General features: G+C 43.8%; 1 protein-coding gene and 1 non-coding gene across 2 annotated transcripts; both read left to right on the plus strand.

Moving 5' to 3' along the window:
* The first annotated feature begins 27,992 nt into the window (after window positions 1–27,992).
* On the plus strand, window positions 27,993–118,606 carry LOC144684072 (C4b-binding protein alpha chain-like). Its single transcript, XM_078547787.1, has 14 exons — window positions 27,993–28,124; window positions 38,972–39,164; window positions 46,771–46,962; window positions 50,244–50,340; window positions 51,405–51,478; window positions 62,939–63,124; window positions 65,976–66,161; window positions 81,813–81,998; window positions 86,104–86,289; window positions 95,722–95,818; window positions 97,302–97,375; window positions 100,665–100,850; window positions 109,842–110,027; window positions 118,560–118,606. The coding sequence occupies exons 1-14, from the start codon at window positions 27,993–27,995 to the stop codon at window positions 118,604–118,606; spliced, it is 2,022 nt and encodes a 673-aa protein (XP_078403913.1).
* On the plus strand, window positions 56,249–56,322 carry trnai-aau (transfer RNA isoleucine (anticodon AAU)). The gene has a single exon. It is a non-coding gene; the product is annotated as a tRNA-Ile (tRNA).
* Window positions 118,607–120,927: the final 2,321 nt, after the last annotated feature.

A 120,927-nucleotide genomic window follows, 5' to 3' on the forward strand; every position in this document is an offset into this window, starting at 1 on the left:
TTCTACGCATGGCTTTGTCCAACACTGGACTGAGCTCTAGGTGCAGGTCACGTGTTCTCTTACATCGTTTGTGTTGGCAGTACTATACTCAGTCCCACATTAACCCTATATGTACCAGAGTCTTATACTACAGGTTTAATGCATCATTTAACATTTATTAATTTAATTAACTAGTTAGATATTGTTTGACATGTCAAACTGTTTCAACTACCAGTGCTGAGGGAAAATTAGAAACCAAACAGTACTCCTTCAGCTTCCTCGCCTATCATGTGGTAAATGGCCCATCTTCATTTTGCTTTTTTTGTCTCCTAGCCTGCTGGTACTATGTATAATTCAAAGCTCTGTTTCTATTTTCTTTGTGCTTCCACAGCATTTAGCTCTGCTTGCAAATGGTTTGGAAGCTTTAACCTTTTATTTATTTCAATCTTATTCCTGACACCTAATTGTACTCCATTTTAACGGCTGTTAGGAGATTGACTATACCATGTTCCAAATGTGAATTGCCCTATCAGAACATATTGAGGATACCTATAAAGATCAGAAAGTGGCAGAGAACTGGCAGTATTTAGACTTTCTGCTTGATTTTTCTGGTCTTATCCACAAATAGCTTCAGTCTCCATTTCTGTTCCCTCACTATAGATACATGTATAATAGGTGGCGTAATTCTCCACACTTTGACCACTAGATGGCTGTAGGTAACTACAGTGAAACCTGTAAATCACAGAAACCTTAGGGACATCAAATTATTATTGATAATAGGTGGAGCACTGGCAGCATTCATTCCGCTGTTTCCGATCAGGGCAGAGGGGGCGGAGTTTCCTGGGGCGAGGGGCTGGGTTTTGAGGGGGGCGGGTTAAAAGGAGGGGGCAAAGAATGTGGGGTAATAAAAGTATCACCAAGAATTGGCTGGCGATTCATTGTATTGAGCTGAGCGCACGAGGTGTGACCTTCAATAAAAGATCAACACATGACTGGCATCCTGGCATCTTTTCGAGACGAAAAACTCTGATACTGACAAAGTTGGAAATGGAAGAGAAACTGTTGCTTGCTTTGGCCATCATTACAGTTTGGGTGGCCAAAGTAACAGGTGAGCAGCGTTTGATTTGTTCATTATTAATGACATTTTATGTCTTTTTTTAAGGTAAAGCAACAACCTGAGATTTACAGTAAACGCGAACAATTCAACCGTGAAAACAGCTAAGTTAGAAAGAACTTGAAAGACATTACAAGGAATAAAAAGTTTATCCTTCGGGTACTGCTAAGTTAAACAAATGAACTTGGGGGTTATGGTATAAATTAGCGAGTTGCAAGTTCCGTACTGGTGTTCAGTACTTGGCGTGGTCTTTGAACTTGGATAGTGGTGGAAAACTTTCTAAAGACTGTAAAATGTTGCAATGATGATTGTAGTTATATAAATGCAATAGAACAGGTTTATTCAAAGTACTATTTCAAGCTTAAAAGCAAAATACTGCGGATGCTAGAAATCTAGAACAAAAGCAAAAATACCTGGAAAAACTCAACAGTTCTGATGAAGGGTCATAAGGACTCGAAACGTTCACTGTTTCAAGCTTGATCAACGCTGGAAGGACAGTGGTTCGCGGGTCCCAAGTTGTAAAGAGCAACTTTAGGAAACACTTCATGCAAAGAGCAACTAAGGCGACATGAAATGCTGTCCCGGCAGTGAAGGTGAAAACTTTGGTTAGCCCAAGGCAAATCTTTTTCTTCTTTGTTTATGGGATGCAGGTGTCACAAGAAAGGCCAGCATTTATTGTCCATTGCCAATGTGCATTGAGAAAATCGTGGTGAGCCACCTTGTTGAACTGCTACATTCTACGTGGTGTATGTATGTACACGCACAGTGCTCTTAGTAAGGGAATTCCAGGTTTTTGACCCAGTGACAAAGAAGGTATGATATATTTCCAAGTTAGGGTGGTAGAAGCTTTGGGTTTGGAAGGTGCTTGGTGAAATGCCGCAGTGGAGATGGTACACGCTGTAGCTATGGAATATCAGTGTTAGAGAGAGTGAATATATAAGTGGTGGATGGGATGCTAATCAAGTGGGCTGCTTTATCCTGGGTGGTGTCAAGCTTCTTGTGTTGTTGTGGAGCTGTACTCATCCAGGCAATTGGAGAGTATTCCATCACACTCCTGACTTGTGCCTTGTAGATAGTGAACAGGCTTTGGGGAGTAAGGTGGTGAGTTACTTGCTGCCAAATGCCCAGCCTCTAACCTGCACTTGGAGTCAGTTATGATCCTTGGCCAGACCCCCAAGTTGTTGGTGAGATCCAGTTAGGGACCAATAATCTTATATTTAAAGTAGACAAAGTTTGAGATTCAAGACGCTTACTTAGTGAAGAAAGCCACAAGAATCTACTGATTTTGAACAAACAAAAATGAATTTTACTATACGAGGTCAAAAAGATAAAACAGTTTACAATCTTATATTCTAACATTCAGGGTAAGTGTGAGGTACATGTGAATTAAGTAGCCCCTGAGGTCGACTGAACTTTGTGATACTCCACTGGTAACTGGCTGCAAACTGATGCCAGTCTATATGGATAATGACTCATTTTGTGTATCAGCTAACCATTTGTCAATCCATTTTAACATATTCCTCTTTTTTCCATGGTCTTTCGTATGTTTGTATATGTAGTAGCTTCTTATGTGGGCCAGTGTCAAATGCCTTCCTGAAATCCAGGTAGATAGCAACTATTTACGGTCCTTATCTACAAGATCCTCAAAGCATTCCAATGTATTAGGCAAGCATGATTTCCCATTCCAAAACCCTGCTTGCAGTCATGGATTAGTTCATACTGCTCAAGAAGCTTTCTTGTATTGTCCCACATAATATTTTCTAACATATTCCAGCTAACCTTTTTGAAGATTGGAGTCACATGTGCTATTTTATAGCCTTCTGGCATTTGGCCCGAGCCCAGTGAACTTTGAAAAATATCTGCGAGAGGAATCGCAGTCAGGTGATCCAACATGTTCAGGATCCTGGATGAAAGTTGTCAGAGCCAGGAACCTAATATGTCGTGAGCTTCAGTCATCTCACTAATATATCCCCTCCTACAATTTAATAACTTTTCGGTCTATGTTTACTGTTGAATTATACCTCCAATTCTACCACTTTTTTTCCATTTCATTGGTGAACACTTAAAGTACTTAAATGTTATTAATTTAATCTCTTTGAAATTATTCCACTTCCCTTCTACATCTTTTTCTTCCAGTGTCTCTTCCCGTTTTAGCTCTTCCATGCATTCACTCATACTCCTGGAATCAGCTTGTTTAAAACTTAGCTCTTCAGTTGGTTTCCTTTTGAAACAAGTCCTTCACAATTTTGTAAATTCCTGCTCATATAGATTATGTACTACAGTTAATAAAAGGAAGATTAAGTTCTCTTGGATTACAACTGAAGACTTCTAGTCATCTGCCTTACCATCTTCCAAAAAACTGCATGAGTCTCCCTTGACTGTGTGGTCATCTGTAGCATTTTCCTATTACTAATTTACATAGAAACATAAAAACTAGGAGCAGGAGTAGGCCATTCGGCCCTTCGAGCCTGATCCGCCATTCATAATGATCATGGCTGATCATTCAACTCAATAGCCTGCTCCCGCTTTCTCCTCATACCCTTTGATCCCTTTCGCCCCAAGAGCTATATCTAACTCCTTCTTGAAAGCGTACAATGTTTTGGTCTCAACTACTTTCTGTGGTAAAGAATTCCACAGGCTCACCACTCTCTGGGTGAAGAAATTTCTCCTCATCTCGGTCCTAAATGGTCTACCCCATATCCTCAGACTGTGACCCCTGGTTCTGGACTCCCCCACCATCGGAAACATCCTTCTTGCATCTACCCTGTCTAGTCCTGTTAGAATTTTATAGGTTTCTATGAGATCCCCCCTCATCCTTCTGAACTCCTGCGAATATAATCCTAATCGGCTCAATCTCTCCTCATAAGTCAGTCCCGCCATCCCAGGAATCAGTCGGGTAAACCTTCGTTGCGCTCCCTCTATAGCAAGAACATCCTTCCTCAGATAAGGAGACCAAAACTGCACACAATATTCCAGGTGTGGTTTCACCAAGGCTCTGTACAATTGCAGCAAGTCATCCCTGTTCCTGTACTCGAATCCTCTGGCTATGAAGGCCAACATACCATTTTGCCTTCTGCACCTGCATGCTTACCTTCAGCGACTGTTGCACAAGGACATGCAGGTCTCATTGCACATTCCCCTCTCTCAATTTATAGCCATTCAGATTCTAATCTGGGCAGCATTTGCAATTCATTGCCACTAATTACCCCCACCAGTGACAATCAGCAAATGCCCTAGTGAAGTACCAGTCCCTATTTTTCCAAAGTGATCAGTCCCCAGGGAGGGAAAAAAAAATCACCTTGTCTCACTTGGAATCTTACCCCAGAATCTGGAGCCTTAGGGTTCAACCCTCTGCTTTAAAGACCTGAGTACCTCAGTGCTTACTGGGGGACTGCAGCACTGTCAGAAATGCTGCCCGACGGGTGAGGCATTAGACCGAGGCCCCAGTAGGACAGTAACGATCCCCTGCCTCTAATCAAAGATTAGGGAGGTTTTGTATAACTCTTGTTTAAGTGGCCCAGTCAACGTTCAGCCTCTCAATCAGCACTACCAAACCAGTTATTAAGCTGTGGCATCTCCCTGTGTACAACATGGCTGTCACATCTGTCTACATAAAAGTTCCTACACTTTTAAAAGCGAGTTCTTTATTCACTCTGGGGATGTGGGCATCACTGACAAGGTCTGCATTTACTGTTCATGCCTTGTGATGGAGTCGGTGGGCCACCTTCTTAAGCCACTGCAGTCCATGTGGTGAAGGTGCTCCCCACAACATTTCCTATAATATAACAGTGAATTCACTTCACTGACTGTAAAACACTTTGAGATCTCCCGAGGCGATGAAAGGTATTACAGAAATGCAAATCCTTTTCTTTTATACTGATGTTAGGTAGGGAGTTCATGGATCTTGACGCAACCACGATAAAGTGATTAAATTGGATGTCCTGAGTGACATGACGTGATACAAATTCCTTTAATCTGGTGCTCACATCTTAAAATACTCTCAATCCATCATTGCATTTAGCAATTAAAGAGGACAAAGTTATATAGACTTGTAATCCTATAGCATCTTTCACAATTTCAGGACGTCCCAATGATAATGACCATATAATGTTTTTATTGGTGCTGTTTGAGGGATAAGCATTGACCCAAGACACTGAGGAGAATGCCCCTGCTCTTCAAAATAACGCCATGGGATTGTTCACATCCACCTGGCAAGGCAGACAGGTCCTCGATTTAATGTCTCACTCACAAGATAGCACCCCTGACAGTGCAGCATTGCCTCGACACTGCATTGGGTGGCAACCTATATTTTTGTGCTCAAGTCTTTGGAGTGGGACTTGAACTCACGACCCCCTGCTCAGAGTTGAGTGCGCTACCAGTATTCAAGACCGACATGGAAATCTCACATCCATATCTCCTGTACTTTAATCCCAAGTTAAAAAACCTTCAAATAAAACTTGAAACCAAGGACAATGTACAATGTACAATGAATATCAGGTCCAGGCACGACCAATCAGGAAAAATAAACACACCAGCCTGGCTGCGTGCAATGTAAATGTTTGTTGCAAACCAGTGCCATTTTCAAATTATTTTTTATTCATTCATGGGATGTGGGCATCGCTGGCTGGGCCAGTAATTATTTCCCATCCCTAGTTACCCTTGAGAAGGTGGTGGTGAACCACCTTCTTGAACCACTGCAGTCCCTGTGGTGTAGGTGCACCCACAGTGCTGTTAGGGAGGGAGTTCCAGGGTTTTGACCCCAGCCCCCTGGAAAGAGTTGAGAATTTTTTTTGCCTAACTTGCATTTCGCCTCAGTTTGTCTCTGGCATCTTTCCTCTGTAGTCCCACTCCGAGTACATCATCTCGGCTGGCATTCCACTGCAGTACAAAAGGGGTACTGCACCATCAGAGGCAAAACTGTTCTGCAGATGCCACAACATTATTTGAACAGGGGGAGAGTTCTGCAAGAATCCTGGCCAATATTCTGCCCTCAAGCCACACCACAAACAGGCGAAGCAGTCATTTGTCTAGTTTCTGCTTGCGGGATCTTACTGTAATGAACATGGCTGCCATCTCTGCTTACATAGCAACAGTGATTATACCACTGTTAAGATCCTGGATCAGACCCCTTAACTTCTGGCATTATCTGGTTAGGGATCAGTAACTTTTTTGTTTAGACAAGTTTGAGATCCCAGGGTCTTACTAAGAGAGTAAAGCCACAAGATTCCACGGTTTTTGAACAAACAAAATAAACTTGTACGATAAAAAGTCAGAAAAGTAAAACAATTTACAATATCTATCTTATACAACATTCGGAATTAACATGAAGTTCATGAATTGACAGGCAAACTGTGGTCAAACACACTACACTGTACAACGAATGGCAGACGTGACCAAGACAGATCCCACGGAATTCTCAGCAGCCCACGCAGACGTCAGTATCCACTGTTACACAATCTCCCTTATGAGGGGTTTCCAGTCTCCACCTTCAAAGATCTAGCCTCTGAATTCCCTCCAAAAGTTGCTCTGACTCAGGCTACCTCAGCTACTGCTCACCTACCAGGGATCCTAGTGTAGTCTCCCAAGACTACCTTCCCCTGGGTTCCTGAGCCCGCACTCCAGCACTGACTCATGGACACAACTCAGTTCTTCAGCAGTACAGAGTATCCTGGGCTTTATTAATAGGGGCATAGAGTACAAGAGCAAGGAGGTTATGTTGAACTTGTATGAGTCATTAGTCTGGCGCCAGCTAGAGAAAAATGTCCAGTTCTGGGTGCCGCACTTTAGGAAGAATATAAAGGCATTGGAGTGATTGCAGAAGATTTACAAGAATGATTCCTGGGGTGAGGAACTTCGATTATGAAGATGGATTGGAGAAGTCTTAGAGAAAAGAATGTTGAGAGGAGGTCATGAGAGATCTGGACAGAGTAGATGAAGAGAAACTGTTTCCACTCATGAAAGGATCGATTTGTTTCCTTTACTGTCCTTTAATTCCAACTGGAGTTCCCAGTACCCCTTTCAGCATCTAACTCTGCTGTGACTAATCCCCCTCTAACAAATTACACTGCCCAATATCAACTTGTATGATAGCATAACCTAGACCCACGCATTAATGGATTTACGGACATACAAAATAGGAGCAGAAGTAGGCCAATCGGCCCCTCGAGCCTGCTCCGCCATTCAATAAGATCATGGCTGATTTGTTTGTTTTCAATTCCACATTCCCATCTACCCCTAATAACCTTTGAATCCCTTGCCTGTTCAGTTCTGCCGAAGGGCCATGAAGGCTCGAAACGTTAACTGATTTCTTCTCCGCCAATGCTGCCAGACCTGCTGAGTTTTTCCAGGTAATTCTGTTTTTGTTAAGAATCTATCTATCTCTGCCTTAGAAATATTAAATGACCCTGCCTCCACTGTCTTTGGAGGCAGAGAGTTCCAAAGTTGCACAACCCTCTGAGAGAAAAAAATTCTCATCTTTGTCCTAAAAGGGCAACCCCTGATTTTAAAAGTGCCCCCTAGTTCTGGACTGGCCCATCAGAGGAAACATCCTTTCCATGTTCACCTTGTCAAAACCATTCAGAATCCTATATACTTCAATCAAATCACCCCTCACTCTTCTAAGCTCCAGTGGGAACAAACCCAGTCTGTCTAACCTATCCTCATAAGACAACCCACTCATTCCAGGTATCAATCTGGTAAACCTCTTCTGAACCACCTCCAATGCATTTACATCCTTCCTTAAATAAGGAGACCAAAACTGCATACAACATTCGAGTTGTGATCTCACCAATGCCCTGTATAACTGAAGGGTAGCATCCTTCCTTTTATGTTCAATTCCTCTCATAATAAAGGATAGCATTCTATTAGCCTTCTTAGTTACTTGCTGTACCTGCATGCTAAAATTTTGTGACCCATGCACTAGAACACCTAGATCCCTCTGCACCATGGAATTCTGCAATTGTTCTCTGTTTAACTAATACTCTGCTTTATTATTCTTCCTGCCAAAGTGAACAGCTTCACTTTTTGCTACATTATACTCCATCTGCCAGATTTTTTCCCACTAACTCCACCTATGTATATTCACCTGCAACCTCAAATTCAATCATGTGGTGGTTGCTGCCACCTAGTAGTGCCTTTACTCTGAGATCATTAATTAATCCTGTCACATTACACAATGCCAAGTCTAATATAACCTGCTCTCTGTTTGGTTCCAGAACGTGCTGCTCTAAGAAACTATCTCAAAAGGGTTCTACGAATTCCTCATCCAGGCCACTATTGCCAATCTGATTTTTCCAGTTTAAATGTAGATTAAAATCACCCTTTATCACAAGCACCCAATATTTCTTCTTGTATACTTTGTTCTACATTGTGGTTACTGTTAAGGGGCCTGTAGACCACTCCCTACCAGTTACTTATTTCCTCTACTATTCCTCATCACCCAAACAGATTCTAGATCCTGATGATCTGAACCAAGGTAATCTCTAACTATTGTGCCAGTGTTATCCTTGATCAACCACTCCACCTTTACTTAGCTTCCTATTCTTCTTAAATATCATATACCCCTCCATATTCAGGACCCAATCCTTGTCATCCTGCAGCCATGTCTCCCTAATGACTATCAGATCATATTTACTTCAATGTGCACTATCAATTCATTTACTTTGTTATGAATGTCAGATACATTCAGATACAAAGCCTTTTGTTTTGTCTTTTTGTTACCTTTGTAACACCTAGTCTTGATTGTTGGTGAATTCTTAGGTTTTATCTCTGTCCTTGCCTTGCTATTTTATGACTCTCATTTTCCGTATTACTATTATGGTCTCCTGCTTTGAATCTACCCTTTGATTTGCCACATCTACCTAAACTTGATTCTTAAGTCCCTTGTTTAATTTAAAGCCCTCTCTACTTCCCTAGTTATGCAATTTGTAAGGATGCACATCCCAGCATGGTTCAGGTGTAAACTGTCCCAATGGTACAGCCCCCACTTTTCCCAGTGCTCGTGCCAGCGCCCCACAAACTGGAACCCACTTCTCCCATGCCAGCCTTTGAGCCACACATTAATCCCTCTAATCCTATTTGCCCTATGCCAATTTGCATGTGGCTCAGGTAATGATCCAGAGATTATTACCGGTGAGGTTCTGCTTCTTAATTTGGTATTTAGCTACTCAAAACGACTAGGCATAACCTCCTGCCGATGTTGTTGGTACCTCCCACTGCAGGTTCCTCTCCAACCCTGAGCAGATGTGCAGACCCTGGCACCGGGAAGGCAACACAGCCTTCTGGGCTCTTGCTCTTTGCTGCAGAGAACAGTGTCAATTCACCACACTGTACGGCTTCCTGTACCATGGTGCCATGGTCAGCCCGCTCATCCACCTTGTAGACCTCACTTTTGTCCATACAGGTTGTGAGCACCTCAAACCTGTGACAAATGCAAAGACTGAGGCTCCTTCACTACTGTCTGCTCGATCCCATTACCTGCCTCACTTATGGTCACATCCTCCTGTCCCCCACTGCTGACCAAAACAGACAACCCTGTTGTATGAGGTGTGACCATTTTCTGGAACAAAGTACCCTGGTATTTCTCCCCCTCCCTTATGTTGTTGAGCCTCTGAAGTTCAACTTCTAGATCAATAATGCAGACCAGGATCTGGAATTCCTCTAGCTGCTTACACTTCCTGCAGACATGTTTGTCATGGACCGCCTTGGCATCTAAAGGCACCCACATTCCACTGCTGCAACATAACACCTGTCCTGCCATTGTTGCATAAATTAATTTAACTAAATAACATAATTACTCAATTAACTTAGAATAATTCCTATGTATGCCACACCTCTTTCCCTTGTGCACCGAATTCACACGTGAACCTAATTCGCTACTCACTCAATCTCTGTCTCACTCTGGCCTGTCACCCACAAACCGTTTATTGACCTTTTAAGTTGACCTTGCTTAATCTGCCCAACACAGGTAACTGAAAGTAATCCTGACATTGCCAACTTTAGCCTTATGTCAGACTTCTACAAGAAACTTGGTTTAGATCACACGCGAGTACTGTGAACGGTTCTAGTTTTCATATTAAAGAAAGGATATAGACTGTACTGGAGAAGATCCAAAAAAGATTTACTTCAGTTATAGCATAACTGAGAAGTAATGCTTATCAAAAAAGTTTGAAGAGGCTAAGGCTCTTTTCTCTAGAAGAGAGAAGTCTGCGGGGTGATCTGATGGAGCTCTTTAAGTATATGAAAGCGTTTGATAAGGCAGACGAGAAAAAGGTGTTTCCACTTGCAGGGAAGAACGTAAGAACTAGGAGCATGAGTAGGCAATTCAGCCCCTCGAGCCTGCCCCACCATTCAATATGATCATGTCTGATCTCATTTCGGCCTCAACTCCAATTTCCTGCCCTCTCCCATAACCTTTCAACCCCATACTAATTAAAAATCTGTCTATCTCCTCCTTAAATTTATTCAGCAAGCCGGAATCCACTGCACTCTGAGATAGTGAATTCCACAGATTCACGACCCTTTGAGAAAAGTAATTCCTCCTCATCTCTGATTTAAATCTACCACCCCTAAAACTATGGCCTCTCATTCTAGAATGCCCCACAAGGGGAAACATCCGCTCCATGTCTACTTTGTCTATCCCCTTTAGCATCTTATATACCTCAATTAGATCTCCTCTCATCCTTCTAAACTCTAGCGAGTATAGGCCTAAACTGATCAATCTCTCCTCATAAGACAAGTCCCACGTCTCTGGAATCAATCTAGTGAACCTCCTCTGAACCGCCTCAATTGCAATTACATCCTTCCTCAAGTAAGGGGACCAAAACTGTGGTCTCACCAATGCCTTGTACAGTTGCAACAACACTTCCCTATTTTTATACTCTATTCTTTCAGCAATAAATGCCAAAATTCCATTTGTGTTCCATATTACCTGTTGTACTTGCATACTAGTTTTCAACGATTCATGCACGAGGACACCCAGAGCCCTCTGCATTGAAGTTTCTCTCCATTTAAATAATAAGTCACCTTTTTATTCTTCTGACCAAAATGGATAACCTCACACTTATCCACGTTAAACTCCATCTGCCAAATTTTGGCCAATTTACTGAACCTGTCCATATCCATTTGTAAATTTCTTATTTCTTCATTGCAACTTACTTTCCCACCTATTTTGATGTAATCTACAAATTTAGCTATAGTACCTTCTATCCCTGAATCTAAATCATTAATATAGATTGTAAATAGTTGGAACCCAAGGACCAAACCCTGTGGCACCCCACTAGTTACAGCTTGCCATCCAGAAAAAGACCCATTTATCCCAACTCTCTGCTTTCTGTTGGTTAGCCAATACTCTATCCAAGCTAATATATTACCCCTAACTCCGTGTGATCTTATCTTGTCTATTAATCTTTTGTGCGGCACCTTATCAAAGGCCTTCTGGAAGTCCAGATATACTACATCTACATGATCCCCATTATCCACTTTGCTTGTCACATCTTCAAAGAACTCTAGTAAATTAGTCAAACACGATTTACTCTTCATAAAACCATGCTGGCTCTGATGGATTGCATTTTGACTTTCCAAATGTCCCATTACTACTTCCTTAATAATGGATTCCAACAATTTCCCAACAACAGACGTTAAAATAACTGGTCTATAGTTTCCTGCTTTCTGCCTCCCCACCCAACCCCCCTTCCCCTTTTTGAATAAGAACGTTGTATTAGCATTTTTCCAATCCACTGGAACCTTTCCAGAATCCAGGGAATTTTGGAATATTATAGCCAATGCATCCACTATCTCCACTGCCACTTCCTTTAAGACCCTGGTATGTAGGCCATCAAGTCCTGGAGACTTCTTGGCCTGACCTGGGGGCCATAAATAATAAATCCAATTGGGAATCCAGGAGAAATTACTCAGAGTGGTTAGAATGTGGAACTCACTTGGACTTGATGGCCTACATCCCAGAGTCTTAAAGGAAGAATGCCCACGCAGAAGATGCAACACTTCACTTCACCCTTCACTTCCTCTCTCCTCACCGTCCAAGGGCCCAAACACTCCTTTCAAGTGAAGCAGCATTTCACTTGCATTTCCCCTAACTTAGTCTACTGCATTCGTTGCTCCCAATGCGGTCTCCTCTACATTGGAGAGACCAAACGTAAACTGGGCGACTGCTTTGCAGAACACCTGCGGTCTGTCCGCAAGAAAGACCCAAACCTCCCTGTCGCTTGCCATTTTAACACTCCACCCTGCTCTCTTGCCCACATGTCTGTCCTTGGCCTGCTGCATTGTTCCAGTGAAGCCCAACGCAAACTGGAGGAACAGCACCTCATCTTCCGACTAGGCACTTTACAGCCTTCCGGGCTGAATATTGAATTCAACAACTTTAGATCTTAAACTCCCCCTCCCCCCATCCCCACCCCGTTTCCTCCCTCTCCCTTTTGTTTTTTTTTTCAATAATTTATATAGATTTTTCTTTTCCCACCTATTTCCATTATTTTTAAATCTACGACTAATACCTTGTCAGTCTTTCCACCCCACCCCCACTAGAGCTGTACCTTGAGTGTCCTGCCATCCATTCTTAATTAGCACTTTTCTTAGATAATATCACCACTTTCAACACCTCTTTGATCCTTTTCTCTGTGACATCTTTTGATTATCTGCTCCTATCACTGCTTGCTTGTCCCTACAACCACCCCACCCTCAACTTCTCTCCCCCCCGCCTCCCACCTTAAACCAGCTTATATTTCACCCCTCTCCTAACTATACTTCAGTTCTGTTGAAGGGTCATGTGGACCCGAAACGTCGACTCTTTTCTTCTCCACCGATGCTGCCAGACCTGCTGAGTTTTTCCAGGTAATTCTGTTTTTGTTTTGGATTTCCAGCATCCGCAGTAGTTTTTTGTTTTTATCTCTGTGTTTAATTGACTGACACTCCTCTTCAAGAAATGCCTTCCTTGAAGAAGTATTGCTCTGTTCTCCGACAGGATTTCCGCCTGTCTCTTCTGCCTTGTGCACCTTCATTGCTTTCCATTTCTCTCCTGGTGTTTGACAAGGTGTTTACTAAAACCCGCTTTCACAGCCATATTTCCTTTCTCAGTGACTGTCTCTGTCTCCGACTCACCCCACATGGATTTCAACTGAAATTCCATCCCTCTTGTTTCGAACCCACTCAGGATTACAGGTATCTCCGGGACATAAAACGTTTCTCGGACTGCTGTTCCTGTCGCATTCTGAGATCCACACTCAGTGCCATGCGCCGCCATATGAACACACTCGACCTCTCCCTCCAGCAGCACCGCCGCACCCTTTTTCAAAGCTGTGCGTGCCCCCAGTTTCATTTTATTCTTTTCCTCATCCGACGCCTCAACAAGCAACTTTTTCTCTTTCTCTCAAGTGCTAAGGAACGCAAGCTCCAACAACTCATCGACACCAACACCCATCTGGGACCCTCCACCCCTGCTTGTCCTTCCGTCCCCACCCCATCTTCCAATCCCAGCCCCAGCCGCGTATTCACTAAACGCCCTGACCTTCCCCTCTCCGATGCTGAACGTTCAGTGCTCAGCAAAGGACTTAGTTTCATACCCTTACGCCCTCATCTCAATGAATTTCGGGCTCGGCACGATGCTGAACTCTTCTTCCGCCGTCTTCGTCTCCGTGATCACTTCTTTGGGCAGGAGTCCTCTCCCCGTTCAACGGATCCTTTTACCCACCTCCAATATTCTCCCTCCACCTGGACCTCTCCCTCTGGATTCTTACCTTCTCTTGATCTTTCCATTGAGAACTGTCGGCGTGACATTAGCCATCTCAATTTCTCTGCTCCTCTCACCCATTCTAATCTGTCTCTCTCTGAACTTACTGCACTCCATTCTCTCAGGTCCAACCCCAACATTGTCATCAAACCCGCTGACAAGGGTGGTGCTGTTGTTGTCTGGCGCACTGGCCTCCACCTCGCGGAGGCTGAGCGTCAACTCGCAGACACTTCCTCCTACCGCTCCCTGGACCATGACCCCACCACGGAACATCAAGCCATTGTTTCCAGGACTGTCACTGACCTCATCTCCTCTGGAGATCTTCCTCCCACAGCTTCCAACCTGATAGTCGCCCAACCTCGGACGGCCCGCTTCTACCTCCTACCCAAAATCCACAAACAGAACTGTCCTGGCAGACCGATCGTGTCAGCCTGTTCCTGCCCCACGGAACTCATTTCTCGTTATCTTGACTCCCTTCTCTCTCCCCTTGTCCAGTCCCTTCCCACCTACATCCGTGATTCCTCTGACACCTTACGTCACATCAACAATTTCCAGTTCCCTGGCCCCAACCGCTTCCTCTTCACCATGGATGTCCAATCCCTCTACACCTTCATCCCCCACCAGGATGGTCTGAGGGCCCTTAGCTTCTTCCTTGAACAGAGGCCTGAACAATCCCCATCCACCACTACTCTCCTCCGTCTGGCTGAACTTGTTCTCACACTGAATAATTTCTCCTTTAACTCCTCTCACTTCCTCCAAATAAAAGGTGTGGCTATGGGTACCCGCACGGGCCCCAGCTATGCCTGTCTCTTTATGGGGTATGTGGAATATTCCTTGTTCCAGTCCTACTCCGGCCCCCTCCCACAACTCTTTCTCCGGTACATCGATGATTACTTCGGTGCTTCATACTCTCGTCGGGACCTGGAAAAACTTATTAATTTTGCTTCCAATCTCCACCCCTCCATCATTTTCACATGGTCCGTCTCTGACACTTCTCTTCCCTTCCTTGACCTCTCTGTCTCAATTTCTGATGATAGACTGTCCACCAATATCCATTACAAGCCTAGCGACTCCCATAGCTACCTCGACTACAGCTCCTCACACCCCGCTTCCTGTAAGGGCTCCATCCCATTCTCTCAGTTCCTTCGCCTCCGTCGCATCTGTTCTGATGACGCTACCTTCAAAAACAGTTCCTCTGACATGTCCTCCTTCTTCCTTAACCGAGGTTTTCCACCCACGGTCGTTGACAGGGCCCTCAACTGTGTCCGGCCCATCTCCCACGCATCCACCCTCACGCCTTCTCCTCCCTCCTAGAAACATGATAGGGTGCCCCTTGTCCTCACTTATCACCCCACCAGCCTCCGCATTCAAAGGATCATCATCCGCCATTTCCGCCTACTCCAGCATGACGCCACCATCAAACACATCTTCCCTTCACCCCCCCTGGCAGCATTCCGTAGGGATCATTCCCTCTGGGATACCCTGGTCCACTCCTCCATCACCCCCTACTCCTCAACCCCCACCTATGGCACCTCCCCATGCCCACGCAGAAGATGCAACACCCGCCCCTTCACTTCCTCTCTCCTCACCGTCCAAGGGCCCAAACACTCCTTTCAAGTGAAGCAGCATTTCACTTGCATTTCCCCTAACTTAGTCTACTGCATTCGTTGCTCCCAATGCGTTCTCCTCTACATTGGAGAGACCAAACGCAAACTGGGCGACCGCTTTGCAGAACACCTGCGGTCTGTCCGCAAGAAAGACTCAAACCTCCCTGTCGCTTGCCATTTTAACACTCCACCCTGTTCTCTTGCCCACATGTCTGTCCTTGGCTTGCTGCATTGTTCCAGTGAAGCCCAACGCAAACTGGAGGAACAGCACCTCATCTTCCGACTAGGCACTTTACAGCCTTCCGGGCTGAATATTGAATTCAACAACTTTAGATCTTAAACTCCACCCCCCCCCCACCCCATCCCCACCCCGTTTCCTCCCCCTTCCTTTTGTTTTTTTTTCAATAATTTATATAGATTTTTCTTTTCCCACCTATTTCCATTATTTTTAAATCTACAACTAATACCTTGTCAGTCTTTCCACCTCACCCCCACTAGAGCTGTACCTTGAGTATCCTGCCATCCATTCTTAATTAGTACTTTTCTTAGATAATATCACCACCTTCAACACCTCTTTGATCCTTTTCTCTGTGACATCTTTTGATTATCTGCTCCTATCACTGCTTGCTTGTCCCTACAACCACCCCACCCTCAACTTCTCTCCCCCCGCCCCCGACCTTAAACCATCTTATATTTCACCCCTCTCCTAACTATACTTCAGTTCTGTTGAAGGGTGATGTGGACCCGAAACGCGACTCTTTTCTTCTCCACCGATGCTGCCAGACCTGCTGAGTTTTTCCAGGTAATTCTGTTTTTGTCTTAAAGGAAGTGGCAGCGGAGATAGTGGATGCATTAGTAATAATATTCGAAAATTCCCTGGATTCTGGAAAGGTTCCAGTGGATTGGAAAAATGCTAATATAACACCCTTATTCAAAAACAGGGCGGGAGGGAGGCAGAAAGTAGGAAACTATAGACCAGTTAGTTTAACGTCTGTTGTAGGAGTAGTTGAGGTGAATAGCATTGATGCATTTAAAAGGGAGCTAAACAAATACATCTATTGTATACTCCTTTGCTCAGAACCAGAGGAAAGGATCTATGATAGATGATCTTCCATGCACCAGGGACCCGAGTCTTCCTAACACATCAGGCATTTATTGATTAGCAAGCTAGACTAATGAATTGCTTTTTTTTTGGCCTTTGAGGAATCAACTTTGAGCATGACTTATTAACATTGTTTATCGCTGAGATTTTTAAAAAAACTTGTATGAATGTGCATTACTATAAAAACCCAACATTTGAATTTAACTTCAATAAAAACAAAATTGCTGGAAAAACTCAGCAGGTCTGGTAGCATCTGTGGAGAGACAAACAGAGTTAATGTTTCGAGTCCGTATGACTCTAGTTTTATTTCAGATTTGCAGTATTTTGCTTTCATTTAAATGTAGCTTATTTCTGAACTCCTTATGTGGAAAATGCTCAGAGAAAGATTGCAAATGGTGATGGTGCATCATATGCATTTTTTTTTATCACTAATCAAGATTTTAGTTTTCACCTTCAAACCTGTGCAAAGATCTAGAATTAATTCATCTTATAAGCTCCTGCTGACATTTAACCACGATTCAGCATTTTGTACAAGCAGCAACAGCAGTCTGGAGAAACACATGAGTAATTTCATCAAGACCTAAAATTTTATTATAGGATAGAGGATGTAAATGAGAATCAGCTTTCAGATTCTTGTGTTTCCTGTGTTAACTGAGTTTTTAAAGATCTGCTCTTTCTGTAGTAACCTTCACCTGATGCACATGGAAACCTTTAATATGGTGATTTTACAATGTCCATTGTAGGTATTTAAAAAAACACATCCATTTACTCTGGTAACCCAACTGAGTCAAGAGTTTAAATTCTTGGCATGCCTATCATTAATACTCACCTACAACGAGTATAATACACTCCATTTTGAGGTAGTGATTAGGAGGAAAAAGAGGAGAGAGGAAACTGGTGCAGAATGTTGGCCATTTATCAAGCAAGACTTAATTAAGAAATAGGGCAGGAGTGACATTAGGCCCTTTGAGCCAGCTCTGCCATTCAATAAGATCATGGCTTATCTTCTACCTCAGTTACACCTTCCTGCAGTATCCCTACATCCCTTGACCCTTGATTCCCTTAGTATGCAAAAATCTATTGCTATTTCACTTGAATATTCTCAATTCATACTCAACACCTCCGCAGCTCCCTGGGGTAGAGAATTCCAAAGTTTCACAACCCTTTGTGTGAAGAAATTTCTCTAATGCTAAATGGCTGACCCCTTTTATTCCAAGGCTGTGATACTAGTAAGTAACTTACTAAGCATGAACTGTGAACAAGCAGTGAATGCATAGTAGCTGTCTGGAGTAGTGATGGATTGATTACATATCACTGAGAACAATAATGAAGGAATAACATTTGATTTATGTTTTTGCAGCAAAAAACAAATGATTGAGGGGCAGTGAGGGGAAAGAGAAGAGGATCAACTAAAAGCTCAGCTCAAAATCTCATGAAATTAAATCAAAGACAATTATAAGAATTGTGAGCTCTGAAAGTCAGGACCCTTCAAATATACTGCCAAAAGCAACATCATATGGCTAAGCAAGGACAAACCCCACATTATGGGATTTGCCTATTGAGTCCAAGATCAATTGCAACACCATTGAGACTAACTTATAAAGTGGAGGGCTAACCCATAGGAAGAATGGGCTAAGTTAGAACCCTGTAATGCCAAATCCAACACGATAGAACTACTCTATAAATGTGGGATCAGGTTTAAAGCACCAAAAGCTGTGGCAGCTGCAAGTTTATTCAGTACACATCATTAGTCATGCACTTTAAAACGGATTTCATCCACCATGGGTTTACTGCAGTCAAAATTTGAGAAGTATCATTCATATTGGGTTGCAACAGGAATGGTTGTAAATAGAACTTATTGGAAAAATTTAAGGAGTACCATACTTCATTAAAAACATTCTGGATGCATAAACAAAAAGGAAAAGGCCTACATTTATATGGTATCTTTCACAGACTGAATATGTAACAAAGCACTTTATAACCAATGAAATACTTAAGTGTAGTGAATGATGACAGCCAATTTATGTACAGCCAAGTCCCACAAAAAACAATGAAATACATAAACAGAAAATCTGTTTTTAGTTATGTTAGTTGAGGGATAAATATTGGCCAAGTGCTCCCTGCTCTTCGAATAATATCATGGGATCTCTTAAGCCACCTGAGAGGCTAGGTGGGGCCTATCTCATCCAAAGTATTGCACCTTTTACAGTGTCGTGCTCCATCAGTACTGCAATGAAGTATCAACATGGATTACATGCTTAAGTCTTGGAGTCGGACTTAAAGCCATGACCTTCTGATGCGAGAAGCAGTAGGACTGCCACTAAACTAGGGTTGGTACCTGAACCTGAGAGGTTATCCATAGGAAACAGATATCTGTGATGTATGTCTATGCTACAAGATACTTATTATCTAATATTTTTCTCTTTTCCATTTGTTTGGATTTTTTGTCAAACATTTATTGTTCAATTGCCGATTCTCGACCTCAAGACAATAAATGACCAGTCCAGGAGGCTGTTGTCAACTGCTTAAAACTGTTGTCAGACTGTAAACCTGTAGGTCAAGTGATTATGTTGTTAAAACATTGGCTACATCAGAAGCTGAGTGTGACCCGTCGGACGATCCCCCTGAAATCCTGTTCTTGTTGTTCCTCATGGTGGTATCTATTGTGAGATTATATATTATATATAGGTTAACTGCTGACTCTGAATTCCCCAATTTGACTTCTCATTTTTGACTGTGAATTCCCCTGTTCCTGAGAAATTGGAAGCCATGGCTTGTTTTATTCTGTAATTTCCATGTCTTTCCACTGAGGGCTATTGCATTGGCTCTGGCTACTGGCAGTTGAATTTCATGTTACCCTTTTATTTAATCTGTTAAACTCTGGATTCAAAGACACTTTTAATAATTCCTCCTGTTCCTCGAAAATAGAGGAAAGAATGCACATAATATCGTCCAACATGTGACAGTTCTGTAAAGAATATCTGTAAAGATTGGGTAATTAAAGGCCAGATTCCATGATTAGGGAACAGGTGAATTTGTGTTAGATTCATTAACCTACATTTTCACCAAGTTGGGATGACATTTAAAAATGGTGAGTGGATCCCGATTCCGGGATTCCCAACTTCGTTCCCGGGCTGTCTGAATTTTGGGAGTGCCTTTAAAGGGTGCAGGCTGGTTGGGGTCAAAAGCCTGGACCTGCAGTCCCGACCTGGCCGGCTCCATTGTGTGGGTAGACATGTCCTAGCCCTCTGCGATTTTCATGGAGTAAGAACAGGTTTTCAAAGAGTCATGGTCCATGGCACCTCAGAGAGTTGTGAACCATTGAATGCATGAGAGGGCCTTTTAACAGCCTTTTTTATATTTGTTCACTGGACGTGGGCATTGCTGGCCAGGCCAGCATTTACTACCCATCCCTAATTGCCCCTGACAAGGTGGTGGTGTGCTGCCTTCTTGAACTGCTGCAGTCCATGTGCTGTAGGTACACCCACAGTGCTGTTAGGAAGGGAGTTCCGGGATTTTGACCCAGCAACAGTGAAGGAACGGCGATATATTTCCAGTTAAGAATGTGAGTGGCTTGGAGGGGAACTTTCAGGTGGTGATGTTCCCTTACATCTGTTGATCTTGTCCTTCTAGATGACAGTGGTCATGGGTTTGGAAGGTGCTGTCAGAGAAGTCTTGGTGTGTCGCTGCAGTGAATCTTGTAGATGGTACACACTGCTGCCATTGTGCGTCAGTGTTGGAGGGAGTGAATGTTGAAGGTGGTGGATGAGGTGTCAATCAAGAAGACTGCATTGTGCTGGATGGTACTGAGCTTTTTGTGTTGTGGGAGCTGTACTCATCCTGGCAAGTGGAGAGCATTCCATCACACTCCTGACATGTGCCTCATAGATGGTGGACAGGCTTTGGGGAGTCAGGAAGTGAGTTACTGTCTGCAGAATTCCCAACCTCCGACCTGCTCTTGTAGTGACAGTATTTATATGGCTGGTCTAGTTCAGTTTCTGGTCTATGGAAACCCCCAGGATGTTGTTAATGGGGGATTCGGTGATGGTAATGCCATTGAATGTCAAGGGGTGACAGTTAGATTCTATCTTCTTGGAGATGGTCATTGCCTGGCACGAATGTTAAGTCCCAGTAATCAGCCAAGCCTGAACATTGCCCACGTATTGCTGCATATGAACACAGACTGCTTCAGTATCTGAGGGGTCACAAATGGTGCTGAACATTGTGCAATTGTCCTCAGACATCCCCACTTCTGACCTTGTGATGGAGGGAAGGTCATCGATGAAGCTGCTGAAGATGGTTGGTCCTAGGAATTCCTGCACAATCCCGTGACTGAAATGATTAACTTCCAACAACCACAACCATCTTTCTTTGTGCTCGGTATGACTCCAACCAGTGGACCATTTTCCCCCTGATATGCATTGACTCCAGTTTTGCCAGAGCTCCTTGATACTACACTTGGTCAAATGTGGCCTTGATGGCAAGGGCAGTCACTTTCACTTCACTTTTTGAGTTCAGTTCTTTTGCCCATATTTGCACTAAGGCTGTATGGAGTCTGGAGTTGAGTGGCCCTGGCGGAACCCAGACTGAGCAACGGTGAGCAGGTTATTGCTGAGTAAGTGCCACTTGATAGCACTGTCGACAACACTTTTTATCACTTTGCTGATAATGGAGAGTAGACTGATGGGGCAATAATTGGCCGTGTTGGATTTGTCCTGTTTCTGTGGACAGGACATACCTTGGCAATTTCCCACATAGCTGGGTAGATGCCAGTGTTGTAGCTGTATAGCTTGGCTAGGGGCATGGCTCGTTCTGGAGCACAAGTCTTCAGCACTATTTCCGGAATATTGTCAGGGCCCATAGCCTTTGCAGTATCCAGTGCCTTCAGCTGTTTCCTGATATCAAGTGGAGTGAATCGAATTGACTGAAGACTGGCATTTGTGATGCTGGAGACCTCGGGAGGAGGCTGAGATGAATCATCCACTTGGCACTTCTGGCTGAAGATGGCTGTGAGTGCTTCAGCCTTATCTTAAGCACTGATGTGCTGGGCTCCCCCATCATTGAGAATGGGGATATTTGTGGAGCCTACTCCTCCAGTTAGTTGTTTAATTGTCCACCACCATTCACGACTGCAGAGCTTGGATCTCATCTGTTGGTTGTGGGATTGCTTAGCTCTGTCTATTGCGTGCTGCTTCCACTGTTTGGCACGCAAGTAGTCCTGTGTTGTAGCTTTGTGCGGTTGACACCTTATTTTTAGGTATGTCTGGTGCTGCTCCTGACAGGCCCTCATGCGCTATTCATTGAACCATGATTGATCTCCCAGCTTGATGGTAATGGTAGAGTGGAGGATATGCCCAGGCCATGAGGTTACAGATTGTGGTTGTATACAATTTTACTGTTGCTGATGGCCCACAGAGCTTCATAGATGCCCAGTTTTGAGTTGCTAGATATGTTTGAAATCTATCTAATTTAGCACAGTGGTAGTGCCACATAACATGATGGCGGGTATCCCCAAAGTGAAGCCAGGACTTTGTCTCCACAATGACTGTGCGGTGCTGACTCCTACCAATACTGTCATGGACAGATACATCTACAACAGTTAGACTGGTGATGACAAGGTCAATTTGTTTTTTTCCTCTTTTTGGTTCCCTCACCACCTGCTAAAGACCCAGTCTTAGCAGCTATGTGCTTTAGGACTCAGCCAGCTCTGTCAGTAGTCGTGCTACTGAGCCACTCTTGGTGATGGACATTGAAGCCTCCACCAAGAGTACATTTCGGTGCCCTTGCCACCTCAATGCTCCCTCCAAGTGGTTTTAAACATGGAGGAGTACTGATTCATCAGCTGAGGGGGGATGGTAGTTGGTAATCAGTATGAGATTTCCTTGCCCATATTTGACCTGATGCCATGAGACTTCATGGGTTCAGAGTTGATGTTGGGGGCTCCCATGGCTTCTCCCTCATGACTGTATACCACTGTTCCACTCTAGTGGGCCTGCCCTGTCAGTGGGGAAGGACATACCCAGGGATGGTGATGGTGGTGTCTGGGACATTGTCTATAAGATATGATTCCATTTCATTCTATGTCAGGCTGCTGCTTGACTAGCCTGTGGGATGGCTCTGCCAATTTTTGCACAAGCCCCCAGATGTTAGTAAGGAGGACTTTGCATGGTCGACAGGGCTAGGTGTGCCGTTGTTGTTTCCGGTGCCTAGATTCATGCAATATGGTCCATCTGGTTTCATTCCTTTTTTTAAGGCTTCATAGTGGTTAGATGCAACTGAGTGGCTTGCTAGGGCATTTAAGAGTTAACCACATTACTGTGGGTCTGGAGTCACATATAGGCCATTCCAGGTAACGACAACAGATTTCCTTCCCTGAAGGAGGTTAGTGAACAAGATGGCTTTTTATGTCAATTGAGGTCACCATTAGACCAGGTTTTAATTCCTTATTTATCAATTGAATCTAAATTCCACCAGCTGCCATGGTGGGATGTGAACCTGTGCCCCCGGAGTGTTAGCCTTGGCCTCTGAATTACTAGACCCACTATACTACCGCCTCCCCGTAAAGGTAAGTTCAAAAGGTACTCCTCATGCCCTCACCCACCCTCTATGGCCCCTCATGCCAAGGTAAGGCCCCACACAGACCCCCTCTGGCCCCCCCCATTCCCCCCCATGCCAAGTCATAGCACTTCCGTGAGTATTCACCTACTATACACTGTTTAGAAGCAATGAACCCTACAGTGACAGTAGGATGTATAAAAAAAGCTTAAAAATCATTCATTGATAGTTTTCCACTTCTTAAAACTCTTTTTTACTGCAGGAAAATAAAAGTGTCAATCATCTAACCACTTCAAAGTTTCAAGAGCTGAAACTGCTGGCACTTGAAACTTCTTAATCTTGTGTAAATAATCATTGTGAAATTGACAGCAGAGATAAGAGAGCCAGAGCTGTCAATCAAACAATGTTTTGTCTGGGGTTCTAATGGATTTCTGGGTTCTCAGCCAAGCCTCATTATCTATGCTTGGCTGAGGGCACAAACATGCCAAGGCAGGAATATATAGCATATAGACGTGTCACACTTTCATCTATGTTGTTCCAAAATTATAAGTAAAACTGCTCTTGTATGTCAAATACTGAAGAATAAAATTGATTTTACATTGTCACCATGAAAAGTGGTTGCACGAGACAAATTCATCTCTAAGTCACTAGTGTTAAAATGACTAGACTTTAATGAGGAAGTACTTCTAAACCACAACATGCCTAAAAAAGAACAGACTGTGTCTCAAGCAAAAGGGAAATTGTGACTTATGCATGCAGGAAACAGATAAATGTGCTCAACTAGTGTTTATGAAGAAATTAAAGTACATCATTGTCAAGAGAGCACAAAGCACTTGAATCATTTTAAGATGTAAAATCACAAAGATCTAGAAAATGATATAAAATCTTCCAGGATATGAGTTTAATATTTGCAAAAAAGTAATGAGATGCTTCTTGCTGAAATGCTTATCAGAGGACATATATTTACCTCATATGACCAAGAACACCGACAAAAGGGAAATTTTTTCAAAGCTGGATAATTACAGTAAATGAAAAAATGCAAAACATCAACTTGTTGAAATACTTAGCTCTTGCGAAGATGAAGGATCCATGATTAAACATACTAGTAGATTAGATCAGATATGAAATTGTTGAGGATAATGAAAGATCACCTAACATGAGAATTGCCACATTAGGCTGCTCTATCTCATTGACATTAATACCAAACCCTACACTGTGTAGAGTGCAGAGCTGCTCTATCTCATTGACATTAATACCAAACCCTACACTGTGTAGAGTGCAGAGCTGCTCTATCTCATTGACATTAATACCAAACCCTACACTGTGTAGAGTGTAGAACTGCTCTATCCCATTGACATTAATACCAAACCCTACACTGTGTAGAGTGTAGAGCTGCTCTATCCCATTGACATTAATACCAAACCCTACACTGTGTAGAGCTGCTCTATCCCATCTGGACTCTTTCAGTAAAACCCCGAGCACCTGCTGTAAATCGGGCCCATCACTGATCTAAAACCCCCTCCTGAAACAGCAGTAAGGAGCCGGAGCGGGAGCGCTGCTTACCCGTCACCCGGGCCACCCCGATGGCCATTAGAGCGAGGATCAGTCTCTCCGCCATTCCCCAGTTCTCTCGATCTTTAATATTCAGGGAAATTTTCCCCCTCCAGCTTGATGGCTGCCACCTATACGCGGGTCCATAGCAGATAGTTAGAAGAATTTTTCATCCAAAGTATTCATTAGAAAGTAGAATACATTACCATGTTAAATGCTATCTTCTAATAGTATTCAAATATGAAATTATTTAAAAAAAAAATAGATTGGCTCTCATTTTTGTCATCATTGGCAAAGCTGATACTTATTGATCATTCCTCCTTGCAAGTTATTTATCGGCTGAAGCCTGGGTGTTGTCCAGGTTGTGTGCATGTGGCTATGGACTGCCTTATTGTCAGAGGCTTCACAAATATATTTATAAGCAGTGGAATGTTTCATGGCGTGTGAACCCAAAATGAGCAGCAATCATGAAGCATCCCCGTGCCTGACCTTATGATGGTCATTGAGGAAGCAGCTGAAGAAAATTAGGACTAGGATGTTTCTCTAAGGATCTCCTGCAGCACATAGGACTGAGACAAATGGCCTGCAACCACCACAATATTTGTGCTAGGGTATGATTCCAGTCTCTAGCGAGTTTGCCCTTATATCCATTGACTTCACTGAGTATTGCATAGTAAAATTCAAATGCTGTCTTGATGTTGAGGACAATCACTCTCATCTTGTCACTGAACCAAGGCTGTAAAGAGATCTGGAACCAGATTATTCTGACTCACTAAGGGGTCAATACTGCAAGAGGAATAACAGCCACAGGGTCTGTACTGAAAGAGAACCTGCATTAAGATAAGGGAAGCGTACAGGATCTGCCCTGAGGTGGAGGTGGCTGTGGAATGGTTAGTGGTAATGAATGGGAAAGAAGTTGTGATGGTGCAATGGATGGTGATGGTTGAATGAAGGGAACTGTTGAAAATTTTGAGAACCTACTTAGTGGTGAGTGGTGAGCAGAGAAGAGATTTGTGGTTAGTGGGACATATTTTGAACAGGAGAGAGCGTATGGACAATTTAATAGAAATGGTGAAAGTAGGGAGGAAGGCTTAAAAATATATTTATAAGAAATTGAATGTTTCAGGCTGTTTAAACCTATAAACAAGAGTCAAAACTGATAGTGGGACTAGAAAAAAGCAAGTAGTCATTTAAAAATACATCGGCAGTAAGAATAAAGCAAATACCAGAGTGGGACTAAGACTGTCTGGAGAAATGCCTTTGTGCACTGCTGCTGTTTGTGCACTGTGGCTAGCCATGTGATCTGAGGTCATCTGGATTAAAACAAAGACTTTGGGAAGAAGCTGCTTTAGCCACCACAAGGAACACGGCGTCAGGAGTGTGCAGCTAAAATTGAATGGATTTTGATAGCTATAAGAGAGCCATCCCCTCTAGGAAGCAGCAGAGAATAATTAAAACGTCAGTATGCGACTTTGTACAGGACATTGACCGTTGGGTGCGTCAGTATGGCTTGAATATTCCAGTGCCTGCTCCTCTCGAGGTGAAGGGAGATTTGCATTCTCAATGGCAGAATTATGAAATTGCCATAGAGCTAAACAAGAAACTTGAACAAATAAGAGTTGCAACTCTGTTATCAGTACTGAGGAAAGAGTGCTGCAAGCTGTATTGTACCCAAGACCTCACTGAGGAGCATGACAGAGTGTCTTGTGAAATCTTGGAGATCTTGACGACCCACTTTGACCCCTCTACAAATGTTATTTATGAACGCTATCTGTTCAACACCAGAGCTTAGGAAGAGGGGAGAAAATGGGTCAATATGTGACTGCACTGAGACGTCTAACTGAATCTTGTGAGCTTAGGCAACTGAAGGATGATCTGATCAGAAATAGGATTGTCTTAGGAACAAGCGATCCTGTCATGAAAGCATGTCAGCTGAGAGAAGAGAAACTTGCTCCCAAGAAAGCTTTTGTCAAGCTCTGAGGTTCTTAATCATCAGCTGAAGAGTATTGATGGGAGAACTGATGAGGCTTTGCATTATGCTGAGGCAATCCAGGCCTTCCAAGCACAAGACAATGGAGAAAAGTGTTACAGACAAAATTATGTGTTCCTTTTTATTGCTTGCGGTCATTATATTTACATGTAAAGGGTGTGTGTTTTCTGATCCTCAAAGTGATTGTCCTAATTTAAATAATCCCAGCAGCAAACTTTCTGTGAATTTTAAATTTTAAATTAATTTTAAAATAAAGGTTATTTATTATCACACACTTGTCCCGGATGTTTAAAACATGACGTCTCTCTCACTCAGCTCTCACACACACTATCTCTCACACAAAGTATTAGATATAGATTAAAGAAAGCAACACAATTACAATTTATGATTGTCTCAGTCTCTTTCATGGCAGGTCTGTAGTTCCTTAGACAAGTTTATGCATTAGTTGAAGTGAAGGTCTTTTAAAGCAGAGGTGCAAAGCTTCTTGTAGCTGAATTTCCAGGAAGCTGGTACTCCGGTGAACTTGAAGTTGGAACAAGTTGGGCGGATTTCTTCTCCCATTTTCATGGTACTGCTGTTTATTCCCTTGGCTGCTTAATTGACTTGCAGCTGGTTTGACAGCTCTCTGTGGAACTCTGTCTGCAAGCTTGAATTTTAAAAGCATAAATTTTTGCTGCATTTTAAAAATGAACAGAGTATGGCTGTTTCATCATGTGACCTCCACCAATTCAAAGCCCCTTTTTTTCAAATAAGGTGGGTGAGTAGTTCATTGTACATCCTTTGTTGTAGCTTTCAAACCTTGAGAATTTGAGACAGCTAGTGTCTTTGTACCTGAATGACCCATTCAATTTGAAATTACCCTTTTGAATTAGCTTCAGGAAAAGGCATTGTGTCAACATCAGTTTGGACGGTTGCTTTTGTTCCCGCTGGAGACAGGGGAGTGTTTCAATTCACAAAAGAAGTCAGGTGATCCGTGGCAGCCATCTTTTTGCTGCCTTTTGGGTTCGTTTTAAAATATGAAAGTTAGTTTGAAGTTCAGAATATTCTGGGACATGACAAAAAGAACTAATAACAGAAGGGCAAGCAGAAAGGCCAGGGCGAGCGTACTGGATGTAAATATTGCCGAAGGCACCACACAAAAGAGAAAGAAGCATGTCCAGTGTGGCAAAAGCAATGCTCTAACTGCAAGAGGCTGAATCACTTTGCACACAAATATTTTGCTGGAAAAAAGGAAAGCAAGCCTTCAAAGGTTCAGAATCAGACGACAATTCTGATGAATCACTCTACACCCTAGAATAGGTTGCACCATCAAGTGTCAAGGTAAAAAATGGTCTGTGACCATTGGAATGATGACTGCAGAAGGAGAACATCAAGTTAACACGAAGTGTCAGATGGACGCTGGTGCTAAGCGCAACATCATGAGCTTCGCAGACTTGTGTGAAGTTGTTCAAGATAATGACCTGAAAATGAAGCTTTCAAAGGTAAAGTTGATGCTATATGACGGAATGATGCTCACTCCCATGAGGACAAACAAAGCTGAGAGCCCAATGCAATGGGAAGAGAGAAGACCTGTAGTTCCAGAAAGTAGACATTAAGCAAAGCCCCTCATCTCAGTTGAAACAAGTCAAACCCTTGGACTGGTAACCCTCCATGTACCAGAAGAGATTTGCAGTGTTTTGCCTGACACCAAGCCATTGACTGCTGAACAAACCAAATTACAAATATATTTTCACTAGTCTTGGATGTATTCGATTAGGAACCTGAAAGGGAATTTACACATGGATGAAGGAGCCATGGCTGAGGTATTAATTGAACACTTTGCATCCGTCTTTACCAAGGGGTAGATGCTACCCAGGTCACTGTGACAGACAAGGAAACTCTGTCACTAGAAGGGTTCAAAATTGATAAGGAGGAAATGTTGAATAGACTGTGAGTACTTAAAGTTGACAAGGCACTGGGATGCATCCAAGGATATTGAAGGAAGTGAGAGTAGAAATTGCAGGGGCACTAGCCATAATCTTTCAGTCTTCCTTAGACTCAAGGAGGTGCCAGAGGACTGGAGCATTGCAAACATTGCCCTTGTTCAAAAAAGGTTGTAAGGATAAGCCCAGCAATTACAGACCAGTCAGTTTATCTTCAGCGGTGGGCAAGATTCTAGAAACAATTATTCAGGATAAAATTAATAGTCACATGGAAAAATATGAGTTGATAAGAAAGAGCCAGCATGGATTTCTAAAGGGGATATTGTGTTTAACTAACTTGCTGGAGTTTTTTGAAGGGGTAACAGAAAAGGTCGATCAGGGTAATGCTGTTGATGTGGTGTACATGGACTTTCAAAAGGCGTTTGATACAGCGCCACACAACAAACCTGTGAGAAAAGTTATTGCTGATGGAATAAAAGGGACAGTAGCAACGTGGATACAAAAATAGGAAGCAGAGAGTAATAATCAACAGATATTTTTCATGGGCTGGAGGAAGGTTTGTAGCGGAGTTCCCCAAGGGTTGATATTGGGACCCTTACTTTTCCTGATATATGTTAATGATCTAGATCTTGGTGCGCAGGAGACAATTTCAAAGTTTGCGGATGATACGAAGCTTGGGAGTGTTGTAAACTGTGAAGAGGACAGTGTAGAACTTCAAAAGGACATAGACAAGTTGGTAGAGTGGGCAGATAGGTGGCAGATGAAGTTCAATGCGGAGAAGTGTGAGGTGATACATTTTGGTAGGAAGAACATGGACAGACAATATAAAATAAGGGGCGAAATTTTGAAGGGGGTGCAGAAGCAGAAAGACCTGGGTGTATATGTGCATAGATCATTGTAGGTGGCAGGACAGGTGGAGAGAGCAGTTAATAATCATATAGTATCCTGGGCTTTATTAATAGGGGCATAGAGCACAAGAGCAAGGAGGTTATGTTGAATTTATATAAGGCACTCGTTAGACCTCAGCTGGAGTATTGTGTACAGTTCTGGGCGCCACACTGTAGGAAGGATGTGAACACGTTGGAGAGAGTGCAGAAGAGGTTTGCAAGAATGATTCCAGGGATAAGAAACTTCAGTTATGAAGATAGAATGGAGAAGCTGGGACTGTTCTCCTTGGAGATAAGAAGGCCAAGAGGAGATTTGATAGAGATGTTCAAAATCATGGACAGGATTTTCCTGTTGGCGAGTGGGGGGGTGCCCGCTCATCGATGCATAAAATGACCGGCGGTGACGTGAGGCGGAACTCCTGATGTCACCACGCCCCATTTACATTTTCAGGAAGGCGGGGGCTCAGCAAAATCTGCTGTGCGCCCGCCGACCTGTCAATGGCCAATTGAGGCCATTGACAGAGTCATTAAAGTAATTAATGAACCTGCCCGTCCAACCTTAAGGTTGGTGGGCAGGCCGGGAGCCCTGGCAGGCATTAGAAAAAGCATGAAACCTCATCCACGGGCGGGATGGGGTTTCATGCAGGTTGTTAAAAATTTAACTAAAGTGTTTTTAAAAGTTATGGACATGTCCGAACTCATGTGACAGTGTCACATGAGGGGACATTCAGGGGAATTTTTTTTTTCTATTTTTAATATTTTTTAATGTTCAGCCGATCTCCCTGAGGCAGCACTTAGCCTCAGGGAGATGAGTGCGCTCTTTCGCACACATGCACTCTCAGCCCAGGGACTCCGCCCCCCCTCCCCCCTGCCCACACAGGGAGCGCATAGCGCTTCCATGCGGGTGTCACGCTGGGTGGGCCTTAATTGGCCTGCCCATGTAAAATGCAGCATGCCACCAATCGGGGGCGCTGATCGGAGGCACGCCTCCACGCGCCTGCTCTTAATCATCCCCCCCGGCGGGGGGAAAATTCTACCCATGAGGGGGCTGGACAGAGTAGATAAGAAGAAGCTGTTCCCACTTGTAAGAGGATCAAGAACGAGAGGGCACAGATTTAAAGTGATTTGCAAAAGAAGCAAATGTGATGTGAGAAAAAACTTTTTCACACAAGTGTTTCGGGCCAGGAATGCACTGCCTGGAAGTGTGGTGGAGGCAGGTTCAAACGAGGCATTGAAGAGGGAATTAGATGATTATTGGAATAGAAACAATGTGCAGGGGTACAGGGAAAAGGCAGGGCAATGACACTAAGTTATAATGCTCATTTGGAGAGCCGGTGCAGACACAATGGGCTGAACGGCCTCCTTTTGTGCTGTTAGAATTCTGTGATTTTGTGATTCTATTCCTGGTGAATATCATCTGGAAGTAGATGAGAGTGTGAGACCAACTCAGCACCTTCCAAGGAGTGTTCCAGCTGCCCTCAAGTCCAGAGACTTGAAAGACAAAATAGAGGAACTTCAAAAAATATGAGTAATCAAGAAAGTGACAAATCCTGCCGACTGGATTAGCAGCATGGTAGCAGTGAAACAACCTGGGAAAGCTGAGAGTGTGCTTAGATGCAAAGAACCTCAATAAATCTTTGAAGAGATCTCACTACCCATGGCAAGCATTGAAGAAATTTTGCTGCAACTTGCCAAGGCAAAGGTCTTTACAACCCTAGATGTGAAGGATGGACACTGACATGTGAAGTTGTATGAAAGCAGCAGTTTCCTGACTCCGTCCCGGCTGCCATTTGGAAAATACAGGTGGTTGCGCAGGTCATTTGGCGTTTCTATTACTCTGGAAGAGTATCGACGCAGACAGCATGAGATAGCCAATGACCTTACAGGAATGGGAACGATCATGGAGCAACCAACAAATGGAATGGACCAGCAGGAACACTAGCCACGGCAACAACATTCCCCGGAGAGACAACATCAGCCCAGGAATCAGCAGCCACCAGACGAACAACCAACAGCAACCCACACATATACCATTAGAAGACTTGAATGCTTTAAAGATTGTGTGTGTGCGATGCATGTGACTAGACAGCTGAAAGTAAGACAGACTAGAATGAATAGTTTTCTGTTCACGCATGATGACTTTCTTTATGTGCCATGTGTGTGGGTAACTTGCAACTGCAAATAATAATACATGCACTCTTTTTTTTATGAAAAACATGATGTTTGGAGAAATGCCTTTGTGCACTGCTGCCTTTTGTGAATTAAGGCTTGCCAGAGTCATGTGACTTCTGAGGTTACCTGGGGTAGAACAAAGGCTTTGGGAAGGAGCCAGTTTAGCTACCATTTGGAACAGAGACTAAAAGAAACAGAATCACAGGGAGACGGATTCAAGTATTTCAGTGGTGCTGTACTTAAAAAAACCCCTCAAATTTAAAGAGCCCAAATACTCTATAAACATGAGGAGAAAGACTGAAAATGAACGGCAAAGATGCCCTTTATAATTAACTAAAAACACACTGGAAGCAGGAATTAAAAGAAAACAGGCAAACTCTGCTTAAAAACACTGGGAGTAACACTAGCAAAGATATGCAATACCAGGAGTGGGGCTGAAAAAAATAAATGAAGCAAGACTTAAAGAATAAACTTGCATTTACGTGGTGTCTTTCTCATCCTCAGAGTACCTCACAGCCAAAGAAATTCATTAAATTGTGATGTAGGAAAACAAGGCAGCCAATTTGTGCAATAAAGCACAATGCTGTAAGTTCCTTCTCTGATTTTGCAAATCCTGCACCTTCAACTTGGGGCTCAGCTTTGTAAATTTTGAAGAGTAGATGAAACCCTGATAGGATGGCGGCCAGGAGGGAACAAGGCCTAAATAAGCCAATTTTAAAAGAAAATTCAAACGTGTCTGGGAGAATGGACAACAGAGCCTAGAGGGAGTTGATCAGTGCTGGGAGTGGAATCGAAGCAACTGGGTGTGAGGTAGAGCTTTGGGTCGGGTCTAAAGGACCAAGTATTTTAAATGAAAACAGAAAGTGCTGGAAAAACTCAGCAGATCTGGCAGCATCTGTGGACAGAGAAACAGAGTTAATGGGCGGAAATTTACCCTCCCCCCCCCCCCGCCCCCCCACACTACCATTGGAGGGGAAGTTCAGGAGCGGGCGCGTGCTGGCGCGTGCTGGCGCGCCTCCGATGGGCGCCTCTAATCAGGGGCCGCTGCCATTTTATGTGGGCGAGCCAATTAAGGCCCGCCCAGCGTGATGTCTGCCAGGAAGCGCTATGCGCTCCCTGTGCGGGCGGGGGGGAATTCCCTGAGCCGAGAGTGTGCTCTTCCGCGCATGCGCACAAAAAAGCACACTCATCTCCCTGAGGCTAAGTGCTGCCTCAGGGAGATCGGCGCCAAATGTAAAAATGCTAAAAATAGAAAAATAAAATTTCCCTGGCAATTCCCCTTATGTAACACCGTCATATGAGTTGGGAAATGTCCATCACTTTTAGTTAAACTTTTAAAAATCTTTAAAAGCCTACATGAAACCTCCTCCCGCCCGTGGATGAGGTTTCATGCTTTCTCTGAAGCCCACCAGGGCTCTTGGCCTGCCCGCCAACCTTAAGGTTGGATGGGCAGGTCCATTAATGATGTTAATGTGTTTTTAAATGGCCATTGACAGGTTGGCGGGCACACAGCTGATTCGCCTGCGCTCCCGCTGACCTGAAAATTGAAATGATGCGGGGTGACGTCGGGAGTTCCGCCCGACATCATCCCGTGTCATTTTACACATCAGCAAGTGGGCCCTGCCCTCGCTCGCCGACTGGGAAATCCTGCCCAATGTTTCAAGTCTGAAAAATCTCTCCTTTGGAACTGTGTTTTAAAGTTTTTTAAATGTTGGAGCAGGATCAGAAGGTTACACTAAAGATGGGTGGCATGTCAGAAAATTGGACAGAAAATAAGAAACAGCAAACAGTAACTAAAAGATTAATAAGGAGGAAAAAATTAGAGTACAAGAGCTAGCTAGAAAAATCGGAGTTTCTATAGATAATTAAAAAATAAAAGAGTTAACAAAGTGAGTGTTGGTCCTACAGAAAGTGAGCCTGGGGCGTTAATAACGGAAAATAAGGAGATGGCAGATTAATTGAACAGGTATTTTTGCATCAGTCTTCACTATAGAGGATACAAGTAACATCCCAGAAATAGCTGTGAATCAGGAAATGGAAGCAAGGGAGGAACTCAGGAAAATTATAATCACTAGGGAAGTCGCACTGAGCAAATTGTTGGAGCTGTGGGCTGACCAGTCCCTGGGATGGTGGACTTTATCCGAGGGTCTTAAAAGAAGTGGCTAATGAGATAGTTGATGCGTTGGTTTTAATTTTCCAAAATTCCCTAGATTCATGCAAGATCCTATTAGATTGGAAAATAGCGAATATAACTCCTTTATTCAAAAAGGGAGGGAGACAGAAAGCAGGAAGTAAGGGCCAGTTAGCTTAACATCTGTCATAAGGAAAGTGTTAGAAGCTATTATTAAATACATTATAGTAGGGCACTTAGAAAAATTCAAGGTAATGAGGCAGATGGTTTTGTGAAAAGGAAATCATGTTTAACCAACTTATTGCAGTTCTTTGAAGAAGTAACATGTGCTGTGGATAAGGGGGAACTAGTGGATGTACTGTATTTAGATTTCCAGAAGGCATTTGATAAGGTGTCACATCAAAGGTTATTGTGGAAAATAAAAGCTCATGGTGTAGGGATTAACGTATTGGCATGGATAGAAGATTGGCTGGCTAACAGGAAACAGAGTAAACATAAATGGGTAATTTTTTGGTTGGCAAAATGTAACGAGTGGTGTATCACAGGGATCAGTGCTGGGACCTCAAATTTTTACAATGTATATAAATGACTTGGGTAAAGGGACTGAAGGTATGATTGCTAAATTTGCTGATGACACAAAGATAAGTAGGAAAATAAGTTGCGAAAAGGACATAAGGTTAAGTAAGCGGGCAAAGATCTGGCAAATGAAGTATGATGTGGGAAAATTTGAAGTTGTCTATTTTGGCAGGAAGAATAAAAATGAAACATATTATCGATATGGTGTAAGATTGCAGAGCTCTGAGTTTCAGAGGGATCTGGGTGTCCTCATGCATGAATCGCAAAAAGCTAATATGCAGGTAGAGCAAGTAATTTGGAAAGTTAATCGAATGTTATCATTTGTTACGAGGGGAATTGAATACAAAAGTAAGGAGGTTATGTTTCAGTTGTACAAGGCATTGTTGAGACCACATCTGGAGTACTGTGTACATCATTGGTCTCCTTATTAAAGGAAGGATGTAAATGCATTGGAGACAGTTTAGAGAAGATTGACAAGTCTAATACCTGGAATGAGTGTGTTGTCTTACGAGGAAGGGTTGGACAGGCTAGGCTTATACCCACTGGAGCTTAGAAGAGTAAGAGGCGACTTGATCGAAACATATAAGATCCTAAGGGGTTTTGACAGGGTGGATATGGATAGGATGATTGATCTTGTGGGAGAATCTAGAACTATTTAAAATTAAGGGGTTGCCCATTTCAGACAGAGATGAGGAGAAATTTTTCCCACAGAGTCGTGAGTCTTTGGAACTCTCTTCCTCAAATGCAGTAGAAATAGTCTTTGAATACCTTTAAGGTAAAGGTAAATAGATTCTTGATAAGCAAGGGGATGAAAGGTTACTGGAAGCGGGAATGTGAAGCTGAGGTTACTATCAGATCCGCCATGATCTTATTGAATGGCGGAGCAGGCTTGAGGGGCCAAGTGGCCTACTCCTGCTCCTAATTCGTATGTTTGTATGTACTCATGCTGAGACCCATTTCAAATTTTTAAGTTGGCAGTTTCAATTCTAAATATTAACATAAAATATTATGCAAAATATGGCAGAGAAATTAAAATTTTTGATCAGAATTGTGCCCCATATCTAGACTTTAATAATACACCCACCATTATATTTCCAGTAACTTCACCACCTACTTCTTATGCTCAGTGACTGCAGCTGAGCTCCTCCCACTCTTCCCCACGAGCAAGGTCAAGAAGAAAGAGCTGTCGTGAGGGATGTCATTCTCTACTGGGAACCGGCCTTTGTTTGCAGGATATAAGTGCAGTGAATTAATGTATAAGGCTCCAGGGAATGTTGAACACGCCGAGGAATCTAATTGCACACAGTCCTATTACAGAACTGAGTGTGTTTTGGCAATTAGTCTGATAAACAAGAAAGGAACAAGACTGTACACCTGTTCCTAAGCTCTTGATGGGATTTCAGTTTTAAAACGCAGTCTGGGAGCAACATTTGTTCAACATTTCCACAGTGTTGAAGATATCCCTAAATTGAAGATAACCCTCCACATTTATTTGGAGTAATATTATAGCTTTCAGTTTGGGAATTTCTTTTCATTATCGTTAAAACACGGAAAATCCTACTTGAAGCTCTTAGCGGTTGAAGTGGTTGAAAGTCTGTCAAGCTTAATCCTATTGCAACTCCTGTGTTCTTGTCCTTGGAGTGTTTTGACTAAGCGACAAGCAGCAGCAGCAGCACCTGAGGATGTCGTATGTGGGTGGAAATGAAGTGCAATAGATCAGAAGTCATTGCAGAGTTGAAACGTGGGAGGTAGAGAGATGGGCATGGGTGACCAGAGCCTCAGCAGTTACTGCAGTGGAACACCACAGGGAAGGAGGGGTGGATCTTGGGGGAGGGAGCAGGGGAGGAGGGGGGTTGGGCAGTGGAAATAGGAAAGCAGCCAGCAGGTGTGTGGGTGGGTGGGTGGGATGGGGTGAGAAGAAGAGTAGCAGGATAGCTGCAACGGAGAATGAAAATCCTCAAGGGGTGAAGGAAATGACAAATAGGCTAATGAAGTAAAAATAAATGATTAAACACATATATTTGTTAAGAAAGAATGACATTTATATAGGGCCTTTCACATCCTCAGGATGTCCCAAAGTGCATTACAGCCCTTCCTAGACTAGACTTCCTAGACATACTAGCGCTTCCATGCGGATGTCACGCTGGGTGGGCCTTAATTGGGCCACCCGTGTAAAATGGCGGCGCGCCTCCGATTGGGGGCGCCGATCGGACGCACGCCTGTACGCGCCCACCCTTCAACTTCCCCCCCAACGGGGAGAAATTCAGCCCCAGGAGAAATCCCCTGCTCTTCTTTGAAAAGTGGCATGAGATAGATGTGTGAAAATTATACAATTTATACAAATAGGAAAGGTTTTAAGAAATGAGCCACAGGAAAAGTATCACCTAGGACTCCTGTTTTAAATGATAATCTTGCTAGGTTTGCATTTTTAGTGTCACCTCTTCCTTACCAGCTCCCCCTTTCAGGACCTTCCACACCAATCCCGTGCCTGTGGTTCCTTCCTGGCCATTGTTGGGAATTCACATGAAATTCTTAAGCACTGTTAAAATTAGATATGTCTCTTTTGTTTAGTTAAGTCATTTTTCCTCTGTTATTTTACACTGACAACACCTAGCTCCCCGCCACCCCTCTCACCCCTCCACTGTCTCTAATTTGTCAGGCTGCTTACCCAACACCAAGTGCTAGACGAGCAGAAATTTCCTCCAACTAAATATTGGCCCCCATCATGATCTCCACCTCCTAGCTACCAACTCTATCCCTCCTCCTAGCAGCTGTCTAAGTCTGAACAAGGCTTTGCAACTTTGGTATTATATTTGATGCCAAGGTCAACTTCCAACCACATATCCACAGCACCACTAAGTTGCTGGTAGATGTCTGATAGGCAAATCCTGGGGATTATTAGCATAAAAGGGGCAGGTGCCATTTATGGTCCATTATGGGTTGACGCCAGAGAAGTCAGAATGGTAAGATTGTATTGGGTAGAGTTCGATTGTTATGTAATTGTAGTGATTTCTTTGTAGCCACTTTCCAAGTATCAGTTGATTGCTCTGTGATTAATTATCCTTAGAGAATCAGCATTGGGCCTCCAATTTCACCATTGCTGCAGTCAGTCTGCCGACTGCATGTAGGTGTAATGAAAGACAAAACCTACACATACAGCACCTTTCACAATGTCTTAAATCACTTTAGAGCCAATTAAATGTTTTTGAGTTGTAGTCACTGGTATAATGTAGGTAATGTTAACAAATGGCAGAGCCATTCCTCACTCCACCCCAAACCTCCCCACACGCCATGCCTGCTCCCACTCCTCCAACACCCCAAACCCCTACCTCTCAAACACCCCCCCCTGACCTCCCACCACCCCTCACACCCCCAGCATCCAAATGGCTCTAAACTAGAAATTTCACTAACCAGTTTTCAAGAACGAACATTCTGCGTTACTGCGCTGCTGCTGACCTTTGGACAGCTTTGTGTCTTTCAGGCGGGCCCTCCAAAAAAAAGAGAAAATCGGAATTACAAAGCTGCCTGAGGGCCAGAGGCAGCAGCACAGCAACTAGTGAAACTGAGATAATGCTGTTGGGCCGGCTTTAAAAAAATTGGAACTCTCAGGATGATAGTTCCAATTTTTTTTAAAGTCAGTCCTTCGGGTCTGCAGCTTGGCCTCTGGCTGCTCAAGGTGGAGTGGGGTGGGAAACAATGAGAAACTCCATTTAGAACAGTGAGCCCACCCCCACCCCCCACCCCCCAGGCACTAGTGCCCAGACCCCGGTGTTTGGCACCATCTGCACCCCCCCCTCCCCTAGGCCCTGATTACGTTTGCCCTGTGGTTATAGTCACTAGCTGACTCTGGGTCTGATTGTGGTGGGGGAGTTCAGTTGATGTGTGCTGGGATGGGGTTTTTTTGTTGGGAGGGTTTGTCCATCCCAAGAGGAGAAACTCTTTATTATGTTTTGAAGTAAATATTCTGTAATATTTATTTAAAGTGTTTAACAGAAATGTCCCAGTTACGGCTGGGGAAAACCTAATCCAGATACCATCACTGGCTTGTGATCTCATCAAATACGTATTATTTCAACTAAGTGCTCAGCTGCATTTTAAATAGTAGCAGTTTTTCTAAATAATTGTCAAAAAAAACCTTTTATGAAATCTCTGATCAGAACTTCCTCTACCACTTGCCCTTCCCCCATTGCGACTGCGACCCACAACCTACAGCTTTTTTCTCTTTCCCTGCTTGTTAGGTTTTTCACAATCCTCTTGGTCGCCTCTAAACTCATGGGTTCCCAACACTGCCCCCCACCACTCCATGTCAACCTGCCCACCAAAGTGTGCTTAGGAGCTTTCATCATGTAGCACTTGGTGTAGGCAATTCCACAACCCACATATGTGAAGTTCTGACACACAACATAGCAGCCCTTATGAGCATATGATATTACCAAAACATCTATTAGTGCACCTCCGCATGGCAGAAGTCAGAAAGTGCATCTCTCAGGAGTGCTCAGACCGCTGCCATAACAGCCTTGGAATGGAGTAATATCTCTACACTCTGCAAGTTGGCTGAACGAATGAAGAGAACCATTGGTAGAAACTAGTAAATAATAAGCAACAAGCAACTGAGGGTAATGGAGTTTTTTCACCCACAGGTCATAGGATATGATGACAAAGGAATCATTGTCTCTCCTGATGACAGCACATCTGCATCATTCTGCTACACTCTTCCACTGATTTCACATCTGACAGAAAGCAGGCAGGGCCAAACCGACCCCAGTGATGTGGAAATGCTCCAGCCAACAGCTCCACTATCCTCAGCCGTGCTTTCAAAGCTTGAGAACCACTGTAATCCCAGCAACCTTTCTCTGAGACACTTGGCTGCCAGTTACTACACAGGCTTCAGCCACAGGGATTGCACCAAGACGAAACAGAATATTAAATAATATAGCACAAGAGATACAGAAATGCCGAGGTGGCAGGCATTAGATCTAGACACATTTTGTGAATTAAAATTATTGGGATCGGGAGTTGCAGAGTGTACAGCTGCAAGGAGCTAAACAAATATTGAAGTGAATTTGTCTGGTTGGCAGATGCTGATGCAAATGTTAAGGAAGGTGCTTTATTCCAGGATGAGGGATAGGTACAGGAAGGATTGATGATGAAAAGCAAATGTGAGCTGATTTGGAGAAAGTATCCTGTTTCAGACTCTGCCAAATGGCTCTTGCAGCTGCTGAAAGCATTTTCGTTCTGAAATTTCTAGTTCCTCATTCACATCATCTGGCTGCTCACCTGAGGGCTCTTGCTCGGGTTACAATCTGTGATACTATTTTGAATTACAAGATTACAGATACATTTATAAATATGTAGCCGTACAGTGTATGTTTTACATCTTAGTAAAAAGTTATATTTGCAAGTTCTTCCTTTCTTCAAAACTTGTTCTATTGTTTGCATATTGTCAAATTGGCAGAAAAAGCAATGCCAACATTAGGAAAATATTTTCATACAGCAAGCAATGGGAGATGGCAGCGCAGTGGCACTGTTGCTGGACTAGTATTCAAGAGACCCAGGGTAATGCTCTGGGGACCTGGGTTCAAATCCCACTGTGGCAGATGGTGGGATTTGAATTCAATTAAGATCTGAAATTCAAAGTCTAATGATGACCATGAAGCCATTGTCATAAAAATCTATTTTTGATATGTCAATAATGAAGGAAGTCTGCTGTCCTCGCCTGGCTGACATGTGACTTCAGACTCTTAAATCTTAGAAATAGCAAGTCACTCAGTTGTATCAAACTCCTGAAAGGAATGAAACTAGATGGACCACCTGGCATTGACCTAGGCACTGGAAATGACAATTGCATGTTGAACACCACTTGGAGGAAGCACTGAGGGTGGCAAGTGTGCAGAATGTACTCTGGGTGGTAAATGGGATAGATTTTGAATAGCAACTCAAGACCGATGTGGGCCATCAACCACAAACCTCGTGGCCCGGCCCGGCACATCCCCCACTCTACCATTGTCACCAAGCTGGGGATCAACCTAGGTTCAATGAAGAGTGCGGGAGGGCATGCCAGGAGCAGCACCAGGCATACCTAAGAGTGAGGTGTCAACCTGGTGAAGCCAAAACACAGGACTATTTCCGTGTCAAACAGCAAGTGATAGACTGAGCTAAGCGATCCCACAACCAACGGATCAGATCTAAGCTCTGCAGTCCTGCCACATCCAGTCGTGAATGATGGTGGACAATTAAACAACTCACTGGAGGAGGAGGCTCCACAAATATCCCCATCCTCAATGATGGAGGAGCCCAGCATGTTGGTGCAAAAGAGAAGGCTGAAGCACTTGCTACAATTTTCAGTCAGAAATGCCGAGTGGATGATCCATCTCGGCCTCCTCTGGAGGTCCCCAGCATCACAGATGCCAGCCTTCGGCAAATCTTATTCACTCCACGTGATATCAAGAAACGGCTGAAGGCACTGGATACTTCAAAGGCTATGGGCCTGAACAATGTTCCGGCAATAGTACTGAATACTTGTGCTCCAGAACTTGCCGTGCCCCTAGCCAGGCTGTCCCAGTACAGCTACAACACTGGCATCTACCCAGCAATGTGGAAAATTGTCCTGTACACAAAAAGCAGGACAAATCCAACCTGGCCAATCACCGCCCCAGCTACTCTCGATCATCAGTAAAGTGATGGAAGGGGTCATCAACAGTGCTATCAAGCGGCACTTGCTTAGCAATAACCTGCTGACTGACGCTCAGTTTGGGTTCCATCAGTGCCAGCCAGCTCCTGACCTCATTGCAGCTTTGGTTCAAACATATGGACAAAAGAGCTTAACTCCAGAGCTGAGATGAGAGTGACAGCCTTTGGCATCAAGGCCACATTTGGCCGAGTGTGGCACCAAGGAGCCTTAGCAAAACTGGAGCCAATGAGAATCAGGGAAAAAACTCTCCGCTAGTTGGAGTCATACCTAGCTCAAGGGAAGTTGGTTGTGGTTGTTGGAGGTTAGTCATCCCAGCTCCAGAACATCACTGCAGGGGTTCCTCAGGGTAGTGTCCTCGGCCCAACCATCTTCAGCTGCTTCATCGATGACCTTCCCTCCAGCATAAGGTCAGAAGTGGGGATGTTCAGTGATGATTGCACAATCTTCAGCACCATTTGTGACTCCTCAGATACTGAAGCAGCCCATATCCAAATGCAGCAAGACCTGGACAATTTCCAATTGGCAAGTAACATTCGTGCCCCACAAGCGTCAGGCAATGACCATCTCCAACAAGAGAGAATCTAACAATCACACCTTGACATTCAATGGCATTACCATCACTGAATGCCCCACTATCAGCATCCTGGGGGTTACCATTGACCAGAAATTGAACGGGACTAACCATATGAATATTATGGCTACAAGAGTAGGTCAGAGGCTAGGAATCCTGCAGTGAGAAACTCACCTCCTTACTCCTCAAAGCCTGTCCACAAGGCACAAGTCAGAAGTTTGATGGAATACTCTCCACTTGCCCGGATGAGTGTGGCTCCAACAACACTCAAGAAGCTTGATACCATCCAGGACAAAGCAGCCCTCTTGATTGGCACCCCATACAGAAACATGCACTCCCTCCACCACCATGCACAGTAGCAGCCGTGTGTACCATCTACAAGATGCACTGCAGAACCTCACCAAGGACAAGGGCAGCAGATAGATGGGAACATCACCACCTGGAAGTTCCCCTCCAAACCACTCACTATCCTGAGTTGGAAATATATTGCCATTCCTTCATTGCTGCTGGGTCAAAATCCTGGAACTCCCTCCCTAACAGCACTGTGGATGTACCTGCAACACATGGGCTGCAGCAGCTCAAGAAGGCAACTCACCACCACCTTCTCAAGGGTAGTTAGGGTTGGTCAATAAATCTGGCCCAGCCAGTGAAGCCCACATCTCTTGAATGAATAAAAAAAATGGTTAGGATCTGGAATGCAGTGCCTGAGAGTGTGGTGAAGGCAGCGTCAATCGAAGCATTCAAGAGGAAATTGGATTATTTGAAAGGAGAGAATATGCAGGGGTACAGGGAGAACATGGGGGAGTGACACTAGATGAATTGCTCTTATTAAGTCCATACCAAATGCTCTTCTTCTTGCTGTGATGATTCTGATTATGTGATATTATAAATTATAATTCTAATCCCCATTATAAATTACTATGTTCGCATTTATAAAAGAAAAGAAAGATACATTTTATAATACCTTTGACAACCACCAGCCATCTCAAAGCATTTTATAGCCAATTAAGTTTTTTTGAAGATAGCTGCTGTTGTAATGTGGGAAACACATCAGCCAATCTGCACACAGCAAGCTCTCACAAACACCAATGTGATGTTGAGCAGATAATCTTTATTGGGATATTAATTTCAAGATAAATATTGCCTAGGACACCATGGATAACTTCCCTACTGTATTTCAAAATAGTGGCATGGAATAAGATCATAAGACCACATGACATAGGAGCAGAAGTAGGCCATTCAGCCCATCAAGTGTGGTCCGCCATTCAGTGAGATCATGGCTGATCTGCTAATCAACTTCACTTTCCTGTCTTTTTCCTATAACCCTTGATTCCCTTATTGATTATAAATCTGTCTATTTCAGCCTTGAATATACTTAATGACCCAGCCTCTACAGCCCTCTGCAGTAAAGAATTCCACAGATTCACCACCCTCTGAGAGAAGCTGTTCCTCCTCATATCTGTCTTTAATGGGCGGCCCCTCATTCTGAGATTATGCCTTCTGACCTAGACTCTCCCACTAGGGAAAACAACCTCTCATCATCTAACATGTCAAGCCCCATAAGAATCTAATATGTTTCAATAAGGTCACCTCTGATTCTTCTCAACTCCAATGAGTACAGGCCCAACCTCCTCAACCTCTCCTCATAAGAAAATCCCTCCATACCCGGGATCAACCTAGTGAATCTTCTCTGGGCTGCCTCTAATGCCAGTATATCTTTCCTTAGATGAGGGGACAAAAACTGTTCACAGTATTCTAGGAGTGGTCTAACTCGTGCCTTGTATAATTTTAGCAAGACTTCCCTATTTTAAACTCCATTCCCTTTGAAATAAATAAAGGCCAACATTCCATTTTCCTTTCCTATCACCTGCTGAACTTATATGCTAGCCTTTGGGGATTCATGCACGAGGACCCTCAAATCCCTCTGTGATGCAGCTTTCTTCAGTCTTTCTCCATTTAAGAAATATTCAGCTCCTCTATTCTTCCTGCCAAAGTGCATAACCTCATATTTTCCCACGTTATATTCCATCTGCCAAGCTTTTGCCCATTCACTTATCCTGTCTATATCCCTCTGTCGACTCTTTGTGTCATCCTCGCCACTTGCCTTCCCACATATTTTTGTGTCATCTGCAGACTTGGCAATAGCACATTCGCTCCTTTCATCTAAGTCGTTAATACATATTGTAAATAATTGTGGCCCCAGCACTGATCCCTGTAGCACTCCACTAGTTACAGGTTGCCATCCTGAAAATGCCCCCATATCCCAACTCTCTGCCTTATATTAGTTAGTTAATCCTCTATCCATGCTAATATACTACTCCTAACACCATGGTCTCTTATCTTATTAAGTAGCCTTATGTGCGGTACCTTATCGAACACCTTTTGGAAATCCAAATATATCACATCTACTGGTTCCCCTTTACCTATCCTGCTTGTTACCTCCTGAAAAAATTCTAATAAATTTGTCAGGCATGATTTCCCCTTCATGAAGCCATGCTGACTCTTTTATATCCACTAGACATGGCCTCATCCAAAAGGTGGTACCTCCCACAGTGCAGCACTTCCTCAATACTGCACTGGTAACCTTGATTTTTTTTTATGCTCATGTCCTGCAATGGGGCTTAAATCCAGAACCTTATGCCTCAGAGGCAAGAATGCTACCAACTGAGCCAAAGGGGATGCATATTTTGTGCTTTGCATGGTGTTAGCTTACCATGATGTACCATCTGACTACCGGGTAATTACAAATTGCTAAAAAATCTATCCTAAAAATGTTTTGTTTTGCCCTTCACCTTTTTTTCTCAGTTTTCTCAGAAATTTCAAATGTCCAAAATAGGGATTAAAACCAAATTTTAAAAAATCTAAAAATTACATATTTCACAATAACTTAATTAGTTTGTGAAATCAGAGTCGCTATCATCTTTCTTCATTGTAATTGAGTTCATTTTACTAAAAAGATAGTTCAATTTGGAAACATACATCTAATTATCTCACCCGATCATCACCCAATTAATTTTTTAAGATCTAATTACCATTTGTTCTTGTTTTTTGTTGAAATGTTTCTATTTTTATCGCAGTGTGTGCTTCGAGACAGGGGGAGATAGGAATACGAGATACATATCCAGGAACCAATCACATAACAACAAATTCAGAGCTTACAGAGACCCTTTAAAAAGTCATAAACCAGGTGCTTCTACACATGAGATTCCTCCCGACCAATGCTGTCAAGTCCATGCCCTGGCCCTCTATTCACAGCCAATAGACACCAATGATTCACTGGTGAGACAAACCTCACGTTCAACTTCCAGCTAAGGCGAACATCAGCTCTGTCTTTCATAGTTCTGACAAACCATGCATTCTCCTTCCACTGTGATGTCAGATGAAAGGACACACCATACTGCAGGATTCCAATAACCCCATTTCAGTGCAGGGCAATTAAAGGGATCACCACCCTAGCACCTGCCAAATCACAATTCCTTGCTGCTACAAAGGGACAGGATTACCTCTTTTGCTCCCCAAGTGCACAGAACTACCAAATATCAGATAACAATGCATACTATATTTCTTTCTATCTCAGCTTCTAAAAATTCTAAGACATACCATTAAATAGATAGGTAATAGAAACATAGAAACTAGGAGCAGGAGTAGGCCATTTGGCCCTTCGAGCCTGCTCCGCCATTCATTATGATCATGGTTGATCATCCAACTCAATAGCCTGCTCCCGCTTTCTCCCCATACCCTTTGATCCCTTTCGCCCCAAGAGCTATATCTAACTCCCATGATAAATAAATATATATGATAGCAAAAACATATATTTGCCGTTTTCACTGAATAATGGACAGAGTTGTGGAATTCGATCTTCTAAACACCGACACAAATACCAGATTACCATTTACTAAAGTTCAAAGTTGGCTTCTTCAAATATTGTTAACAATAATATAGACTGGGAAAACATAGTGGTAAGAATAAGGAAGGAGAAGAACTTCTGCCATGTATAGGAGAACTTTCTCAGTCAATATTTCTCCAATCTAACAAGGAAGGAAGCAGTATTGGGTCTGGTTCTGGGAAGTGAGGTAGGGCAAATGGAGTGTGTTACAGTAAGAGCTCATCGAGCTGACAGTAATCATGTCATTCACTTTAAAATAACTATGGAAAGAGACAAATATCAATTGCTTTACTGGGGAACAGCTAATTTCAGAGATTTAATAAGGGATCTAGCAAGGCAGGTTGTAAAATACGATTGCAGGATAAAGCAGTAATAAAGCAATGGAAGGAATTAAGGGGAAAATGGTGGTATGGATACAAAATTGGTTCAGTGACAAGACCAGAGAGACTTTGGGGCCCATACATACAAATCCTTAAAAGATGGCAGAGAAAATTGAAAAAGTAATTCAAAAAACACTTGGGGGTTTATAAATACAGGAATAGAATATATAAATAAAGCAACCGCGCTATAACTTTATAAATCACTAGTTAGGGCTCAGAAGAAGTATTGTGGACAATTCTGCCCCAACCCCACCCCCATTTCATTCAGGAAAGATGTAAAGGGATAGAAAAGGTAAAGAGGTTTATCAGAATGTCACCAGGGCTGAGGGACTTCAGTTATGGGGAGAAGTTGGAAAAATTACGTCTGTCCTTGAAACAGGGAAGATTCTGTAGTGGCCTAATAGAAATTTCCAAGAGGTTTGGATAGAGTAAATAGAAAAAAAAAATCCCTCTGTTCAATAACTAGAGGTCATAGATTCAAAACCATTGGGAAAATACCTAGGAGGAGATGAGCAGAATATTTTTTCATTCTCAGTTGTCAGTGTCTGGAACCCTCTACTTGAAAAGTGGTGGAAGCTAATTTTATAAATAATTTTGAAAGGGAATTGGATAAGGATTTGATGGTGAGGAATGTACATGGTTACTGACAAAAAGCAGGGGCATGGGATTAACCACTGTGCTCTTTTAAAGGACAGGCTGAATGGTCTCCTTTTGTGCTATAAGTTTCTATGAGTCTATGTAATCAGTGGCCAGAAGCCATTCCCTACATAACACAAATAATCTTAAAATGATAAAGGAAAAAATTCTCTGAATCACCATGATCAATTCTACATGAGATCTGCTAGTTATATGTTAATGATCTTGCAATGAACAATATAACCATGAATTTCAAAGAATCCTTTTTTTTTAAGGTGACTGTGGCAAACTTCCCGTTTTGGATAATGGCTCACCAGATGATAAGTTTATTTCTCAAAACTCAATTGATGTGGGTCAGAGGGTTACTTACAGATGTTATCCAGGTTATGTGTTTAAGGAAGGAAGTTCAAGATATATTACCTGCAAAGCAGACTCAACTTGGTCACCATTAAATACTGCTTGTGAACGTAAGTAATGATTTATTTTCTCACCACAGCCACACTCTTTCTCATTGTTCATGCTTGACCACGGTCTGTGGACCCTAGCAGCAATCCAGTGTTCCATCCATGTAGTTATTCTTGTCAAGAGAAACTGGACAAATGAGTGACTGTTCATAGGTTGCATTACAACTGAGCCATGGGCCAGAATCTTCCACTCTGGAGTCTAGGTTCTTCGGCAGGCACAGAAGTGGGAGTGATTTCCATTGAGGGGCTGATCCTGCATTGTTCAGCGTATTACATATGCATCCACGAGGAGCTTGGCGAACCTTGCAGTGGGGGCAGGCAGGATGGTGCTGTCCCCGCCGCTACCTCATGTGTTTGAAGGTCCGCGCGCCATATTTAAAGGGCACCCAGGGAGCCTGCAGTGCCCCTTCCACCTTTGCACGGCCACTGCTCCACCCTTTCCCACTAACCCGTCCTGCCTTCCTTGGCCATCATCCACACTACTTACACTGCCACCACACAGTCTCAAGCATAGGCTAGCATTCACAGACTCTCCCCAAAGAGGACAATGCAACAACAACTCACCATTAATCGTGGAAGAAGTCAACCTTGTCAGGTGCATGCCACTTATGTTCAGTCATGAAAGTGAACATTATAATTTCTCACTTAATTTGGAGGGGGAACTTAATTCCAGTGAGGTGGCCTTTTAATGAACGTGCTAATGCATGCAAAAGGGCTTCCCCTGACATTACTCGTTGGGAAGCTTGACCCACCTTTAAAGTCCCAAGAACATTCCACTGCTGTGCAACTGATTTTTGGCCTCACATCAAATTATGTTTTCTTGCCCGCCATGCTTCCAGCTGCTGGTGGGACCAGGAGACTCTGCCCTTGATTATTTCCTCACCCAGCATATAGAACAGAAGAAAGATTTCCCAAGTATGATGAAGAGGAACAATTATCTTCCTACAAATTTGTCTCCTCCCATTCTCCTTTCCCTTCAAGCCGACCCCACAGACCCACTCCTCACCCACCATTTGTGCTGGCTTCCAACACTTCCGATTCTGGAGTTTTAGTGAAGTGGTCTGTACTTCCAGCACTAAAGGACCTTTTCTTCTGTTAAATTAGCTGATATTAAATTTGTTTGCTTTTTAGTGGTTTTACTGAATTTTTGTCACCATCAGGGTGCAGAACATCAGCAAAGGAGAAGGAAACACTTCTTCAAATTGGGTCAGCTACAAACCATGTATCCTCTATTCTGCCCCAGCCTCTGAAGAATTCCCAGCTCAATAGTGAAATGTTGCACTTCTCACACCCAGCCATCCTAAATGTAATTGTGAATACCAATTTTTAATTCTTGTATCTATTGAACCACTGGCCTCTTGGATTTCAATTTAAAACAGGCATCGTCATGCCCATGCAAATGCTAACCTGGAAGTTCAGCCTACATGGCTGGGTTGTGTTTTTTGTAGAAAATCTTTTTATGTCAGAAAGCAGTTTCACTTTTCTTCTGCTTTTGGCTTTTTTTTTGTAAATCCTGCATGCCCTTCACCGCAGTCTTCACTGATCTCCATTTGACCCCTGCTACCCTAATATACTGATTTCAAAATTTCTTCCCTTTTTTACAAATCCATCCATAGCCATTCCTTGCTTCTGACAACTCCTCCAGCTTTATATCCCAGAGTAGATCCCTTGATCCTCTGACCTCTTTCTTCTCTTCTTTCAGTTGCCAAGTAGTCAGCTGCCCAGAGTATACTCTTAGGGAATCACTTTCAAAACCTTCTTCTTAGTACATATCTCTGCATCCTTCAAATCCTACGCCAAACCTATCTTTTTGAGCACATACTTAGTCATATCTGCTAATGCCTACACCTCATTAGGGTTGGTGTCTTGTGAAGCAACTTGGATGGTTCATTAATGTAAAGGCACTATATATAGAGTAGATACAACAGTCTCTATGTACAATGAATTTTATTTCCTATTACAAAGCTTTGTTTTTAAGTTTAAAATAATTAAGCTATTTTATTTGTGGTTTTTTTGTTTTACTGTATCATGTTTTTTTTCTGCTGACACTCTTGATGTGGGAATCTTTTTGTGGGTAAGTGCATGCACATATATGGAGCTGTAAAGGAAAATTATAATACTGCTCCACCACAGACCAAAGTATTCCAGTATTGCAAACCACTTCCTCTACTTCAACAACTTGACAAAGATCTCGTACTAGTTGAACATTAACTCAATTTTTTTTGTGTTCTATGTCTTGAGACCTGAAATCCAAAATTAATTTTTTTAATGGCCGAGTCTACTTTTACTGCTGCAATTAGTGACCTGTGTATCTGTATACTTTCACTTCAACGTAAAGCTACTCTTTATGTTGTATTTTGTTTCCTTATTCTTACTGCCAAACATGTTAACTTACGTCTTCCCATATTGAGTTGCCTCTGCCTCATTTCTGCCCATTCTACTAGCCTATCTATTTCCTCCTGCAGTGTTTCACAATCCCCTCCACATTTCACCACACCCCCAATTTGGTTTAATTGGCAAATTTAAGTATTGTTACCTCAATTTCTAACTACAGATCATTTATTTATAAGATAAGTGCAGCCCCAACAGAAACCCCGTGGAACAGTATTTACATAATCTTTCCAAACCAGGAAATATCCTTTTATCCTACCTTTAGCTCTCTGTTTTCTAGTTGTCCCCATCTATAATCCCCTCAATTCTATAATTGGTGCCTTAAGTGAGCTATTAGGACCCATATTCTTTTGAAAATCCAAACAAGCTCCATCCACTCTATTTCCTACACTTCCTTTCTCATTTCTTTCAAAGAATTCTGAAAGGTTGATAAAGTACTGCCTGGTTTGTAGAAGTCAATACTGAGTCTGAAAATCTACATGCCTTCTGGTGTGCTCCTGCTATAAGTACCATTCGGATTGCGATTGCGGCTGGGACTTGGATATGACAAAACCTGAAATTTCACGACAGTTTTTATGTTTATTTTTGTTTGGCTGCCATAAACAAGATTGCTGGTGTAAGAAGAAGCATGGCTAAGGTTGGCATTTCACTAAATGGAAGCTTCCTCATCCCCAGCTTGACATGATGTTGCTGGTCTAGTACCTCAAGTACAAGCTGGAGTTCTGATCTAAAACACGGAGGTTTTCTGAAATTTTTGGTTTTTTCTCAGCTCTTTTATAAAGGACACTAATGACACAATACAGTTGGGGAAAAAAAAAGTATGTTGAAAAAAGTATTGGAAATCTTTGCATTCTGTAACATCTCTACCTCTTCCCATTTTGTTTTATGTATAGCAAGGAACTGTGGTAATCCAGGTGAAATTCTGAATGGATATTTTAATGCAACAAGTACCACTTTTGGGGAGCAAGTTACTTTTTATTGTGACGCAGGGTGAGTGCTAATTGACAAATTACTGAATGAAGTGAAGTTTATTTCATTTAATTTTATGATTATTTTTAATGCTGTGATTAACATTACAGTATGTAGGTGCAACAATACGTCTCACTCCAACTTAAACAGATAGAAACTTATTCTTCAATTTCCAGCGACAGCTATTCATGAAATCTCTCAATAGAAGCTGCCATTAAGTTTACCAACTATAGGAACTTTTAAGGGTCCTGCAATTTGCTTGAGAGTGTTCAAACTCTCCTGTTACATGTGTCCCTTAAAAATATTGCAAAAAGGTGAAATTTGAATTTGTAATTGATCCCCATAACCAAATTTTCGGCTCAACACTGAAGGTTGTGATGGTTGCTCAAAATGTTCTGTTTATATCGTGAGTGAACTCCTTCAATCGAAATATACCAATATCATTCCATCAAATGTTTGACCAGAAGCGTACAATAAAAATATAGCCACTTCTGATTTTACAGCTCACCTCAATTAATGCGATGCTCTACTTCATTTGCCAGGAGGTACATATTAAAACCTAGGCTGACACTCCAGTACAGCACTGCACTGTCAGAGCTGTTGAATTTTGAATGAGATGTTTAACTGAGGCCTCGTCTGCCCTCATGGGTGGATGTAAAAGATGCCATGGCATTATTTTGAAGAAGATCGGGGTGGGGTCTGAGAGTTATTCTTGATGTCCGGCCACTATTTATCCCTCATATAACATAAAAAAATAGATTATGTGGTCATTATCACATTGGTGTTTGGGGGTGCTTGCTGTGTGCCAATTGGCTGCCATGTTTCCTACATTACGACAGTGCCTATACTTTAAAAGTACTTAATTTTCTGAGGAGCGCTTTGGTGATGACCTGAGGTCATGAAAGGTGCTAGATACATTTTTTTGATGTACAAGAGTGGTCTGTTGATGTTTCCATGGATTTATCAATTATAACCTTTAGGTTTTGTTTCTTGATGAGCAACTTTCCATTTGGCCTTCAGCTCATTGCTTGTTGATAGATTATTTTTATTTTATTTTCTATAGTGACTTGTTTTTCTTTTAATAGGTATAGGATTGTTGGTAGAGCCTACCGGATATGTGACAGGACAGGTTGGGATGGTCAGATCCCAACATGTGAACGTAAGTAAGAGCTCCATATTGTGTAGAGTACCTTGCTATCTTTTTGTGCCAAGTGCTGGAGCCACTTCAGAAAAATTAACATTTCTTGAGTGTTGGCTTCATATGTCTGCTTTTTCCTTCTAGTATTTTGATCTTTCCTAGATGACAATATTGACTCTTTGGTAGTTATTTCTAGATTAGAAACATAAAGTACAGAATGGGAAATGGCTATTTAGATAATCAATCCTGATTCCTTTACAGATCACAGAAAATCAATTCCTAAGTTATGTTTTACCAGGTTATGCAGCTATCATCATTTTTGATTCCACGCTTCTGTAAACTCCTCCTGGAACTGTTGGTGGGAAATTGCAGTAACATTTTATGTTGTGCATTTAGGCATACCTGTAAATTAGTTGTTCAGTAGTTTGATGTCTTGGAGGTGGTAAGGACTGTAAAATGAGAGGGGTCTGCACATTAAAAGACTGTGAATTAGTTTCTTGTTGTAAAATTGTTAAATAGTGCGCCATCTTCAGTATATAAGAAGAAAGCAGAAGATTGCAGTTGTGTGAAATCTGAAATAATGGGGTGAATTTTCCTCCAAATGTAACCTGGGTGAATAATTGGTCAAGTGTACTGGCCAGCTTCTTGGGTAGTTCTATAGGAGACAGTTCATCCTGAGAACTGGCCCTCGTTTGTTTTGGGCTAATGGGTTAACAGCCACAGCCAGAATATACTGGGGAAGCATGCCAACTCGTCCCCAAAGGCTTCTTGGTGGGGTAGGGGGATGTGGCCCCAATTGTCAAAGGAGGTTAGGGGGACGGAGCAGCTGTAGCCAAGCTATGTATACAGTGCTGGGGGCATCACCACTGTTGTTGCTGTCCTGTTTCCGCCTGGTTTGAGGTCTGAAAATTAAACCCCAAAACAGGAAATGCTGCAAACACTCAGCAAGTCAGGCAGTGTCAGTGAGAAAAGGAAGGTTGAGTTAATGTTTCAGGTCCAAGAACCTTCATCAGAATCCACAAATTTTTGTAGTGATTCTTGCTAAAGTAAGAGAGTGGCAGGTGTGGTAGTGGACTGCAGTTTTGATCATAGCATTCTACAGCTTCCTGATAGAAACACAATCTGCTATATACAACCCCTTACTGAGGGTTGTTGTATGATGTTGTATGTGCCTACATGCCATTGTAATGTAAAGATGCTCAGCACAGCAAGGGTTAATGTGGGACTGGGGAATAGTACAGCCCACGGTATGATGTTTGGAGTCACAGGGTAATAGACTTGTAGAACATTCTAGAAAGAAAGAACCTGCATGGAGACAGCAGCACCATGCGTGGCATTAACTGGGATCAGTACATAGTTAAAGATTAACAATAAACGGTTCATGTTTAAACGTACAAGTCTCAAGATCTTATCATTGAGACATCAAACAAACCCATAATACAACAAGGGTCAGATAACTTAATCTGGGCCATTCGACCTTATTAGCAGGGTAAGGCACCTGTAAGTGCACTCCTTGTGGACTCTGTTCAAGACAATGTGCTATTAACTACTCCCCTCATCCTCCCTCACCCCACTGCACAACCATCTGTTTCCACAGTCATTTAGGGGTGACCAATTTCACTCCCATCCTTCAGTGGAGCAAGCACCTCTCTGGGCTAACAGGATGGCGAAAATACCAAAAAAGCATTATTTCAAAATATTCTTGTAAAAGATCCTTCAGCTGTCCAGATAGGCATCAATTATCTGACTATTTTCAAGTGAGCACCCTTTAAATATAACTGGAAATGTCCCTCTCTGACATGTACTGTCCAGTAGTGTTTCAGTGGCAAGGGGTAGGTTTGGGGGGTGGAGGAGCAATTACAGCACTGTGTGTTCATCACACCACAACGAACAGAAATATTAATGTTAAAGGACTCCAATGTTGACGCTTTAGTGAGGCTCCACCCTGTTTCTACAGGGACTCAAGTTGTCTATGTCTAGGCCCTGGTCAAGCTGACAATGGGTGAATCAGAAATGGGAGCTCAATGGTAAAATGTGCACACCATTTTCATTGCACGACCCCTTCTTTTTCACCAAAGAATAGGTATGAAAATTGGCCCCAATGAGGAGAGGAAATCATTCCTATTATATTCCCCCCCACCCCCCACCCCTTTCCTTCCGTAAACTTAAGGTCACACCAAAACTTTCCTGTCTGTGTACCAACTTGGAACAAGTCCTGTTCACCCAACACCCCTGTGCCTGAGACATTGGTTCCCATTTAAGCAACATCTTGATACCCTGATTTTCAAATTCTCATTCTTGTTTTCAAAATCCTCCATGGCCTTGACCTTCCCTATCTCTGCAATCTCCTTCAGCCCCACAAACTTGTGAGATACCTGCCTTACTCCAATTCTGGCTTCTTGAACATCCTCAATTTTTAATCACTCCACCATTGCTGGTGTGCCTTCAGCTACCAATGCCTTAAGTCTTGGAATTCCCTACCTAACCCTCTTTGACTATCTCTCTTTCCTTTTTTTAGGACACTCCTTAAAACCTACCTCTGGCCAAGCTTTTGGCCATCTGCCCTGATATCTTTTTAAGTTGCTCGTGTCAAATTTTATTTGATAACACTCTTTGTGAAGCACCTTGGGTTGTCTTTATTATATTAAAAAATTACATAAATACACATTTTTCTCCTTTAGTCCTGCTATATGTTTGCTGTTATTTCACTTCATTTGTATTCATATTGCCTTGTTTCTCCATTCCTTTTTTCTTTCTCTCACTCTATATTTTCATCTCTCTTGCACCCCCCACCCCTAAAGAAATAAGATCAGCAGACTGGGTCTTTGCTTTGTGTTTTGGGGTGAGGGAATGAAATAAAGCAGAGAATACCTGTATCTAACTCTGTGCTGCCATCTATTGGTTCACCTGTGTGTTGTCACTGAATTGACTGAGTTGAAATACCTGAAGCCTCTGTTTTTACAGTCTGTTGAGGACAATAACTGAATTGTATTTTTCCCTAGCCATCAGCTGTGATGATCTTCCACCTATTCCTAACGGGAAAGAACCAACACCACCCAATAGCGAGAACTGGGAATATGGAACGATAGCAAAATATTCGTGTAATGGTGTCTATTCATTGATTGGTGCAGATGAACTTCTTTGTACAGAGTCTGGAAAGTGGGACAAGGACCCACCAAGTTGCAGAGGTATAGTTAATTCATACTTTGGGGGGGAAAAGTCGATTGTTCTATTGTTCAGACTTGGGATTTCTGATTCGTAACCTGCCAGAGGCAGTTCTGGTGGTGATGAGCACCATCCATATTTGGTGCTGTCACCTCATATGCCTGATTTTAGCACTGGGCTGAGTGGATCTCTCTCTGCTGGTTTCCTCTTCTTTCTGTTGGCTGCCTGTACACTCAGCAGGGAGCCTAAAAGTGTTGCGCTGGTAGCACATAGTGCTACCAGCTTCTGTTCTTGAAGGCATTCTGACCCTCTTAAAGGTCAGCTGCACTGAATGACAGGAGGCTAATGCAGAATATAATTACTGCAAAGGAAAATAGAATACCAGGGCAGCTGAGGGCTCCAGGATCATGGATGCAGTGCTGGAGGTCTTAGTGGTGGAGGTGGACATGAGGAGAGACACCATGGTTCTGGAAGAGTGCCAAGAAGCCTCAATAACCATCTTTATAAGGGTTTAGGTCACCATGGCAATCAATCCCCAGTGTATGGACCAAAATAAATTGCTGCAGTGCTACAAGAAGTCTAATGATCTCATGTCAGTGGTCAAGGTCAGTGAATGCATTTCACACAACTACGCACCACACCATCAACCTCTCACACTGCTCAATGCACCAGGCCTCTGTCACTCATGTGCCAGCAGCTCCTGGCACTCAGGACTCGTGCAGAACATCCAGGTACATCCTCACCTTCATACTTCTATGAATGCTGCTATCCTCACACCCACCTGCATTTCCCAAGCCCTAAAGAGTGGATGGTTCTCTGAATCATGTTGGGGGCTGCAACAGAGCCCACGGCATTCGGCATTGCTGAGAACATTCAGATATCTGCGTTTTGCCTCTTCTCAACAGAAGATCCATGATGTGGCATACAGGAGCACCCTGATGGGCATGCACAGCAAGATGCTGGGTGTATTGGTTGACTTGCCAAACAGCATTCTGTCACTGTAAAGGACCATGGGGGAGTCCAACTCCAGGTTGGTAGAGGTTATTGTGCGGAGTTTGCCCTCTCTGCAGCCTCTGCTCCATCTCCCTATCATGCTTCAAACACAGAGGCACTGCAACTACAGCCCTCATAACATGAGGCCTTTGTATGCACGGGTCACCTGCTCATCTGCCATCCTAGTAAAGATGGAGCAATATTCCTTAACACTCACCACAATACCCCCAAAAACACTCTAGTGGAATTTCAGACACTTTTCAATAGCAGAAGTTCTTCAAAATTACCTTATCTGCAAGTTCCATGCCTAGACCTTTGAGCTACTTTAGTGCAAGGGCCACCTTGCAACTGAACGCTTGATCTTTTGTGAGTGATATGCAAATTTATTGAATAGACCTGCATGGTCCAAATCTAGTAAATATTTGTCACATCAGCTGGTGGAGCTCTGTGACATCAGTATAGCATTAATTCTGTTGCTTCTAGTGCTCACAAGGGACACCCGAGTGCCCCTCTCAACATGTTGTGCCGCAGCCCATGCCAGAAGTGTGTGCCTGCAATGCACCCCAAAGTGGCATTTTCAGTAGATCACCCTTTGTGTTTGTGCATCAGAATACTGTTCTCAGACATCGCTCAGGCAGGTTAGCTCAGATGGTTAGAGCGTGGTGCTAATAACGCCAAGGTCGCGGGTTCGATCCCCGTACTGGCCACGACGATTACTTAACGCAAGCTGCTCGTCCCCAAAGCCATCTCTACTTACCAGATGCATTCATTTAATCATAATGAAAGCAGTTTGTTGGAAATGTTATACTTCTTGTTCCTCAAATGTAGTGCTGTAAATAGGTTTGAAACTAAGGTGCTAAAATTTTGCAGTTTCCACTTAATCTTAAATTAATTGTAGGACGGGTAAATTTTCTTAAAGATAGTAATAATTCTAATTCTATGGTTCTCCCACTGACAATCTGCTTGTTATTAAGTAATTTAAGCATTACTTAAAGGGCTAGGTATTCAACTTGCAGTTATAGTAATATTGAAGAATTTCTGCTATTGCAATGTGTATGAAAGTACACACTGGGGTGTTTTTCCAAACATGACCCTGCTCATGATTTTGAAGAATTTCTGCTATTGCAAAGTGTGGGAAAGTAGACTGGTGTGTTTTCCAAACATGCTCTTGATCCAGAACTGTCATATTCCAACTTGTCTGATTGTAATATTCAGATATTCGGGCAAGAGCTGGTACAGTTTTACATTACAGCAGTTAAATTACAGGTGCTGCAGAGCAATTCTTTCAAAGATACAATGGTGCAATAAACTCTTTGATCATGCTGAGAGAACAAAAAGAGATTGCTTGGGACACATGGGACCATCAAACCACCTGAATAGAAAGACAACTTAATGTCTCATGCAAACAAATGATGCTTTTGTAATACAACATTCCCTCAGTACTGCATTAGATGTCAACCTAAATTATGTGCCCCAGTGCTGAAGTGAAGTTTGAATTGATAACCTTTGAATTCAGTGTCGGGACTGCTAGAAGATGAACCAAATAATTACCTGCTATGAAATACAACCCAACACAATCATAAAGGTACAATATACTCATTCTTTCTTCAATTTATTTTCTTCTCAGTAAAGTTGTGAAATTCACTGCTGGGAAATTGAATGTTAGTTGCTCTGAGAAGGTGGTGGTGAACTTTCTAATTGAGCAGCAGCAGTGCTTTGGTACAACTGAGTGACTAGTTAGGCAAGTTTCAAAGGCATTGAAGAATCGATCACATTGGAGTGAGATTGGAGTCACATCTAGGCCAGAGCCAGTATCAACGGCTGGTTACCTTCCTGACAGCTCCTCAGTGAGCCAGTTAGGTTTTTACGACAATCTGACAGCTTTGTGGTCTGGCAACACAGAAGTGGTTGTGGAATTTGAAGGATGTGTTGGAGAAGTTGAGCGGGAATTACCAGCATAAATTTTTAAGGCGACCCAATGACTGTGGTTGAGGTCACCATGGACAGCAGTTAGATGAGGAAGAGGTGAGGGCCAACGATAGATCAAGACATTAACAACACAAAGCTTTTTGCTGCAGGTTTTCACAAATACAAACTATGGGCGGAATTTTCCCATCCCGTCCGCGATGGGTTTCGTGACAGGCGGGAGCGCAGGATCCAGTGGCAGGCAAAAAGTCGCAAATCCGCCGTGGTAAAAACGAGTTTCAATTTTCCCGACAGTGTGTTCATGGTGGGCTGGTTATCCCACCGACTAGTGGCGCGAACACCATTCGCATTCATTAGTATGTCATGAATGCTCATTAAAACAGCTGCCCGCCGGAATCTTGCCACGCCTTCCAATCTTGCGTCACACCAGCGGGAAATGATGTCAGCCTCAAATCCGTTTAAAAAAAGGGGTGGCGTGCACAAGTCGGACCTCAGTTCGCTGGTAACTTCGAGGTGAGTGCAACATACCTGCCATAGCGCTGCGCCGGTCTTGTGGTGATGAACGCCACACTGCTGGGCTGTAGGGTTGGTCCAGCTCTTTGCCTTCATTGTCCTGAGGAACACCACTGTGCTGTGGCTCATGCAGGCGTCCACTTTTAGAGACTAGCACTTCAACCAAGGGTGGGCTGTGAGGCGAAGGTCGGGTTGATGAACACAAGGGGGGCAACGGGTAGAGAAGGTGGTGGAATGGTTGTCAGAGGGAAGGGCGAACACAAGGGGGACCTTTCCGAGGTCTCCCTCTCCCTCTAGCCACAGGAGTCCTGCTTAGAAAGAAAGGAGGAAGACCTCCTTGTGATGAAAGCCACTGAAAGCCAATGGCTTCATTAGCACTGTTAAAGGGCTACTCAGAACTCAGTGGTTTCACATCACAGTCACTGCATCTCAAGAGTAACACATTGGAATGTAGAATTTGGGAACGCAGGCAATAGTGAGGGAGGCACAGCTGCATTATATATGGCATTCCATCAATGAAGGCCTGTTACATGTTCATCAGATTTGACACTCCTAACTGGCCAAAGGGCATCCACTCATTGACCATGAGCAACTGTTTGGTCATTAATATGCCACATCAGAGATTGGAGCACAGAGCTAGGTTGGGTCACTCATCTCAAATAAACTTTAGCTCAAGATGTTACATATTTGTGATGCCACCTTGGTCACTTCGATGTGTGTGCTTGTGTCTCAGGGACAAGGTGGCATCTGCCACCATGCAAGTAGGACAGGAAAAACAATGCACCCTTACAGTTTCCAAACGTGTCATCTTCTGAGCTTCACTTTCTTGTCCCTTGAAACATTAATGTCTTCAATGTTTCTTTTCAGAGATAAGGCAAAAACACATATGGATCCAGAGCTTAATGCTGCCTTTGTCAGGGTCCTAATGCAATGCAGGAGGCAAAGGAGGGAGAGGCGAATCCACATGCAGCTATAGCAGGAGGGACATAGTCAAGCGGAGCCAGAGCATGAATAGGAGGAAAGACCCAGGCAATGGGGGCGACTCATCAGACCTAGGGTTTATCTTCCAAGAGCCTCCTATTTACAAATGAGTGGGAGGCAATGCTATGCACGCCTGTGCTTGTCCTGAGCTTTGGTACATCACATATGTCACATTCTTTTGTGAAGACCTGACGCCATGTGGAGTTGGAGGGTATCCCCTGCCAGTGGCTTTGAAGGTGACTGCTGCACTCAATTTCTTGGCCTCTGGTTCTTTCCAAGGATCAACAGGCGACCTATGCGGCCTCTCTCAGTCCGCAACACATCAATCTGTAAAAGAGGTCACAGATGCCCTTTACAGGAAGGCCCGTTGTTATGTCACGTTTGCTCTGGATGAAGATAGCCAGACTGCGAGATTCACCAGCTTCGCTGTCAACTCGGGTGCCCCAAGAGCGCAGGGTGCAATAGACTGCACCCATATGGCTATACAGGCAGCAGCATCTAATGTTTATAAACCGCAAGGGCTATCATTCCATCAATGTACAACTGGTGCGTGATAACCAAAAGCACATATTACAGGATTGTGCATGGTACCCTGGGAGTTGCCATGACTCCTACATCCTGAGTCACTTCCAAGTTCTTGAGATTTTTGAGGGGCCATTATGTCTGCAGGCTGCTTGGGGATAAGGGGAACCCACTGAAATGCTGACTGATGACACCAGTGCACCGCCCTCGGGGTCGTTCCCAGGAGAGATACAACACTGCTCACGGCTCCATACACTCCCTCATAGAGCAGACCATGTGGTTTCTGAAGATGCACTTCAGATACTTGGACCACTCAGGTGGCTCAGTACAATACACTCCCGACAGGGTTTCCCGCATCATTGCAGTGTGTTGTACCCTTCACAATCTGGCAATGCAAAGAGGTGAATCCTTGCCAGAGGATGACCTGGAGGAGGGTGAGAGCTCATTGGAGGAAGAAGATCCGGAGGCCCAGGAACCTCAGGAGGCTGCTGAGGGTCAGTAAGAGCATGATCACGCCATGGAGGAAGGAAGACGTGGGAGATGTGCCCGTGATATGTTAATTGCTGACAGGCTCCAGGAAGAGTAAAGTTAAATGAGGGAATATGGTCACATCTTTCCTAGCCCTCAATGCCATTTTCTTTCAACTCAGGGGATGTCCACCCGCTTGCAGTGAGAACAAGTCCTGCATTCACACTTGCCTCATGAGTTGCCAGGCCATGATCTTTGCTTTGGTCCATGGGGCTCTGTGAGAGAGCTCACTCTGGGAACTGACAGTCCACTTAAGAACAAGAGCAATGCGAGAGAAGACTTGAAGCCTTCGCGGACATCTAATGATGTAAACACTGCTGCGAATGAAAAGTGAACATGCCTAGGGATCTCCTCCTCCCATACATTTCTTTTCTTCTGCCACTACCACTGAAGAGACACAAATGCTGCTAGAATATCAATGCTGATGAGCTGCCCTCACTCAGTGGTGTTCTTTGAGGAAGAAGGGTTAGAAATGCTTACATCACACACTTCTGATAAAGATTTAAACACATCTCCCTGACATCACACAAGGGGTGTGGATACTGGTTCAACTGAGGTTGACATCACAGGAATGTGAACCTCATAGTGCGACACTACCTCTGAGTGGGAGGGAGGCTGAACCTCGAAATAAGAAGATTCCAAAGTATAAAATTACAATGCCTTCAGTTGACAGGGACATTTACATAACCATCAAATGTATTAACAAAAGTGCAATTTATTTACAGTTATAGCACAACCATGACCCAAAAATGACATCAATTTTTCTAAACTTTCCTAACTCTACTGCTACACGTGGGTGCAGCCCTGACATCTGCAGTAGAGGTGGAAGCAGCCTGCTGACTGCTACATCCTGATGTCTGTGATGACCTTGGCGGACATGCTCTGGTGGCCCGTGACCTGCAGGGCCTCGGCCTGAGAAGGGTCACCCTCTCTGGGGAAGAAGTGCCCTCGGCGGCCTGAGAAGCTGGAGTGGATGGGGTCACAGGCAGAGGGGACAGTGAGCAGCTGCACACCCTTGGAGTGTCCTGAGAGGAGGACCCCGGGGTGTCCGGCTGATGCTCATCCTCCCTGTGGGTGCCCAAGGGCCCCACCCTGACTCCTGCAGGAGATTATACACATGGAGGGAGGTCAGGGTGCCTCGTCCCATGTCACCTACATCTTGATGGTGCCCACCAGGGAGTGCAGGGCCAAGCGCAAATCCAACAAGACCTGCTGGACCAACTTTCCCACGGTGACCTCGAGGTGCTCGCATGTCAGAGCCACAACATCAGACAGAAGGCGGACGGATTCCTCCATCGTTTGCTCTAGTCTGCTGAGTGATTGCTGAATCTCTGCCTGATGTTCTGCTGCCTGTCAATGGATCTCCAGCATAGATTTGGCGGCCGCTTCCAGAGGCTCATCATCTGACTTGGACCGAGCGGGTGGCTGGTCTCCAGCAGCCCTCCAGATGCCAGAGACCTGGGCTGTCCCTGCCTCAGACTGCTGTAGGTCGTGTCAGTGAGGTGTTCCCCAGAAAGTGAACCCGAGCCTAATCTACATCTGTGCCCCACTGACGTGTGTGTCTCTGAGATGATGAAGGGTGTGTGTGAGCGCCATGATGGTTCTTCCGGAGCTTCCTCTTCGGATGTAGTCTGGGGCTCGCACTGGTGTCAGACTGGCTTGCGAACCTCAACCTTTTGGTCCCTAGAAAATAAAAAATAAAGTTTCTGCTAATGAGCATGAGCTAGATAAGACTGCATGTGACTCATTGTGATTGTCAGGATCTGACAAAGTGATGGAGCTGTAATCTATACTAGGTTGCTGGGAGAGGCCGATCTCCCCGTCCCCACAAGAATGATTCCTGCCCTCCCTCGCCAGCTCGACTGCAGCCTCCTCAAACTCAGTGAGGGCAATGATGTCGGCCGTCCCTCCCCAGGTCTGCGCTCTCCTGTGCCTGTTTTGTACCAGCTAGGCCTGTATGAAGAAGAAAGAAAGGCATGTGGTGAGAAGGGAGGGAGCAGAGATTGGGTGAGATGCATGTCCCCTGTGTGTGGTGGGCCCTCCCAAGAAGAGTCAGAGGATGGAGTGTGAGCAACATGACAGGTGGGAGGTAGTGATGTGAACGTCTCGGTGAGAGAACGAGTGTTGATATTTTACCCCCACTAATGGTTGCATGAGATCCCTGAAGAGAGTAGCCGTTTGAGTGCATGATGCCATAATGAGGTTTTGATATTGGAGGGTGTTGAAAGATGACTTACCCTGGCGGAACGGATGAGATCATTCATCGTCTTCCAGCACTGGGTGGTACTTTGGGCTCAGGGGCCAGCCACACTGACCTGCTCCTCGATGGTCTCCCAGGCCTGAGAGTTGAGGCTGCTATGCTTCCTACAGCCATCCCTGGGATAGAGCACTTGCCTGTGCAGCTATACCCCTCTGATCAAGGCCTGGAGGGTCTGGTGCGTGAAGCAGGGTGCTGCCTTCTCCAGGCACTAGGCCTTCCTCTTCTGGCTGCCAGACATCTCTGGTGGGCTGGAGAGAGTGAGATTGTGTGTTGGACTGGCGTTTAAATATTGCTCCCAGACATTCGAACCCACCAGAGATGGCCGGCAGATGAATCAGCTCCCAACCCACCAGGTCATTCAGACCGATACACACCTCTGCATAATTAATGAGCCACCAAGTGCAGAATTGGGCGTGAGTTGCTGCCATTACGGACAGTTAGCTGGGCGCTTCCAAAAACACCCACCACCACACTTAGTTTCATTATGGGAAAATTCTGCCCTGCGTATGAATATGATTCAGGATAGTGCTTCTGATAATACCCTAACAGCAATGAATTACCTAGTAGTAACTCTTGCATTGTTCTCTTATCAGCCGTTGAATGTCATCGCCCTGGATTGATTGCAAATGCTCAAATTATATCAGGATTTGGACCAATCTATAAATATCAGGAGACAATTGCCTACCGCTGTCTTGAAGGTTTTGAAATGATTGGCAATAGTGTCATTAAATGTGGTGAGAATAACGTATTTGTGCCCCCACCACCTAAGTGCATACCACGTAAGTAAACATCGCTTACATTTAATAGATCTGAAGAATGTGAGTTGACTTTTGCTCATCTCTGTCAAAAGTATATAAATATCTGAATGTTAATGTGGATATTTGTCAGATGACCGTCATATCTTGATTTCTTTCTTTCTGCTCTTCAGTCCTGCATAGTTTTTAGAAATGACATTACAGTGCTTTTCAGTTACTGAATGAGCACAGAGAACAAAGTGGTTTAATCTTAATCTTTTCTCCAGGAATCTATGCTAAAGCAGTTAACCTCATTTTTGCCTCAAATGAGGAGAAATTCCCTTGCAATATTTTGTTTCACAGGTGAACCCGAATCATCCAGAAACCAGGAATTCACTATACATATTGCAACCACCTTCAGTTACTTCATCAATGATTTTCCCTCCATCATAGGGTCAGAAATAGGGATGTTCACAATTGCACAATGTTTAGTACCATTCGGAACTCCTCAGGTACTGAAGGGGTCTATTCCCACATGCAGTGAGACGTGGGCAATATTCAGGCTTGAGCTGATAAGTGGCAATTAACATTCACACTGATAAGTGTCAGCAATGACCATCTCTCAACAAGAGAGAATCTAACCATTTCCCCTTGACATTCAATTACATTACCATTGTTGAAGCCTCAGCATCAACATCCTAGGAGTAACCAACCATGCAAATACTGTCACTAGAAGAACAGGTCAGAGGCTGGAAATTCTGTGGCAAATGATTTACCTCCTGACTCCCCAAAGCCTGTCCACCATCTACAAGGCACAACTCAGGAGTGTGATGGAATACTCTCCACTTGCCTGGATGAGTGCAGCTCCAACAACACTCAAGAAACTCAACACCATCCAGGAAAAAACAACCCACTTGATCGGCACCCCATCCACTATCTTTAATATTCACTTCCTCCGCTGCCAGCACACAGTGGCAGCAGTGTGTACCATCTACAAGATCCACAGCAGCAACTTTGACACCACCTTCCAAATCTGCGACCCTTACCATCTAAAAGGACAAAGTTGGCAGATGCATGGGAACACCACCAGTTGGAAGTTCCCATGCTTGCCACACGTTATCCTGATTTGGAAATATATCAGTGTTCTTTCACTGTCATTGGATCAAAACCCCAGGACCCTCTTCCTAACAGTACTGTGGGTGTATCTACACCAGACGGACTGCAGGGGTACAAGAAGGCAGCTCACTGTCATCTCCTTAAGGGCAATTAGTGATGGTCAACAAACGCTGGTCCTTTTAGTGACATTCACATCCCATGAAAGAATTACAAAAACAAACATCACACATCCAAAAGCAGCATTGTATTAGGCACCTGTTTCTATACATCACTCTGCCACTTAGTGAGTACCTAGTACAGGTTGAGGCTAGTTGGTGAGGCACCAGCAGGAGAAAAGATGGGTATGGGTGTCCTCCAAGTAAGACGGCTGGAACAACTTCTTATCAGACAAGTACTCAGTACATGGATTCAGCCTTGGGGAGCGTACACAGCTCCAACATTGTGAGCTACTACCAAAATACTGACTGGTAGAAACACAATTTAGCATGGACTTTATGTTTGAGCATCAGAATATTGTTCTCGGAGAAATCTAGTACCAGACATTAATTTAATCCATTTTGCAAGCTTTTGCAATGGCACACAAAAAGAAGGGAGAGATTTGCTAGAAAAGTTAAACTTTTTGTTACTTTAGTGTAGCGTTGTAAATAGGTTTGAAACTAAAATTATTATTTTTTCCAAATTCCACTTAGTCATAACTAAGCTTGTAGAACTGAGAAGCTTTCTTAACTTAAAGTTGGTAACATTCCTGTTGCTACAATGATTCCGCTGACAGTCTGCTTATATTAAAAAATAATTATAATTTCAAGCATGACACTGCTGTTGGCCCAGAAATATCATGTCCCCAGTTGTCTGTAATATTAGGGTTACAGGTGCTGCAGAGCAATTCCCTCAAAAAGCCAATGGCACAATAAATCTTTTTTGCTGAGGGAACAATAGGAAACTGCTTGGGTCATATGGAACCTTTTAACCAGATGAATAGGAAGACAATCTAATAGCCCATCCAAAGGAATGACAGCACTTGTAGAACAACATTCCCTCAGTACATGGATGTCAACCTAAATTCTGTGCCCCAGTTCCAGAGTGGGGTTTGAACTAATGAACCTTTGACTGAGTGGTGGGACCACTAGAATCGGAACCAAATCAACACATGTTAAGAAGTACAACCCTGCACAGTTAGAAAGGTACAATATGCTCATTCTTTCTTCATTTATTTTCTTCCCAGTAAAGTTATGAAATTCACTGGCTGGGAAATAGGACATTTATTGGCCTGAGAATGTGAACATTCTAATTGAGCAGCAGTGGAGAATTGACACAACTGACTGACTTGCTAGGCCACTTTCGAGGGCATTTAAGAATCAATCACATTGGAGTGAGAGTGGAGTTACAGCTAGGCCTGAGCCGCTATCAATGGCTGGTTTCCTTCCTTTTAGTATCTCAGTGAGCCAGTTAGGCTTCTATGACAATCTGACAGCTTTGTGGCCTGACAATACAGAAGTGGCTGTGAAATTTGAAGGATGTGTTGGAGAAATCGAGCAGGAATTATCGGCATAACATTTTTAAGGTGACCCAATGCCTGTAGATGATGTCACAATTGGCAGTAGTTAGATGAGGAAGAGGCGAGGGCCAACACTAGATCAAGGCATTAACAACACAAAGCTTTTTTGCTGCAAGTTTTACAAATACATTCCACATGAGAGCAAAAAATCAGAATAGTGCCCCTGATAATACCTTAACTGCAATGAATTACCTAGTGGTGACTCATGCATTGTTCTCTTATCAGCTGTTAGATGTCCTCAACCTGAATTGATTGCAAATGGTCAAACTATATCAGGATTTAAAGCAACCTATGGATATCGGGAGACGATCACCTACGCCTGTACTGACGGTTATGAAATGGTTGGCAGCAATGTCATTGAATGTAGTGAGAATAACGTATTTGTGCCCCCACCACCAATGTGCCAACCACGTGAGTAACCATCTCTTAAACTAATAGAATTAAAGAATGTGAGTGAATCTTCACTCAAATCTGCTGCAATTATATAAATGTGTGAGTGTTGATTTGGATTTTTCCCAGATGACCGTAGTATCTTGATTTTTTTTTCCTTTGCTCTTCAACCCTACAAGTTGTTTTTAGCAATTACATTAGAGTACTTTTCAGTTACTGAATGAGTAAAGTGTTTTAATGTTAATCTTTTATCAAGTATTTATGCTGAAAAGATTCCCCTCATTTCTTACCAATGAGGAGAAAATCCCTTGCAATATTTTATTTCATAATTGAATCTGAACCACCTAGAACCCAAGAACTCACTACAGTGGTGCAACCATCTTCAGCTGTTTCATCAATGGTCTTCCTTCCACCATTAGGTCAGAAGCGAGGATGTTCTACTGATGATTGCGCAGTGTTCAGTACCAATCATGACTCCTCAGATACTGAAGCAGTCAGTATCCACATGTAGCAAGATGTGGTGAACATTCAGGCTTGGTCTGATAAGTGCACGTAACATTTGCACAACACAAGTGCAAGGCAATGACCATCTCCAACAAGAGAGAATAACCATCTCCCCTCAACATTCAATAACATTACCATTGCTGAAGCCCTCAGTATCAAAATTCTGGGAGTTACTATTGACCAGAAGGTTAACTACCAGCTATATAAATACTATGGCTACAAGAAGAGGTCAGAGGCTGGAAATTCTGCAGCGAATGACACACCTCATGACTCCCCAAAGCCTGTCCAAAGGCACAAATCAGTAACGTAATGGAATATTCTGCACTTGCCTGGATAACACTACTCAAGAAACTCAATCCCATCCGGAACAAAGCAGCCTCTTTGATCAGCATCCCATTCACTGCTGTAAACATTCACTCCCTCCAACTTCGGCACATAATGGCGGCAGTGTGTATCTAGTATAAGACGCACTGCAGCATCTCGCCAAGCCTCATTCAATGGCACCTTCTAAACTCGTTGCCTATAAAACCTAGAGGGACAAGGGAAGCAGACTTCTGGGAGCGCAACCACTTGCAAGTTCTCTTCCAAGCCACACACCATCATGACTTGGAACTATATGGCCATTCCAAAAAACTGCAACTTCCTCCATACCAGCACTGTGGGAGTACCTACACCAGATGGACTGCAGCAGTTCAAGAAAGCCACTCATCATCAGCTCCTCAAGAGCAGTTAGGGATAGTAACAGATGCTGGCCTTGCCGTACCATGCTCATACCGTGAAAAGAATAAAAAACAGAAACAGCAAATATCTAAAAGCAGCATTGAAGTAGACACCTGTGCCAAATATAGTATTTTTCCCCTTATTGAGTACAAATCTGGCACCTACACATATTGAAGCTAGTTGGAGAGGCACCAGCAAGAGAACAGATGGACTGTAGCAACTTCAAATTACAACTCTGAAATGTTATCAACCACACACTCAGTACATGGATTAAGTATTAGGAAGTGTGCACAGCTCTGTCTTTGAGAACCACGACAGAACTTCTGACTGGTAGAAACATCACTTTGACATAGAGAATGCCAAACAATCAGTTGTGCTTCTGATATAAGACGCAGGGACACCAGTTCAAAGGGCTCTGACTGTGACAGTCATGTGTGAATTTTCTGTGCAACTGTGCAGTTATGACAGGCAGATCTTGACAAATGATTGGAACCAGTCATGGGGACATTTTGATAGTGTTCATTTGTTTGTCCTTAGAGAAGTTTCAAATTGGATCTGTTTATCTTTTGAGACAATAATTCAGCATAAAATTAATTAGCATTTGTAAAGATATGGGCTAATAAATGAAAACCAGCTTGAATTTGTTCAAGGCACATTATGTTTGCCTATCTTGAACAAGTTCTCTGAAGAAACTACGGAAAGGATTGATTAGGCTAATGAAGTTGATGCTGTCTATATTGTAGGATGAGGTCTGGCACATAAAGGGTTAATGTGGGACTGAGTATACTACCACCCACACAATGATGTAAGAAACACATGACCCACACCCAGGAGTCAGTCTAGTGTTGGACAGAGCCATGTGTATCAGCAAGCATGGAGAAAGCTCCTATCTTGTACCCTTTACTGTATAGGTGTAAATAGTTCTAAGAGTCAATTAAGACTCACTGTTAACCTATCTATGACTATGAAGACTTCTTCAGACCCACATAACTGTAACTAACATCCTACAACATATATGGGCATCAAAAGACATTTCATAAAGTGCTGCATAATAGATTTATTAACAAAATTTTAAATGGAATTACAGGTAAAATGGTAATGTGGATATGAAATTGGCTAAAGGACAGAAAGCAGAGAATGACCCTTAGATGGGCCCAGAGGGCCTGTTTAGGAAGCACCCCATCCTTTGCCCACCTCTAGCCTGCGCAGTGAAAACTGCTGAGCTGGACTTTTGGTGTGGGCCTCTCATACTGCTGGTCAATTCCCAACAGCAGTGGGATAAGGCCCTTCAGTGGGCCTCAATTGGCAGATGGGCAGGCAGGCCACCCAAAGCCTGCCCCCATGCTTGTAAAATTGCAGAGGGGCAGGGGTGGGTGGGTAGGTAGCAGGCACACCACCCATGACATTTTACAGGCCCCCACCACTTGCAGGAGGGCTGTAAAATCCAGTCTTTAGAATCTGATAGCACAGAATGGAGGCCATTAAGCCTATTATGCCTGTGGCAGTTCTTTGTAAGAATGATCCAATTAATCTAACTCCCCCGTTCATTCCCTTTGGCCCAGCAATTTTTTTCCTTGTCAAGTACATACCCTACTCTCTTTTTTGGAAGTTGCATTTGAACCTGCTTCCATCAACCTGCATAAAAAAAGATTCTTCTCATCTCCTCCTGTTTTGTTTCTAATCATCTTCTCCTCTCACCTTAAAATATTTGTGTATGTTAACCCCCAGAAGTTTCTTTTGTTGCACCCCCTTTAAAATGAAATCAGTTAGTTTATATTGCCTCTCTTCATTCTTCCTCACAAAGTACATCATTTCAAACTGTTCTGCATTAAATGCTATCCACCTCATTGAGTTAAAGCAGGGGAAGCAATGGAAAAAAATAGGCCTAAAGATCCAGGGCTGGGTGAAAGCTAAGGTTGATGTCTTTTTGAATGAAGGGTAAGCAACTAGGTGTGGATCTAGCATACCAGTTGATTTTTATGTAACTTAAAGGTAGATTTTGGTGTTATAAATTGTAGCTGTGAACTTGATCTCTTTTTTCAAGGTACCTGTGGCAAGCCTCCACAATTGGAACATGGCTCACTACTGGAAAGATTTTCTTCTCAGAAGACATTTAATGTGGGTTTTAAGGTGCTTTACAAATGTGACATGGGTTACACATTGAAGGGGGGAAGATCAAGATATATTACCTGTAAACATGATACAACTTGGACACAATTGCTGGCCATCTGTGAACGTAAGTGTTCAGTAATTTTGTTTTTTTTTACATTTCTCTCCCCTTGCTTATCCTCTCCAGTAGGAAGTTGTGCAGTGAAACGGTTCCATTAGGGCAGGCATCCCTCCACAACCTCGCCTAAATTGCTGTTTTTATGTACAAGCTTGGATGGTAATTGATGTTATGCAACACAACCATAGGGTGCGTTACAGATGACCCTTGACTTGTTCCCTCCACCAACACCATGTTGAGGCTTCAGTACTTGATGCATGAAGACTACAGGCAATAATTTCATTTGAGTTTGCAAACTGTAGTCAACTGTAATCTGGCATCTTTCTCAGACCAGAGAACGACTTCTTCCCCTGTGGTCTATGACCTAAGGACATGGAAGTCTGCACTGACTCTGCAAGCAACTTCCTGCCATGTGTGCTGCATGCTGGATCACCTAAAAAGGAGACCTTCCTCTGTTACAACTCGTCTTGAATATGAATGAGTGTCTTCCAATTCTGGAACTAGCCTATGCCATATCTTCTTCCCAACATATGCAGAACAGACATCTACAATCGCAAGGAGCAGCATCCCATTATGATCTGCTGTTCTCCTTATTCCCCATTGACTTGTAGCCATAATGCAACCATGGATGAGCGAAACACAGAGGCATATTGTAATTGGTTAAATTTACTGCATTTGTAAGACCCAACTTTTAACTCCAACATTATGAAAGCTCTGTCAGGTGCCATGATCCTCCAAATTACAGAAATGAATTTGTGGGACCTACTTTATACCTACCTGCTTTCATCTCACCAGAGTTTACTATTAGACTTTAAGTTGCTGTTATTTGGAACCAGTTTGGAGTCATTCCCCCCACACCACTCCCACAAAAAGGAAAGTTTATAAATAAACCCTGTCACTGGGAGAGATGGTGAAATCTTATTGTCCAAATGCCTAAATAGATGACAGCTTGTTTTCACTTGCTCAGAATTCAAAATTATGGTTTCAAGCCTCAACTGATGATTTGAACTTATAATCAAGGCTGGCTGGCACTTCGATGCACAATGGAAGGAGTTCTGACCTGCTATTCTTTGAATAAGATGTGAAATGTTTTTGCTGTTAATGGTTTGGGATGGCATTAAACAACCTGTGGCACAGTTCAAAGAAAGGTATCCCATAAATGGAGTGAATCTTGTGTTTCCCTAGCCAAAACTTTCCTAAAAAAAAACAAACTCCATAATTGCGAAAATTGAATGCTAGTTTTTCATCTAAATATTACATTTCTGCAAATTGTGTTAAATACGTTATTGGAAATTTGTAACATTTCTGTTTACCCTTTTTAAAACTTGTGTAGCAAGACACTGTGGGAATCCAGGAGAGATTTTGGATGGATATTTTCACGCTCCAGATGATTCTTTGGGAAGTAAGGTTATATTTTATTGTAACAGAGGGTGAGTATTCACTATATGAGTTGTGGAATGAGGGCAAAGGGTTATTATGTTTAATTTGCGATTAAAGTGAGCAGCAGCATCTCCTTGCTGGTGCAAAAATGCACTTTTGCCCAACCTAAGAAGGAGGCCATTTGCTCTTTGCACTTCTGATGTTAGCCATCCTTGTGGCTTTAGGGTGAGGTTTCCACATCAGCATTGAATTACAGATGGTTTTGTGGATTTTGCTCTCACTAGTAGCTTATGTCCCTAGTCAGTGCTAAATTATGGGCAATTTATGCTGAAACTTTTCCATGAATGACAAATGGATTGAGAATGCTCAAACCTTTGTACCCCGTAAAATGTATTTTAAAGAGGAGACATCTAATTTTCAAGCAACCCATGTATCCAAAGTCAGAGCTGAGCATTGCATGTTGGTGCATGCACGAACAAGAAATGAGGTTGTTTCATGAACTAAGGTGCATCAATATACATCCTGTAACCAGCTAACCAGAATTACCCACACTGCTCCTTCTAGGGCCTGATTAGTAATTTTTATAGCAGTCATACAACTGTTTTTAATTTATGGTCTACCCCTGTGTTAATCTAGGCTTGCTTTCCTTTTAATTTTACAGAATTACTGTGTTGATTTCCAACATTAGTCTACATTTGTCTCTTGATCAGCAAGCTGTTCACCAATCTATTTAACTTTCAGCTTGCTGGTTGATAATCGGAGATTTTTACTTTGGTTTTCTATGGTGTCTTTTCCTTGTCTTTTAGATACAGAATTGTTGGTAGGGACCATCGTATATGCAAGGCTGACGGTTGGGATGGCCAGGTGCCAACATGTAAAAGTAAGTTAGGCTTCCATATTTTGTATTATCTCTGAATTGCTTTTCTATGTTAAATAATTAGCCGCTTTAGGAACATAGGAACAGGAGTAGGCCATTCAGCCTGTTGAGCCTGCTCCACCATTCAATTAGATCATAGCTGATCGTCTACCTCAACTCCATTTCCCTGCGCTATCTCCATATACCCTGAAAGATATTGGCCCTATCTCCTCTGTATCCCCTTTCAAGGCATTGGCATACCTGGAGTGTTGGCTTGCTATGTCAACTCCTTCCCTTATAATATTTTGATGTCTCAGGTTAGAGTACTTAATTTTAAATGTGGCAGAAAAATTGTCCATATTTTGATCGAACAATTCATAAATAGGAACATAATACATAGAATGAGAAACAAACTATTCACAAACTGTTCCATTATGGATTCATGCTGCTTATTTAATCTTATGAGATGAAGTTACTTTTGTCCCTAACTCCTAAAAGTGATTAGATAAAATTCCCGAACAAAATAGCTTACATTGATATCACACATGTACTGTACTAAAATGTCCCAAGGTGGATAAAAATGGATGCTGAAAAAGGAGATTTTGGAATCTATCCTTCTGGTACAGATAGGTTGAGGATGAGAATGGGTGATGCACCATGACCACAGTCTCATAGAATGTCATTTGTGACTTAGATAAGAACCATTTCAATTCTGTGGCAGGCGGAAACTTGTTTGGAAGAGTTCAAACATAGAGTTGTGGGAAAGATGGAAATGATTTGGGAGGCGAGAACATGTTGAATGAGTTGGGAGAGGAAAGGATAGCTGGAGATGGTGTTGGAGACCCAGCTCACTCCCTCAGTGCTGCAAGTTTGTTAGTTGAAATACAATCCATCTTATACAATGTGTGATTACTTCAATTTGTATTTGACAGCTAATTTCTGATCTCAAAATATAGGAAGTCTCGGAAGATATTTCTGGCAGAGTAAAAAGGGATGTCTGTTTAACTTGTGGGCAATTGGTAGAGCATATGAAAGGGGAAAATTTGATACCTCAAAGCAACAATTAGTACCAGTAGGTTTGATATCCCTGAAGGAAAGAGAAATCATTATTTTTGCAAACAATTCCTGAAGATGAACTTACTTCATAGAAATGTGGGCCTGAGTTTTCTCAGCAGATACAAGGTCCTGCTGCCGGAGCCAAAAGTGGGATTCAACCCCATGTGGGAGGTAGGACTCTGGTAGGTAGTTCACAGGTGGTGGCCAATTAAGAAGCCGTCGTTAGGACAGCAGTCTAATTGGGGATGGCAACCCACCTCCCAGAGCTGCTGACCCAATCAGAGGGTTCCATAATTACCGCACTGGAACAGACATAAAAAGGGCTCCCCTCCACCCACCAAGGAACCTGTCTACTAGGTGGCCTCCACGGTTTGCCTGGCAGTCTTCCCATGCAATGGCACACCTCCTGACACTGGTAAAATACTGGAAGGGCTGGGAAATGACCCTTAATTGGTCACTTACTAGGCTTTATTGGCCACAATATGAATGTCCATAGCACTGAAGTTGCTGCCTGCTAATATCCTGTGGCAGCAGAAAGAGTTCAGGCCCTCTTCTGACACCTTCTATGCCATTTCACGAGGCCTCCTGTCTCCCAGCCTGTCTGTAGAGTCCTGGTGAAATCCAGCCCGCATTTTTTCTTTATGTTGCCTATTTGAAAAATTAGGTGTAAGGTTGTCTACTGTAAGCATTTGCAGTATTATCCTGGTCAATAAGCTTGCTATCGGGCCTTACTGACCTCTAATTATTTGTTTACATTCCGTAATATACTTCCTCTGTATTGCAGTAATGGGCTGCATTTTCGACAGGGTGAGGGGGCCATGCCGGGCAGACTGTTTCCCCTCCGGAAGGAAAGTCAGCCGGCAGTTGACATGCCACAAAGAAGCCCGCCCCACTGCCATAACATGCTGGGGGTGGGATAAACTAGCTGAGAATGAGACCTCCACCCCTAGCAACCCCTGCAGTGCCAGAGCACAGTAGTGGATGCTGCTGAGATTCTAAGGAAGACCAAGCTCCACACCCCAAATTGTGTGCCCACCCCGCTTCCCGCCTTTTTTCATCTAGGCCACAAAAAAGGTTGTGCCTCCTCCTGCCCGCCTGCCCACGTCAACCGTTTTAAGGCGTGGGCAGCATATTATCCCGGTCAATGAGCTTGCTAACAGGCCTAACTGACCTCTAATCATTCATTTAAATATGGCAAGCAGGCTGATATTTTTGGCACCTGCCCACCTAGTGTATTATGGGGGTCAGCTCAGGAGAAGGTGGTGGGCTAGCCATCCAATATGTTTCACTTGCCCTGCCCTCCGCCAAAAACATGCCCAGCGGAGGTACTGTACATTCAGAGCAGTCTCCAATGTAATGCTCTATCGCTTTCAAAGGCCAGAGTGAGGGCTCCAAAGGCTTAAGACAAAGACAAAGGAAGCTAGCAATAAATCAAGGGGGAGAACTTAATGGATTTAATATAAGTAAAAAAAAAATGTAATGGAGAAAATAATTGGATGTAAGATAGCAAATCTCCAGGACCTGACATGTTCCATGCGAGGGTTTTAAGAGAAGTAGATGAGGAAATAGATGCAGTGGTCCCAGTCTTCCAAAGCTCTCTTGGATTGGGTTTTGTGCCGTTTAATTGGAAAATGGAAAAAGTCACCTTGTTATTTAGAAAGGTAGGGTGGAGAAATCAGGTAACTACAGGCCTGTTAGTCTAATGTCACTTGTGATGAAGTCACTGGAACCTGCCATTAAGGACAGAGTAGACAAATATGAGCTGGTCAGAGAGTCATCATGGATTTATGAAGGGATATCATGTCTGAAAAGTCTCACTGAAATTTTTGAGGAGATCACTAACATGGTGGATAAAGGAGTGTCTGTTGATTGTATCTACATGGACAGAGGCATTTGATGAAGGTCCACACAAATGATTATTAACATAAACGGAAGTGCATGGAGCTGGACCTTGCAACGTAGGTTGGAAATTGTTTGGGAGGGAGGAGAAAGAGAGTTGGGATAATAGTTATGTATCCTGATTGGCAAGATATGACAAGTGGTGTTTCCAGGGATATGTTCTGGGACCACAGCTCTTCATTCCATCTAAGTAGTGCAGATTGGAGCAGGAAGTTACAAAGGACATGGACAGATTCAATGAGTGACAAATGGAGTTCAGTGTGGAAAAGTGTTAGGTCATCCACTTGGATCCAAGAAACCTAAATTGTAGCATTTTCCAAATGATGAGAAATTAGGAACTAGGAGAAGCAAAGGGCAGAATTGTCCCAGATTTGCACTAAGTGCAGTAGCAAGCATAAAAAAAGTCAATTTACCCGGCTCCAATGGCAGATTTCGTGCCGTATCATCCCTTGCCTGGTATGTCTTGTGTCATTTGCGGGAAACACTCTAGATTGCTGGTGGAAGGATTCTTGGAGTTGCCCGCCATACCTTCCTCACTCTGGGCGCCATATTTAAATTGCACAAGAGCGCAGTCTACTTCATGTCTTCAGGCCAGGATTGCTCCAGACGACAGATGGCCCCAAAGGCAAAGAAGATGGCAGCCTCAAATTTAGTGAAACCTCTCTGGGACACCTGTTGGACACAGTGGAAGGGCGCCGTGATGTCCTCCACCCCTACTCTGGCTGCAGGATATCTACCAAAGTCACCAGTCTGGCCTGGGAGGTGGTGGCACCCAGGTGAGGATCCTACATCACATCATCCCTCTCTGAACACAACTGTGAGTACTCTATCTCCTGCTTTTGACTCTGCTACCATGCACTAATTATCTCTACTTTGGTTCACAGAGAGCTCTGCCAAGCGACCGACACCCTCAGCCAGCCAATCCCTCAGCTCCATCCAGGTCCTCAACTCCAGCCAAGAGGACACCTCCTCCATTGAAGAGCTGGAAATAAGCAGGCTGGAAGACCTGTCACAGCACTAACCCACACCCTGCACCAGCGCAGAGATACACACCTCAGTGGGACCTAGGTCTAGTGCAGGCTTGGGTCACAATCTGATGGTCACCACACGGACACGTGTCCGCAGCAGGACGAGGCAGGTTCAGGCGAGCTCCCCAGCACTCAGAGGACTGCTGTGGAAGAGGCATCTGTGACATCCCAGTCAGGTGATGAGCCTCTGGATTTGGCCTTCCAACTCACCGTGGAGAATCAGCCGAAGGAGAGGGAACATCATGCAGAACTGTTGGAAGCCCTCAACACGTGAGTCAGAGGAGTGCACCTGCCTGCTCTCTGATGAAGTGGTGCCCACATGTGCGTGTACAGAGGCCCCCATAAGGAGGATGGCAGATGCCAAGGAGACCCTGGTCCGGCAGACCGCGGAGATGCATGCAGACCTGTAGCCATGGGAGAGTTCCTGCAGTAGCCATGTGAGAGGGAAAGGGGCCACCTTGACGTCCCTCCAGGGGCTCCTTCCCCTCAAGGAGTCAGGCCAGGGCCCTCAGGCACCCGAAGGAGGAGGAGCGGCAGCTGGATACCCCTGGGTATCCAGAGGCTGTCCACTCCCTCCAAGTCCCTTTTGCCTGTGACCCCCCTCAACTTTGTCCTATGTCACTGCAGAGGGAGCAGCTGGCCCACAGGAGGACAGCCAAAGCAACCCAAGACCCTCTAGGCCTCGGCTCTCCAGAGGACACACGCTGAAGTTATCAAACACAACAGGGCCAAACATTACACAGGCTGTCTCCACCCCTGTTGCGGATGTCAGGGCAGCATCTAGAAGAAGTGGTAGGCCTAGAAAAGTTAAGAAATTCTGATCACAAGTGGTTCGACGGGTGAATACATTTTGTCACTTTATCTTCTTAAAATGTATCCACTTTCACTGAATAATGTATAATGTTGTCTTTCAGCTTCATTGACAGGCTTCACGAGTCCTCCCACTGCATCTGTGTGTGTGTGTGTTTGTGTGTGTGTGTGTGTGTGTTTGTGTGTGTGTGTGTGTTTGTGTGTGTGTGTGTTTGTGTGTGTGTGTGTGTGTGTGTTTGTGTGTGTGTGTGTTTGTGTGTGCGTGTGTGTGTGTGTGTGTGTGTGTTTGTGTGTGTGTGTGTTTGTGTGTGTGTGTGTGTTTGTGTGTGTGTGTGTGTTTGTGTGTGCGTGTGTGTGTGTGTGTTTGTGTGTGTGTGTTTGTGTGTTTGTGTGTCTGTGTGTGTGTGTGTTTGTGTGTGTGTGTGTGTGTTTGTGTGTGTGTGTGTGTGTGTCAGGGCCTTTCAGAGCCTCCCCGAGCATTCTCAATGCTGCCTGCTGGGGTTCTCTTTCAGTTGTCTATCTGAGCTGAACCTGCATCTCCGCCCACCCACTGACCACACTCCCATGCAGCACCTGTGCCCGTCCAACATGAGGCTCTGCTGACTTTTGATTTTGACAAACATGGTTGTAGTGAAGTTGTGGATCAGCTCCCCTGCCCTTTCCCCTCCCCCAGTCACCCATGTCCTTTACTTCATCACTGTTGACACTCCTGGCATCACCTTCCACCTCCCCATTGTCACCTACCAACCCAAAATCTTGTCTTTCTAGGATGACCAGGTGAACATGCATTTTCCTTACCTTCTTGAGAATCCCACCCCCATCCAGATTGACCTCCCCGACCTCCTCCTTCCCACCCTCAGGGCCTGTGTCTGCCTCGGAGTCCCCACCAACCACCCACGCTGTCCCTTCTACCGCTACTGACACACCCTACCCTCCTGGCTCCCTCTGCCCCTCTCACACTCTCCATTCCCTCCTTCCGCACCCATTCTCAGTTCACTCCCCAGGAGGCAGTCATTGACTCCACAGACCCCTCCCTTATACGTTCACCTGGACATCCCCACCTTACTCCCTCCTCCACCCTTACTCTCTCTTCCACCCTTACTCCCTCCTCCTCCCAGACATCTTCCACCCTCCGAACCCCTTCCTCCCGCCACCCCCCACCCCACCAACTGGACACTTCCCCTTCTCCGAACCCCCTCCTTCCCCCGAACACCTTCCCCCTTTCGAACTCCATCCTGACCCCGGACAACTTCACCCCTCTGAACTTCCTTCCCCCTTATACTTACCTCCCTACTTGCTGCATTCTCCCTCCTCCTCCCGTCCTCCCTCCTCCCCCCCACCAACCTCACCCCCACCTGACATCTTTATCCCCTTCTCCCAACCTCAACCTCCCGACACCTTCGTTTCCCCCCCACCTCCCAACCTTACCCCCTCCCTTCCCAGCACACCTTCCTCTCCCGCTCACAGGTAGACCTTCCGCTCCCCACCGCCATCTCACCGATCATCCGTAGCAGCCCATGGTCAAAAATGTGATGTTCCGAAGCATCAACGGGGACCTCCCACCTTCCAAGAGTTGTTTCGGCAGAGCCATGTTCATGAGGGTCCACCCAGCATGCAATGCACGTGTTCCTCTGGGGTCCGGTAGCTGTAGGGCTCTAGCATCTTCTCCTCAAATGTCCACAATCTGAGCAAGGCCCTAAAGGTGAACCCCAACTTCTGCACGTCTCGCTTGTCCAGACATTCTCTGGGCCGGCGTGTTTTCCCACCAACATGATGGTAAATTGGGCATTTGGGGCGGGGGACAGTTTTGCTCGGCCTGGGATGGCAAATCGAGTTCACGCTGGCCCCCACCTGGATTCATGTTCCACCAAGGTGCACAGCATCGGATGACCCCGCTGTGCTTTCATGTTGTCATGAAACTGATTTCTGCCCCTCACACCCAATTCTCACCCCCTCCCCCCACGCGCCATGGTGCCCACCACCAACGGAACCGAATGATTCCACCCAAAGAGATTTGGGGCCCACATGTATAAACCACAAAGAGCTAGTGGGCAGATGCAAAAAAAAATCAAAACATCTCACAGAATGCCGGTTTTAATCTCAAGGCGCTGGACTACAAAGGGATGGAAGCTCTGCTCCAGTTGTATAGAACCTTGCAGATCTCATCTAGAGTACATCATTGAGCTCTGACACTGCATCTCAGAAAGGCTGCAGTGACCTTGGAAGGTGTACAGAATCACCAGAATGATACCGGGGTTTGTAGCATTAAATTATGAGGAAAGGACCTTTTGCTTTCAGTATAGGAGATTGAGGATGATTTAATTGACGTGTTTACAACAATAAAATAATTCAATGCAAATTATTTCCTCTGCTGGTGGAGTCCAGAACAAGAAAGCATAATCTTAAAATTAAAGGAGTGAAATCTGGAAGCAAGTCTTCATACAAGGGGTGGTAGAAATCTGGATCTTTTTTCTCATTCATTCATGGAATGTGGGCCTTGCTAGCTGGGCTGGGCCAGCATTTATTGCCCTTGTTCAGAGGGCATTTAAGAGTCAACCATATTGCTGTGGGTCTGGAGTCACATGTAGGCCAGACCAGGTAAGGATGGCAGATTTCCTTCCCTAAAGGGCAACAGTGAACCAGATGGGTTTTTATGACAATTGGCAATGGTTTCGTGGTCATCATTCCTGATTTTTATTGGATTCAAATTTCACCATCTGCCGTAATGGGATTTAAACCCAGGTCCCCCAGAGACCCTGGGTCTCTAGAATACTAGTCCAGTGACAATGCCGCTATGCCACCACCTCCTCTGTGGATGTTGGGTCAATTGAAACTTTCAAAGTTCAGATTGATAGATAGCGTTAGGTAGAAATATCAGGGGATATGAAGCAAAATCAGTATTTGCCGTGGCTCAATTGGTAGCTCTGTCATCTGAGTCTGAAAGGTGCTGGTTCAAGTCCCACTCCAGGACTTGAGAACAAAAATCTGGGCTAACACTCCAAGGCAGTATTGAGGGACCACTGCACAATTGGAGATGCTGTCTTTCAGATGAGACGTTAAACTGAGGATCTGTCTACCCTCTCAGATGGATGTAAAAGATTCCATGGCACAATTTTGATGTAGAGCAGGGAAATTATCCCTGGTGTCTTTGGCCAATATTTATCCCTCAATCAGCATCACAAAAACAGACTACCCGGTCATTATCACATTGATGTTTGCGGGTTGCTGTGCACAAATTGGTTGCCACGTTTCCCACAATACAACAGTGACTACACTTCAAAATTACTTCCTTGACTGTGAAGCGCTTTGAGATGTCCTGAGATTGTCAAAAGTGCTGTACAAATGTAAGTCTTTTTTACTTTTCTCTTTTCGTAAAGGTGAATAAATGGAGTTGAGGTACAGATCAGCCATGATCTAATTCAATGGCAGACATGAGGGGCTGAATGGACTACTCCTGTTACTAAGTCCCAGGGGTAGCTTGGCACATTCCTTCCACCTAATTTGGGCCTGCTGACTTGCAAGCAATGGCTCTAAGGCACACCCAGGACGGTGGGACTGCAAGCATTGCCAGCAAAGGCACACATTAGTGTTAAAGATCTGGGAGGTATGCAGCTGCACCTCTGGTTCCACGTTAAATGAATTTTTAAAAGTATCTTTTGATGGACTCCAGTAGTTTCTATAAGACTAAGTCAACTAAGTAATCCTAAATGGATTCACACATGTTTAATCCAGAGCAGACAACTCTTTTGAATAGATCCTAAAACAGGCGTTAGGCCCGCCAATAATATATGCAAGGCACTCAACTCCTGTTTTAGGTAGCCATCAGGGTTGCCTGAAAAATTGCCTAACCCAACATGGGGTCAGGCATTTTTCAGGCTTTCTTGCAGCTGAGCGCTGCAAATTGGCCCCTTTTGCAACGAGTTTCCACTCAGAAAATAATGCAACATGGTCCAATTTTTCTCCCTCTATGTTTAAACACCGTTTGTTATCCTATCATCTTGACAAATGCTGAAATATCTAATTAATTGTTATAAAGTTTTCCATCCAACTTTTCAGCCAGTGATTGTGGTCAGAATTATGATGGTGGGGGTTGCACAAGGCCAGCAGAAGGAATGGGTTGCTTGGTGTTTTCTTTGTTATCTGATTAAAATGTGAATCCTTGTTTTATATTCACATGGTGACAAATAAGGAAGCAGCTAAGTAAACAAACCAACAATTTTGCTAAAAACTCTTATCCATGACTGATTTATAAGTGATGATGTCAGTCACATGAGATAATGTGGTTACTTTTACATTGAACCAGAAGTCATGTGCCTGGGAATCTGCTCACTTAATCTTAGGCAAATTTTTTATTTCCTCTCTACGCCCAGTAAGTTAGCTGGTAACTAAGTTAATACATGTTTTTTGTGATAAGCAAGCCTAATCTGTGAATTATGTCACTTGGTTCAATAACACATATTTTCGGATTTGTTTATGGTTCTATTGAAGCATAATGTCAAACTATGACATCGCAGTTGTGTGATTATATGCTTAGCTTCCAGCATATGAAAATGTTTTGAATATGCAGTAAATCAATAGGTTTAGCATACTGAAGGTTCACTGGCAAAACATGATTCGATGCATTTTGAAAGAAGAGGTTTACAATTTTGGTGCATGTTCTATTGCAAGAAGATCTTCCCTGGTATGTTTGTATATGTTTGTTAATTGGCACCTTCCCTCCCCCACTCCACACTCCTCTCTTCCTTGGTTTCCTGCCATGCAGTGATCGCTCCCTTCCTTCTTAATCCACCACTTCAAATTTTACAATCTCATTATATTTCATACCCCAAGTGACTAGCTATGATTGGTCCTAAATTTTATGTCTGATAATTGTTCTTCACATGTCGATGTGTGATATGAGGAAATCAACTGCTACCTGTAGGTACTAAAAGGATAGGACTGTGGAAATTCAAGCAAGATGTGCAAGAATTCATTTTAAAAGGCTGAGAATCAAAACCATTCTTATTCTCTTAGAAATGTGCAGTGCAAGGCAGGGGATCAAGTTTTTCCTTTTGGGTATGGGGAGGTGTGGAGGAGAAAACAAGTTCTGCATTTGAAATGTTTTTACCAGTGTGTTGTGCTATGCTGCAAAGGTGATTGAGATTGTAAACCCTGAAACTTTTAATTTAGCATTACCTTCATTTTTCCATTAGCTGTCACATGTGCTGATCTTCCACTTATTAGTAAAGGCATAACTCCATCACCACCCAATGGAAATTACTGGGAATATGGGATGATAGCACAATATTCATGTCATAATGGCAATTCATTGATTGGTGCAGAGACACTTGTTTGCACAGAGAATGGAGAGTGGGACAAGGATCCACCAACATGCAAAGGTATTTTTCTATGAGAGTAGAAATGGCTTCAATTCTGTTCTTTCAGTAGAAGTTGATGAGGTAAAACATAATTGATTAATATCTTACATTTATATTTTATAATAGTCAATTTTCTGATGCCATCATGCACTGGTGAGTCAACATCAACTGTTTTTGACATTGTCAAGTGGATTAAGCAGGGATATTTGAAGGAAAGAGGGCAGGCGGAGGATGGGAGGTGGAGAAGGAAGAGAATGGAGGAGAGGACAGAAGGGAAGGAATGGAGTGGGAGATGAGGGGAGCAGAAGAGAGTCAAAGAAAGGAGAAGGAGGGGCGAGGGAAAAAAGGCGATGATGGGAGAAGATAGAGGGAGGAGTGAAAGGAGGGGTAAGAAGGGAAGGTGAGGAGAATGGATGTAGAAAAAGGAAGAGCAGATAATTAGGTTGGTGGAGGAATGGCTTGCAAGTGACAAAACATGTTCAGTGGGATGGGGGGGGGTTACATGCTGTTAATTTTTCTCAGTTGGGGAACAGTCTGCTGTTTAAAATTCCTCAGCTGGGAAGGGGTTGTTACTTAAATTGTTAAATTGGGTGGTGACGAACCTGCCATGTTAAAATAAACCTTCTCAAAGAAGAGTAATTTGCTCAAAAGTATATGCATTAAAACTTGGTCAGCAGTGTCTTAAAGAGCTGGGATAGAGGTCTTAAATTATTTTCAATGGAACGGAATTGGGTAATTGTTCATCAGAGTAGGAAGGGTGGTTTATGGGTGAGGGAGATATCCTGCATCTCGTACTGAGGGAGAATTGCACTGTTAGATGGCCCCATCTTTGGAGAAGACAGTAAATCAAGGCATCTCTGACACTGCGGCAATTCCTCGATTTCCAGCCTAGATTCTGTGCTCAAGGGTGGAATTTTAAGCTGGTCGACCCTGGCCAAACAGTGGCACATGTAGCAGGTTGGAGAGCTGTTAGGATCTGCAACAAACTTTATTGCGATTTGTTAACTGGCCCACGGTATTAGCATGTTGCCTCTGTGTTTCCTAACCAATCAGAGAGAGGGTGGGCAGGATGACACATTATTCTGTGAAAGCAAGGATTTCTAATTAAAGAGACCATGGCAGGGGTCAGAAATGCTCAACTGGACATGGATTCCCGAGGCTGTAGCAGCTACAGAATGAGGGGAGACCCGGGAATGCTGCCCCCTGGGTCTATCGCTGTTACCTGGGGGTCCTGCTGTGAGATCTGAGGGACTGCAGTGAGCTGAGCACTTCCAAGGATGGGAAGAAGAGGCCAGCCTCTCAACTCAGCAGGAGTAGACCTAAGAGGCCAAGGAAGTCAGCAGCAGGAGTGTGCTTCCTCCAACCTGAAGACGGTGCACCAAAAATTGAAGCCTTAGGAGGGCAGGAAGAGTGAGTGGCATAACACTGTCAGGTGCTAAGTCTCACACTCTGACTTCCTCAGCATTCTCCTGCAGAACTCTCCTTAGAACAACACGCCTTGCAGCTGCACTCATTTTTCTCTCTCCAGGCACCCCCTCACATCCACAAATGAACAGCCAACAATCATAATCACTCTCATCCTATTGCCCTCCTGCACCCATGCCACAAAGTCACCTGCCACAAATGCTGTGCTTCCCCTCCCCTGTCCATGCAGGGGGAAGCACAACAGGCTATTTCTAACACACATAACTCTGCTTTCTCTCCTTGCGATCGAAGAGAGCACACAATTATGGATGGGGGTGGGGGCGTTGCCCTCCAGTGACAGCCACTGGCAATGTATGCTCACTTGGTCCACTAAGAAGAAAGTCTTGTCTCAGGAAGTTGCAGATATCAGTAGCAACCCTGCTGTGAAAGCCTGAGCTTCCTGAGGGACTAGTGCCCACACATAAGAAAGCTGATCCTCTGCCTGTAGGCCCTGTGTTAGGGGTCTCACCTCCATGGAGCCGGATGTCTGTGCCCATCCCCTTTGCCCAGTGGGGCAGCATGTTGCTGAGGAGAAGCCAGCTGATGGTCTTGGTGCTGATATTTTTCCTGACGATGTTGGTGTTTCTGCTCATCTTGTTCTCATCAGAGATGCATGTTCGAGCTGCATAATTTCCTTCCATGTCGTTTTGAAGGCTGAAAGCAGGGAAGTGTAGTTCAAGGTGAAGTGCAGGACAGATGAACTGGCATCAGTCAGCAATCACCTGACAAGCTGCGACAATGCACTCTGGTCACGGCTGCATCTCTTCAGTCACACTGATTAATGCCTTCCCAGCCTGTCATTTTCACTTAAGAAGCATTCCCCATTGTGCACTCATCTGGCTGACCCTGGCAAATTGCTGACAGCTCAGGTAATAGGTACTCACTAAAAAGCAGTAAATGATCTATTTAGACATTCTCAACATCCAACAGCTCCAAGGGGGATTCCCTGCTTGCCTGCAAACACGTCCAGGTGAAACCCAGAGATTGGGCAGAATAATGTCAGGATCCCAATCCGAGGTCACTTTTCAGGGATTTATGGGAGGCAATAATGCCTCTTCCCCAAAAAGTCTCTGGAGAGTGAAGCTGTATATATGACACTCAAAGCTCCATGATAACCATTGTGTGGCTAAGAAAGACAGAATGCTTTCTTGGTCATTTAAGAGTCCTAGTTCAATCCAAATCTGAGCAAGAACTATACAAAGCTAGAAGATGACTTGATTTTCCCTGGCTTTAACAGTCTACATTTGTCAGCTTTCTTTATGTTTAAGTAAAGAAATGGAATAATGCAAGGAAATGTTTAAAGAAACGGAATAATGCAAGGAAATAAAAACAGAAAATATTGGAGACACTCAGTAGGCCTGGCAGCATGTGTGGAGAGAGAAACAGAGTTAAGCTTTTAGGTCAGTTCTGAAGCATTGGGCTAAATTTTCCCAGCCCCATGGAGATGGGGTTAGAGGCAGGGCAGGGTGTAGGGGTTTGTGGAGCAGTGAAACAGGAAAATAAGGGACCTCACTGGGACAGCACCCCAACATCTTTCCATCTCCGGACAAATTTCTGAGTGGGCGGCTTAGGCACAGGAATGGAAGCCTGCGGGTCAGTGGCAGGTGTCTAATTGAGGCTGTTAAGGGGGCCATTAACAGCAATCTTACATAATGATTTGAATTTTATAGATGGCGCACAGGAACCACAGAGTTTCAACAGCTTGCCAGCTTAGGTGAGATAAGAGCACACAACGTTAATTGTTGTCTGAAACAGACAGGCATTCAGCTGTGTAGAGTTTCAAAGCAGGAAGGCTCAGGGATGCTATTTAAAGGGCCTGTACATTAAAGGAATTGTGTGGAGGATTGCTGCGAGGGCCAATAACTGGAAGAGTTTCTCTCATGACTCTGCAGCAGCTCACTTCTTCAGCCACCTCCAGCCAGGCCTTCTTTGTGATGCTGGCTGGCTTCCTCTCGTTGTTTTCTGGAAACAGTATCTCTCCCCTCTCCCTGACTGCCAGCAGGAGCACTTCCAGGTAGCTGTCACTGAGCCTTGAAGTGAACGCTCCTCGCTCTGCAGCCATCCCACCGAACACTGCCTTCTGCTGACACTCTTCTTCAGCCTTCTCTGTATGCAGCCAGTATGAAGGTTTCCGATTGCCCCCCACCCCCATGAATGGCACTCTCGAGTTTACTGCCAGCATTAACTCCCGCCTACCACCCATTATTGGTTGGCTGTTCCGCAGGCATGCCGTTATTTGGACACATTGCGCAACATACCTACAGAAGTCCCACCATCCCTGTGTGCGAGCGCGTGACCCAGAAATGAACCCGATGCCAGGAACATGAGGCAGTCGGCAGAACCCAGCCCATTAACTCTGTTTCTCCCTGCATAGATACTGCTAGACCTACTGAGTGTTTCCAACATTTTCTGTTTTTATTTCTGATTTTCAGCATCCACAACAAATTGCTCTTGTTGTAGTAATACGCTGGCACATTTAGAAAACATTACGATTAAACAACTTGAGGATGTGGTGAGAACCAAGTATAAATCAAGGGTTTACAAGCATAAAGTTATTTTACTGCTCAATTAATTTTGCATTGAGCGTGACTGAAAGCAATGCTCTTGGTAGAACCATAACTACAGCATAACTATGGCAATTAATGCATTGTCCTCTTGTCAGTTGTTAGATGCATACGTCCTGAATCATTTTTAAATGGCCAAATAGTAGCAGGATTTGGACCTATATATAGATATCGGCATACAATCACCTTCCGTTGTAACAAAGGTTTCGAAATGGTTGGCAAGAGTGTTATTGAATGTCATGAAAATAGCACATTTGTACCCCCACCACCTACCTGCAGACCACGTGAGTAACCAGCTCTTAAGCTTAATAGAATCAAAGGATGTGGGTTGACTTTTCTTGAGCCTGTTAGAAGTATATAAATATCTTGTTGTTGGTTTGGAAATGTCCTCGTTGACCATAAAATGTTACACTTCCTTTCTACACTTCACTCCTACAAGTTTTTTTGCGCTGATGTGACTTCCTGTAATGATCCACAGTATCTGTGGGCTGGATTTAATGCTCCATTAATTGCAATTTTACATAACGATTTGAATTTTATAGATGGCACACAAGAACCACAGACTTTCAAATAGAAGGTGGGGGTGGGCACATAAAATCCAGCAGATGGCCTTCCCGCCACTTACCCACCCAACCCTGACCTATCTGAAATTTTATGGGGGACGGGGGAGGCGTCAGGCCCACCTGTCCTTGGGCCTATTGAGGCCCTTAAGTGGTCAATTAATGTCCTGCATGATGTGGGCAGCGGGGAAGGCCAACGCCAGAGAAGCCTTGCAGCTTTAGCTCCATAGGCTGGTGTCAGGTAAGCTGGAGTCCCCTGAGCCCATTAGAGGCAACACCCCCCCCAGGTCATCCCCTCTTTAACCCACCAGTTGAACCCAGCCACCTCACCCTGCTCTCGGAGATCCCTGACCTCGGACTCACCGGGGTTCCTCAGCATGGTCGGGCTGCCTGCCTCCTGGCTGGCACTGCTGAGGATACAGAGCTGCTAGCCATCCGATTGGCTGGCATCTCTTAAGACGAGATTTCCTCCTGAGAGTGTATAGCTGACGGTCCCAAGAAATTAATGTTACTCCCAGCATTGAATTGCAAAGAGGCAGTTGACGGGATCGTGGGTGAGCACCCCACTGACCTTTTAGCTGTGGGGTTGGAGACTGCAGCACTCTGTAAAACCCAGCCCTATGTCTCTTTGTCCTTTCAAGGTATTCCCCCCTCCTCCCCCATTCAGTTCTGTATGTCTCTGTCCAGCTGATGTTTTTCTGCCTAATTCTTTTGTATTACTTTCTCCTGCTGCTTATTAGACATTCAGTATTGAATAAGCAGATACTTCCTTCAAATAAATATTGGGGAGACTGAAATTGTTGCCTCTGTCCCTGCCATAAACTCTGTTCCATTGCTGAAGATTCCATTCCCTTCCCTAGTTACTGTCTGAGGCTGAACCAGACTTTTTGCAACTCCTGCATCCTGTTTGATGCTAAGCTAGTCTTCTGAACCAAACTTCATCCCATCACCAAGACAGCCATGATGTTGTCCATCTGCCCACTTGCCTCAACTCATCTGCTATTGAAACTCTCCTGCATGTTTTTGTTACCCCCAGACTTGACTAGTGCAGCGCTCTCCTCCCCTTTATCTTCAGCTTATCCAAAGTATTGGTGTCTATATCATAACTTACAGCAAGCTCTGTTCACCCATCACCTCAGTGATCACTGACCCACATTAGCCCCTGGTCTAGCAATGCCTCCAATTTAACATTTTCATTTTTTGTGTTCAAATCCCTCATTTCTCCCTCTTGTTGTAACCCTTACAGGCCCAAAAGCCCTCTGAGAATTTTGAATTCCTCCAATTATAACCTCTTTTGCATCCCTAATTTTCTTCCGCACATCATTAGCATTCATGCCTTTTGATGCCTAGGCCATAACATCTGGAATTCTGTCCGTAAGCTTATCTGCCTCCCTACCTCCATTCTCTCCTTTAAGCAACTTCTTGAAAGCTACCTCTTTGACCAAGCTTTTGGCCATAATAATAATACAATAATATTTCCATATGGGGCTCCGTGTGCATAGAAAGACACAGTTCTGGTCACCTTAACCGCCATGGTCATTGCAGTGGAAGATATGATAGAGAACCATAGCTTCTGTCACTGCATTCTGCAGCTTTCTGGTGTATCCTCTTAAGAAGTGGTACTTCCTAAATTCACCCCTCCGATCCCCCCACCAACCTCCCTGCCCAAACTCCTGTTCCTTTTTTTATTTGTTCATTGCATGTGGGTATAGCTGGTTAGGCCAGCATTTATTGCCCATCCCTAGCTGCCCTTGAGAAGGTGGTGATGAGCTGCCTTCTTAAACAGCTGCAGTCCATGTGGTGTAGGTACACCCACAGTGCTGTTAGGGAGGGAGTTCCAGGATTTTGACCCAGCGACAGCGAAGGAATGGCGATGTCAGTTTCCAAGTCAGGATGGTGATTGGCTCAGAGGAGAACTTACAGGTGGTGGTGTTCCCATGTGTCTGCTGCCCTTGTCCATTTAGATGGCAGCGGCTGTGGGTTTGGAAGTTGCGGTCTAAGGAGCTTTGGTGAATTCCTGCACTGCATCTTGTAGATGGTACACACTGCTGCTACTGTGCGTCAGTAGTGGAGGGAGTGAATGTGTGTGGGTGGGGTGCCAATCAAGTGGGCTGCTTTGTCCTGGATGGTGTCAAGCTTCTTGTTGGAGCTACACTCATCCAGGCAAGTAGAGAGTATTCTGTCACTCCTGACTTGTGCCTTGTAGATGGTGGCAGGCATTGGGCAGTCGGGAGGTGAGTTACTTGCCACATGATTTCTAGCCTCTGACCTGCTCTTGTAGCCACAGTATTTATATGGCTAGTCCAGTTCAGTTTCTGGTCAATGGTAACCCCCAGGATGTTGATAGTGGGGGATTCAGTGATGGTAATGCCATTGAACATCAAGGAGCGATGGTTAGATTCTCTCTTGTTGCAGATGATCATTGCCTGGCACTTGTATGGCACAAATGTTACTAGCCACTTGTCAGCCCAAGCCTGGATATTTTCCAGGTCTTGCTGCATTTGGATATGGACTGCTTCATTATCTGAGGATTCACAAATGGTGCCAAACAATGTGCAATCATCAGCAAACATCCCCGCTTCTGACCTTATGATGGAAGGAAGGTTCCCACAGTCATTAAGAAGTGGCCAGTTTTGTTCCCACCTTTCAGTGGAACAAACACCTATCTGTGCTAACAGAATGGCAAAAATGCCAAAAAGCACAATTTCTGCAGGAAATGTTCTCACAGAAGTTCCTTCAATTCAATGTTCAAGCAACAATCTGACTATTTTCAGGGAGCACCCTTTCAATATAGTTGGAAATTTTCCTTTCTAATAGGCACTGCCCAGTTAGTTGGAGCAGGGGTGGTTTGGAGGGTACTACACTGAGGGCTCATCACACCAAAGTTGACAGAAATGGGACCGGCTGCATATTAATGTCACAAAGCTTCAATTTTGATACTTTAGTGAGCCTCCACCCTGTTTCAGCAGGAGCTCTGGCTGTCAACATCTAGGCCCTGCTCAAATTGGCGATGGCCAGACTGTCAACAGGAGCTGGACAGTTAATTATGCAACCCCACTTTCATTGCCATACCCTCTCTTTCTCATCTAAAAGCAAGGATGAAACTCGGCCCCAATTTTAGGATGAAACCATTCCTATTGTGCCCTCTGTCCTTCCATTCTGTTAAACGTCAGCTGTTTTCACTTTCATTTTTACCTAACATTTCAGGTTGCCTCATTTCTCTATTCCCCTCATTATTTTTTTCTTTCTCTATCTCTCTCTCGTTCTCTCTTTCTCTTTTACTTTTTTTCAGAAATTAGATCAGCAGACCAAGGGCTGGATTTTACTACCCCTTTGGGGACTGGCCAGAAGGGCCTGTAAGATAGCAGGATAAGGCAGCGGGTGGGAGAGCCTGTCATCTTGCTTCTACCACAGCAAGAATCCAATTGAGCACTTAAGTGGCCAAATAAGGACCCCTTCATGCCTTTGCTGGCGTTTCACCAGTGGTGGGGAGGAGGTGCCTGCTGAAGCATGAGAGGACTGCCAGATATACTCTGGCGGCCCTGCGGCAGGCTTGGGGCGGAGTGGGGGGGTGGTGGTTGCCCCTCTTTCTCAGCCACTTTTTGACCCATGGTGGGACCGCCAGCAGTGGCCACCATTTCCAGTGGCTCTGCTGATGCTGCTGAGTTGCCGGCCCTCTGATTGGCCACCAGCTCTCGTGGATGGGCAACTGTCCTTAGTAGGGACGGCTGTCCTGGGTCTCACTGGCCGCTGAAGCAAGTCCACCCTCAGGTGCGGTGGCAGGACCACTGCTACCAGCACTAAATTCAGGCCCGGGTCTTTGCTTTGGGTATTGGTGTGAGGGGAGGAAAGAAAGCAGAGAGAATGCCTGTGGCTTACTCTGTGCTGCCATCTATTGGTTCACCCATGTGTTGTCACTGAGCTGACTGAGTTTTTATTCCCCGAATTGACAGTCTGTTGAGGACATTAACCGAATTTCATTTTTCCCAGCCATCAGATGCAAGAATCTTCCAAATATAGGTAATGGGAGAGCCCCAAGACTACCCAATGGAGTTTACTGGAAATATGGAATGGTAGCAAGATATTCATGCATTTATGGCTACTCGTTGATTGGTGCAGACAAACTTGTTTGTACAGAGACTGGGATGTGGGACAAGGACCCACCAACATGTAGAGGTACAGTTAATTAATATGTTGTGTTTGAGGTATGAATGCTGTTCTCAGACAACACAGACACTCATTCAATCATATGTAAACGTTTACAATATCGCACAAATTGAAGGAGCGGGTTTCTGCAAAAATTAAAGTGAAGAGATTTTACCAACAGTAAATTGGTTTGAAACTAAAATGCTTCGAAAGTCCAGTTTCCATTTAATCAAATAAGTTTGTAGAACGAAGGATCTTAACTTAAATTTGGTAACGTTTCTGATTCTGTAGGTCTCCCACCAACGATCTGTTTGGTTATTAAAATTAACTTTCAATTTCAAACAGGATCCTGTTGCAGAAGCAGAACTATCATGTTTCCTCTTATCTGATTGTAATATTCAAACAAGTTTTAAATTAGGTCATAGGTGTTGTGGAACAATTCGTCCAAAGATACAATGGTACAATAAACCCTTGGACTGTGCTGAAAGAACAAAAGGAGACTGAATGCTTGTGATACATGGATTAACCATCTAAATAGGCCAACAATTTGATATCTCATCCATAAGGATGCATGTCTTATAAAACAGCATTCCCAGCAATGTTTTTTGCTCTTTGTTATTTTTTAGTTCCACCCATTCTGATTGTATATCCCGATTTCTTGGATTAAAACCCTTTCTTATTGCTGTCTTTATTCCTTTATTTCATCCTTTATTATCAGGGCTGCCCTCTTTGCAATTTGGCCTATCTTTTCTAAATGTCAAATGCACTGGAATATTTAGTTCCCAACTTTGGTCACCCTCTCCAGCAGATTTAGCTGTGGCTCTTTAACTGAGCTGTGGCATTAGTATCCTGCTTCTGGATTCCTCGACCAAGCAGAGAGGGTGGGTGGGATCATACACTGGATCTGTCAAAGGAAGATGTCCTAATTAAAGGGGCCCTGGCAGGTGATGGAAAGGCTCAAATGCACGGGATTTTTGAGGCTTCAGCAAACGCAGGAATGGGGAGGAAACCTGGGAATGCTGTCCCCAGGTCTCTCACTGGAGGTCCAGCTGCAGGATCTGAGGGACTGTGCAGTGAGTTGATGTTTGCCAAGGATGAGAGGAAGAGGACAGCCCCTCTAACCAATCAGGCATGCGTGGAAGAGGTCAAAGAAGTCTGTAGCAGGAGTGTGGACCCTCCAACCTGGAAACTGCACCAAGAGCAACCAGGATCTCAGAAGGGCAAGACAGATGAGTGGCATAACACCTTCAGATGCCAGTTCCCACATATTGACTTGCCCAATGTTCTCCTACACAGCACTTGGCAGAATCACATAGTTCGTAGCTACACTCATTCCTCTTTATCCAGGCACCTCACATCCCTATCTGAACAACCAACACTCATACTTGCCCTCATCTTATTGTTCCCTCACACCATGCCTCACAGTCACCTTCCACAAATATTTTCCTTTCCTCCTATCCATGTAACCCATTTCTAACATTCACAACTCTCTGATTTATCTCCTTGCAGAACACATCATCAGGGGGTGGGGGTTGGGGGAGTGGTGAGTACTGGCGAGGGATGCTGGTGGGGGTGGGGTGGCCCTCCAGTGACAAGCATCTTGACAGCTGATGGCAATGCATGCCCACCTAGTCCACTGGGAAGGAGGTCTTGTCCCAGGAGGTTGCAGATGTCAATAACTTGTCTTGAAAGCCTTGATCCTTCTGAGGCACTGGTGCTAAAACATGTTGAGAGAGCTGATCCTCTGCCTGTAGACCTTGTGGTGGTTGTGGGGGGGGCCTCATTTCCTTCCAGCTGGTTCACTCTGTCCATCCTGTTTGCCCTGTGGAACAGCATGTGACTAAATGGAAGGCAGTACTCCTCTGGTGCTAGTGTTGCTCCTGCTGATGCTACTACTCTTGGTGTTGGCTGTTGTTGGTCCACTTACACCTGATCAGAGATGCAAGGTTAAGCTGCTCCCATGCCGCGGTGAAAGCTGGCAATAAGGAAATGCAGCAGAAGGTGAGTGAAGTGCAAGACACAAATGACTTTTAGGAAGTTGGCAGTCACCTGTCAAGCAATGAGGTCAGAGTCCAAAAAGAAGAGCTGTGAGCAGCAGCCTCTCACCTGGTCATGGCTGGAGCTAGTCAGGTTCACTGTTCAAAGGCTTCCCAGCTTGTCACATTTCCTAAAAAGCACTCCCCACTCTGCACTAGACTGGTTGATCCTTGGAAGTTGCTGACAACTCAGGAGATTGGTCCACTAACTGTGAGAACTAGATTGCTTGGTTAAAACTGTGCTTAATTACCTATTAGAATACTTAAATGACTTAACTGACAGTACGGACATTCCCCACTCACCTGCAAACCCACTCCCATGAAACCCAGAAATGGGCGGGCGGTTGAAGGAACACAAGAACATAAGAAATAGGAGCAGGAGTAGACCATATGGCCTGTCGAGCCTGCTCCACCATTCAATACGATCATGGCTGATCTTGGGCTTCAACTCCATTTTCCCAACCACTCCACATATCCTTTAATTCCCTGAGAGACCAAAAATCTGTCTATCTTAGCCTTTGAATGTATTCAATGATGGAGCATCCACAACCCTCTGGGGTAGAGAATTCCAAAGATTCACAATCCTTTGGGACAAGTAATTTCTCCTCATCTCCTCGATGATTGGGTCCTTATCCTGAGACTGTGCCCCCATGTTTTAGATTCCCCAACCAGTGGAAAGAATCTCTCAGCGTCTACCCTATCAAGCTCCTTCAGAATTTTGTAGGTTTCAATGATATCACCTCTCATTCTTTTAAGCTCCAGAGAACATAAACCCAATTTACTTAGCCTCTCATCATAGTACAACCCCTTCCTCCCAGGGTCCAATTTAGTGAACCTTCGCTGTACCATCTCCTTTCTTTAAATGTGCAGACCAAAACTGTATTCCAGATGTGGTCTTACCAAAATCTTGTACAATTGTAGCAAGACTTCTTTATTCTTGTACTCCAATCCCCTCACAATAAAGACCAACATGCCATTTGCTTGCCTAATTGCTTACTGCACCTGCATGTTAACTTTCTGCGTTCCTTGTACAAGCACATCCAAGTATCTTTGAACATTAACACTTACAAGTTTCATACCTTGTTAAAAATATTCTGCTTTTCTATTCTTACGACCAAAGTGAATAACTTCACATTTCCCTACATGAGGCTCGATCTGCCATCTTGTTGCCCGCAGACTTAACCTGTCTATATCTCTTTGCAGCCTCTCTGTGTCCTCCCCACAGCCGACCTTCCCACCTAGCGTGGTATCATCACCAAACTTTCATATATTACTCTCTGTCTCTTCATCTAAGTCATTAATATAGATTGTAAACAGCTGAGGCTCCAGCACCAATCCTTTTGGCACTAAACTGCCCACTGCCTGCCAACTTGAAAAAGCCCTGTTTATGCCCACTTGCTGCTTTCTATATATTAACCAATCCTCTATCTATGCTAAAACACTACCCCCCTCTTGCCTATTAACCTTTTCTGTGACACCTCACTGAATACCTTTTGGAAATACAGGTATATTACATCTACAGGTTCCTCTTTATATATTCTTCTAGTTACATCCTCAAAAAACTCCAATAAGTTTGTCAAACAGGATTTCATTTTCATAAAACCATGTTGACTTGTTCCTGACCTGACCCATTTTTCGGGGATTTAACTCCCTGCGCACACCCAAACTTGCCTCTCATTGTCTGTAAATTGGCTACTAGATCAAACCCATTTATGTTTTATCGTGCCAGTAATTGATCTGTCTGTGTATTTCCCACTATTTCTCTCTTAAGCTGAGATGAGAACAGACCTTTGTTGTTGTCGCGGAAAACGGAGTGAACACTCAGACCCAGGAGGTTTGTCTCGGAAGTCTTTATTGAATCATGATATCATGGAGAGCCCAGCAGCATACAATGGAGCTAGGCGGCACTCTGAGGAAGCATCAGAGTACACACATAGTTATAGTAAAAGCATGCGTAATTAATAACATTGAAATTTTATCTTTGACATGCATACAATTGTTCTGTCTTAGTTTATAATTACGCAAAAACCTTGAGTAGTTACACAAAACCTTGAGTAGCCCATCTGGCGACTAGTCATCTGGACAGACAACAGATAGCATGATTAGGCCCTGTCTCATGTGCTGATAACAGACATCCTAACTTTGTTTCAAGGACTCTTGGTAGTTTGATTATGATACTTGTTTTTCTTCCGTCACAATAGCTGACAGCGCAGGTTTGTCTGCTACTGGTGCAAGGAGACTTCGTTGTAGTATTCCACTATGGTTTAACCACTTAACCCTTTGTTATTCTGTAGATGTATTTTATTCTCCCACAGTTGTAAGTAATTGGAAAGGGCTGGAGGGAAGAAATAGAGATAAATACCCACTCTTGGGCAGTGTAGTGGTTTACAAGCATGCTATGAACGTTACCTTAATCAAGCCTTTAAATCCCTGAAACTGTTGGTTTGCCTGGCTTTTCAAGATTTTGCTGCCACTCTCACGCTGGCTCTCTAGCTTCCCATTCCTGAACACACCACTGCCGCCTCCCCCCACTTTGTTGGAGATTTAGCTTACTGCTAATTTTCATCAGCCCAAAGCTGACGGTATGACTCTGGATGCCTGTTTCTGGCAGGCAGCTGGGCTGCCAGAATGTCAATGGAAGCTCGGCATTTAAATTGGACCAAGCGTCCTCCTGGAGTACCCGGACAGACAGCTCAGACATCTCACCATCTGTATGCCCGGAAGTTAAAATTCCTCTTCTAACTTTTTTATATATAGCCTAAAACTGAAGCCTTTTAATTCTAGGGCATTGGGGTGAATTTTGTATTTGCATTGCTAAAGTGTTGAAAATATGCTGCGGAGTTCAGAATGCCGGACAGATTAACCGCATGGTGGGTTTTCATGTTAATATTAAATTCTGTGAATTATATTTAAAAACAATTGTAATCCTGGTGCTTTGAAAAAGCTTTTACCTATTTTCTTTTCCTCACTGTAGCAGCGAACTGTGGTAATCCAAGGAAGATCCTGAATGGATATTACAATACATCAGGGACTACTATTGGAAGCAAAGCTGTGTTTTCGTGCCACAAAGGGTGAGTATTCGATCCAAAAATTCCTGAATGAGGCTCAGTTGATTTCAGTGATTTTTATTTCTAACATACTTGAGGAAATGGTTGTCACAGTATCTCCAAGGCAATGGAATGAGGGCCTGAATTTTGCACTCGTCGGGCACGCACGATTGGCGGGCCCGGGAGCAGATGGGAACCCCCTGACTGCAATTTCACGCTGACTGGTCAATTAAGGGCCTGCAAGTGTGAAGTGCGCCCTGAGAAAGGCTCAGCACTGCCGGCAGAGGCGGGGAGAGGGTGGGCGCTGACGTCACCGCAGGTGCTGGTGAATGCTTCCACCGAGCTCCCTGAAGGCAGACAGATGCCTCAGGGGGACTGCAGACCTCCCAATAATAAAAGAAAGCACAAAAATGCTGCAAAAAGAAATGCCCATGCACCACAATCAAGCTCCTGAAAGCATGCCTCATAAAATGCTGTCCACAGATACTTCTTTTTACTTTATGTCCTAACAGAGATTTCATCCCGCCCTTGGATGAGGTTTCATCAAAAATGCAAAGGCCGCCTGGCCCGCCAACAACCATAAGGTTGGACGGGCCACGAAAAATTGCTTACAATTGCGCTGTGAATGAGCTTAATCGCCCTCTTAATTGTCAGTGGGCACTCTTCCAACTGCCACGCACGCCCACCGAGCGAAATATCGTGCAAGAGTTCGATAAATGTCGGGATGCTCAGCGACGTCATCTCTCGTGATTTTATGCCCGTTCAGGTCTGGTGTGCACCCACCCGCAGACTGTAAAATTCTGCCCAAGGTTTCCAACTTAGTGCTGAATAGGATTTTATTTCCAACAATAATTTTGTTTTCTCCTGTTAATGCTAAATAAGGGGTGGTATCTGCTGTGAGCTTTCATAGAAACATAGAAACAGGAGTAGATCATTTAGCTCCTTGAGCTTGTTCCACCATTTAATGAGATCATGGCTGATCAGCAACCTAACTCCATATATCCACCTTTAGCCCATATCTTTTAATACCTTCACATCCTGACAGCTGGGTTGATAGTATCTAAATTCCATTGATTTTGGTTCCTTGAAAACAGTTACAATGAGGAAACTAAGAAGAAACACTTACCACCTTCCTATATCCATGACCTGGGCTTGTCATCCAGGTGCTTGTCCATTATGCAAAATGCTCTACTGATACTTTGATTGAGCTCTCTGAACCAAATTGCTTCAATATTCTTTCTATGACCAGCTAACAAGCATTTCACAATGTATAACTCATGGGATTTGACCAGTACCTAGTTCAATCATGGTAGAGCCTGTTTTGATTTGTACTCTGCCGCTCTACTAATCAATCCAGTACCTATTTGCCTTATTTACTGTACCAAAGCAAAGTTTTGATTATTTCATTGATTGATCAGCTGAGACTACTGTTCCACTATTTCATTGAACTGCCTAATAGACGCTGTTGCTTTGGTTTTACTGCAGTTAATTATTTTTGTTTCTTCAGGTACAAGGTTGTTGGTAGAAGCTTTCAGTTTTGTACAACTAGTGGCTGGAATGGCCGAGTCCCAACATGTGAAAGTAAGCTCAGGTTCCATATTTCTTAAACTGCCAGACTTCATTTTCTGTGGTAAATGATTGAGCCACTTTAAAGGGATTTATATATCAGGAACATTGGCTTCATTGGCTGAATTTTCCTGGCTAAAGTACTGACATTTTGGTGTGGCAGGAACTAAAACGTACCAAGATTCTGAGAGAAAGGTGCAATTCAACTTTAAGTAGCTGTTAGGAACGTGCCTTTGATATTAAGGACCCAGCTGAGCGGAATAGATGTATCTCCTGTTTTATAGATATTGTCAGCTCTTCTGGCAGGATAGTAACCAGAATGATAAGATTCTCCTACCAACATTTCATCACCCATATCAGGAGGAATTTCATATAACAAGAATTAATTTGAAGTTTCTCATCAGTAAGCTTCCCTCATACTTAATGGTGCTTTTATATCACTGTAGTGTCTGTCGCCCCCCTTTATTGAGGTTGGTGAGGCATTTACTTTGCTCAATTGGGTTCAATTGTTACATTTGGTCATGTGTCACATTGCTGATTTTGGGGTCGTGAAGGTGGCAGCTTCAGCTACCTCTATCTACTGTGACTCAAAATGGCCTATTTACCTACGTACCAAAGAGTCCTGCACCTCTTACTCTTAAAGTTTCGATTAATCCATAGCTATTTCACTGAAATTAAAAATATCCTTCCTTATGTTTTCGTGGTTCCTCACTAGTTATGTAATGCCCCCCCCGCCCCTTTAAGCTTGGATCCTGACCACCAGAGTTCTTCCAGGAAATATGCTGGAGTCAGCACAAGGTCAACCAACAAGTGAAAGTGCCTGTGCATTGCACTTATGCAGATGTGAACATGTATCAGGAAGTTCATTCTCCATGTTTTAATGTTGCCTGTTATTAAACTCTTTCCCCTCCTCTTTCTCAGTTCCCTCTCTCACATTCTCCATCCCCCTTTCCACCCACCTCATTTACTCTATTTCCATCGTCCCTTGTTCCTTCCTTTGTATCTCCCTTCTCTTGTCCCCTACGTCCTATTATCCCCTGGTTTTGAACCCTGCTTGACGTGATTACTGTGCTCAATCCTGACTTCTATGTGCAGTGCTTAGCAAACTTTCTCAACTTATTTGAGCTTACAGAAAGAGGAAGCATGGCCTACGACACAAATAATAAAACTAATGTCCAATAGGCAGCCAGGACCAATCATGGAACTGGATTAAAGTTAGATTTAAATGAAGATCAAGTACCTGGGCATGATGGAATTTCAGACAGCTGGTCTTTTCTTCGTTTTGACATATTTTTCTTATGGAGTTCAGAACACAGCCCAAATACCTGCATACTAAAGACACACATAGTCCTATTGCCTGCATAATGAACCAGCACAAAGGCCAGTGTTATACAATAAATATGTATAGCTGAACCACATACCAAATAACAAAAACACAGTCCAAACATCTATATACTGAACAATTGCACAGTGTGACAATAGAGACACCGAACAAACACAGAACTTGATTAGGTAGTCTGAAATAAAAAAACATAAAATGCTGGAAACAGCAGGTCAGGAAGTATCTGTGGAGAGAGAGGCAGAGTTAATGGGAAGAACCGTCCCAGATTTGCATGAAGTGCCGTAGCAGGCGGGAAAAAGAACATTTTACCCACCAGCCACAATGGCAGCTTTTCATGCTATATCATCCCATTCATGCCCAATTAATTATGCAGCCACAGGAAACATGCCATCTCACTGGCAGGCAGCCTCTGATTTGCCCGTGACATTGTTACTTTGGTGCTCCCTCACGCAGGGCGCCATATTTAAACTGCAGCAGCGCGCACACTTCTCAATGCTTGCAACCCAGATGGGCACTGGTGAAGACATGGCCCCAAAAGCCAAGAAGTGTGCAGCCCCCAATTCAGTAACGCATCCCTGGGGCGCCTTCTGGATACCGTGGAGGCCCGCAGCAATGTCCTCTACCCCCACTGTGGCCGCAGGAGGCTCATCAGTCTCACCACTCTGGTTTGGGAGGTGGTGGCAGAGGTGGTCAGTGCCAATGCTGCACACAAGAGATTGGCTATCCAGTGCAGAAAACAGATCAGTGATCTGATCCATGCCGCCAGGGTGAGGCAACCATATCATCACTCGAAACTCACACACTTACAAGGCCATCACATATTCACTGGTATCTCACTCACTGCCAGCTCAAGGGGCATCACCATTCATTCTCTCACACACACCCTCACATCATCATCTGGCCTCATCTCCTCTGGAGACTGCCTCCTCAGCCCTCACCATCTTGAGGCCACTTGCACAGATCAACATGTGCCCCAACACACACCCTGGGATACCTACCTTCCCCAGTACAGTCCTCACCCTTTCCTTACCCAAAGCCACTTCTCCCACTTCTCCAAGCTAGCGCTAGCCCTGCAGCTGTTGTGAACCCCCTTAAAAGTGCTGTGGTGCTGCCTGTGAAGTCTGGCGCTAATGACTGCGAGTGCTGCCCGAAGAAAAGGTGGGTAAACAAGCTTCGAAGTCCAGCGCGAAGTGCAGTTTGCCAGGTGCACATCACTTATATCCAGTTGTGAAACACGCCGACATGCCCGTATGATCCAGCGTGGGTGGATGATTCCCGCGAGCAGGCTTATAATGAGATGCTGAAGTATTGAAATTAGGTTCCCAACATGTAGTGGTGGGAAATGTGCTCCCCCCACCCCTTCCGTTGACGGGTGGAGCAGGCGACCACAAACTAGTTTCACAATGGTGTAAAATCAATTTTTGGCCTTCTCACTATATTGTCTGCTCATGCGCGCCACGACACCCAACGCCAATACGGGCGAACAATTCCAGCCAATATTTCAGGCTGATGGCCTTTAACCATGACCTGACCTGCTGAGTACAACCAGCATTTCCTGTTTTTATTTCAGATTCCCAGCGTCACAGCATTTTGCTTTTGTTTTAGATAGTCACTTGGCTAGCTACACACTGGGCAGGTATAGGCCATTACAGTGAACATCTGTGGTAAGAAAATTTTAGTGCCTTTATTTAAGTTTGAAATTACCAAGTATGTGAATAAATAAAAATATATTTAGAAATAGCCAGCACAGATTTCAAGAAGACTCAATTTTTCTTTATATTCTCCAATGTAAACACCTGCAGCAGATTCTGTCAATTGACCTTGTTCTTTCTCACATATTTCCATGATCACATTTTAGGATGGTAGCAAGACTCCAGAGTTAAAGGTGCAACTAAATTTCCTTCTTGTATGTGAACTATAATCCATTATCCTGTATAGGCTAATGCTTTTGTCTCTTGTCAGTTGTTAGATGCCATCTCCCTGAATTGCCAGCAAATGGTAAAATTGTGGCAGGATTTGGGCCTATGTACAAATATCGGGATACAATCACCTACAGTTGTAATGAAGGCTATGAAATGATTGGCAACCGTATTATTGAATGTACTGAAAATAAAGCATTCGTGCCATCACCACCTACTTGCAAACCATGTGAGTGATGATTTCTTAAATTAAGTGGGTTTACACTTTCTTAAATATATAAACATTTCCTGAAAGTTTATATAGATTTTTCCCAGTAGACTTTGGCATATTTCGTTCTTGTTCATCTTCACTCAATTGGAGTACTTTTCAATGACAATTGAGTGAGGGAAACAGGGAACTCATTGCTTTACTATTATGAACGCCAAATTACATCATGTTTTAACTCTGTGGTCAAACATACGGACACAAATTTGGAACACAGAGAGCATTAGTGAGTGGAAGATTCCTCGTGTTATTAACACAAAGTTCCTCTCAAAATGGAGTCTAGGAACACTTACTAAAACAGAGGACTAAGGCATCAGCAGAAATGCAGGTGAGTACAAAGGTGAGAAGGCATGCCTTCAAGCTGCAGATTCAGGAGCAGGAACTCCTGTTCCTGGATGTTTCTGGTGATATCTCTTATCTGCTTAGCATGATGTATTAGATATAATGCAGGTTATGAATTGGTTACCAAAACTGTTGGTCTATGTAGTGGGAATAATATATTTGTTGTACTATCACATTGAGGTGCTTCCTCACTGAGATGCTAGACCATGTTTGTACATAGCAAATACTACTAGATTTCCTGTGCTCAAAATAACAGGTGAAACACGGTTTTATAAAGATAAGAATGTTCTGCTATGTATGAGAGGGTGCACATAATCCACCCTATATTCATACCTTTCACTTATTTTTGTACATGAGTTAAGTTTTCAATCCAGATGAAAGTGAATTAGTTTCTTTTTTGAAAGTCAAAAATAAGGAAGTGGAGCACTAAATGCCCTGACAGAGTGAAATAGCAGAAAAATCCAGGGGTGCAGTGTTGGATCCTGGGTTAGTTGGGGCTTGGTTAATCCTTGGTTAGTTGGGGCTAAAGGATCCAGGTTGCACATTTGTTTTGGGGTGACCGAATTGATACAGAGACAGAGAACATCTGGAGGTGGTTGTTAGAATAAACACACGCTGCTTACTTACAAACTAAACTCAACAGCTACACTTGTGTGCTCACAACTTAAAACTCTGTCTTCACTCTTCAGTGCCTAACTCAAGACTCTCCCACAGAGAGGTAGCCTGCGTTACTCTGCTAATGGGTATTAAGATCATGTGACCTTACATTACAACACACAGATACATAGATTCCATTAATGATATTAGAACTGTGGAAGAACACAAAGGCATAGAAATTGGATCTTACCCAGAAATTGATTCGATCCCAAAGGCTGGCATGATTCGGGTGCATTGGCTGCTGCTGCGCCCAGAGAGCTCGATGGCAGGAAATTGGTCCACCAGTCTCGTTTTTACATTATCAATAGCCATTAATAAATGGACCAGGGTGTAAATTGGACCACTGACCCTAAGATACCCTGTTCCCACTAGGTGGGTTAGGTTAAAATCGGGGATATGGCAACTTACGGGAAGGATGGCTTCAATAAAAGATTACATTTATGAAGAAAAGCTTGAGAAGCTGTGTTTTTTGTTCCCTGGAATGGAGAAGTCAAAGTGGGAATCTCTAAATTTTCAGAGTCAATGGTTTTCATTGGAAAGCCCTATCCACCTCCCTTCTATTGTTCCATCTGGTGATAGAGCAGTCAGTCATCTCAGTTAATTCTCCTCCCTAGAATACTGCTCTTACGCCTTGCTACATTTCTGCTCACCTTTGAAATCCTCTTTGAATTGTGACCTATAAATTTGGCTGCACAGCACCCAATTTTCAGATATTAACGAGTCCACTAAGCCCCGAATATGGTGGACTCAAACTGCCATGTCTTTTCAAGCATGATTCAGTTATCTCACCTAACTCCTCCATTGTTGCTCAGTGCCTGTCCTGTGTTAGCTGAATTACCTTGGGACGTTTTATTGCATTAAGGTGTGATATAAGCAGAAGTTGTCACACAGAATTAAGCAGATTGAAGGTTAATATATTTTCTTAAGACACCTGAATCTAGAGGATTGGGAGCAATGTTTCCTTTGTGAGTAAATGAACTAAAATCACAAACCTATTTATAAATAACTGGTTCACTAATTTGTTACATGTGACCTGGAAAAGGAAATCATAGGGCAGAATCCCGGGAGTGGGAAACAAGACGGGCAGAGGGCACTTAATTGTGTGGGAGGCCAATAGCCAGCTTTCTGATGGTGGGATGAAACTACGGAATTAAGTTAGTGGCGGATTTATGGCAGATTGAGCTTCCCAACAGCAAACATCAGGATCGTCTTTTTTGTCTTGCAAACTCATTAAAAGGCAGCCTTGCCAGAATTATTAATTAGCAAATGAGAAACAGGTGCCTTCAGATTAATAACTGCTTAAATGTGGCATGCAGCAGGCGAGGTCATCTTCCTGGTGGATTTGGAGTGAGGAGGAGCTGTTTTTTCCTCTGTGTGGTGCTTTGATCAGCTACTGGAGAAAGGGCATTGATGATTGAGGTCAGGTGGCAGCAGTCAAAAGGCCATGACTGTCTAAGGGGAGGGAAGCGGCAGTAAAAAGAAGAATGGATGGAGCAAGGCTGATCGAGGGAGGGACGGATGGAGATGGCAGCAGCTCCAGGGATCCAGGTTGTACGTGAAGAAGAGGTGGTAGCAGCTTCAGGGATCTAGGTGGCAGGTGGAGAGGAGGCAGCAGCAGTTACAGTTCCCAATTCTCCTCTCAGATCGCGTGAATAATACTCCTGGTTTGCAGGGAGTGAATGCCTGTCCTGGTGCCCTTTAGAAATGGCGCCCAGACCTTCGACCCTGTGAGGTAACGCTGGGGATGTCAGCTTCCTGTCTGCCCACGCCACGTGATTTGCTGCGCTCCTGGTGCATGAATAACTAATTGGCTGTCTGCTGCGTGATTGCTCTTGGCCAACAGTCCCACCTATGAGCAGAAGTGTCACGCATTTCCAGTCCCACCGATGACAACCTCGCTGCTACCAGAAGTTTCTGCCCATAACGTGTGGGGTTTTTTTTTATTATCCTCTTCCTGCCTTCACTGACAATAAGTGATAATTTCCTTGGTAGGAAAAATAAGGAGGTGACATACACCTTAGAAAATGAGCGACAGAATGGCATGGAGGAAGAGGTATCTGAAGTTACAGTAATATTAATCACTCAAAATAGTGATGTAGATTAATAAGCCATTTGAAAAAAAGGAAACAAAGCACTAGGGATTCATTTCTAGATGGATCAAATTGAAAAGCAGAGACAATGGGCCTTAGCTTCCAACTATTGTCAGAAAGTTCTAGCCCTCTGGAATTAGAAGAAATAAATGCACACTTACCTGGTCTTGAAAATTATGCTGACCCTGGAGCTGCTTGGGGCCTGAGTCAAAAGGCTCCTCGTAGGCCCTTGGAAAGTGCGGCTCCATTGGACTAAAGGAGGCCATGCCCCCTTTTTTACAGCACCCGCTGCCGTAAAGCAGTTAAGTTTAAAGGGCTAGGGAAGTTGACAGGCCAGGGAGAAGTTAAGTGTCTAAGGTAAGTGCATAGGATTTGGGGAGTGGGAGGTTTCGGCCAGAGGTCAGGGGACGTGGGGGGCTGGTCAGAGGTCCAGTGGGTGGGGAGGTCATAAGTCCGTGGGGCATGAGGTTCGAGGTCCGGAGACGTTGAGGGGTTCCAAGGCCTGGGGGTGTCTGAGGTCCGGGGTGGGGGTGTCTGAGGACCGGGGGATAGGGGGTGTCGGAGGTGGGGGGTGTCAGAGATCGGGGTGGGGTAGAGAGTTGGGGGATCAAGGGGGGGGTGAGGGAGTTGGGGGGGGAGGTGGAGGGTGTCAGAGTTCAGGGGGTTAGTGGTGTTGGGGGTGGGAGGTGTCGGATGTCAGGGGGTGTCAGAGGCCGGGGGTGGGGGTAGTCCCATGGCGGGGGGTACCACGTGGGGATAGTCCTGTGGAGTTGGTCTGGGTCTTTACAATAGTTACTCAGAAGAGGTTTTAATTCTTCCAGCTTTTTCTGAGTAACTTTTGGTGTAACCCTGGCAGAACCATCCGAGGTTTGTGATTTAAACTGCATTTTCGGATGGTTCCCAGTGCATCGCAATTGTCCAGAGGAAGTGTGCACTTCTGGACAGTTGCCGTGGAAACCCTTACCTAGCAACTTCCCAGAGGATGTCCCAGCACATCTTTGGGGTACCTCCCAAATCTGACGCTGGACCTTGGTTAGACAACACAGTTCTGAACACAATATGAACAGTCCTGGTCTCCATGCTATATACAAGACATATTGAGGAATTGGAGAAGGTGCAAGAGAGATTTACTAAAATGATACAGAACTGAGAACTTATACTGATCAAGGAAAATTGAGTAGGCTGGGGTTCTTTTCTCCAAGAAAGAAGGGACTGAGGAGGTGACCTGATTGAGGCCTTCAACATTATGAAAGGTTTTGATGTGGTTGCTGTGGAGAAGATGTTTCCTCTTGGAGATGAGATCAGAACTGGGAGCCATAAATACAAAATAGTTACTAGTAATTCAAATAGGACATTCTTTTTCTTCACCCAGAGAGTGTTTAGAATATGGAACGTGCTACCACGAGGGGTAGTTGAGATGATGTATTTAAGGGGAAATGAGATAGACACATGACAGAGAAAGGAACAGAAGGATATACTAACATGATTTGATGAAGAAGGTTGTTTGTGTGGAGCATAAATACCCAAATTTTTTTTTATTCATTCATGGGATGTGGGCATCACTGGCTAGGTCAGCATTTATTGCCTACCCCTAATTGCCCTTGTTCAGAGGGCATTTTAAAAGTCAACCACATTGCTGTGAGTCTGAAGTCACATGTAGGACAGCAGATTTCCTTCTCTAAAGGTCATTAGTGAACCAGATGGGTTTTTACAACAATCAACAGTGGTTTCATGGTCATCATCAGACTTTTATTGAATTCAAATGTCACCACCTGCTGTAGTGGTATTCGAACCCAGGTCCTCAGAGCATTACCCTGGGTCTCTGGATTACCAGTCTAGTGACAATACCACTATGCCACCACCTTCCCAAATAGATCAACCCCCAAAGAGCTCAATTAAACTACATTGGCCCATTACGTGCTGTGATTTTTTGTAATTCTCCTCCCTTTTGTTTAGTATTTCAGATTTTACAATCTTGTGCTGTGCCCTAAGTGGCAAACAACTAATTTTCCAGCATTCATAGTTTATCCTGGCTTCCCTGTATTCATCTCTTTTTTTCTGTTTAACTGCTCATCCAAGAAAAAACATGCAACTGAACTGAAGCGATTGGGCCATTGCTAGTGTTATTGGAAAGGGGCAGAAAGGAAATAGCAGAGAGAAGAATATCCATGTCCTGCTCTGAATTGCATACATTGGTTCATCAGTGTGCCTTGCCATTGATTTGAATGAGATTAATCCCTGAAGCTTTTGATCTTCTGCCTGTTCAGATCTCCAACTGAATTTAATTTTTCCCTTACCATCACATGATAATCTGCTATCTATTTGTAATGGGACACCTCCAATACCCCACAATGGCTAGCACTAGGAATGATAACCAAATATTCTTATAATGGTGACTTTTCATTGATTGAAGAATCACGATTGTACAGAAATTGAAAAATGGGACAAGAGAAGAATCCATTGAGCTGCAAGGATCCCAGACTATAAAATGAGAATTACTTGTAGGTGCTTTTTTTTTAGCATTACGCCTCTAAATGGTACTATTTGTTAGACTGATCCAGAACACCACTACCTAGGGTTACCAACTACAGTTGGGTGTATCCTTGCAAGTTTCATTATATGACCTCCTGCCTCCAACTGCCTCTTTTTTCAATATTCAACATTTTTACAACAACTAAAGAAATGTGTTTGAAGAATATTAAAAAAAAACACAGTTTTTATTTTAATGCCTCTATACTTTATCTCCTGGGTTGTTTCCAGCCATGTCCTTTAATCCCTGGAAACTCCAGGACACTTCTGGAGGGCTGGCAACCCTACCTCTAACCCAGTGGCCAATAGGTAAAACTGTTTATGGGAATGAAGTCATACTGCAGGTGAGTTTGTTGAAAAATAAACACTTTCTTATTTTATAGTCAGTGTCTTTGTTAACTGTAAATTGATTTGGATCTCAGATTCTGAAATATAAAGACTCCCCCCACAACCCCCCCACCCCCTGTGCTGCAATCCTAATGCTTCCAGTTTCTACTTTATCCTGTGCAGAACAGAAGCAAACTTAATTTTAAATTGGAAAACTTCCTGGCAGTAATTACTACAAACTAAGCTGCCTATCGAAAGACTGACTGGATTGGATCTGCCATCCATTTTACAAGTCCCCACCAAACACAATTTCACATTCCATATGCAAAGCAAAAATGAGTGGGGTTAAAATTGGGTGGCTGATACGATGATAAATTTCCTGCCAGGCTAGGTTAGAAATACTTTACAAGCACCGGGGGTAACTGAAAAGTAACCACAATTTCAAGTATATTCCTATTTCTGTGTTCTCTTTCTGGAGCACAACGTGTTCCAGTTTTACATGGCACCTTAAAGTTAGAGGTGTTCTACATCACCACATAACAAGAGCATAATATACTCTTGGATTTAATAATTTTAGTTCCCAATCAAGGCAGTGATTACCAAGTCAGACTTGAAGGTGGTGACATTCCCACAGCATTGTTGCTCTTGTCCTTCTTGATATAGAGGTTGCATGGGAAGGCAGTGCTGTTTAGTCTTGGTGAGTTGCTGCAGTGAAACCGGTAGATTGTATATACCTTGGTAACAACGCTGATGGAGGAGTGAATATTGAGTTCATTGGCAAGGGTATCAATCACTTCTTGGATATTGTTGAGTTTCTTGAATTTTTTTGTGGCTGCACCCATCCAGACAAATGGTGACTATTTCATTAAAGTGCTGACTTGAGCCTTGTAGATAGTGGAAAGATGTCAAGTGTCAATGTAGAATAAGGGTCTGGCACAAATGGGGTTAAATTGGGACTGAGTACAGTGCCGCCCACACAGCAATGTAAAGGAACACATGACCCTTACCTAAGGGTCAGTCTAGCATTGGACAGAGCCATGTGTAGAAGCAAGCATCGAGACAGCTCCTAGCTTGTACCCTTTACCGTGTGTATGTACATGGCTCTTGTAGTTAATAAATATACAGTTAACCTATATAAGACTATGAAGGCTTTATTAAGACTTACCAAATGGTATCCAACACCCTATAACCATCAGGAAGTGGTGCTAAAGAATTCCTAATTTCTGTCCTGCTCTTTCAGCCACAGTGGTGTTTAGCTGGTCTCATACCTGGCCTTACAACAGAGAGAAGGCCTTTCATAAAGTAGCTGAAGATAGTTGGATTGAGGATGTTTCCTTGAGTAATTCCTGCAGTGATGTCCTGAGGTTTAATGACTGACCTGCAATAGCCATGTCCATCTTCATTTACAGCAGATATAACTCCAGGGACGGAATCTTCTGGTCGGTGTGCGGCATGCAATGTCCCAATGTCACCGCGTGTCATTCCGACCTTCAGTTCAGCGGGCACGCACCGGAGTCGGCTGCGTGCCTGTAGAACTGTCCAAGGCCTGTTAAGGCCATTAATAATCTAATTGAAGTAGTTGTCAGGGCTGTCAGTCCAACCTTAAAGTTGGCGGGCGGGCGGGCAGGCGAAGAGCCCAGGCGGCCTTCGCATTTTTCATGGAACATCATCCACAGGTTTCATGAAGTTCTTATAACTTTAATATAAATTTTTATTAAAATTCATTGACATGTCCCAGCTCAAGTGACACTGTCACACGAGGGGACATGTCTGAATAATTTTTAAAATCCCTTTTTTCAAGTTTTCATAACGAAATTAAAGTCTCCCTGAGGCAGCTCTATGCCTCAGGGAGATTGCGGCGCTTTTCTGCGCACATGCGCTCGACGCTCTTTTGCGCACATGCGCTCGGCGCTTTTTTCTGCGCACATGCGCGAAAGAGCGCAGGCCCCGACTTTCACTCCTTCCCCCATCCTGCACAGGTAGTGCTGAACGCTTCCGCGTGCGCGTCACGCTGGCCCGCCCACGTAAAATGGCGGCGCGCAGCCTATCGCGGGCAGCAATCAGCTGCGCGCCCGCCCGCCCAACGGGGAGAAAATTCTACCCCCAGCTATTGAGAGAGTTTTAGTCTGACCCCTTCCCCCATTTGCAGGAATGTTTTTGCTTTGTTCGTCTGTAATCTGCACATAGCTACTAATTCATGTTGCTAGAACAATTATATAGAGCAGATTACCAATAAAATAGAAACATTTTATTTTCATGTCTTCAATTATTGTAGAATTATGCTGCATGATTTTGTTGATTTAACTTCTGAAGTTAATTTTCCAAAAACTGATGATACTTTAAAAATTCTCATTCAGCTTGAACTATCTGGTTATTATAGTGCGATAAGTATTATTCTGGAAGATTTTATCATTGCTGTAGAAGATTTTTTTTCATCACTTGATGTGTTTCTTATATAATGGAGTTCAGGACTTATTTTTAGAAACATAGAAAACAGAAACAGGAATAGGTCATTCATCCCTTCGAGCCTGCTCCACCATTCAATATAATCATGGCTGATCCTCCATCTCGATGCCGTGCTCCCACTCTCTCCCTATACCCCTTGACGCCTTTAGGGTCTAGAAATCTATCCATTTCCTTCTTAAATATATTCAGTGACTTGGCCTCCACAGCATTTTGTGGTAGAGAATTCCACAGGTTCACCACCCTCTGAGTGAAGAAGTTTCTCTTCATTTCAGTCCTCAATGGCCTACCCCGTATCCTGAGATTGTGATCCCTTGTTCTAGGCCCCCCCAGCCAGAGAAAACATCATCCCATTGAGTTTACATTCTCACCCGCTTCCCCCCCACGTATAGCTCTATGGGAAATGTATCTTTTATTGATTCCTTAACAAATGTAAAATTATTTGATTTAAGATGAGAACAGTTGTAGTGGATCAGATAGACTTTCATTCAGTGTCATCAATACAGTTAGTTGAGTAGTGAAGACTAAAGCTTTACTCTCTTGTCAGTTACTGGTTGCCAACGTCCTGATCAGCTTGCAAATGGTCACATAGTCACAGGATTTGGACCTTCGTACAAACATCGGGAGACAATCACCTACAGCTGCAATGAAGGTTATGAAATGTATGGCAGCGATGTCATTGAATGCAGTGAGAATAACATATTTGTGCCACCACCACCCACCTGTAGAACATGTAAGTAATCAACTCTTAAACTTGAACATGGAATCAAAAGACATTGGGCAAACTTTTAGCAAATCTGTTGAAACTATATAAATATCTGAACGTTGTGATGGAATTTTCCCTGTTGGCATTAGCCCTTTGCTGTTCTTAAAAGATTGGAATTCTTTTCAATGACCCAACGAGCAGAGGAAACTAATGATTTAGTACCATACGCTGTTCGTTTTACCATGTAATAATGTTGTGATCACAAACACATAAAAATTGTTGAATTTCCTCCTGGAGTGGAATCCCAGCAGCTGACAGGCTTTACAATGTGACTCTATGCCCTGTAGTCCTGGCAGGATGTCTGATCCATTTTGAAGGTCAGGCCTCATTTGCACAGGACATTGGATAATAGCTGGAATTCAAGACAACTGGTTCCAGACTGCCGCAATATCACATGGTCCAGTTGGCCTCCAAGCTGAAGAAGATTGGTCTCTTGGGTCGAGGGAATGTTTTGGCAATGTTGTTTGTTGGGTGGTGGTGGTGGGGGGAGGCAGAACATCAGCAGCCCCAGCTGGATTTGTGGAACCGATCCTGCTCCTCAGTCCAACAAGACGAAAGAGTAACCTCCCCTCAGTATCCTCACCGGCCAGACCACCAATTGATACTTGTCAGAGCAAGCAAAACCCACACCCACCCACTACCATTACCACTATCTTTATCTTCAGCCAGAGACGCCTCATGAGCTGAATTTTACGGAGGTGGTGAGTGAGTGGGCTGAGGGGAATGGGAGGCCGATTTTTGGAGGCCAGGTAGGGAGGCACAAAGTGGAATACGATCTTGAGGAGGTTTCCCCTGATGCACACAGTCACCCTCCAAAGAATTTACCCCCTTCTAGCTCTTTCACAACTTTGTGAATAAATAGCCTTCCCACTCTTGCCCGCTTTCCACTGCCCAGCTTCTTATGGCATTGGAGATGGATTGAGATCCTTAAGTAGCCATTAATTGACCTCAATAGGCCTAAGGGCTGGTGAGTGAGTGGGCATCTTACTTATCCCCCGTATTACTGGGATTGGGTCGGGGTGGGCAAGAAGACAGTAGGCTACCCACCAGACGTATTTTACACGACTCCCTGCCGCCCCGTGCAAAACACACTTGATGAGGGGGGGACGTAAAATCCAGGCCCATGTTCCTGCCTTTGGTGTATATTTTGTTTCTTAAACTTAATAGATGGAAAATCATGGGCACAGTTTTCTAATTTGTACCCTATCGTCTGCACAAAGTGGAAAGTTCGGTGCACTGTTAGTTAGTTTGCCAGCTTGTCCAGTTTTTCATAAACATAAATTTCCATAAACAAACAAAATTCATCTCATAAAATGTGAACAGAGGAGCAATAAACATCTATCAGTAATACTGGCAAATGTAATTGCAATATTCAGTATATCCTTGTCCACTGAGCCTGGTTAAGCCTTCTGAGGTTGAGATCTGTATGAAATACTGTACACAATCAACCCCATATTCAAGCTTCACACTTGATTACATTTTTGCACAAATATCTTGGACTTAGCCAGTTATAATGGTGTTGTTTTATATTGAAATATTCCTGTGGCAAGCTTTCATAGTTGGAAAATGGGTCACCAACTGAAGACTTAATTTCCCGGACCTCATTTTATGTGAGTCCTGAGGTTATTTACAGTTGTCATAACAGGCTACGTGCTGAAAGACAGACGTTCAAAATCTGTTACCTGCGTGGTTGATTCATTGCAGGCCATTTATGAGTGTAAGTGATAACTTGATTTTCCTTACTAATTCTTTCACTTTGTGCACCCTCTCCTAAAGGAAGTGCCTTGCACTGGAGTACAAATCTGCCAGTGAAAGAATCTCCAATATCTCACTCAGGCGGATGTTCTTAGAGTTTGTACGAGTGAATGTTAGCATGGAACCTAACATAGGATCCGTCGTGCTGATTCCTGATTGCTCCTTCAGTAGGAATACAGATAACTTAAGCTGGAATAAATGTATAGTGATCAAGACTGGGAATTACTTCTTCACTTCCTTCCCCTTGAAATGCTGAAGACAGCTTTATTGGGACTTCTTGTTTTATAAAAAAAATTGAAAACTTGACGTCTGTATGCGTCGATTCCTCACAAAATACTGCAAGTTTGCATTTTGAAGAACAGCTCTGAAAATGAAATTGTAATTTTTAAATGAATATTAATGGTAATTTGGCAGAACATAATCAGATGTTTTCAGCAATTCCTAGATTTAAAGTGAATTACTAAATTTAATCAACAAGGTGATATTCATGATCAAACATAAGTCGTGCTCAGACTCCTCTGTTGTCCTGTTCCATTCTCATTTAAAGATGCTACTAGATCTCTGACTGTGCCCTACTGAACAAGTTGTGTAAGTGCAGCACATGGGAAACTGTTGCACTAATTTGCTGATTAAGCTTGAGTGAATGTAATAGTTATTGAGGAGTAGACAAAAACATGGAGAGACATTTCAGTGGTGGTGGTGCTAAGGTAGAGCAGGTAATGGAAATAAGTGACCTTTGGGATGGATAACAGACTTTGAAGAAACTTCTTCAGTTTTGAGTTGTAACATCCTTGAAATAATGGACAATATTGCACTAGCTATTTTGATAATATTTCGTACCTGTGCACTAGTTTTCAGTGAATTACACACAAGGAAACTTAAATACCTTTGCTCCCCTACAGCTCCCAGTCTCTCACCATATAGTAAGTAGGTGGAATTAAGTTTTTGGATTACTGGTGAAGACTGATGCGGGTCAATGCATTGGGATTTGAAGACAGATAGAGGCCTGTTATTGTGAGATATTGTGAATTGAGAGAAAGTCTTGCTTTTGTGCTGCTGTAGTTTTGAAAAATGAATTCCAAACATATGGTAACTTGATGTTCTGGGCCATGTTAAATATCTATGAATGACAATGACAGAAATTGAAGATTTTAGAATTTTGTCACATTTCTACATTTGTTCATTTTATTTTCTGCATAGCGATGAACTGTGATAACCCCGGGGAGATTCTGAATGGATATTACAGGGCACCAAATAAGACAGTTGGAAATAAAGCTATTTTTTATTGTTACACTGGGTGAGTATTCAGTATACAAATGAATAAATAATTTTGGTGAAGGACTCTATTATTTTAATGTTGTGATTGAGGCAGTTTTATTTGACCACCTCTCATTCTTCACATTTCCAATAACGGCACTCCATGTGAACTCTGAATGAGGCTTCCAATTTAGTGTTGAACTGACAATTTCAAAAAAAATCTTCATACTGATCAAGGTCAGGGATGTGAGTGCTGAGATTGGAATAGTAATGCAAAGATGGAAATGTTAAATGTGTTACAGATGCCTGGATCCATTTTCTGAGATCAACACTGGATGCCTGCATCTGTTGGTTCCTCAAAAGGTTTAAATTATTTTGTAATTCAGGTCCAAGGTGAGCTGGATGCACTAATGTTTCTCCTGTGAAGAGATATATGGGATCTGACCAGCTCCTTTTTTTTACTTTTAGCAACAACACAAACTGTATTTGATTCCTACTTCATTGTTCTGCTAATCTAGTCCCATGTTTGATTTTTTAAACACCGTTTGTTAATAGTATTTTGGATGTTCCCTCTACGGACCTTCAGGTCTGATAACAGTTGGCTCGCTTTTATTTTCCCAGATACAAAATGGTGGGTAGAGATTATCGGCAATGTACAGCTGAGGGATGGGATGGCAAGGTTCCATCCTGTGAACGTAAGTGATGTTTCCCTGTTTTGTGAAGTGACTAACTTACTTGTCTGTTTTAAATGATTGAGCCACTTTTAATGAAATGCCATGTAGTGTTTGTTCACATCCAGGTTTTCTTCCCAGTATTTTGACATCCTCTGGCTTGGAGTTCTGACTGCTTAGATTGGAGTGAAATAGTTATTCAATGCTTTAATTCAACATTGCATATTATATGAACATAGGGTGGAATCTTCCCCCCCCGTTGTGGTGGGGGTTGGGCGAGAGCGGGCACGAGCGGGCGGGATCCCGTTCAATGTCCCCAGTTGGGGGCGGGCCGCCATTTTACGTGGGTCAGCCAATTAAGGCCCGTCCATTGTGACATCTGCCAGAAAGCGCTATGCGCTCCCTGTGCGGGCGGTGGGGTGGGGGGGGCGGTGGGGTGGTTCCCTGAGCTGGGATTGCGCTCTTTCGTGTGAAAGAGCGCACAGATCTGCCTGAGGCAAAGTGCTGCCTCAGGGAGATCGGCTCAACTATGAAAATCAGTTTAGAGAATAGAGAAAACTTTACTGACATGTCCCCTCATGTGCCACTGTCACAATAGTTGGGACAAGTCCATAAATTTCATTTTAAAATATTCTGAAATTTTAAAATCCCTCATGAAACCTCATCCCGCCCGTGGATGAGGTTTCATGTTTTTTCAGAAGCCCGTCTGGGCTCCCAGCCTGCCTACCAGCCTTAAGGTTGGATGGGCAGGTCCATTGATTACCTCAATTACTTTATTAATGGCCTTAAGTGGCTGTTGACAGGTGGGCAGGCACGCAGCCAACTCAGCTCCGCGTGCACCAACCAGAAGATGCAGCCCATAGTGTGTAAAATGAGAAATGGCCATTCATCAAATCAATCAGCCACGCTCATGGCACTGAGAGTGGCTCAGCTGCACAGCAGGGGAGGTAAAAGAGGGGAAGAGCAATAGTGGTAGGAGACTCGGTAGTAAGGGGAACAGACAGGCATTTCTGCGGCCGTAGACGTGACTCCAGGATGGTATGTTGCCTCCCTGGTGCCAGGGTCAAGGATGTCACTGAACGGCTGCAGGGTATTCTAAAGGGGGAGGGCAAACAGACAGAGATCGTGGTACATACTGGTACCAACGACATAGGTAGAAAGAGGGATGAGGCCCTGCAAGCAGAATTTAGGGAGCTAGGAAACAGATTTAAAAAACAGGACCTCAAAGGTAGTAATCTCTGGATTACTTCTGGTATCACGAGCTAGTGAGCGTAGAAATAAGAGGTTAGTCCAGATGACTGCGTGGCTGGAGAGATGGTGCAGGAGGGAGGGCTTTAGGTTTCTGGGACATTGGGACCGTTTCTGGGGGCGGTGGGACCTGCACAAGGAGGACGGGTTGCACCTGAACCAGAATGGGACCAACATCCTTGCGGGGAGGTTTGCTAGCGCTGTTGGGGAGGGTTTAAACTAACTTGGCAGGGGGATGGGATCCTGAGAGGAGGTTCAGCAGGGGGAGATGCACAGCTAAAATTAGAAGAGAGAGCAAGTGAATCTAGCAGGCATAGAAATTATAGGCCAGTTAAAGCAAAAGGGAGTTTGGCAAGTTTGGATGGTATTTATTTTAAAGCAAAGAGTCTGACGAATAAGGCAGATGAGTTGAGGGCACACATTAACACATGGAAGTATGATGTCAGTGCTGTCACTGAGATTTTGTTGAGAGAGGGGCAGAATTGGCAGCTCAATATTCCAGGATATAGGGTCTTCAGGCGAGACAGGGAAGGAGTTAAAAGAGGAGGGCGTATTGCAATATTGATCAAGGAATCAATTACAGCAGTGAGGAGGAATTACATCTTAGAAGGCTCCTCAAATGAAACCATATGGGTGGAACTGAAAAACAAAAAAGGAAGAATCACATTGCTGGGAGTGTACTATAGGCCCCCAAACAGTCAGAGAGAAATAGAAGAGCAGATATGTAGGCAAATTTCAGAGAAGTGTAAAAATAATAGGGTAGTAATAGTGGGGGATTTCAACTTCCCCAACATTAACTGGGTTAGTCATAATGTGGTAGGTTTAGAGGGAGCGGAATTCTTAAAATGCATCCAAGAGAGCTTTTGAAGCCAGTATGTAGAAGGTCCTACAAGAGTGGGGGCGGTCCTGGAATTAATTTTAGGGAATGAAGCCAGGCAAGTGATAGAGGTATCAGTGAGGGAGCATTTTGCAGATAGTGATCATAACTCCATTAGGTTCAAGGTTGTTATGGAAAAAGACAAGGATGGGCCAGAAATCAGAGTTCTAAATTGGGGGTAGGCTGATTTTAATTAAATCAAATATGATTTGGCCAGAGTGGACTGGGAGCAGCTACTTTTAGATAAATCTGCATCAGAGCAGTGGGGCTCATTCAAGAAGGAAATAGGGAGAGTACAGGGTCAACATATTCCAGTAAAGATAAAGGGTAGGCTCAACAAATCCAGGGAAGCCTGGATGTCGAGAGATATACAGGATTGGATAAAGAGAAAAAGGGAGGCTTATGGCAGATACCGAGGGCTCTAAACAGCCCTAGAGGAGTATAGAATGTGTAGGGGGGAACTTAAAAGGAAATTAGGAGAGCAAAAAGGAGGCATGGAAAAACATTGGCAGCTAAAATAAAGGAAAATCCAAAGTTATTTTACAAGTACGTTAAGAGTAAGAGGATAACTAGGGAAAGAGTAGGGCCCATTAAGGACCATAGTGGTAATTTGTGTGTGGAGCCGGAAGACGTAGGTAGGGTTCTAAACGAATACTTTGTGTCAGTGTTCATAAGTGAGAGGGACGACATGGGTATGGAAATCAGGCAGAAAGACTGTGATATAATTAAAGGAATTAGCATAGAAAGGGTGGAGGTTCTAAGTGATCTGGCAGGCTTAAAGGTAGATAAATCTCCAGGCCCGGATGAAATGTATCCCAGGCAGTTGAGTGAAGCAAGGGAGGAGGTAGCAGAGGCGCTGGCAATAATTTTCGATACTTCTCTGGCCACAAAAGAGGTGCCAGAGGACTGGAGGACAACCAATGTGGTACCGTTATCCAAGAAAGGGGGAAGGAATAAACCAGGGAACTGCAGGCCAGTCAGTCTAACCTCAGTGGTGGGGAAACTATTGGAAGCAATTCTGAAGGTCAGAATTAATCTACACTTGGAGAGGCAGGTATTAATCAAGGACAGTCAGCATGGTTTTGTTAAGGGGAGGTCATGTCTGACCAATTTGATTGAATTTTTCGAAGAGGTGACTAGGTGTGTAGATGAAGGCAATGCTTTTGATGTAGTCTACTTGGACTTCAGCAAGGCTTTTGATAAAGTCCCGCATGGGAGACTGATAATGAAGGTGAGAGCCCATGGGATCCAAGGCAATTTGGAAATTGGATCCAGAATTGGCTGAGTGGCAGGAAGCAGAGGCTGATGGTCGAGGGGTGTTTTTGTGACTGGATGCCTGTGTCCAGTGGGGTTCTGCATGGATTGGTGTTGAGTCCCTTGCTGCTTGTGGTATATATAAACGATTTAGACTTGAATGTAGGAGGGTTGATCAATAAGTTTGCGGATGACACAAAAATTGGTGGGGTGGTAAATAGTGAGGAGGATAGCCTTAGATTACAGGAGGATATAAATGGGCTGGCCAGATGGGCTGATCAGTGGCAAATGGAATTTAATCCAGGTAAGTGTGAGGTGGTGCACTTGGGCAGGACAAACAAGGCACGGGAATACACGATGAATGGTAGGACCCTGGGAAGTACCGAGGATCAGAGGGACCTTGGTATGCATGTCCACCGGTCCCTTAAGGTAGTGGGACAGGTAGATAAGGTGATTAAGAAGGCATATGGGATACTTGCCTTTATTAGCCAAGGCGTAGAATATGAGAGCAGGGAGGTTATGCTGGAACTGTATAAAACGCTGGTTAGGCCACAGCTAGAGTATTGCGTGCAGTTCTGGAATCCGCATTATATGAAGGATTGCACTAGAGAGAGTGCAGAGGAGATTTACCAGGATGCTGCCTGGGTTGGAGAGTTTTAGTTATGAAGAGAGATTGAATAGACTGGGGTTATTTTCCCTGGAGCAGAGGAGATTGAGGGGGGACATGATTGAGGTGTATAAGATTATGAAGGGCATAGATAGGGTAGACAGGGAGGAACTTTTCCCCTTGGTGGAGGGATCAGTAACCAGGGAACATAGATTTAATGTAAGGGGCAGGAGGTTTCGAGGGGATGTGAGGAAGAGTTTTTTCACCCAGAGGGTGGTGGGAATCTGGAACTCACTGCCTGAAAGGGTGGTAGAGGCAGAAACCCTCATAGTATTGAAGTATTTGGATGTGCACTTGTGATGCCATGGCACACAAGGCTATGGGCCTAGTGCTGGAAAATGGGATTAGAATAGTTAGGTACTTGTTTGACCGGCGCAGACTTGATGGGCCAAAGGGCCTTTTTCTGTGCTGTAGACCTCTATGACTCTATAACTCTATGACTCAATCCTGCTCCTTCCAGGAGACTTTAATCTTCAACCTACCTGCAAATGGTAGTGTTGGAGCAAGAAGCTGAGTTTTGGTGTGTGTTGGAAAGTTTGGCGTGTTACAGTTCACGCTGGAAGTCCCAAGTTTCTATGGTAACACACAATTTTACATGCATGTTAGTCTGGAGCTGTAAATAGTGATGGTAGAGGCTTTAACTTGCTTTTCATCACATGACTGACCAGGGATCTCTCCCACGCTTGCCACATGCCATTGGCAGGTGTTGGAAGGATTTTCAGGCTGATACTCAACTTATTTGGTTGTGATATGAATGCTCCCTCCTATAGTTATCAAGACCTGGGGCAAAAATGTTACCTTGTGCCGGACCCGCTAGAGCATAAAATGATGCGCGTTGACCTCAAGCAAGCGTCCCAATTACCACACGCAGTTCCGTGATATTTGGGCAGTCGCACACCGGAGCCGGCAGCACATCCACTGAAAATTAAAAGGCCTATATTAAAGGATCAATTAACTAGAATTTTTCACTGCTCATCAAACCTTATGGTTGGCAGGCAGGCAAAAAGACCAAGCAGCCTTTGCACCTTTTTCGAAACCTCATCCATGGGCAGGATGAGGTTTCCGAAATAAAGTGAAGATAAAATAAAAAATTTAATTAATAACATGCCCCTACTCATGTGACAGAGTCAGGGAGATTATCAAACACGCACTCGCACCATGTGCAAAGTTCACGCTCACCGCCCTCCCCCCACCCGCACAGACAGCCAGCACTCCAGCGTGAAATCACCTTCTGGCCTCAATCATGGGCGGTAGTCGGCTTCCTGACCGACCCTGCCCGACATGGGCTAAATTCTGCCCCTGGGCTGGGGCTCGAACCCAGAGCTTCTGGCTCAGAGGCAGGGATGCTACCCACTGCTACACAAGACCTCCTCATTGGGAAGTTTAGGAAGTGCTAATCTTAGTTGAGCATTCACTGACAGGAAGTGGCAGTTTGGGAATGGGAGATGTAGGATGTGGGAGTGACATTAAAGAAAAAGGGCAATTGATGTTTATGATCTATACTTAAATAGTGCTCCTATTCCCTCCTCTTCCTCTTCCATTCTCATTTAAATATCCTCTAGATCTGTATCTTTCCCCACTGACTTTGTTGCGCTAATGCATCCGATAGGAAGCTGTCGCATTAATTTGCTGATCAAGCTTGAGTGAAAGTAATAATTACTGAGGAGATCACATAAACATGGTGGAAGATTTTAGTGGTGGTGGTCTTGAGGTAGAGCATATGATATTTGAGATAGATAAGAGACTTTGAAGTCACTTCTTCACTTTTGATTTCCAACGCCCTTGATATAATAGACAATATTGCATCAACCATTTGGATTATATGTTGTACCTATGCACTTAGTTTTCAGTGACTTAAGTACATGGACAGCTAGATACCTTTGCTATTTCATGGCTCCTAGTCTCTCACCATGGGCAGCAATGACATAGTGGTATAGTCCTGCCCTGGCAGATGGTGGAATTTGAATTCAATGAAAATCTGGCATTAAAAGTCTAGTGATGACCATGAAACCATTGTCAACTGTTGTAAAAACCCATCTAGTTCACTAATGTCCATTAGGGAAGGACACCTGTTGTAGGCCAGACCAGGTAAGGACATGTGACTCCAGACCCACAGGAATGTGGTTGACCCTGGGGGCAACTAGGGGTGGGTAATAAATGCTGGCCTGGCCAGTGATGCCCACATCCCATGAATGAATAAAAAAAAAATTTAGAAAGCAGGTAGATCGCTAACATTATGGGACAGATTCTCCCGTTTGAGGTGAAGATCGAGAGTCAGGAGATTTCCTGACATTGCAATCCTGCCTTCCCAGGATTGTTTGCCCATGCTATTTTCATGGTGGGGTGGCGGGGATGTGCTGGAGTCAGAGTTGCCTCCTTCCAAGCAGGCTCGAGGCAGACATGGAGGTGGGAAGGTGTGGGCACCTCCTATAGCTGGGACACGGGCCCAGTTCTGTTAATGAGTTTTCGGTCCCCTAACCCTCACACCATCCACTCACTCCCATATCCCCCACCCATTTGATAAGGCATTTGATAAGGTGCCACATCAATGGTCATTGCGGAAAATAAAAGCTCATGGTGTAGGGGATAACATTGGCATGGATAGAAGATTGGCTAGCTAGCAGGAAACAATGAGTAGGCATTAAACGGGTCATTTTCTAGTTGGCAAGATGTAACGAGTGGTGTGCCACAAGGATCAGTTCTTGGACCCTCAGCTTTTTGCAATTTATATAAATGACTTGGATGAAAGGACTGAAGGTATAATTGCTAAATTTGCGGATGACACAAATATAGGTAGGAAGTTGTGAAGAGGACATAAGAAAGCTACAAAGGGATATAGATTAGTTAAATGAGTGGGCAAAGATCTGGCAAATGGAGTATAATGCAGGAAAATGTGAAATTGTCCATTTTGGCAGGCAGAATAAAAAAGCACGTGATCTAAATGGTGCGAGATTGCAAAGCTCTGAGAGTCAGAGGGATCTCGTGTCCTAGTGCATGAATGGCAAAAGGTTAGTACGCAGATACAGCAAGTAATTAGGAAAGCTAAGAGAATGTTATTGTTTATTGCAAGGGGAAATGAATACAAAAGTAGGGAGGTTATGCCTCAGTTACACATGGCATTGGTGAGGCCACATCTGG

The sequence above is a fragment of the Cetorhinus maximus genome, chromosome 8, assembly GCF_964194155.1.
Source record: "Cetorhinus maximus chromosome 8, sCetMax3.hap1.1, whole genome shotgun sequence".
Taxonomy (NCBI): domain Eukaryota; kingdom Metazoa; phylum Chordata; class Chondrichthyes; order Lamniformes; family Cetorhinidae; genus Cetorhinus; species Cetorhinus maximus.

What these genes read in the sequence shown, in the direction of transcription:
- LOC144684072 (XM_078547787.1), top strand. Translation starts at nt 27,993, where the DNA reads ATGACTGCAGAAGGAGAACATCAAGTTAACACGAAGTGTCAGATGGAC. An exon ending in GTGTTTTCGTGCCACAAAGG is followed by an intron (nt 95,819 to 97,301) that starts GTGAGTATTCGA and finishes TTGTTTCTTCAG; the next exon opens with GTACAAGGTTGTTGGTAGAA. An exon ending in ACCACCTACTTGCAAACCAT is followed by an intron (nt 100,851 to 109,841) that starts GTGAGTGATGAT and finishes CTCTCTTGTCAG; the next exon opens with TTACTGGTTGCCAACGTCCT.